The sequence below is a fragment of the Lagopus muta genome, chromosome 16 (assembly GCF_023343835.1).
Source record: "Lagopus muta isolate bLagMut1 chromosome 16, bLagMut1 primary, whole genome shotgun sequence".
Lineage (NCBI taxonomy): Eukaryota > Metazoa > Chordata > Aves > Galliformes > Phasianidae > Lagopus > Lagopus muta.
In genome coordinates, this window is record NC_064448.1 from 1897391 (window position 1) to 2036817 (window position 139427).

A 139427-nucleotide genomic window follows, 5' to 3' on the forward strand; every position below is an offset into this window, starting at 1 on the left:
TAACAACAAAGATTTCTTCCTTCATTTGGAGCATTTCTATCTACAAAAAAAACACAAGTGTACAATACATGTCCTTATTTGTGAGCACAAATGGCTGCTTCAGAAATGTTATTCAGATGTCGATAACAAGCTCAACATAACATAAGTTCCAGAGGAAATGATTTCAGTTTTTACCTTCAGCCTCCTTTAGAAGATTTCATGTAGTGCTTCTAAAGTATTTTCTTTAGCTCTGGTGGCATATACGACAGCACCTATTTATCTAGATGGAAATCACATTTCTAGCTAGCATTTTACATCATTTTAAAAAAGTTATTGCCAAGCACAAATGTACAGCTTAGAATTTCATTTTGATTGGTATTGTCCGCTGCAGCACATTCTGTGAACAGATCATCTCTTCATTCCTCTATATAAAAATCCAAAAAGCCCCAAGGTTTTTGAGGCATTTCTCACAGCACATGCTGTTTGCCACGAGGTCAGGCCCTAATTGCCCTGTTTGGCAACCCACGCTGAGCTGAATGTCAGCGTGTGCCTCCAGCAGCAGGTTTCTATATTTGCTCCACAGAAACAGGGTAGGTTATGAGTGGGTGAATTCCCACTCAGCCAATTCCACCATTCCCAGTGATGGTGGGCAATGCAGAGCTGCTCAAAGCAGCCAAAGCTGCAGCTCTGCAGAGGCTTTCCTACAAGTGCGACCTCTGCTGCCTGCTGGGAAGATCCTTTTTCCAAGGGAAAGAGCTGCAAGAGAACAGGCTGTCATAAAGATGACTTCTTTCCAATCTCACACATGCAAAGTTTCTTGTAGGTGGCTCAGAAAGCATATCAGATAAGCTATTGATCTGGGGACTGTCAGCTCTGAAAAAAAAAATGTCTGGCAATGGTGTGTGAGAAAATATATTTATGTATCACAGCTGGAGAACAGTCACCAATGCTAAAAGACAGCTGACCCGGTTCTTAACGAGTGCGCCTGGTTGCTACTAGTTTCATCATATTCAGCACTGATGATGATACCCCAGCACTGGGCAACAGTGACCTGATGCAAAATGACACTGACTAAGTGTTTTCAGATCTCACTGAACTCACCATTTATATTCCCCATCAGCCACCCTTCCCTGGCAGCCTGTAACAAGATTCTGGCTCTTGAAGCAGTTCTTCCCACTGTTCCCAGCTTCTTTCCCTGCCTCGCTGCTCCCAGTTTATCTGCTGTAAAAGCAGAGCTGCTGGGAAGCATTGCACAGCCTGGTTTCATTCCTGGTGTTTTATGTTTTTTTTTATTCTAGGATGTTCATAAGTGCTGAGTGCCCCAATTTGCTACTCTGATGATAACCAGCCTCTCAGAGCTGCAAAAAGACCAAAGGTTTTATCTTCTATTTTCCTTCTAAATTCCTCACTTGATTCTAATAACAAAAAGAAGGAAATAACAGAAGAGGCTTACATTTCAATACCCTACCTTAAAATACCTTCACCTGAGACAAGATCAGAAATTCACAGCCATCCTGGCAAAGAGATCTCACCACAGTGAAGACACGAGGGCTTTTTCCCCATGAGGTTGCCTGATTCAGGAACACTTTTTGTTCCTACATTCCCAGAGGGACTGCACAGCTGGCAGCATCTCCTCCTCTGCTGCCCCCAGGAGCAGCTCCAGGAAGAGGAGCAGACAAAGTCACTGCACAACAGCTGTTCCAGGCTCATATATATGCTCATGTTGCTAAAATGTGGAGCTTGGAAATGTCAGTCATCCCAGGGGTAATCACTGAGAAGCACAGAGGATGGAAACATTTCTGCTCCCTCTGATCTAAGCTGGAGAATTAAATACCAATATTGAATACAGCTGCAAAGGGCTGCAGTGTTCATCATACAATTCATCCTCACACAGAGCGGATAGAGAGCGGAATTACAGATGTCTGTGCAACTTCTGCCTGTGCTGCTTTCCAGTCACAGGTACTTGCGAGCACTTCACCCCTAACAGAAGCAGAATTAACCACCTCTGTGCACCTTTTTGTCAGTGTGTGAAATGCTGCACACTAGCTTTTAGCATCAATTATTCTGGTATGAAGAATTCCAAAAGACATGTTTGTTTTTCTTCCATTCTTTAAATAGCTTTTATTACAATTCCCATGGAAACTGTGCTTACAACCCCATGCCTAATGTCTGTGGGCTCAAGCATTATCCAGCAACAACTCCAAACCCCAAAGGCTGCATGGAAAGGATGAACTCACATGGACCATAATCAGCAATTGCTAAACACCAGTGTTTACTTGCTTTATGAATGAGAACAAAACAGAACTGTTTAACCCAGTGGAGTTCATAGCAAACATATATTGTTAGATCTGTTTCTCCTGTACAGTTCCTTTGCCTGCAGTCCTGTCAGAGGCAGCTGAAGGCTTCCCTATAACATAGGAAAAATTGGGTTTTGTAAGCTGAAATATGAGGACAAAGTATCTTACCTTCAGGTCAACAAAATCACACTTTGGCAGCAGAGCAGCTTCCTCAGAATCATTCTTCCCTGGTTATTTGTGGTGCATGTAGCATCCTCTAAAGATCTGACACTTCACAAAGAGCTAAGAACAAAGCAGGCAGTGCTAGGATGCCAATTAGCAAAACGCTCCCATTTCCTACAGCTCAGTAATTCTGAACCCTCTTAAAAACAAAAGGGACTACCAATTTGTGATTATTGTTATCTTAAAGGTATTTCCAAAAGGCAAGTGACCAGCCACTATGTGGAAGCTCATGAACCACAGAAACCACTTAGGGTTTCAGTATGAAACTATGTAGCATCCCAGAGGGATAATGAAAAAAACTGGAAGCAGGGCAATCAAAGGCTTTTCTCCCTCTTTCTCTCTAGTGCTGAAGATATTTGGTGTGCCTTCCTTCCTCCAGTGATTCTGGAAAATGCATTTTGGCAGTTGGATGCACATCTAAAGGATTAAGAACAAACCTTCTGGAGCAGTAAGAAACAGTCTGCAATTCAGTTGATATCTGTCCATATTCCCAGCAGATATATGCATGCATCAGGCCTGAAATAATAGTGCTTTTTTCTCAGCAGAGCTCATTATTCCAGCACATAACTGTTACATGACTTCAGGTTATTTTGGAGCTCAAACAGGTTGAGCAGTAAAACGTGCCATAGGCCTTCTCAATTGAGAAAAAAAATAAAAGCCAGCTGACTGTTGCCACTTTGTTCACAGAATGAAGGGCAGCCAGCATTTCTGTAAGAAGAACCAGGGAGTGATGCATGAGAACTGCCTGGAGACTCAGTTACATTTCCCTTACAAGCTCCTTAACGGCCCACATCTACCCCACCTTCGATCCAGATGAGTTAGCTGCATGGTTGCCATTGAAACAACCACTTTGTAACAGCAAGTTTTCAGACATGGTTTAAACTGAACAGTGAGTCATAAACATTGCACAAGCCCGTTCCCAAAACAAGCCCAGCTGTGAAAAGCCAGCAGTGCCATCCATTGACTGAACTTTATAAAGCACGTTCTGGGCAGGGGAAAATACCTATCAATGAACTGATAACACTCCTGTATCCTGCTTCCTTGCAATTGCACATAGTTTGCCAATGTCTTTCTACATTGGTTTCTGGTTCCAAACAAGTTCTTACAATGCCTGCTCTCAAATAACAGCTGCCAGATATGTCAAACAACTTCACTCCTCCTGGCAGAATGTCTGCATTCGTATTTGTTGGCTCCTGATAGATGGGTGTTTGTGCCAGCTAACGAGTGTCACAAGAAGAACATGACAAGTCACAGGGTGATCACATGCCCGGAGCCAAAGAACAGGCTCTTTTCTTTTCTCTTTGTGAGATCACATAACGAGCAGCACCACAATGCATGAACAGATCCAGGTACAGTAACATGGCACCGGCAGTACAGTGAGTGCTGGGCACAAGAACAGGCTCCTTCTTTTCCTTCAGGATCTGAGGGCTGACAGCTCTATACAGCATCACTCTCTTATTGTGGTCCCACTTTACAGAACAGCACTTGAAAATGTGACATACATTACGCAAATGTTCTCTAAGTGACAGGTTATAGGCTTTAAAAGGATATTCCTTGTTTTGGGGATTGTTAGACATCACAACGATGTTAGCTGTGGTTTGTAACCTTTAATGCCTCTCTAGCTCCCCATATGAGCTACTTGCATCTATTCAATGCAAATAATGTTTTTATTTAAGGTTTGGGCATTAAAAATAGTTACAAATTTGGGTGTATCCCAAATTCTCTACTGCTCCCCAGTGCTGGCTCTGTAGAGCTGGCAAGACTTACTGGCCATCTTAGCCCCATTAACAATGCTTAGGAAGTGTACTCTTTTCCTTCCTTATGGTCAGTCATATCAGAACCTCTTCAGCAAAAAACAGAGATTTATATTCAGGAGCAAAAAGGTAAACTCACTTGCATGTATTAGAGCACAAACTGGTTGTGCCTCTCGCTTTGAAGGGCTGTGTCTCAGAGCAGCAATATATAACCAGTTGAAAGATGTGAGGAGAATTGCCAATAACCTCATACAAACAGGGACAAATGGCTGTGTTGGGTCATTCATATCAGCCTTTCCTGAGTACACTGCAGATTGAATATTGCATTGCACTGAGTTCTTTGGCCAGAATCTCATTATGGCATTATGAAGCGAGGGGTAGAAAAGAGGGTATCTGGCCTTGACTGTTACTTGTTTCATCTAAATAAGCTGACAATTTGCTTTATAGCAATACAGGTAAGGAGCAAAGGGCAGGAAATCTGCACTTGAGAATCTGAATCATGGGCTGCAACAGCAGAATGTTATTAACTATTCATATAGCTTTTAAGCCTGAAGTGGAATAGAACAACCATTTTTTTTGTATCTGTGGAAACAATTTGATATTGCTGAACATTTAGAAAAACGAAGACAAAACACATCTCTTGCATGATCTTTCCTAAGTTAAACTATGTTAATTTGTGAGTCAAATCCAAAGGTAAACCTAAATCTGTGCAAGCCTGAAGGTCTGCGGGAATAAGCAGGGCTGTAAAACAGCTTGAGGAGGAATTAGCAAAGCAATTTAGATATTCGGCTTCCAAATTTGGCCCTACAGTTTCTGACTTCACAAAATATGATTTATCTCATTATAGCAGCAGCAAACACACAAAACATCACTAAACAGTAACATTTCACATTCCTCTGTGTTACATTCAGAAATAAACGCACTGTGCTTTTCCTGGGCTAGGTGACTTCATCTGCTTTATAAGTTTGAGGGCTCCATTCGTAAAATGATACAGTGACAAATTAAATAGGCACAGATACCTGATCCCAGTGCCACACCCCAGGTAGCTGAATTAATTGCTTACACCTAGCTGCAAAATAAGTACCAATCTAAGGGCAGAAGGTGGTAGGATTTCCACAGCCAGTGCACTCCCCAGCAATAGAAATTTTGTGCCCCTTTAGGGTCATCAAGATCAGGGATCAAGACCTGCCTCGCCTGTGAAACTCATCTTTGTGCAGAGGTTTACACAAAAGCTGCCATGTACTCAAATCAACTTGCAGTGAGCTTTGGGCTGAAGATATGTTTTCCTTTGCCTGGATGATCAGTGCTCTGCTTTAAAGCGTCCCATGAATTTCCAGGGAACTGAAATGAAATGGGGCCACACAGCCACAGTCTTCAAGGATCTGCAAAGAAATCATTCCTTCTTTGCTTCCCTGTTTGGAGATGTTCTCACCCCACATCACCCCACATTCCTGCCTCACAGGTAAACCTCCCTGGGCTGGCATCCTTTGCTGTAGCTGCCCCAGCAGTACAGAGTTCTCCCATTAGAATAGAAGACTACTGTCTTCAGTTTTAATGATTTTGTTTTGAAAGATGGTGGCCTGTAGCATTAGTGGCATGAGAAATATCATACTAAATGTCTCCATAAACTGTTTTCAGATTTCTCAAATAATATCCATTGTGCATATTTCACATATACACATTTTAGCCTTGATGAAACAAAATCTTGACTGATATTACTTAAACTCACGCTTATCTTATCATCTACCTATATTACCTCATTTTCATAATCTAAGCAGCGTTGGAAGATGATGTGAAAATGCCAGTGCATTAAAAGAACTGAGCCTCTTAAAACTCAACTTCACATGCCATGCCCTTCGTTTACTGAAATGGAACAAAATTTGCTTTAGCCTCTTTTCTGAATGAGGTTCGTGCTCAGTTCCCAACTTGTCTCATTATATTTATGACCCATGGCATTACTACATCTATAATAATACTAAATTATAAGCTTCCATCATGCATTAGCAGCTGTCTCCCACTCACACAGGAACCAATTCCTACTTGCCCATTAGAAGCCATTATATTTTGGAACTACCACATTCAAAATCCCTGAATTACAAATAGATAAAAAGATCTGAAAAACATATATAAAACTTAGAAGACTTCTAAGGTTTCTTCATCAGCATTTGACTGATCCATCATCAAAGGTTATCTGCTACTCAACTACTGATCACATTCACCCTTACAACTGAGCTGAACTCCTGAACAAGCTATTGCAGTGCTCCCTTAAGTGCCCGTGGCACTGTTTACCTTATACTGTTGGGAAACCAAAGGTTGAGCAATGGATATTCAGCGTAGATTCTTTTTTTAGCATGAATTTCTAGTTACAGAAATTGCATACCACAGAATACTTCAATTCTGCCACTGCTTCTTTCTACAGCACCATAAAAACACCAAGAAGGATTTTTGCTTCGAAAAGTTAAATTATGGGAGGGAAAGCATAAAGGTTCTTAAATAGATATCCTGATATAGGACATTCCTACATTACTTCATTATACATTTTCTGATAAAAGCATGACAACCAATTCTGAAACAAATCATGTGAGAATTACATAATGGAAAAATAAAGGCTCACTGACATTGAAATGTAACTTCTGGTGACTGGAAAACTCGTGTTTTAGTTCATAGCTTCACTTCTCATGACAAACAATGATGATGAAATAATAATGTGAATAACACAAAGCCAGTGCACCTGCTCATCAAATCATTACAGAAGGAAAGTCATAGTAAATCTACAAAGCAAAAATCTGAGAGAAGAAGCCTGTCACAAGTTGAGGCATGTCACAAATACAGTAGATCAATTAAGCCGTCAAATCAAGTCTAGTTTTCAGTGACAGATCCCTAAGCTATCTCGATTTGGGGTTCATATCTTGGCACTCTGTGGCCTTACTTCTCACTGCTGTGTGTTCCTGTTAGTACCTCAAAGGGACCTGCACCTCCAGGATGGTGCAAGATGTGCGCCTGTGCTGAAGTATATTCATGTTCATGAGCTGCCATTGAAAGTTCAGTTTCTCTTTTTCTTAGCTTCTCTGTGCTCATAGACTCCATTTATATTAAAATATCATAAGCTGGTGTGTTTGCTTGTTTTTCAAGGAACACATATGGTTTGATGTTTCTGGTATTGTTGGTTCCTGCTTCTAAGAAAGTCTCCCACTAAGATTTTGGAGACAGCACACATAAAGCTGCTAACTCATCTGCTTTTATTCCTCATTAACTATTGCTCTTTTCTCCACTTGCCCTGTGTTTCTAGACACCTAGCAGCAGCATGACACAGACACTGCAGGACAGTAACTCCATGCTCTACACCACGCAATGGCTCCAATGAATCTGCCAGACAGAGGGCAGTGTCTGTGCATATATGTACAAACAATAGGCGTACCAAGGTTAGGCTAAGGAGAATTATCGTGGTGGAAAGATAATAAACAAAAAACGCTCACCAACGTTGTAGGCTCACAATAGACTCCACAAGGAGTAATCTCAGTGGTAGTCAGCACTTAAATGGGATCTAGGAGAGGTGCAGCCAGGCTCCATCCCTTCTGGTAGCAAAGGAGAATTGCCTTCACCTGTGCTGCTGCAGCTGACTCATTGCTTGCCTCAGGTGGTCAATCAGAGGTTCAGGCTGTGATCAACAGTTCCCATGCAATATGCCTTGGATTGGAAGAGAGCTGAAAGACCGTCTAGTTGTACCTTCCTGCTGTGGGCAGACCACCTCCACGTTGCATGCGCCAGCAATTCAGAACATGTTGGACTATAACACCTGCATTTTGTAGCAACTGCCTACGTATTTCTTACAGGAAAATCTCAGGTAGAAATATGGCTCTCAGAACTTTCTTCACATGAAAAACTTGCAGCTATGACTCCAAGTTACTCAGCAGTTACTAGGTCTCTCTTGAAAGGAGCTGAGAGTTACTGACCCCAGGGGTAGTCCATACTGCGGGAACTTGAGTGGCATCTCCTTTACTGGGTGAGATTACTCAGGATTTATTATAATTAGGGGGAAAAAGTTCAAAACTGATGTGCTGGGATGACAGCATTGCTGTGCTGGTGTCATCTGTCTGCTGGGATCATGGTGAGAGGGTATAAATAGTCACAGAAAACACAGTAGCAAACAAACTGCTTTGGAACAGTAACAGAACAACCTACTAAGTAAACAAAATTGCACTGGGAGAAACTACTCCCCTGCAAAGCATTCAGGTTGAAACTGAATCTATGAAGAAAGAACTAAGGAAAACACAAGTCCCCAGAACTGGCAGTGCTCTTTGTTATGCTCCGGACAGACTCTATTTTAATGCATGCAAGTCTCTCTCTCTTCCTGAAAGACTCTCCTCGAAACCCATCTGTTCCGCGGTGCATCCTACTTAACAAAGCCTCCCACCATGCCGTCTCAGCATTGTACCGCTCAGTGCTGTCCTCTCCACTTTCAGCTTGTGCTCCCCACTGCACTCTCTTCCGGAGGGAAAACCTCCTATTTATGTCTCACAGTTCTCCTATTGTACTGCCCTGTATGCTTACGCCACTGTAACAGCCTGCCTGGAGAGGAGAGGCTCAGTGAGCAGGAAAAGAAACGCACTTTATTGCCGGAGCTCAGCATCCAGACTTGCCGTCTGTGCAGTGATAGGCTCACACAACACCTGCTGTCCCCTGGCAGTGTGCAGTGCACGCAGCCGCCATTTCGCATTGCTGCTGTGAATGTGGTTGTGAAAAGCCCTGGCTCTGTGCAGGCTAGTGCCAACCTGCAGGCACGAAACCACCTCTGTTAGCACTGACATTACATGGCTGAAACACCTCAAAAGGTCCAGAAATCACCACGGTGTGTGATGAAAATGAGCAAGGACCTTTCCTGTTAACCAAGGCCCTTCTGGTTAAAATAGAGGACAGTGGGGTCGCTGCCAGGAACATCGCCCCCCACCAACTACACTTCTCCCTGGCACTCTCCTCTCTACTTTGATGGTACTTTTAATTCTTATTTTTCCTGTTAGAGTAATGATGCAGAAATGAGGCTATGTATGAGACTTCAGCATTTGCTGGAAGGCCTCAGGAGGTCTCAGAGCTGCTGTGAACCCTCTGAGGCTGGAAGTTCTGCAGTTACACTCTGCCCCGTGTGATGAGACTTGGCAAATGGCTGGGACTCATCAGCATAAAGTGAGTGATTAATTAAGTGACCTGCACTGCAAGCCCATACATCAGAACTGCAGAAGCAAGGCTTTAACCACATCCATGCCTGGATACACACACAGACCTTGGGAGCATGGCAGCACTGTGAGGAATGAGAGAAATTACCTCAGTGTACAGCCTGGTGTGCTGGTTTCAGATGGGACTGAGGTGATCTCCTTCACAGTGCATGGAATGATGCTTTGTTTTGGCTTTAGGAGAAAAGCAGCACTGATAACACACCCATGTTCTAGCTGTTGCCGAGCAGTGCTGCACAAAGCCAAGGACATTTCAGTGTTCCAGCTTGTGGTACTGCCCTGCAGTTGGTGCTATGAGCGGCTACTTTGTGCATGCCTTATTTTGTAAATATGTATACAAGTGCTGCTCCAAAAGTAATGCCTTACATTTTTTTATGTTGGCTCACAGTGTCAGAGACAGATGTTGGTGGTGTGGCAGTAGGGGTTGAACCTTCCTGCCAATATCCTGTTACATTTTGTTGCCATGCGACAGCTGGCAGCAAATGGGCAGACTGACAGATTGGTGTCTGACATGGAAGTGCATGCGAAGCAAAGGCATGGAATTGAATTCCTCCATGAGGAAAAAATAGTACCAACTGATATTAATCAACTCTTGCAGAACTCATGGAAACCAAGCAGTGGGTGTGAGCACAGTGAGGCAGTGGTGGTGTTACAGCAGTGCTAAAACAGACAGTGGTCACCTCTGCAGGAGCACAGCATGCAGGCTCCTGTTCACTGCTGGTGAAAATGCACAGCTAATGATGGTGACTGTGTTGAAAAAAATAGTGTTTTGTGGCCGAGAATTTGCTTTATCAAATGGTGTTATTGTGCTTTTTGTATCTGCCATAGTTTCCATGGAAATAAATAGGAATCATTACTTTTGGAGCAACCTACGTGTATGCGTGTACGCACGTATAATCATCACAACCATTATCCTGGGGGGGAACTGCAGCCACCTGAGGCAGGGCTCTCCCTCATGACATCCCAGGTGTGGACGCAGCACCCGCAGAGACATTTTTCTCCTTCAACCCAGGCCGCCCCTGCATCTCAGCGGTGAGCGCAGTGAGTGCAGTGCCCCACACCGCCCAGCGGGGGGCGCCCTCCCCCCTCACGGCGAAGGCGCCCTAGCCGGGCTGCTGTCCCTTTAAGGAGGAGGGCGCCCGTTGTCGGAGGCCGGGTTGTTCGCTCTGTCAGGTTCGTGCGCCCGCCCGCCCGGCTGCGCCGCGATGTTCCGCCTGCTGCGGCCGGGCCCGCTGCGGCCGCCGGTGCTGCCCCGCAGGTCTCTGCCTGCCGCCGTTTTCCGTCCCCCGGGCAGCGAGCAGCGCTTCGGTCACCTTCTTCTCTCGCCAGCGCCGCCGTGCCGCGTAGCGCTGCGCGCCGCCACCGGCAGCCCCGCTAAGGTAGGGGGCTGGGCTCGCAGCCGGAGGAGCCGCCCGCCCTGGGGCGCTGCGCGGAGCGGGGCTCGGCTCGGGGCGGCGGGGCTCGGCGCTGGCTGTGCGTGCTGTCCGTGCTGTCCGTGCGGCTGCCCGCGGGACGGCCGGCTGCCGGTCGGTGCCGCTCCGTTCGGCAGAGCGCTGAGCTTCGGGCTTCCGCGGCAGCCGGGAATCGCCGGCACGTGAGCGCGGAGCGCCGGGTTGCGGTGTACAAACAGCGCTGTTCCTCGCATCCTTTCCTGTAATGAAACTGAAGAGTGGGAACGACTTTAGAAGTATTGCTGTATCAGAGCTGGAAATAATTGGATTGTCTAATTGTGAATGCTGGCTTTTGCTTAAAGAGCTTGCTTTAATATACATATATAGAATGAAAATTGTTTCCTCTCTTCCTTTTTAGCATTAAATCTGGTTTAAGCAATGAAGGGCTTAGAGGTGTTTCTGTTTTTTTCCTGCTGGACGTTTTTCAGCTTTCAGTTTCTGTTCAAACATTGCTTTGGTTCATGAGCCAAAGCCTAACAAAAGAATAATGATATTATTCCTTACGTTAGAATAAATAAGGTTGTGCTCCATAGTTCCTTAATACGTGTTTATGGATCTGTGTGACTTTTCTCGAGATGAGATTAAAAAGTAATGCAAATTCCAATGAGGGGGGGGGAAGGCAAACATCATTTGTTTGCTTTGGGTAACGGGAGGGCATGATTAAAATCGCTGTTTGAAGTGGGTTGGTAGGGCGTGATTAAAATCGCTGTTTGGAGTGGGTTGGTCTCACTGTGAGCACTGTAAGACTGCCCTGTGTGTTTTGTACCCTGGTGACAATCCTGCCAAGTGCAGGGATGAACCAAAAGCAGTGGATATGGACAGAAATCTCTTTGGCACCTCAACCTCATCTCCCCAAAACTACGTGGGTGAGCTTTGGCATTCTTTTGTATCAGATAGAGTGCTGGAACCATAGCAACTCCTTTTTTTATGATGAAACTTAGGTTGTGTAAGAATATGCACCAAGATCAGCACATCTGTTCAATGTGAATAGCTGGAAAATGAGAGCTTTTATGAGCTTTGTTATGGGCCTCAGCAATCCCAATGTAAAAAAGCAGAACAGTGTTGCTCTTTCCCAAAGCTTTCCAAGCATCACTACACATGCTAATCATTTCATTCTTTCAAATCAGTTTGACTGATTGGAATATTATATGGTACTTAATGCTAATTAATACAATTGTGTTCTTTTTTAGGATGCGGGATCCCCTGAAAAGGCAGCCACAGATCTCAGTGGTGAGAACAAGAAACTCAACAAATCTCAGCAGCTGAAACAAGTTTTCAAACAGTATGGTGCTGTAGGAGTTTCGTTCCATGTTGGAATTTCGTTAATATCTCTAGGGATCTTCTACGTGGCTGTGTCAAGGTGTGCTTTGTACAGTGTCTGTAGACTGTAATGGTTTAGACAAGGGAAATATCTGACCATTGTGCTCATTTCTAAGGAGGCATTCTATAAGCTTGTTGGATTTATATACAGGAAACCTCTGCTTTTTGCGTATAAATGGATCTGTAAGTTGGTCTAATCTCCAGTCAGGCATGAGTGAAGATAGATGTGGTGGGCTGATGAAAACAGAGCAGAGACTGCACCAAAGTGACTGATGAAACCAGACGAAAGAATTTACTTTTCTGCAGAGTATCTTTTGTTCTCAAACAGGAGTGTGGTATGTAGAGATAGAGCCGTATGAAAGTGCTGGAGCTTAGAGATAAATCTGTTTTTCTGGGAGCTGAACACAGCTTAAACTGCAGAAGGCACCAGCCAAAAAAAAAAAAAGAGGATTAGACTATCCAGTATTTTCTGTTTTAACCTTACAGAAGAGGTGTAGGATATTGTGTATATGATTTCAGAGGGAAGGGCAGCAGCTTTAGACGCCCCTGTTTTGTGAGGAGGAACTGATGATTTCCTCCAGGAAGGTGGTGCACGGGGCTGAGCATTCTCTGTGCTGCAGTTGTGTGACCAATAAACTAAGAAGATATTTGACTTTGTAGGGATCTTGTCAATTAAAACCAAAATTTGTATCTGAAAATAAGTACGTGCTGTTGTCACAGAAGCAAATCGTGCTGTTAGTCCTGGAAGAATTCATTTATTATTTATCAAAACTGAATAGAAACTCCAGAGTTGGAAGTTATGCCATGTTAAATTCCCTGAGTAAATAGCACCTCATATTCTTTAGTGTGCCGTTTTAAAATAAACTGACAAGTCTCGTTTTCTTTTTCCCCAGTGGTGTGGATATGACTCCAGTTCTCATCAAACTTGGCTTCAGTGAATCATCCCTGCAGTCTAAGATGGCTGCTGGTACAAGCACATTTGTGTTGGCATATGCCATTCACAAGCTGTTTGCCCCGCTACGAATCAGCATCACTGTGGTTTCCGTGCCCTTTGTTGTCCGGTACTGCCGGAAGATTGGTTTCTTCAAACCTCCTGCTCCAAAGCCATGATAATTTCTTATTGTTTCTTACTATAATTTGTTACATGTTTAATATTCATGTCGTTCTTCAGATACTCCTTTGAATTCATGTTAATGCTGACCTTCTCTTGCATTCCTCTGGCTTATTCTTTCAGGTAGATGTGGCAGTAAAAAGTGCTGTCCTCATCTTTCCCTTTATAGAAAGCTCTTGAAACAGAGTCTGGTTTCCACTTCCAGTGCTCACATAAATGCTTGACAATGTGCCGTCTCTCACAAAAACCAGAAGTACAATTCTGGGTCTTTATTTTCTGGATTTTTGGATCATTAATGTTTCTCATGCCAAAATGCAGTTGCAGTTTATTACTGCGCAGTTGGGAAATAGAGTTCCTTTCCCAGTAGTGGAGTGCTGTTTCTTCCATGGACCATGTAAACAGATCTGTTGGTAAGTAGGTGTACTGGGATCTAAGGTGCTACATGAGTGTTTCTTTTGTTGCAGAGGGCATATGTTATGATCCCACTCCTGCAATCCAACACACATGCCAAACTAACTTTAATGAGAGTACCTGTATGCTTAATTATTGCACAGTTATAATTGTTTTAGCTGGAAGAGGCAATGCACCTCTCTGAAATTAAGGCTCCTTTGTGGTGCTTCCATATCTCAAGATTTTGTTGTTTGTAACTATGTTTTTCTGACCTTTCTAAGGTCTTTTTTCTTTTCCTTTCAGTTTTAAATGCTACAGACTCATACTGAGTCTAGTGAAATCATTATAACCAGAATTACCTCCTGTGTGAGTGAATGTGTTCCAAAGATAAAGTGAAAGGCAAAATAACTGTGGTGTTGAGACCTAGTTTTGTTACTGGGGGCATCTTGTTGGTCTGTTTTTGGGGCTTTGTTTTTGTTTTTTAAGTTAGCTGTTAACATGGGGGCTCCTGTGGATGAATCTCTGATCCTCACCTGACGTCCAGATGTTACAGTTTTTCTCAAAAGCAATTCTTGTGCTTGTCTGGTTGTCTGGTAGACTGTTGAGCATACCAACTCAAGGTGTAATTCACTTCCTTATTTGGGCAGTATTCCTATTAAATTGTATTTGCATATAACCACTTCTCAGTTAACCTAAAAACCGGATTTCAAATCTAGGTATTCAGCTTAACTTTCTGTGCTAAACCTGGGTTTCAGACTTAGGACTGTGCTTCTGTGAGATGACTGAAGCCACATCTGAGCCTTTTGGACCTGTTCTCCTTTCTTCATCAGTTCTTGTGACATTGTCTGCCTCTGTGTTTGTGCTTATCACTTATGTCATGGTGGTTTTGACACAGATCTATGAATATACAAGAATCTGAACTAAACTGGCAGAAAACTACTGTGACCATCAATGTATTTTTTTATGTTTTGCTGAGTTGTCTTTCTGAAAATAAATACTGCTCAAGTGAAGAGGGAAGAACAAGGCATGTCTTTATCCTGAGCAAGTTATTAACACTGCTCAGACAATGTTAAATTACATCCTCAGTTAATCAGTGCGAATATTATATTTGGTAGTGGGATGGAAGCTTATTGCTGGCTATCCAAGAGCTAAAAACCTCCAGTGTCTACACAGCAAAGGAAGGGATACTGTGCAGTAACAACACGCAGCCAGCACTTCTATTGTTTTCTGATCTACTGCAGCCTGGGGCTGGATAGAGATAATTTATGCTGTCTGCCTCTTTGACAACTGAAGTCTTACTTGGGCTCTTCTTGCTTCATTTTCCAAGAAATGTTCTTTTCTACACATTCTCTGGCTGTTCTGGTCATTGTTCTGTTATCCAAGGGTAACAAAAAGGATTCCATTATAAATCAAATAATGACAGCCTTATTTTGTTTGATCAGTGATTTCTAGCAAGTGGGGCTTATCGTGAAGTTGATAAAAGGAGTCAAACTTTTCCTTTCCTGTTCCTAGAGTGTTTCTATAAAACAAGACTCATTTAAAGCAAATGTACCTGAAGTTATTAAGAGGTACAAGCAGTATAGGTTTTGTTGTGGTAATAGAAAATCCAGTCATTTAAATTGTAAGATAAAGATGGCTGTATGAACTACTGGCACTTTTAGATGAGTTTTTGCTAAATATTTTACAGTGATTTGAGAATATATTTTGAATCCTAGAATCCTTGCTTGTAAAAGATCTTTTTAAAATAGTTTGTAAGATAATAAGAGACCTTCCATGGCTCCTGATAATGAAGAAAATAAATTGCTTTCTCGTAGCATTTGCTTGAAGTGTTTTACTGGAAAATAATTGCTTTGCATGTTTTGTTTCTCTGATTGCCTTGTCTAATTGGAGGAATGAGAAAGCACTTAATGACAAATTACAAGCAAGTTTTATCATGTTTCTAATTATTTTTAATTAATTTAAAAGGAAAACCACTATCCTTCTTTTCAAAGATGCAGAAAACCTTGTGATTAAAACAATGATGCTGGAACAAAGCATTTTAATACTCTGCCATTTATGTCTATGTTTGTAACTATGGAGCATAGGCTCTAATCTATTGATTCTGATATTTTGTAAATAGGGGGAAAAACTTAGAGCCTAGGGTATAGACAACAGAGAATTGGAAATGTGAACTGGTAAGCATGCTTTGGTTTTTTTCCTTGTTTCTGATGTGTGTATATGTATAGACATGTATATATACAGATGTATATCCATCTCCTGCTTGATAATGACTTTCCAGGTCTCTCTCTCTGAAGTACTTTCAAACCTTGCTTATGACTATTACACTTTAACTGCAAGGGAAGAAGCAGATTTAGTTTTTAAGTGACTGTGGAACTCTTGTAAGGTATTTTTGGTACTTACCTGAAGAGTAATAGCTATATGTACTTACACAACACCAGCACTTAGAGGAAAACTTATTTTATATCAACTTACTTTTGGACAGAGCTAGTGAGCTTAGTCTGTGACCATAGATGAGCAGTCAAGATGTACTCTAGTAGTCTGACAGTAATGACAGGTGGTTGGAGGTGACCAGCACATGATATCATGTATTGTAAGGAACCTTCCCATGCTCTACAATATATAAGCAATCTTTATTTAGAAACTTGAGTGCTCACATTTAAGACAAAAACTAGAAACAAAAATGTACACACATCATTCATTTTTAGGACACAAATGCATTCACCTCAGTTTCAGATTACACCACAGGTATGATACCTTTTAGCAGCCCAGTGAGTTCATAGGCAGGTATCTCTGGGATATTGCACTGTTCAGTAAGATAGAACCACCACTGTCTCTTGTTATTGGAACAGTGAGCTATAATTATGACAGACCATATCATAAAGGCCTTGAACAGACCTTGAATACTTACATCAATAGAGCTGGCCCACATGTAGTTATTTTTCAAGTACGTTAAGTATTCCACAACACCCAGCTAGAAGTCAAATAGATTTACGTTGCAATTCAAGATCAGTTCAAGATGATAACCAACCCAAAGGCTTTGTGTTCTTAATTGCCACTGGATTCCAAGACCTGCTCCTCCTTATTGTGTTACAGTAGTCACAGTACAAATCTCCTTGTTAGTCCAATGAGATTACCCTTGTTAAGACTGTATTCTGGATGGGGCAGCAACATCACTTTCTATCGTTGGGCAGCTTTGTAGAATTTGCTGTAATCCAGGGATGAACAAGAACATCCTTCAAGGGCAGCCGATGGAATGGGTTATGTTTCAGAAGCTTTGAAATTAAATCCCTTGCACCTTCTGTTACAAATAATGGATACTTGAATTCCACCTAAGAAAACAAGACAAAAGATGATGCAATATTCTTTGGCACTAATCAAAACTGGAGAGCAATAGGGTTCTGCCCCCAAGGTACAGAGAGCAAAGAAAACTATCAGCTCTGTGGGCTGTGTACCTTGTACCTGGTGAGTAATTTCATCACAGTCCTGAATAAAACTGAGGGTTCTCACTGCTTGCCAAAGTTCAGCCAGTGTGCTTTTCTCTGTGCTCCCAACACAAAACCACTTTGATGGAACCTCTCAAGTTTACAGAACACTTGTAATCTAGAAACATAATTTACGTCTTTCCTAATACCTTGAATGATTAATATTTTATATACCAGAAACATGAAAGTAGTGAAGGACAGTGAAGAAGAATAGCCGCTATATGAAAAAGTAGGTGTTCAGATGCAGGTAGAAACAGGAGAGAACCAAGCAGTCAGGAAAGCCATCCTACTCTTCATTGTAATTCAATTGGAGTGACTTCAGGATAGCTTTAGGGATGTAGTTTTGTGTACATCTCATTATGTCTTTCCTTCCCTCAAGAGGAATATTAACCTTCAAGACAAGAAGTGATACCAAAATTCACCTAGTTGAAGTTACAGCACATACCCTGGAAATAGCTCTGTAGGTTTCTTGATATGTTTCTGCTTCAAAAGGTGGCTTTCCTACAAGGAATTCATAGCACAGAACCCCCAAGCTCCAAATATCCACCTTCTCATCATGTGTTCTTCCCTCAATCATTTCAGGAGGCAAGTAGTCAAGTGTCCCACAGAGAGTTGATCTCCTGAAGGAAAGCACAGAGTACAGTGTATCATTTACCCTTTATGGCAGCTAAGATCTGTTTTAACTGCAAGTATTAGTATCTGGATTCAAGTGCTCTTATCTGTATCTCAGTGTAATCTGCCCCAGATAAACTCAGTATCACTGGAATTTCATCAGTCACTTTTCTAGCTTTGCTTTAAAGTATTCTTGTCACTACAGGCAGTCTTATCCTTCCTTTTCCTCTCTCCCACTGGCTTACAAGTCAGTGTGACTTTGTCAGATACAATTCAGACTAAGGAAATATTCCAATTATAGTGCTAGTGTGAGCTATTTGGACAGAAGTTCTGATCTTCATCTCAGGGACCAACATAACCCTAAAACAGCGTGCTAACACTCTTGTTTCAGGTTCAGCAAGTTTTTAAACACACAGATAGAGAAGCAGGATAACACTCTCTCTATGCTACATCAGTCAACTATTAAGACCTTGACAGCAGTGGTCCAACCATTAATTGCTCCCCCCCCCCCCGTATTTCAGCAAGTGGACATTTACCTCCATTCCATAACTGTAAGTTTGGCAAGAAAGCTAAAGTTTTCATTACAGAATAATTTCTGTCTCAGGTATATACTGCATTCTCACCTAGAGGATGGAGCATGCACGGACCACCCAAAGTCTGCAATTTTTAATTCTCCATTTGAGCCAAGCAGCAGGTTTTCCGGCTTGATGTCCCGGTGAATCACACTCTTTGAATGACAGTATGACAGGGCATCTGCTAGTTCTGTAATGTACTGCAATTAGAAAGAAAACAAAACTATCAGGTATGAAGACACTGACGCTCAAGCTTTACTAGCACAATTCCCTAGGCATAATTAGCAGTTTGGAGTAGAAAAATTGTTCCTTACACTCTCAAGCAACAGGTGCTGCTTGAAGTGACCACACAAATTGCAGTGCTGGGCAATGCTGAACATTATCCGTTAACATTGCAGTAGTTTGTCCTCCCAGCATATTCCTAAATAGGCTACAAGTGCATAAGGATCTAAGCATCTAAGGAGTTGATTTCATGCAACTGAAAATGACTTTTTCTTGAAGAGCTAGCTTTATACTTCAGGTATGCTACACAGCAGCAAGCAGTCAGAACAACCTACAGTTGCAGTTCTTTGTTCATCAAATTTGGTAAGCTTCTGTAGTTCCTTGAAGACTTCTCCACGAGGTGCATACTCTAGAATAAGGTAGACTCTTGTAACATCATGGAAGTAGCCGTACAGTCTGAGTATGTTGGGATGCCTGCAAGAAAATTAAAATGCCTTCCTGAACAAGGTATGTGTACAACTAATTATACATATAGGGCCTGTAATTTAACATTAATGCTACACAAGACAGCACAGTTCCAACTGCCATGTCCGTTTCTATGAGAGCTTCAGAGCACACAGAGGGTATTTGTCATAGAAGTATCAGACTTGCTAGTAGCAAAAACCTAGCCAAGAATTCAGCTCCTTTGTATTTTCTCATACATAGCTTTCTACAACACACAGAATAGATTACCATTCAACACGCAAATATCTACAGTTCTCTGAACTTAAGCTTAAATACTTCAATTATTTTCTGTGAAACAGAATACCAGGGACAAGCCTAGACTGAGAAATTGCAGTCATCCACTTGTAAGAACTGGTCAGGTGCTTGACTTCTGTTTGGGTTCTTTTGGCCCATGGGGTGGTGGGGCAGGGGCAGAATGACAAGAAGCAGTTTCAAGTTGTCACATATTACAGAACTGCTTTTCTTCAGGTAAGATTACTTTGTTTTCTAAATTGAGCACAAACTAAGCAAAGGTTAACTGCTCACATTACCTGAGATGAGACTGTATTTCAACTTCTCTTCGTAGTTGATGTTCTACACCAGCATCCTCAAGCTGTGCTTTAAACAGCACCTTCAGTGCAAGAATAAATTTACTCTGCTTTTCACGTGCCAGGTACACATTTCCAAACTTTCCTTTCCCCAGAGGACGACCGATTTCAAAATCATCCAGAGACCACTGTCTTCTGCAAAAGGAGAGAATGTTACAGAAGCAATGCTTGGGTGTGACAGCAACGTTCCAGCTAAATACATAATTAGTGATCTCAGCTAGATTTTAGTCTTTAAAGGCACACCACCAAGAGGACAAAACATGCATTGAGATTTCTCTAAAGGCAGTTTTGAAAGCTTCTCTCTTGCTTCTAAAGCACATGCATTGAGGTACAGCTACTTATTACAACAAAACCAAAACTGTATAACAAAGTACATTTCAATATACTTGATACAGATCTATTCTAGACTGTCAGAACTGTTTCAAAGCAGCCATACTACAAGTGAAACTTGACTCAAGCTTCCTGCACACATGAAGAACACATTTTTCCAAGCGAACATCATGTGATTACAGCAGTGATTATCAGAGTTCTCTCATGGGAAAAGTTGCTCCTTGTTGAGCCAAAAGCTTTTCTTCAGATTACAGTAATTTATTGTTTCTGAAGATTACCAAAGCAAAATAACCATTCCCAGAGTTTCATTAATAAATATTGTCACTATGAAGTGAGAAGGCCACTGTTCTTAGCAGTCAAGAGACTAAAGACAGCAGCTTGGCTGCAACTTAGCTGTAGCATGAAGTGCTAGACACTGAAAGAATAACTAACTTAGCTATAAGTTTTATAGGCGCACAACTTACTTTTTAGTCTCTTCCTTTTTCTTTTTAGTAGATTCTTCATTTTTCTGTTTAGAGGTGCTGTCTGCTTCAGAACTCTTTGCTGTACACAAATAGAACAACTTTATAAAACAGATCAGTGAACACAACACATTCACATGAAGAACAAGTCTGGGTTGTATCTACAGCAGTTTACAGTCCACCATCCATGATATTTAAAACTTAGTGTAGTTTACTATTGGCAAAGCAGCACAACAGTTAGGGCTACTTCATCACAGTGTAACTTCAAATGTTTTTTTTTAAATCAATGAAAACATTAAGAAAGCTTCCCCCCACCTCCTCATGGCCTCCTACATCCTTGTGTATCAGATTACCATAAACACTGGAAAAAAAATGTGCTGCAGGAACACCAATTCCATTTATTCAAAGTTGACTAATGTGCAACTGTAAATTTTCAAGATTGGAGAAACGCTTATATGGGCTCTAAATCCCTAATCCTAGCAACAAGGACAGTGCAGTAACACCTAAGATGAAGTTTGTGCTGCTTTTCTGTTTCTGGGTGCAACCAGCTATTTCTCTACAGCACTGCCCAACATAGCATGAGCTTTACATTTTCTGCACTGCACTCTTGTTTGAAGTATCCCAAGTGTCACAAACACAGAAAGATGTCATCTTCAGAATTACCAGGTACAGGAGCTTGTTGAGGTTTTTCACTATTCTTGCTTGGAACCTGAGGCCCAGCAGTTGGTTGGACTGGGAGTTTCGGCCGGGGCTGCTGTGTTGTCTGACTGTTGGACAGTTTTTGGTTTGACAGTGAAGAAGATTTTTGTGATTGTACAGGAACTCGCTGGGCAAAATTTGAAGGACACAGAACACGCTGTGGTTGAACTCCACTGTTCAGTGGCCGGCTCTGGGCAGAATTCTGAGACACAGGGACACGTTTTGGGCCATCTACAACAGGATTTGCTACCTTCAAAAAACAGCAATTGTACATTAGTAATAGAATAGCACACTATAACCTTTATGTCCCTGCACAGTAGAGTTAGGTTTAGGATGTGGAAAAAGATAGGGAGGAGAAAAAAAAAACAGAGTATATTAAAAGGAGATCTTAAAATTACTCTGATCTTATATTTTAAGAATTCAATTGACCTGTGGAAATCTGCTGTCTTGTTAACAACACGCTTATTCATAATTAGTCATGGACCCACCAAAGTCCAGATATTGGTGGAAAGTTTAAACAGGTCTTTACTACAGGAATTCTATTCACATGCACTGCTTTGAGCCACTACTCCCTTGAATGCTGTGCATTTTAAGATGCCTTGCACTGCAACAGGAGTTCATCAGACCAAAGCAAGTTTGGTAAGGTTCCTTCATCTGCTTTTAATCCTTTTCTTTCAGTTGAGGAAGGTAATTTAAATTTAAATTTAAGCAATTCTTAGTTGCTCCAGAATACTTTGCTTAGAATTAAATTCAAACGCTGTTAAGTGATGCCTTGACTCCCTTAAGAACACTTAGATTCTAGTTTTTTGATTCAATGCGTTGAAAGCAGATTTTAAACTATGCTTTACTTCTGCTACTCTAAAATCTGACCAGGATCTGTTCATATTGAAGTTACAAGAATGAGAATGTCCCTGCTTCTGTATGCAAAGATATGCAGTCTTAGACACGTGAATAACAGCATGAAGGCAGCATTTCCTTTGGAAATCACAGCCAGTTCCCTGCACGCATTTGCTATCTAATTAAGGGATTATGGATAAAAACTGCACTATTAAGACTTGCCAATTAAAAAACTGCATGCTAATAACGGCAGTAAGAAGTTCAGACTTGGACATTGTTCTCTGCAACAGAGAGGCTGAAAGGCCACGTTGATAATTGCTCGCTGTGCATAGAAAGCATCGCTCAGAGCTTCTTCCTCCTGTCTGCCACTTAGCAAAACCAGTCACCATCATCACACCTTGAGACTCACAGGTTTTGTACAGCCGCGAGAAATACACCCATAAACTCTGTCAGCCCCTTACCTTAGCAGTGCGAGACGGGTTTCCAGGACAGTTTTCTTTTATCTTCTTATCCATAGCGCCTGAGAAAGGCAAGATGCGGTTTCGCCTACGGAGCGGGCAGAGGACGGGGTGAGCCGCGCAGACAGCACCATTCCCCGGCTCCACTCTCCCTCTGCCCCCTACGCCATCCGCCACAGCCCCGTAACCTCCCGCACCTCCCGCCGGCCGGGCCGCCCCCGATGCAGGAAGGTCGCGCCACGCCGCAGCACCGCCCCGAACGCCACACGACCCCCCTCACCTCGGCCTCCGGCCGCTCCGACTGTTTGAATTCAAACCTCCCTCCCTTAAATACCCTTTAAACTACCGCCCCCTCGCCATTGGCCCCTCTCCCGGCGTCCGCGCCCGCCGATTGGCTGCTTTTCACTCGACGCGCCCGCCGATTGGCTCTCCTAAAGCTCCGCTCGTCGCGAGGCCGAGACTCGTCGCCGTGAGCTGGCGGAGCGCATGCGCAACGGCAGCCTGCTGCGTACCCGCGTCGGCCCGACCCGCCCGCCCCGAGGGCGGTGTTTGCGCTACATGCGTATTTTACGTACCGTCTCTCCGCCGCTGGCTTCTTCCGTACTCCAACTGCGTGGATCGAGCCCCGCTTACACACTTTTCTCCGCAAGTCTCTGCCCGGCCGGGTCTTTCGTTACGCAAATCGCGTACGTCCAGACCACCCACCTGTGGCAACGCTACAACTACCGTTCCTTCCTCGCAGCCGCCGAGGCCTTGCAGCGCGCCGCCGGCGTCGGGGGGAAGGGCTCCAGGTTAGTCCCGCATCTCACCGGGCTCCGACCTCGTCCCTCTCAGCTACCCGCACGCCCACCCGCAGCCCGAGGCCGAGGGAGAGGCGGTGCTGCCGGCTCGCGTGAAGCCGAGCTCGAACGGGGGCTCGGGGCCATCGCGTCCTGCCGGCGAGGCAAGGTGCGACGGGTGGCAGCGCCGAGGAGCAGCGGGAGGGCTGCGGCAGGCCTCTGCCTCGCACCGGCGGCACTGTGTGGCACTGCTCCACGTGCCCTCGGCTCTTAAGGACAAGCGCGAAGGGGACGGCCGCCCGCCTCGGCACTAGGGGACGCCCGGCCGGAGCCCGACGTCGTGTAACGGCGCTGCCGGCTCGCAGCTGTCAGCGGTACGCGGCGCCCTGAGACGGGGCTGAGCGCTCGGTGCCGCTCGTGAAGCGCGAAGGAGCGCGGGGCGCTGCGCTGTCGCGTGGCTCCGCTCGCTGCGGTGCCGGGACCTCCGCCGCTCGGTGCGACACGTGCGGCCTCTGAAGAAGTGTGATTGAAGGCAACTTGGCTCTGCGTCCTTAACAACCAGCGCGAGGGCGGTCCCGGTGTGTTGGTGTTTGACAAGCGGGACACGATAGGTAAAAAGAAGATGTCGGGTCGTCGTGTGGCTGCCGCGTGTGACCGACGCCAGCTGCCGCGGGGCATGGGGAGCATGGCGGCCCCGCTCCTCGACCCGCGTCCACTTCGGCTGCCGTTTCTGGAGGCTGACGTGAGTAGGGCAGGGCTGCGGGGAGGGCGGCGGTGGGGCAGGAGCTCAGCCTGCGGGACCTGGAAGCAGGGCGGCCGGCCGTGCCGGCGGCCTGAACCGTTCGCGAGGCCTGCGGCACCGGGTGGCGGAGCCAAGCGCTCGTTTCGCAGCCCCGCGTCGGGTGTTGCGGTGTCCCGGTGGCACCGGGCGGGGGCCCCGCGGCCCAGACACAAAGACCCTCGGCGCCCAGCTGCTGACGCTCTTAGCAGCCGGCCCCACACTCCGACGGGCGGCGCGGGGCGGCCCTACACGCGTCCGCGGGCCGCTGTCCGCCCCGCCCGAGCCGCCGCCCCGCCGGCTGCAGCTGGGCCCGAGCCACGCGGGGAAGGGGCGGCGGACTCCCGGTAACCCCGCGGGGCGCCGCGCCCGCAGCCCGCCCCTTCCCCGCCGGGCGGGGGCTCACTTCGCGCGTCGCGCGTCACGTGACGGGGAGGGGGCTTGCCAGCGGCGCGGCGCGCACGTTAGGCGTCACTGCTCACGTGACGCCGCCGTTCTCTCCCCCAAGAGTCGCCTCCAATCGATTTGCGGGCGCTCGATGCAGCAGCCTTCGCGGAGGAGCATTCTTCGGTCTCGGCCGCCGCCGCCGCCTCCTCCCTTACCGCCGCCGCCGATCGATGCGCTCAGAGCTCCGGTCGCCATTTTAGGGGGAGAGCGAGGGAGGCAGAAGGAAGGCTCGGTAGGTACCGGGCGGCCTCGCGCCGCTCTCCGCGTTCGGCTGCGCGGCCTCGGCAGCGCCGCGCCCTCCCTAACGGCCGCTCGGCGCCGCCCGCGCTCCCCTGCCCGCCGCGCTCCCGCCGGGCGCCGTGCCCGCCCTCATTCGGCCCCGTTCCCACACGCCCCCTCCCGCTCCGGTCGTCGCTCCCCGGGCCTGGCGGGCTGCCGCTGCCGCTGGGGCTTCGCACGTTGCTCGTGCCCCGCTCCGTCCCCCTGCTCCCCGCCCACCTGCCTGCTGCCAGTGGGGCGCGATGGGCGCTACCGACCCGATAACCCCGCTCACCGGAGCTGATTTTTTTTTTTTCTTCTTTATTTTATTTTATTTCGTTATTTCTCCGTTGCTACTTAATATAACTCACATTCTTTTTATTCGTCGGGTTTTCGTTTCTGCAATAAAGCCGCACCGGCTTTCTCCTGTTTTTTCTGTCTTTCGCTTCTCGGTCTCTGTCTTACCTAAACTTTCGGTGCTGTTAGCACTGATACCCGGCAGGATGCACTTCAATTAAAGGCTTTAATTGTTTTGTGCAACTCTCTTGTGTGTGACCTTTCCCATTTGTTTATTTCAGGCCCCTCCAAGGCATTCCTTGCTCACAATGTATAGGACAAAAGTCAGCTTGAAAGACCGTCAGCAACTTTATAAACTAATCATTAGTCAGCTACTGTATGACGGATACATAAATATTGCCAATGGCTTAATAAATGAGATAAAACCACAATCAGTGTGTGCACCATCTGAACAACTGCTGCATCTTATTAAATTAGGTAAGCTGACATTTAAAAACAAAATAACTCCTCCAAAGATTGTGCTCCCAAATGTTTGGATTAAACATTTGTGAATAGTGTAGTGTTACTCAGAATGCATCTCTTCTGTTTTCTACGCCTCTGTAGTAAATCGCAAAGCTTTTATATCTTTAGTCTGTTCAGTGACTCGCAGGATCACTGCACGTTTAATAGTGTTAGATCCATTACTAAGGCACAACTCTCTCTGGTTGCTCCTGGACGTGTTGAAGGGGAGGGAATAAGTCCTTCTATTGGCCCCATTCATTGGCCTTTTTATACCACTCTCAAGAAAACAAGTTTCACGGTCTATGATCTTGGCAAAGGTGTGTTTCCTGTTCCCTCCATGCATCTTTGTGAAAGTACATATGTGCTGCAGAAAGCCCAGAGTTCCTGGGCTGCTGTTGAAACAAGTCACCTGGATTACTGGAACAGTCCTAACCATGACAACGTGTTTTCTCTGTATTGAAACTGAACTGGTTCTGCTGCTTGAACTAGTTGATTTCTGTGGGTATAAATGTGGAGCCTCGTTTGTCTGAAAGAAGAATACTGGGATTTGCAGTCTGTAGATGAAAGCAGGAAAAAACATTTCTGTGAAAGTCGCTAACTGCAAGTAGGCACTTAGCTTAAAGCTTGTGTGCCTTGGTGGAGTTTGCAGTGCTGAATTGGCTTCGTCATGTAGATGCATGTTGCAGTCAAAATGATTCTTTAAGGTGGGTTTGAGTTAATAATTTTTGTGAGTAGTGTTACGATAGTAGTTTATGTGTTATTCTTTCAATTCAGTTAAAAAGAGAGTAATTGGTAAATGCTTCTATTTTTCCCACTTTAAATCTCATGTAATAGCACTGAGTCTTCTTTCACCCTATTGTAACCTGATTATGGGCATGTCAGTGACTTCTGTATGTGATTGTTTAGCTGTTAATAAGTAATCAGTACTTAATACCATCCTATGTGGTTATCTCACCATAGTTACACCAGTGCTGAACACTAAACAGCTTTTAGTCAAACTGCCTTTCACTCTTAATGATAGATATTGCTGTACTACAACTAAATCTATTCTGATAGCTTAGCTTTGTTCAGCGTGGGCTGTCTCTTAAATCCTGAACTTGAGAGCTGCCAAAGAAATCTGTAGGATAGGTGTGGGCATAGCCTGCCTGTCTAAAGAGGAGGTAAGCCTGGTTTAAGAATGTCAACTTTCTCTTTTCAGGGATGGAGAATGATGACAGTGCTGTTCAGTATGCAATTGGGCGGTCAGATACAGTAGCTCCAGGCACTGGAATCGACTTGGAATTTGATGCAGATGTACAGACCATGTCTCCTGAGGCCTCTGAGTATGAGACTTGTTATGTCACGTCTCATAAGGGGCCGTGTCGTGTAGCAACATACAGCAGGGATGGACAGCTAATAGCTACAGGATCTGCTGATGCCTCAATAAAAATTCTTGACACGGAGAGAATGCTGGCCAAAAGTGCTATGCCTATTGAGGTAAAATATGACTTGAATCACAGTCACTTTGTCAGTTCTTGGGCTGCTCTCTCTGTTTCGTGCCATGTCTGTGCCTTGTGGCTGGCTCAGTGGGTTGGACTAAATATCTGTCTCGACGTGTTTCCTATTCCAGCAGTGGCTCATAAAGCACCCTTGAAGAAAAGGAAGAAAAAACAGGGCGAGTATACCTGTGTAACTCCTCACAGCATTCTAGAGAGCTGAGACAAGAATTGCTTCTAATAGTTGTTGATAATCTCTATAACCATGCAGACAGTTTGGTTATGGACCTACCTTCACATCTGACTATACAACGCATGGCTCTGCTTCAGTACTTTTTCACAGAGTTCATATTTGCTTCCTTTACTTTTTCTCTAATACACTTATCTGGCAACAGCTTAAGAGTTCTGGGTTTGTTGTTTTTTTTCCCCACTGAGTGCACACCAAATTCCCAGCAGTATGCAACATGAGTGAAAGTTGCAGTTTTCCCAGTTGGTACCTGCTTCCCTTAATTAGTGTGGCAATAATGTCTTTTGATTTGGACTGTTCACGAAGGTGATGTATGTTCAGGCATCAGTTCTCTGTGGCTGACAGTAGTTTGTCCTTGAGCAAATCCAGTAACCTTTGTAAAGATACAGGGACGTTATTTCATAAGAATTGGTAACTGTGTGAAGGTATCACATCTTCAGATAATTAAGATCAGTGATAATGTGCCAAGTCATGTGTCAGAAAAGGTAGTGATACGATCACTGGTGCGAGTGAAAATGGTAAATTTCCTGTCAAAGGAGTGTTCTGCCTTCTAACAGTGACTTGTTCAATGTTCTTTGTAGGTCATGATGAATGAGACAGCACAGCAGAACATGGAAAATCACCCTGTTATTCGGACTCTGTATGATCATGTGGATGAGGTTACATGTTTAGCTTTTCATCCTACAGAACAGATCCTAGCATCTGGTTCAAGGGACTACACACTTAAATTGTTTGACTATTCAAAACCTTCTGCCAAAAGAGCCTTCAAATACATACAGGTTAGATACAATAGTTCAATTCAGAGCAACCAGATCTTGCATGTGTGATTATTGAGGTATCAGTGAGCTGAATTGCATCTGAGTATGAAAGTGTATGTAGTATGCAGGAGTATGCAGCTACAAAATGTTCAGACCTGGTTATGCACTGTGAGTTTGTAATGGATAGCTATAGTCATAGTATCTTGTGCCTGTTGGCTTTTTGTTAATTCAGACCTAATCTAAAATGGATGACTCTGAAGTCAGCTACATTTCCTTGGTTCTGGAGGCAAAGTTTGTGATTATGTGGTGGCTGACAAAACCTCCTGCTGCTGTTGTACAGTATCCAACAAATAGGCACAGCAAGCTGCTCTAGGGGAGAAACTATGATACATTTCAGCATGGCCTGTCGCTTAAATAATACACAGGGCATTTTCTATGCTGTAAAAATAGAACAGGTTGTGCTAATTGATAATGCAGTTTTATTTTTTAGTGCCACCACGATTGACACTTTGATTTTTGTGTTTTATTTTTAAACTTACACCAATTACGTCTTTTTTGCTCCAACAGGAAGCAGAGATGTTGCGCTCCATCTCTTTCCATCCCTCTGGAGATTTCATACTTGTGGGTACCCAGCACCCTACTTTGCGACTCTATGATATCAATACTTTCCAATGTTTTGTGTCTTGCAATCCTCAAGACCAGCACATCGATGCCATATGCTCAGTGAATTACAACGCAAGCGCAAACATGTACGTGACGGGAAGCAAGGATGGCTGCATCAAACTGTGGGATGGTGTTTCAAACCGCTGCATCACTACTTTTGAGAAGGCACATGATGGAGCTGAAGTCTGTTCTGCTATTTTTTCCAAGAATTCAAAGTATATCTTGTCAAGTGGAAAAGACTCTGTAGCTAAACTGTGGGAGATATCTACTGGTCGGACGCTGGTCAAGTACACAGGTACGTGGCAGCTGACCTGCCAGGGACCACCTTTGTCGTGTGCTGACCAGTGAGCAGGTGGTGGTGTCTGTCTGAAGAGTAAGATCTGTCACTGCTGAATAGTAACTCATAAGGGGGGACTGCTTTTGTGAGGATAAATGGCCCCAAATTTGAAAATGTAGAATAATTCCAGAAGAAAAGCTATGTCAGTGTCAACCTATTTACTCTAGCTAGAGCTTGGACACATAACTGACATCATTACACTTTTGGAGGGAAGTCATCACCAGACTAGAGAAAAAGTTAATAGGAATGTGGATCCCTTAAGGAATAGAATGCTTGTGGAGAGAATTTCATTTTCTAGTTTTTCTTGAACATTATTTTTTTAAAAAGCATAATTGCTTTTCTTGTTAATGTTCACTTTAGTTTGGGGGCTCACCAGCTTAAGCTGCATGCCTAGTCTAACCAAAAATGGGAAAGTCAAAAGTACTGTGTAATCCTTTTGGAGTTAGAGGAGTCCGCTTGCCTGGATTGTTGCCCAGACTGTAGGGGAATTGAACTCGTACCACTGGTTTGGATGTGTGCAGTCTGTGTGCACTGGCTGTGTTTGCTGCCAACCAGCAGGGTGCAGCACCTCCTCAGTAAACTCTTGCAAACACCAGGTAGGATGCAGCGATGTATTCCTTGCAAAATAAATGCGTGAGTGGGTAACACATCCCCTTTGAAGGGAGGAGGAGAGGTGTGGCACATTGTGTGGCCTGCACATTAAAAGCAGAAGTTATTAATGATAACAGGAATCTGTGTTTATCAATAACTGTGGTCTTCAGTTAGTTAGCTGTAAGCCTTGTACAAAAGATGTAAGGTTATGCTGCTCTTAATGTTTGCGTTCATGCTGACTGGCTGAACTTCTTACAAGTGGAATGCTTAATCCTTCTATTCCCTAACATGTTCTGCCCTATACAGTGTATATAATTACAAGAGGATATCTGTAGTTGCTTTACATGTGTACTAACTGAGGAAATAAGGCTCGGTAATAGACTTCCCATAACTATCAATTGCTATAGTTTACTTCTGGATCCTTGGGAAAAAATCTAAAGATCTTATTGGCTTGTATTTCACTGCATGTATTTAGGAGCTGGTTTGAGTGGACGTCAAGTGCACAGGACACAAGCAGTCTTTAACCACACAGAAGACTACGTGCTGCTGCCAGATGAAAGGACCATAAGTCTCTGCTGCTGGGATTCAAGAACTGCTGAGCGAAGAAATCTCCTTTCTCTTGGGCACAACAGCATCGTCCGCTGTATTGTCCATTCTCCCACCAACCCTGGCTTCATGACCTGCAGTGATGACTACAGGGCTAGATTTTGGTACAGGAGGTCAACGACGGACTGAGGGCGTCTTGATAAAAGAATGGTTATCCAGATTCCTTGTATCATCCTGTATTGATTGTACTGCCGACAGATGCCTAAAGGAGAGCTGCGCTGTGTCTGTTTTTTGTTGTTTTGTGTTTTAATTCTGTCAGATGGCAGAAAAATATTGAGATACTGAAACTTCAGTTTTGCCCCACGCTAATTTTTTTTATTAGTGTGCGTGGCATTAATTTTTTTAAGTCATCTCTGATTTTACTCGAGGAGCTGGGGTGCGGAATAAAATGATCCTTGCAGGAAGGATTAAACTTACTCTCCTGTCTTTCTGAATCCTGCGAAAGATAATGTGACTAAATCTTGCTCAAACTGGGCAGTGTGAGCCAGTTTTGCTCTGCATTGTATCTGTGCAATCCCCCTAAAGTCTGTTTAAAGAATGGATTACACGAGCAACGGTAGAACTCAGTGAATGTTTTAGTGAAGCCTTAAGCCGTCTTCAGTTCTGATTCATGCTTTGAAGCTCTTTTATATCTTTCAGTCTCCTTCCCTCAGTTGGCCAAGCGGGCCTCTGATTCTGAGTCAGTTTGGTGCCATAAGGATTTAAAACGTGGTTTTAAATTGTTCAGATGAATTGAAGAAATGGTGTTCTAGTTCTGATATTAAAGTTCAGACTTGAAATTTTGTCTTCTTTACAATTTATCTTAAGTGTAATCTTAAAGTAAATTCAAGGAATATTCACACTGAAGCTATTAAATGTGGCAGTGCTGCAGCATATGAAAGTGAGAATAACCTGGCAATAGGAGCTGTTTAGTAACTCCTCTGAGAAATGTCAATTTTCTTCATATATCTATGTCAGAAATGTCAGTTTGCTTCATTTAGTTCACATTCTGTCAGTGTGTCACACAGCAATTGAGATACTTTTTTGAATTTAAAAACAGACTCATTGTTTCTTCTGCCTGCTGTGTCTGATAGTCTGAGTTTCCCAGATCTTACAGTATTCATTAGAAGTACAAATCAGCAAGAAATCTGTGGTTAAAACTTCTGTACATTTGAAAATTCACTACATGTTCTTATAGGTGAGGTTTGATATCCAGTCTTTGCAGTTTTAAGAGTGTTCATTCAGGCATTCTATCTGCAGCATAGTGGTGCAGTGCTGTTCAGATTCACTTTTGGGAATGAATTTCCCTTAGTCATAAGCTCAGCACTTGCTTTCATTATATGTATGGTTGTTTATTGATGTTGGGTTGACTTTCCATTGCCACTGAGTGTCTTGTCAAGGGCTGATGAGGATGCAGGTTTTGTCTATATATAAATAAAGATGATCTTTTAAAAAATTATTTAATATATAAAGAAGGAAGTGTATTAGTTTTCTATATAGAAGATAGTAAAAGTACCAGAAGGATTTGGGACGTGTTACAGTCGGAATCACTCTGTTGCACCGCATTCGAATCAGGCAGTTGTAGACCTGCAGTGTTGAATGTTTCAGTTTTGTTGTTCTTCTGAATTTAATATTCTTAAACAGTACAGCAGTACAGAACCAATTTATTAGACTCAGCGATTTTCTACATCAATTGTCTACAACTTTAGATGCACAGGAGGTGGTGGGTTCTGCTGGCTGCTTTGGTGAAGGAACAAGGAGAGCCGGTGGGAGGGAGAAGGGAAATGATGACACAGCTATGAACACGCTGTCCTTGCTCAGCAGTCAGCCCTCTGGTACCAGCACCAGTGGGCTAAACTGGGAGCAGTGGGAGTTCTTTATTAAATTGAAGTGTTTCTGGTAAAGCAGCTGTCTGTAACTCATTCGCTGTGCATCTTTGGGCTCTTCTATTTTCAAAGCAGTGTTTTGTATATTAAATCATTGCTGAAGTTGTTAAGTTAGCAGTGTTGTAGCTTTCACTTCAGACTTCCTTAATTCTGTATGAGGTTGGTTTCCTTGTTTTTCTCTTGAAACAGAAGTAGAGATGTAGGAGAAAACATCCTGAAATGAGCTCCTGTGCTGTTGTCTTTTAGCAGTACTGTAGTGAGAGATGATGCTCACAGAGAGAAAACTGGCATTTGGCTGCAGGATGTTCGTATTGATTTCATTAAAATAGTTTGATTTCCATAGGTATTTACAAAAAGTGGCCTTGCTTTTCCCAGTTAAAATAAGTTATTTACTAAGCTAGTTACTGTGTTTTGTTACTTAAGTAGATTACTTGAAAAATCCAAGAGCTATTGGAGTGGAGTGGCTCAGGGAGCAGCTTGGATCCAGCATGATAAAACATAAAGAAAAAGCAAAACCATTTTGGTTCAGGCTTCAGACTGAGTAAGATGTCTTCTACCTGAAGTAAAAATGTTTGTATGCAGGATATAATTATATAAAAGGGCAAGTGGCCTGAATCAAACTTGAGTTTGGGGAGCTGAACCAAGAGCACGGAAGTAAGATCTTCAGTCTGGATCAAAAGTTTAGAGTCAGTGAGGAGGCAGTCAAGGTTAGGATAGATAATCTGTAACTGCTTCTGTTCCCCTTCCATCATCCAAGGACAGGAATGTTTTTACTCAGGTTTCAGAGCACTGAAGTTGACCAGGCAAAGTGAGCTTGGGTCTTTCAGAACCAGTCCTGCCTGCAAGCAGGCACGTTCACAAGTGTGTCCAGAGGAATGACCTTTGCAAGGATGCTGTTTGTTGTTGCCTTGGTGCTCTTAAAATTCTCTGTTAATGTTGGGGAGAAAAAGAAACAACCCTGCTCCAATATTTGGAATGCTCTTAAAACGAGCTTTGTGAAGGAAAGCAGTTTTTAGCACGTTACCTACTAAGTGTTAGGTAGTACGGGGCTTTTGCTGTGCTCAGCACTGCTGAGAGTAGTCAGCTCAGTGGATCACAGTTCTTGCTAGCAGCTTCAGAACAGCTCTGTTTATTTTCAGAAGGGGAAGAAAGATTACAGCCCAGTTCTGCAGCTGTCTTTGACCTTGGGGGAACCTGTTTTGAAACTGCTTTTCCCTGATACATTCAGACAAGTGTGAAGCAAGTCTCACATTTGTGGGTTAATGCAGTAGGTGTAAAGAGCATCCTTGCTGCTGATTTTCCTTGATAACAAAATGCAAGCTTGGTAAACTCGTTAGATTGGAGAAAGCATCTGTTTCTGACTCTCTTAGCCATGCATACTCTTCCACTTTTCTACTCTTCATCTGTTTTTTCCTTGAGCTGAGTGCAAATCCATGGGGGTAGCATGAGATATGGTGGGAGGGGATGTGGGTGTTATGTGAAAGCCCTCTGTGGTGTGCTGAGTGCTGCTGGTGCTCAGATAGCAGAGTGCTACGGCACATGGGTGCCTGCCTGCTCCAGGTATGGGACATACCATGTTACCAGCACAGTCATTAGTTGACCATCCTCCTGTGGTTTTCAGATATTCTTGTGAGACTAGCAAACTTTGCTATCGCCCCGTTTTAAGCTCTTTGTTCCTTAGAGATTAAGGGCAGCTCTTCTTTTACCTGAAAGAGGAAGCAAATGTGTACCAAGCTCTTGGCAACCAGAATTCCTGCCTGAGATTGTGAGCTGCCCTGGGTTCGAGCACTTGCCAGTGAGAAAGCAGTGACCTGCTGCCCTTCTGAGGAGAAGGGATCTTTCCTTGGGCAGATAACTTCTGCTGGGGGACATTGCTGACTGATGGATGTCGATTTCTTCTCTTGCTCTTGCAGTTTGGGCAGCCCTTCATTTGACGAAGGAATGCTTTATTCTCAGCTGTAGCTCTCAGTAACTATGTCCTGCCATGCTCTTCCACTCAGACCCAGCACTGGTTGTATCTCCGCAGGAGAGCCTCCATCCCCTGCTGAAGGTCAGTTGTGTCCACTTGGCAGATCACCCCTCCTGCCCCTTCTGTCTGTTGTGGACAAGTGCTGAGGTTGTACCACTGCACTCCTGAAAGCAGAGCAGCTTTAGAGGCAAACCACAGTTGTGGATTTGTACCTTTTGGGCTTTAGCGCTGCTTGGGGTGCTGACTTGGCAACCAGCAGCTGACACATGGCTCTGGGGATGGCCTCTCTCACAGGGATGCTGCTGGAAATCTGCTGGTTTGCCACTCGTTGGTGCTTCCCACTTAAAAGAGGGTAGTGGCCTGGGACGAGTGTTTCTCCTGCATGCTGTCTTTCTGCTAGAAGTACCCTATGAATTCCAGTAAAACTGGGTAAGCTTGGGGTAAACTATAGCTCAGGGTGGGAGGTTGTGTATGTGACTGAAAAATGTCCTCCAGTGCTGCCACAGAACAACTCTGCTCTGCCCAGCACGGTGCAGGACAGGATGCTGTTTGAATGCACCAGGCTCTGGGCAGTGAGGAGCAGTCATCGCCATAGAATTCACCCTCACGTAGGGTAAGGTTCTCTCAAAGCCACTTTTATATGACAACAAAAATTATAATGGGGTGCTTTAAATACTGAGACAGCCTTGAAAAGCGTGAAAACATTGGCTTAGGAATCCTGAACTGGTACGATTGTGGCAGCCTTCCTTCTATCACGGGCTGTGCAGCCTCTTGTGGCGTGAAGTATTCTTGTGTTTGTTACACTTCTAAACAAAGAAATACGGGAACAGGCAGCAGAAAAGGAGGGTGACACTTCTGGCTGTGGTTAATTGCTGCAAGCTGGTGACAGTTCAAGGAAAATTCCGCTTGCAGACAGACTTTCTCTCAGTTCTTGGTGCTGGTCGACTTTTCCTGCTTTGTTTTGTTTTCTTTTCCACCTTATCTGCTGTCACAGAAACCGTATTTCATGAGAACTGCCTACACACATCATTGCTGGGTGCTGTAAGGGCAGGGCGGTCAGAGCTGCAGGCCCCACACACAGTGACTGCGCAGCGCCGGGGCTCCTCTGCACCGCACTGAGAGCTGCTGCTGGGTGACAGCACCGGTGTGAGCATGAGAAGCAGCCAAACTGCAAAGGTACGTTGCTTTGGGTTGTCTGAGCAAGGAATAGAAATGATAGGGTCCAGTGCAAAGTTTGATGTTTGGTCTCAGCGTGAGGGTTGGTGATGTTGGAGGTGTTTGATGCTCTCATCTTGGGCAGAGCGCGTTGGGATGTGTTGTGCTGGGTGTCTGTGCTTTCACTGTGTGACAAAAGCATTAATGGGAAAAAGGTTGTCATGGGGAGAGCTCCAAAAGAAGCAAGATTCCCAGTAATGACTGCCTGTGAATAAACACAGTGTGGAACAGTAGATTCCCCTGCTTTGCTGCTCTGTGATAAGTTGTGTACGCTGTATGTTGTCACAGCTGTATGGCGAGCTCCAGACATCCTATTGCAGATAATTTCCCTATGTTACAACAAAACAGAAAAAGATTTGAAGTGCTCTCTTTGGGTTTGGTTTTTCGAAGGAAACAATCTGCAAGGTTTTTCACGTGTCTCTGTGTATTCATGTTGTCCTAATACGTTGTTAATAGACATGGATAAAAGTTTGCTGCTGTAAGGTCAGAGTACTGAAGTCTTCATTCCTTATTTGGTGCTTTGATTGTCTGACGAGCGGTGTAACAGAAGGATCTTTCAGCCCACTGACGATGGTCCCAGTGTTGACTCTAAATAAACTGCAGCCTGGTACAGAGAATAGCAAGGGAAATGAGTTGGCGAGCAGCTCAGTGGGCGATGGGCTGTGCTCAGCATTTCCACTCAGACATGCAGCGGTGGCAGAACAATTTCTTACGTGAAGTCACCAGAGACTGTTGCATGACATCTATTCCAAGAGCGTTTATTTCTGGGTGAGTTATTTCGAGGTTTCCTACGTGGCCTGTTGAAATCAATGTGATGGCAGCACAATGATTTCCAGTGCTGTTCAAACTCCTTGTACACAACCACAGCATACCCAGCCAAATCCAGGGGAAATAACAACTAGAAGAAGTCAGATTTCTTTCTGCTGTATCATTTATACACTATTTATAAGGGAACATCAGGCAGAACTGTTCATTATAATATCTGAATGCCATTCTGAGTACGAAAGTGGTGTTTTTCCCACTCTCTAGACTTGCTGAAGCACCAGCAGTAGTGTTCCTTTGCCTGGCAGTGCTCCATGCTTGCTCTGTGCCCCGACTCTTCCACCTTCACATAGATAATCATTCCTGAAGATGGATTCAGGGTAGGATCACACCCAGAGGAATGTGGGATTTCTCTCTCGTTGCACCTGCAGCATCGTCTGCACAGGAAATATTGCACATCTTGGTGCAACTTACAACGCAGTTAGCATGGTAGGCTGTGCTTGGGAAATAGCTCTCTCACTGCTTGGCAACATTTTCTGTGCTTTTGCCAAAAGAAAAACCAGGGGCATTTCTTAAGCACGCATGAGGTTAATCTGAAATCTGCCCCTCCATCTGAAATGCTCAGCTTGTGTCTTCCTGTGTCATCCACAACCAGGTGCACGGAGATTGGGTTCTGGGAGCTCTGCCACTCGGGAATATGAAAACCCACAGCCACACATCCCCATTTCAAACCTGGGAGACCACCAGGCTCTGCTCACTGTCCTGGGGCTGCACTGGGCTCACCCATGGCCCCACTCCTGGGGGTGCCATGCTGACACCACAGGGACCCACCTGGCATTGGCTCCAGGCAGTGTTCAGTTCTGTTTAATATTTTGTGGCCACAAGTTGCATCACTGCTCTGTGTATTTCTGGGAGCCCCTTCTAGAACCCCAGGGCAGTAAACGAGCAGCTGCTCTTTATTGCCTGCACCAAGTATTCAGAGGAGGTACAGTGTACAGTATAGATTTTGTTGATGAGGCATTTTCAATTCAACTTTTTCTATCTGAGATGTGTGGCTTTTCTAGTGAAGTGATTGTGGCTGCAGGAGTGCCTAATTTTATCTTGAAGCTGCTGTGGAAGGAGGAAGGAGAACTGCAGCCAAAGAAAAGCAGTGATGTGAATGAGCCCGCAGCAGTGAAACCTGTGTGTTTGCTTGGGCACAACTTGCTGAGTGAATGGCGGTGATGGATGATTCTAAACAACACTCCTGTTTGATAGCATTGAACAGCTTTTAATAATTAAAGAAGCATGCCCTTTCACCCGCAGTTAATGGTTAGCTTTAATGGTTAGTTTTGCTCCTCGCCTTTTCTGCTTCTAAAGAAGCAGGTGATTATTTTGCAGCCATTTCCCCAGTTGTAGAGGAGATCTCAGGTTTTGAGGAACACAAACTTGAAAATTACAAAGCAGATGGAGACATTTGGAAGTACACAAGAACAGGAGGAAAAGATGACACTACAAAAACACCATGAAATCAAACAAATCCGTTTCTGGTTCATCCCCACTGCCCCCGTCGGCCAGCCAAGATTCAGCTGTAAGACAGAAAGGCATTTCCCAGGGGATGAGGGACATCTGCTTGCCCTGTGCCAGGCCCCATTACAGCAGCAGCTGCAGGCCAATAGCACATGCAGATAATTGTGCTACGTAATTAGCTCCCTCCACTCCCAGCAGTGCTGTGCTCGGGGCTCCCAGTGGTGCAGAAGGAACAGAGCTGCTCCTGGGTTCAGCAGTTTCAGTCCTGCTTAGGGGATGGAGTAGTGGAGGTGCCAAAATGAAGGTCAATGTAAGTACTGGATTATCGTATTTCTGGGGCATTTAACTGTGTGATTTATCGTATTGGTGGTGGAATTGCGTTTATCTGAGACCTGCATCTGGCAGAGCTGCTTCTCAGTGTGTGCTGCTGCTCCTGTTTCCAGGTTACTGTCAAAGTGTGTGGTTTGAACTCTTGAAACACAGTGTGAGTTGCCTGGTGCAGTGGTTGGCAATCCTGCTTGGGGCGGGGGTTGGAACCAAATGACCTTTGAGGTCCCTTTCAACCCAACCATTCTATGATTCCATGAGTTCAGCTGAAGAAATGCCTCTGAGCAGCAGTAAGGCTGATAAGAGTGAGGTTCTGTACCACGAATACTGGGCAGTAATGTGCCTTGCTGAAAGGTTGCATGAGTAGGGGCTAGAGGGCTGTAGGGATGCCCTTTACCCTCGTTGTTTCCTTGGAAATAATTAGCATGGGGAACTAAAAGTTGAGTATTACTTCAACACAAGGAGGATGCTGCAATTCTTATGGTGATTAGACCCTGATTACGAGGGTTCAGGTAAAGGAAATGCTTTAGCAGCTTGAGTCACTCTGCTGAAGCAGTATCAGCAGGGCTATGCTCTCTAGGATAGGGACTGACCACGTCCTACACTGCTTCTGCAAAGAGAGCTGAAGCTCCAAAGCAGAAAGGAGCGCTGGTGCTGTTTGCTTTTAAGAAATACTGCTCTGCTTTGAAACAGTGAATATTTGAAATATTTGGATGAATGCACCTACACACTGGGTTTCACGTCAGTGTTTTGCCCCAGTGCATGAGCAGACATGGCGTAGGAGCTTGTTTTGTGCTAAGCAAGGGCTGTCTGGCTGTGCACAGCAGTGAATCTCTGCATCCAACTGCACAGCTGAGCTCCGGCAGCTGCGGCTCCAGGCAGGAGCTGCAGTCACTGAGTGCCCCATGTTAAAAAGCACACAGTGCAGCACGTGGTGGGTGTTGGGGCGGGTGGGAGCAACATCTCTTTCATTTCCTAGAGAATATTTTAATTTTCAGTTGAGATCTTGTCCAAAATCTTATCTTACCAAGTAATCATAGCAATATTTTTGAGCAGACGACTGCAGTGAGGGAGATGGAGGAAGCTGGAGTGCCTGGAAGCTGTGGTGCTGCTGTTCATTCATTATGAATCAGAGAGAGCAGCCTCCCCTGGGCCTCTGCCATCCTCACAACATCAATAAGAGCTCTGCTGCAAGGTGTGGGTGATGGACTGTCCACTTGTGCACCCAAGTGGAGAACAGGCAGCAGTTGCTGCTTGTGGGTATCCGTCCCACTGTGACCAGTGATTGGTGGTTGCTCCAGGCAGCTGCTCCCACAGGGACTTCTGTCCGTGCCATAAACAGCTACTTTAGGTCCATGTGTGGAAATAAGTGCTGTGCTAAAATACTATTAACATGCTAAAAGATTTAGAAAAGGCTCAAAAATATAAATGAATCGGAACATACAGGCAAATCCTTTAGACAGCAACAGGAACCAAAGGCCAGAAATACATACATTCCTTCTTGAAATGTCAGGAAATGGCAGTTTATTTTTCCTTCAACTTGTCTTGGGAGTGTTATGCATGGGAATGAAATCCTGTTTGTGCACAGACGAGGGGGAGATGTGTGCTGGCTAAGATGTAGCCAGGCTTTGGTCAACAGCTAACATGGAGAAAAGAGGGCTTGGGGAGAATGAGCAGTGCTGCCTGTAATCCCTATCACTACACTGAGGTTGTGGGGCTTTTGGTGTGTTGTGTTTTTTTTTGTGTTGGGAGCAGTGCTGGGTAACCAACTATAAGGATGGAAATTACAGAGAGTGACTGCCTTGTATTAGACCAATTGGTTTAAAATTCAGTAGAAGTGGGTACGCAAGAAATTTGTTCACACCTAACTTAATTGAAGCTGTGCTTCCGGAGACCTTACAGTATAAAGCTGCTTGATATGGTTGATTGTGTACGACCAACAAACACTGCAGTGACGAGGTCACAGACTCCCATATGAGGGAGAGCAGCACCTTAGAAATAGGTTGTTGAGGATGCAGCCTCTGCCCTCCAGGTCTGTGCTCCATCATTGCTTCACTAAGTGAGCAGAGGGAGGGGGTAACTTCAGCATCCTCCAAAGTGCTTTCCCATGGGGTGATGAACAGCCCTTTAAGATGTGCTTCATCTCAGGATAGTTTTATAGGGCTGCTGATAGGGAAAAAGCAACAAATGCCGAGGAAAAACACTTTGATCTCATCTGCTTTGCTTTAGTGCTCGTTATGTGTTGGTCACTGTAAGGACACATTAACAAGGTGACACAAAAAAACAAAGAGCAATGCGCAGCATTCTGCAGATGATGGTGTCAGTCTGCTTCTGCTCCTCTGGTGATAAAGGAAACATTCAGATCCCAGTGGCCCCAAAGCACAGCTTCCTCCCAGTGAAGCATCCCATAAAGTCTCTGCAACCCTGGGAATGCAAAGCTTGTTTAAGGTTAATGGAAGGTCAGGGATGCTTCTGCTTACAGGATGGGAAGGGGCTGCCACAGTAACTCTTTACATATGTCCTGGGCAGCTGAAAGCAGAGCTAGGGCCTGATGTGTGGCACACAGCCTGGTTAGGTGAGCTGAGCTGCACTGCAGGTGACCTTGAGCTGCAGAGGAGAAAAGCAGCTAGCCCACAGAAAGCTCTGCTGACAGAAATACAGCACTTGCCAGTGCCAAAACTAGCTGGTTCAGTGCCTTGTATTTCCCATAAGATAAATTCATCAGTGTCTGTGATGTTAGGCATTGCTGTGAGTTTGCTGCATTTTCTTTTACTGATATTAGGCTGATCTTTAACAGCAATTTCATTATCCTGAGCTCATACACATTGAAGCCATAGCTGGTGCTCCTGGAAACCAACAGAACTTACGCAGTTTCCGTGCTGCCTTTGGTAGTAGCAATGCATAAAAGAAATGCTGCATGGGTCTGTCTTACAACAGAGGAGCAAAGCGAACACAGAACAAGATCCATTTGATCTTTCTTTCTATTTTTTTTTTTTTTTTTTACATGTTGTGAAAATGTTCCTTCCGTGTTCTTAGAGACTTCAGCAGAAATTCAGAAATCATTTCAGCGGTGTGCCAGCACTTGGGTTGGTTTTGCAGTGAGTTGCTGCAAATTTCTGCCTGGTTTTGGGCACTGAAAATGAACTGAAGAGAGTCCCTATGAGGATAGAAATTGATGGTTGTGTGTCTTGTGGTTTGGTTTTCTTGTTTTAGTTTCTGTGGTGTGATATAAGGATGCAAAAAGAGGATTGAGTTCAAGAGTTTTGCCTGAGACCTTCCTGTAGTTCAGTGGTTACAAATTAGGGATCTGTTATCTTACCTGTTTCTGCCTTCTGTAAAACTCTTCCCAGGATTAGTTTCAAGGAGAAAGGATAAGAAAGCTTCAGCAAAATACTTTCCTGAGTTTCTCTGCCCTCCTTCAAATATGCTGAAGAATGTCACAAAGGGACAACATGGCCTTAAATTCAATCTTTCCCTGCCAGTAAGGTCGCTGCAGCAGCAAAGATGGGGTCAGCTGGAATAAATCCTCTCACCAATACCTGCTGAGGTCACGTTTGGGTGATGCTGAGTAGCACTGAGGGTCATTCCGTAACTGAGGCCAGATGTGCTGTGATGTGTGCAGGTCAGATTCTGACCTGGTGAAAATCAGCACATTTACTCAATAACAAGTGCAATTTGCTATTAGACTTCTGTGATTTTATAACTTTTATATGCTAGCTTGGGAAATGCTGGCACCGAGACACTCTTTACAACCCAAAGTTTCCTCCTCCTCCTTTTGCTGGAGCTAGAAAGAAAGTGTTGTTGTTCAGTGCAGCAGAGAAGGGCTCCATTCCCAAGATCAGCTCTCCTGCATGAGCTCGGATAAGGCTCTGTACCTCAGCTGCCTGTTTGCATGATGAGGATGGTTCCTCTGTTCTTGTGCTCATCCCTTTGGAGTCTTGTGAGGAGGGTCTATCTTTCAGTGTGTAGAGTGCTCAGCAAAAAGGGAGCAAATGCCAAGAGAGTTGTAGAAATGTCTGTAACTAACAGCAGGAAAAGTTGGGTGAGGTGTTGGGGTTTTGGTTTAGTTGTCCATTTGAGATTTTGGGGGGTTGGTTGGCATTTGTTTTGTTTTTCCTCTTAGCTGTAACAATGTGTGAAGTGCAGGCACAGCCTGTGCTGCTCTCTGATGAGATTCGTGGCAGGCTGACTTCAGCACAGGTGGATCAGAGAGAGCATTTGGCAGTGCCCAAAGAGAAAGCAGGCTGCCGTGTCCAAGGCAAGAAGGCTGCTTTAATCAGAGCATGCCATAAGGTAAATGGGACTGTTGTTGTCTGTCTCTGACAGCTGCTGATGGACAAGTCCATGCATCATAACAAGGCCATTGTTCACGGCCATTCTCCTGAAGGAGGGTGTGCTGCTAACAGCAGGCTGCTTCCATCAGCTGAGCTGACAAATGGGTTTGCTGCTCCTTCAAACCAGCTGTCACTTTGCAGCAAATGCTCTGCACAAAAATACAAGGCATCATGTTTCCTATTTGGGTGCTATCTCTATGGACGTTACTTGCACTTTCTGCTAAGAAACTGATGCTGGAACATCCAGTGGGAAGCAGTCAGTCACATTTTAAGCTGAAAGCAAATGGTATAAGTGGAAGTACTGCAGCTACAATTCTTTTCATCCTTTGCAGAAATGCTTCATACGAATGAAGCTACCTGCTGCAGCATTTCATTCTTTTGCCCCATACAGAGTAAGCAAATATCCAAAATCAATATGCTAAAAATAAAGCGTTATCACTCAAGATTGCCAGGCTATATGTAAGCTCAGCTGAGGCAGGTAGAGCAGCCCTGTGGTGTTGAAGCTTGGAAAGTATGAATATTTGCTTTCCTACGGATTTCCTGTGATCTGTCAACTATTCTTCACTGGCTTTCTGTATGTATGTATATATATATATTTATTTTTATTTTTTTTTAAAGAGAGAGAGGGGAGGTGATAAGAGCACTGTTGGAGTTGCTGAGAGATACTGAATGCTTCAGTGCACGCTGATGTGTGTGTCATGGAGAGGAACAAAGGCACTGTTCCAGTTGCTCTCACCTGAAGCTCAGTTCCTGGGTGCGCTGCCCAGCCAGCAGAAAGAGCAATGCATGTGGTGTCACTGTGCACAAGGCTGGGGGTTTCTCCCCAAGCTAAATGACACACGTTGGCCTGGGATCTGTGATGCAATAGGAGGCAGCTCTCCAGCCTGATGGAGGGCTGAGGTGGGCACCACTGGAGCTGCTGCCTTCAGTGCTGCTGCCCCAGCACCACCAGGAGACTGAGCTCCTTGGCACTGCTGCTGGGTTTGCCTTCATAAGGCCTGGGGAGAAAAGAAGTGTTTAAGGGAAAATAAGTAGTGTGTTTATTTCTTTTTCTATTAAGAAACAATTAATTACTAATGTGCAGCTGAAGCCCTCAGATAAACGAGGCGGCAGTCAGGGAGGACGAGGCAAGGTTTATTTTTGTCTGGGTGACACATTTCCTCTTACTTCTGACAAACAATTCACAGAATGCTCATGGGGAAAACCACCGATTTTTCATAGAACGATGCTCATGAAGTCCAGGTAATGAATGCCAAGAACCTCAGTGGGAGAGCAAAGCAGAAACATACAGTAGAGTTATTACTTCTATACAACATAGCAGACAAATGTTAGAGGCAGTTGATGCTCTGAATCCAGTGCTCCAAGATAGGGTCTTTAATTCAAGCCCATTTTGTATCAAATTGAGATGGCAGTGGAGGTGAGCGCCATGCTGGTGCCTTGCTCTGCTGTCGGTGTGATGGTGCTGTGTTCTCTCCTTCAGAACGCGCTGGCGAAGGCTCTGTATGACAACAAGGCAGAGTGCTCGGACGAGCTGGCCTTCCGCCGAGGGGACATCCTGACAGTGCTGGAGCAGCACGTCGTCGGCAGCGAGGGCTGGTGGAGGTGCTCACTGCATGGACGGCAAGGCTTGGCTCCTGCCAACCGCCTGCAGCTCCTGGCGGGCCCACAAGCCCTGCCGCCTCCTGCCATCCCCAGCGATGCTCCAGAGCCACCCGTGGCCCCGCAGAACATCTACCAGGTGCCATCTGTGCCCAAGGGCACTGTGTCATCCTCTACCTATGAGAAGATGGAGGGGTGGGTGACGTCGCCGGCTCGGGCTGCCACCCTGCCTGCTCAGGGGGTCTACCAGGTGCCGGCCTTGGCTGCACAGCTGCTCAGTGAGAGGACACGGAGCACCAAGCAGCAGGTAGGGTGTGAGCAGCACGGGACCAAGCGCTGCCATTGAAGTGGCGGCCGGGGGGCGGGGGGATCCAAATGGCTGCTGGGTGGAAAATTCCAGTGGAATTTGCAGCAAAGTCAACCAAATAAAGAGAGTTTAGGGAATGAGTTCCATCACAGCACGCTGAGAGAAAGGCTGATCTGGGCAATGTATGATACTCCGTGTTCTGTAGTGTTTCACATTTTTTGACAGTTTACGAAGGCTGTAAAGCATGGCAGGAAGTATAGAATAAACCATTTGTTTGCAGAAATCTCAAAATGATTTGCAAACCCACCCCAAAGTCAAAATAAGAAGAGACAGCACCTTCCTGCTGCTCACCAGCATGCATCTATTCAGAGCCTCCTGGTGCACACTGGGGGTCTTTGCAGACAACCGCACAGGAAGAAGATCTCTGACAAACAAAAGTTATCTTTTGCCAGGGCTGTCATTCAGCTGCTTTCTCGGAGAGCCATTGCCTTGTAGGCTGTCACTACGCTTGCACGAAGCAGCAGCTCTTCTTCAGGCGTGTGGGAGGACGCGGGGCTGTTCAGCTGTGAGCATGGCCTCAGCCAGATCCTTTCCAGATCTGTTCTTGCTGCTGCTCCTGAGACAGTGAGCAGAGTACGTGGAATGAGAGCAGTCACCAGTCTCCTTAGTGCTGTGGGATTACAAGCCCTGTTTTGCAGGACTTCATTACAACTGCTGATGTGGTCTTTTCTTTCTCCCTGTTCCTTCCATTTGGGTGAAACATCTGTGTGGGAAATGTATAATTTGATGAAATGTCACAGTGAGTGTCATCAAAACCTTGTGCTTTCTTCAGCACGAGATTAATGAGGAATCTTTTATAATAAAAGATAAACAGAGCAGGTGTGGAGGGAGTTCCAAGTGCAAGCTTTCGTTCAGTCCCAGGAGCTCTTCAGCTCTGGGTAGCTCTTTATTCTGTGTACGAAAATCACATTCAAAATGTTAATTGGCATAGGAAAGAAGTCCAACCCCAAACCATACAGCCCTTTAGTCTGAATTAATGAGCATTTGATCTACAGGACGCAGCTGGCCGGCTTTCCTCCCGCTGTGCTACAGAATGAGGAGCTGGTTCCTCCTGTGCAGCAAATAGGTGCTGGAAAACAGACACATTTGGTGAATTTCTGGTGACAGCAAACTGTATTTTCAGCACTTCGGCTGCACTCCCAGACCTCATGTACTGTTTCCATAATGGCAAGCTCAAACTGGGCGGTAGCTGCCAAAGACCCTTGTGCACTTGCTGTGATCTGGTTTCTCCGCATTCTTAACCACAAGGAGGGTAAGGCACTTGCAAACTGAAGTGAGATCAGCGCAATTTTCCACGTTGTGACAACAGATCAGGCCCTGGAAACATCATTTATTTCTTCATTTGTGTGAGTGGCCCAACATTAGAGCTCATTGGCTTTTCCTGTCTCCGTAATTTCGTGAGTCTATGCCTTGCTTACTCTGCCAGAGAAAGGGGGAAGGAAGAAAAAAAGAGGAAAAAACAGAAGTCCTAGCTGCTTTTACTACTTCAGTGTTCAGCTTTGCCTGAGCTGGCTCTTGCACAACATCCCAGCTGTTGCCACAACAACTGCATTGTGGTGGTCACGGGCTGCACACAGAGGCAATCAGGGCTGCCCTGCATAGATCCTACCAGACAACTGGCAAAGCTGCCAACGCACTCAGCTGTTCCCCAAGCAGCTGAGTAAAGCCACTGGAAGTCTTTGAGGGAGATGACTGAAAGCAGTAAATCAAAGGCAGCCTGCTTTCACCCTGTATACAAACGCTGTCGCTTCGCTTGTTGCTCAGGCTGTGCGCTGAATGAACAAAAGTCAGTATTTTCAAGGTTGATGAAAGGCCTTTCCCAACGTTCGTCTTGGTGCCTTAACTACTGGTGCCACATCTCTGATCTCAGCTCTTAAAACAATGTTTTATGCACATAGAATTAATCTGCAATTAGCCTAAATGCTGTAATTCCCATATAGGCTTCTCTGTTTAAGGAGCTGGATAGGACATTGAGGTAATTGTGTTTATTTCTTCCAAATGAGTAAATGCTTCACGACTACAGAGTAACACATCTCAGCCTGTATCCTTTTGCTGCTGTTATTACCAAGAAGCATGGCTTGACCTGATGGCTCTGTGAGAGAGAAGTAGAAAATCCCCTGCTTTCTTTTTTTAACAGTTCTGCTTTGGAGAGGTCAAAAGATTTAAGTGATAATAGAAGCTGATCTTTTCCCTCCCTGGTTAATAACACTGATTCCCTTTGATTCGTATGCACCCGTTCTTATCTGAAATAAAGCAGAAATGGTAGCAAAGGAGAAAATACCAATTTTATCACCATCAGTGTAAAACTAAATGTTGTGCATCACTGAAGAGTTCCTCCTCTAGCAGTGACCTGTTCAACAAGCTGAGTTTTCAAAGATGTCCTGAGCTTGTTGCCCACTGCGGTTTTCTCATTATTGTTTTGCTTTGTTTTCCCTTCTCCTCTAAGCACCTCTTTACTCTCCCGAGGGCGTGCCGGGCTTCAGTGCCAAACATCACCAGTGAGGTGTACGATGTCCCGTCCATGCAGAGCCGGGAGTCCCTGCTCACACAGGTACGTCTTCCCTCAGATACCACTGGGCCCCCAGCCCCTCTCCCTCCCATAGAGCCTCAGAATACAGCTTAAGGTTTAGAGTTTTAATTCTAGCATTTTCCTGTTTTTGTTTTTTTGTGGTTTTTTTTTTTAATTTGGCAGAAAAACATGTATTTTTGGGGAAGTTCAAAACAAAGTAGTTCTGTTTTGAATTGGTTAGAAATTCAAAGAAATGTCGTTTAAATCTGCTTATGTTTCTTACAAACACATTCAGTTTAATTACCACGGTCCTGATCTAGACTGTGGAAATCAGGAGCTACGCAGTATGTGACCTGAACATCTCTGAATACCAAAGGAGTCTTCAGAGGGCTCTAAAGTGGGTTGAAACCTGATTCTTTTCCCTTTGGCCAGAGTGGTGCCACTCCACCTGCAGCACGAAAGGGCTCTGTGCTGGTCAGATCACCCAAGTGCTTCCAGGAAGAGCAGCAGCTCTACAGCGTCCCCTCCAGCTCAGAGAAGGCTGGAGCTGTTATCCAGGATTCAGCAGTGGGCAATGTGAGTAAGACTTTTTGGTCGTGAGAGAATAATCTCCCACTAGTGCTCTGATGTTAGGCACCTGTGCTGAACACTCTCTGAGTGCATTTGCAAGCAAGGCTCACAGGGACAGCATCAGCACATCTTCAGTGCAGCACTTTGTGCTTCGTGCTAAAAAGAAAACACTGCCTGTGAATGCCTGCTTGTTTGCAGTATTCAAGCAGACAGAAGCAAACACTTCCCACTGCATGCAGGCTACTCCTGCCACTCTTTGGGAGTACAGCACGCCTGACTTTGGGGGCAGTGCTGAGGGGTGAGGTGGGCTTCCCCACCTTCCAAAGATCATCCTTGGAGAAAGGGCTGATCTCAAACTTCACAACAAAGAAAATACCTCAATGGAGACTCTTCATTAGTCGAGCGCCAAGCATCTCAAGTTTCCTGAACAGTTTATGGTCCAAGAGAACTTTGACATGGTTTAGTCACCTGTGCCCAAAATATTTTAGCCTTCACATCTGCAGGTTGTGCGTTGTAGAAAGGTAATAAAAATTGTGGACTAAGCTTTTTGTGACATCATTCTGTTCTTATTACTGCATACACGTACACACTGAGAATTTAGTTTTGTTTCTTACTTCTTTTTTAAAAACACTGTTTCTAAATCCTATGTGCTCTGATGCAGTTGTATGATGTCCCTCCGAAAAGAGAAACTGATGCTTCAGAGAAGAAATCTCAGAAGAAGTTCTGGGGTCACTGTAACACCTTGCCAAATCCTCGGAAGTCAGAATGGATTTATGATATTCCAATATCACCTGAAAAAACAGGATTAAAACAAAACTCTTCTGTCCATTCCGTGGAGAACCAGGTGCTATACGATATACCCCCAGCCAGGTACAAGGCACTAACAACAAATGCTGAAGCCAACGTTGTAAATCCAGAATTGTATGATATTCCACCAACACAACGGAAATTAACATTTCCAGATGTCCCTCTTTATGACGTTCCATCCTCAAAGGATGTTCTCTTGCAGCAGAATGGTAGCTGTGATGTACCCCCAAGTCTCCTGGCTCCAAATGCTGAGAATCAGATTTCTGGAGGAAATGTCTATGATATCCCAAAATGTTTGCCCACTGCTACACAGTCCATGAAAGAGATGGAAAAAAACAGCAACTGTTCTGGAAACCAGGCATACCATGTTCCCCCACAGCTCTCGAGAGACACCAAACCAGAACACGACAGATTATCTGTTTCTAGTGTGGACAGCAGAAACAGCAGCCTTTCTACGTCCTCAAACTCTTCTTCTGAGACTTCTTCTGTGTCATCATCAGAAGAGCCTGCCAAAGAAATTAAGCTGGACCTCGAGGTGGCCATAGAGACGCTGACTAGATTGCAGCACAGTGTATCCAGCTCAGTTGCAAGTTTAATGATCTTTGTGAGCAGTAAATGGAGATTACAAGAGCACCTAGAGAAAAACATTGAAGAAATCCATAGGGCCATTGATCACATAAAAGTGTCGCTTGGAGAATTCTTGGCCTTTGCTCGAGCCTTAAAAGTAAATGCATCCTACCTCACTGATAATAACCTTCAGATCAGAATTAAAAAACAGCTAGAAATTCTTATGAACTCATTCCAGATCTTGACAGAAACAAGAGAAGCTCTAAACAACTGCAACTGGTCCTTAGAGGTTTTGGTCCTCAAGAAACCCTACAACAACCCAGATGACCTCGATCGCTTTGTTATGGTTGCCCGCACGATTCCAGATGATCTCAAGAGATTTGTATCCATCATCATTGCCAACGGAAAGCTTCTCTTCAGAAAGAATGAGAAGGAGCAAGAACTGAAGCAACAAAGAGTGAGCCCAGAATATAAAATGCCAAAACAAATCACGGCACCAAGAAGAACAGAAATAGATTCGCTTCCAGTAAATGCTCCTGATAAACCCAACTCAAGTCAAGGCAGTAATGAGACAACAAAGGAAAATGTCACTGAGGACTGTGAATACGTTCAGCTACAGGTTAGTAAAGTGGGATTCTATCATTATATTTGCAGGCATTTGCAGACGTTGTCATTTGCCTTGTTCTATCTTTGTATCAATGCCAACTTCAGTTTGCACTGCTATCTATTTTCCAGACCTTATGTGAACTCAGAATTTCGATCACGAAGGTACAGTGATCAATAATTACAAGTAACAAAGAGAACTTGTGTTAGAGAGTTTGTCCACGCAGCCAGCCGAAACTGAGAAAGATTTGCAGCTTGCCCTTCTAAATTCATTTGAGAGACAGTTTTTGTCTGTAGGTTAGCTTTTTTTCTTAGCCTAGTAGATCTCTCCTTGCCCATACTTTTCACTTGTTAACTCTGACATCATAATGTGCATAATACTGATTTTCTGCTTTAAGATATACTGTGCTTCTGTAGACTTTTTTTTTAATAACAGATTAAACTCTTACTGTGAATTTTAAATTTATTTGCTAGAATACCTTTGGAGTTTTGGTAGAATTATTATTTTTTTCTTATAATTACTGTAATGTCTGCTAAGAGCTCATTCTCTTTGGCTTTGCAAAGGAATGCTGGATGTCCTTAGGATTTAGGAAATGTTGTATTTTGTTGATGTTTACTTCAATCGTAGCTCTTACAGGACTGCACAAAAGTTTAAGTAGAAAAAAAGTACAATTTATTTCAATACATGCATCGATGTGATCTGTAATGCAACCTGGACAGCAAGCACTTCCCTTGAAAGAAGTGCAAAGCACATTTATATTTAAATATTTTATGTAAACCACTTCAATTTTGCTTTCATTTTGATTTTTAACAGGCACAGAAAATAATTTCTGGCAAAGAAGTGTCAAAGAAGAGCACAGATTCAAAACCAAAGGTATTTCTGATTTTGAAAACTATGGCATACAAGGAGTCCCAGTCCTTCATTTCTGTGCCTGCTAAAATTCAAAATAATTTCTGTGTTTGAAAACCCACCTCTACACATGGAGTTGTATTTGTTTTCTCTGTTCATTTTCCCACAGCTGGAGGTTTTTTAGCTAGTGCTGTAGAGATGTGCAAAAGATTTATTTCCCTAAATGTAATTAACCACTCTAAAGTCCTGTGGTTCTTCATCTTTTTGCTTTTGTGTCTCGTTTGGGGAAGGCTGCGACAGGTAATATTTCAAAGCAATGCACTGCTATAAGGACTGAATCTCATTATTGTGTAGTTTTAATTATTCATGCCCCTCGTGAAGTCATTACCATTAAAATCAAATCTAAATGCTTTCTGCTATCCAAAAGCTTGGAGCCCAGACTCCATAAAGGATTGATGTTTAACTATAGAATGTTTTCTGCTATCCATTATGACAATGGTGTTCAGTGAAGTTTTCTCAGGGAAAAGGTAAGTGAGTGAAAATACTGTTTTGAAGCCCAGTACTTTGTGGAAAGTAAATGATGGCAAAAAAAAAAAACCCCATGCTGGGCTGTCTGGGGCAGCTTGGCATCTGTTAATCAATAAAGCTCCCTGTAAGTGAGGAAACATGGTAAGAATGGAAGAATGTGCTGTAGAGCAAGTAGGAACAAACCCAGCATGCCGGAACCTGAATCCATTCTTTTGAACCCTCCTTCTAGGTGTTGCCATCTACAAAAAAGAATGCAGTTCGAAGCCAGCAAGATTCTGCCAAAAAAATCGTTGTTCCAGAGCAGTGCAGGCTGTGTTTCGGTGCCCTTCACAAAGCCATTGCTGTGTTTAATAACAGCCTGAGCAGTAACCAGCCGCCTGAAGTCTTCATATCCCACAGCAAATTGATCATTATGGTGGGGCAGAAGATAGTGGATTCTCTCTGCCAGGAAACACAACTGAGGGAGGCTCGGAGCGACATTCTCCACAGCAGCAGCCGGTTTTGCAGCCTCCTGAAGAACCTGGCTCTCGCCACCAAAAATGCTGCAATCCAATATCCCAATGCAGACGCAATGAGGGAACTTCAGAACAAAAATGATGAGCTGTATAAATACACACAGCAGTTTAGAGCAATGTTAGAATGAGAGTGACTTCAGTTCTTATAACTGTTATTAGTGTTTTGAACAATGGTCAAAACTTGAATTTCTGTGTTGTTACAGTTCTTTCTTCACTCCCTTGGCAGCCAAAGGGCACCAGCAGCTCAGTGGTGCCGACCCTCAGCCCTCCCAAGCACCCCTGCCAAGCAGTTTCCCTTGGGCACTTCTGCACCTCTAGCAGGTTAAGACCCACACAACAGCAGATGCAGGAGGGATGTGTAGAATTAAATGTGTGCTTCCTTTCCTGCCGTTCAGACCTTGTCTAGAAATGTTGTCCTCTTCCTGTTCGGGTGGGATTTTTTTTGCTGAGTATTTCAGCAAATGTTATTAACTGGTTTTTTTTGTTTGTTTGTTTGTTTTTTTAAATTTCTACACAAGTCAAAAATATATTTTCCTGTTCTTTTTTTTTACTGAGCATGTAAAGCCTTTCTTTATCTGCACACTGTTCTGTAAGCTGCGATATATTACTGTGTGTACCATCATCAGCAGATCCTGGAGCACTCAACTCGAATATGTTTTTGACTTTTTTTCCCAAGAGCCTTACCTTTGCAGCTGTTCGATGTTCAAGTGTAATGAACACATCACAGGACAAACCGCGTCTCACTGCTGTTAATCAGAAATGCTCTGGCTGCTGTGTGAGCACGGATAGAAGGCGTGCAGAGTTCTGTTTCTCCATTCCCACAGCTCTGGGGATCGCAGCTCCATCACTGCCCGAAGCCTCCAGTGTATCCCACCGTCTCTCTAATGTCTATCATCATCTGTCACCTCCTCTGTCCCCAGACCCGCTGCTCTGAAGCAGCAGTGATGTGAGCCCCGTGAGCATCCATACGTGCTGTTCCTATTCCTGTGCTGCTTGTATTTATCTTGACTAATTTATTTAAAAGTTTTATCTGAATTTTTAAAGTCTGGCTCTTGTTGGTAGCTGTGTACCTGTGTACCTGTATTTTCACCCTGACATGGGCTGGGTAGATTTGTATTTGCTGCTGTCATTTGTGTATGTGCAAAGAACAGCTCCATCGCTGTCACGCTGCAGTCGTGTTTTGTACGGTTATTTAAATGCCGGTACAGAACCGTGGAAGAGCTTGGGTTGGAGGGGGCACGTCTGGTGTGGCCGCGAATTCCCCGAAATGTGCGCCCAGATTTCTTCACGTAAATAAATAAACCGACGCACAGCTCAATGAAGGAAAGCGGCTTCGGGCACGAAGGGGGCCGAGGGCGCCCCCTGCTGGGTGCGGCGATGCGCTCTGCGGGCGGCCCGCTGTGAGTCCCGCCCTCTGCTGCTGATTGGTGAGCGGCCGCTGTGACTCTTTCGGGGTAGACCGGAAGTCTTCGGCCGGAAGTCTTCAACCGGAAGTCAAAAACCGGAAGTTTGTGGTCCATCGGGAAGAGAACACGGAAGCGTAGCGAGATGGGATGCGATGGTGGTACCATCCCCAAGCGGCACGAGCTGGTCAAGGGGCCTCGCAAAGCCGTCAAGGTTGGGGGGTGCTGCGCGAGGGCGGCGGGGATGTCGGCGGGCGGCTGCCGGGCCGGTTTTGTAAGACTGGGCCCTGAGCTCGGGCCCGTGGCCTGTGGGAGGCAGGGCTGGTTCGCACCTGGGGGTCGGGTCTGGTGCTGGGAGCGGGGCGGGAGCGCCTTTCTGTACCTGGGGCGATATTGGGGGCTGTGGTGAAAGCCGCTTTATACTCTGGGAGGGATTACAGGCATGCGTAGCCTTTTAATAGCACGGAGTTGGAGCGTGCTTCGTTAGGGGTGCGGTATTTGCTGCGACGCATCTGGGGTGCCGTGTGTAGTGGCACCAGGCAGCCGGTGTGGCTCGATTTCATTCCATCTGATTGCATTCTTGCAGCGTTGGACACGGCGCTGTCACAGGGATTAAAGTTAGGAAAGACATCACAGCAAGCATCAGAGCAGTTATACAGATGACCTTTAATAATATAAGCAAATAAATAGCATTTCTGCTCCATGTCAGACTGTGGCCTTATAGCAGTAAGCATTACGCCAACTGAAGTAGCTTCAAATGTCAGCCTTTCTCTGTGGTCAAATACTTAATAAATTTTTGTTTTAAAACTGAACTTTCAGCTGTCATATCAATATCCCTAGATTTGTTTTTCTTGTTACTTTTGCTCCTTATGGGGACTGAAATTTGGATCAAGTGGGTCTGAAATGTGGTGCTGTGGAGATGCATCATAGATAACATGAAGTGTAAAAAAACAGTAAATGAGGGAAGTGTAGAGATGGAGGTGTCAGAAAGTGAGAAAACTGACAGAGTTAGCAAACTGGCCCCAAGATGCAGAAACATTTTCAACAGCTCAAAACTGATCACGAGTTTTTGCTGATACTTCATGGAGCAACAGAGGGAGTAGTTTTGGTGAGATGCCTGGGGATTTGATTAACGCTTCAAGTGTTATTTGAGTTTAATGTAAATAACTTGCAAATAGAAAAGCTGTTTTAAAATTATTATTACTTTTTTTTCTTTAGGTTGACAAAACTGCTGAATTGGTGGCAAGGTGGTATTACTGCACTCTGAGCCAGGAGAAGTTATGTCGCCCCATAGTGGCCTGTGAGCTAGGCAGGTATGATGTTCTCTGTGTTAAAAGGTGCTGATTTGTGAATAAAAGAATGTTATGGGCATTAAATAGGATTACTAAAAATTTTATTTTGTAGGTTGTATAATAAAGATGCTGTCATTGAATTTTTGTTGGACAAGTCAGCTGATAAAACTCCCATGGAAGCTGCATCACACATCAAGAGCATTAAGGTAAGAAGGTTTAACACTGAGGAGTGCCACAAAATTCAAAGTCCTGTGAGACCTCAATTGGCTTCTCATCTCGCTACCAACAAAATTGCTAAAGAAAAAAATTGCAGTGGAAAAAATCTCTGGGAATCTGGTCATACCTGAAAAATCATCAGTAAAGCAGCTAAAGTCTTATTTGTTTTTTATCTTTCAGAATGTAACAGAACTAAACCTTGCAGATAATCCAGCTTGGAGCGGTGATAAAGAAAGTAAAAAAGGTGACACGTATGATGACATGCAGTCTGCACGCTTTATATGCCCTGTGGTGGGGTTGGAAATGAATGGAAGGCACAGGTCAGTAGTTTACATTTCTGAATGTAGGTTATAAAAGTGGCTGCAATGTAAAGTGGAATCTGTAGCAAGTAAAGAAGTGTGAATGATGTAGGTCGTGTATGTCTTTATGGGGAATAGATGTCCTGCATTCTTTTCATCTTTTCCCCTTTTAAGGATGAAAAGTTATCCCTTTCTGGAGTCAAAGTATGTGTATGATAGAAGAGTTAAGAGTAATGTTTACAGTGAATGAGAGACTTAAAGGTTTGAGGGCTAAACTGTGGGTGACTGACATGGATAAGGGGAGAAAGGTTGAGTGACACCCCTCCCCCCCCCCTTGTAGTAGAGCAAATTGTATTCAAATGCTAGTATCAATTTTTTTTTATTATTATTATTTGGCTGAAGAAAGACTTTCCTTTGCATTCAGTTTGGGCACACTTGGAATTTCTTTTTCTGTGCATTTTAACTCTGATAGATGAGAGGGGTTGGGTTCACAGCTTAACAGCTGCAAAGTGTTTCTTCCTTAAGTGAATAATTACAGTTATTCAGATGGAATTAAAGAGAGAACCTGAAAAGTAAACCCATTTTCCTCAGGGCCACCATAGGGCAGTTTTTCTTCGTGTGAGGATGATGGAGAGGATTAAGAGTAGCTCTCCCTAAAGAATTTGAAATGAAAAGGGTGACATTATGAGCTTGCAGGTACGTATTTTAGACACACAGTTTATTAAAAATGATCTGTTGCCTTTTCTTTAAAGGTTTTGCTTCCTGAGGAACTGTGGCTGTGTGTTCTCTGAACGTGCTCTCAAAGAAATTAAAACAGAAGTTTGTCACAAGGTGGGTTTTTCTTAGCTTTAATAGCAATGGGGTTACAGTGACCCTCAGAGACAGATGGACGTGTGTATGTACATATGTATTTATATGTATGCATGCAGAACTGTGTTCTTGTCTACTATTTTAAAGTGTTCTGGTTTTTTTCATTTCAATATGCAGATTAGTAGCTGCCAGTTTGTGTATATGTAGCCCTAATTACCTGAATTTCCCCAGCACATTCTGTCTTTATATAGCAGTGCAGTAAAGTGAACTGGAAAAAAATCACAGAGGAAAAGTAGTGTTGTGTATTGTGCTAATGCTAGGATTAGAAATTGCTTCTTAACAGAGAAGTGTTGCTGTCAGGTAGGTATTCTTTCAAAATGCAAAAACTCTCTGAGGTGCAGGGTTTCAATATTGTGGTTGCTGGATGCAGTGTTTCTCTTGCTGGCTTAAGAACGTTTAGTTTGGAACCAGAATGGATCCTGTGGGATCCATGTGGGCCATGGTGAGTCAGATGTGTGATTTGATGAGTGCTTCAGGAAGAGCAATCCTGTCTTTGTCTCTGCACTCCTAGCACCCAGGCTTTCTTTACATATGTTAGAATCTGATTTTGTTTCATCTCAAGCTGGGATTTGTGGTATAAATGCAAACTAGGAAATCCAGATGGATAGCAGCTCTTTTTTCTACTGCTGTGAAATTCAGGAAAGCGCTTTCAAAACAAGCTATTCTTGTGCATGAATCTCACCTATAAGCCTGCAGACCAGGTTTGAAAGCCTGCTAACATGTAAACAACTGTTTCCTAGAGGACTTTGCGAAGAGATGCATCAGTGATGCAGGAAAAACATTGCTGAGCATCTCTTCTTCAGCGAGTGCCAGCAGGCAGTCTGCAGTCTGGTGTTCTGTCAGCAAGGTCACAAAGCTCATATATTCATGTGCTACAAGGCGTCAGAAAATGCTGTGGTTTGTGGAACCGTGGGGAATTATTTTCCTTTGCTCAGAGCAGAGGGTTCCTTCCTTTCTGGATCTCCTGGCTTGGCTCATCAGAACCCAGAAAGTGATAAACCACTGGGAGGTCCCACAGTCAGCTTCTCTCTGCTCACTTCTCCATTATTTTTTTTTATTTCTGTGGCAGCTCATAGATACAGTGACACAGCAACGTGCTTATTGTGAAACAAGCCTAACCCAAGGAACTAGAAAAACACCAGATTAAGAATTCAGTCTCCTTTGGTTTGTCTTGGCAGTGTTTGCTGCTGTCCTGGATTTGGAAGGCTTTATAGAGCTTAGGTGCAGGGGAGATGAAGCAGTCTTTTCATTTCAGTGATCAATAAAAATTCATTTCAAAATAAAAATAATTCCTCAGTAGGAGCTTTACAAAAAGTAGTTGAACTGATGGTTTTACACAGACATGCATCTTTTTCTAAGGCATTTTTTTGAAGTTTTATAGAGCGAAGGAAGGAGGTTGTAAATAGCAGTGGGAAGATGGGTGCTGAAATGTACAGGATGTGACTGTTAAGAGAAAGGAAGAGCAGCAACTTTGCTTCATGTGATGAAGGCATTTGGTGCTGATGAGTGCTGTGCAGCAGGAAGCCCTGACTCAGCAGCTTTCTGCTCTGCTTCCTGCCTGCTGTTCTTCAGGAAGGACTGAATGTGACATAAAAAATATCAGGTTAAAATCTGCACTTTTAAGCGAGAGCTTTTCACTTGCTGAGTGTTTTGATTCTCCATCAGACTACTAAAATTAAATCAAAAGAACAACCATACTTGAAAATCGTTTTTTCTATTTGAAGGTGTCTTGAACAAGGCTCTCAGTGCTAATCTGTGGCAGTCTGTTTGTTGGCAGAGCAATGATTATTGAACTTGTGCTGAAACTTCCAGACTTCTGATCAATCTGTGTAACACAGGGATTATACAGATGAGATGATACAGCTGTTCCAGATGCCTCATCAAGGGAATCAGTGAATGCGTGGCATGTAGTAGGGCAGCTCGAGGAGGGAGAAGGGCTGGCAGCATGCAGTGGAGCCACCAAACATCTGTTTTACCATGTTCTGAACAGGCTCTCTGTGACATTTGTGATGGGGCTGCTTTGATTCTGCTTCCTCTGTGCAGATTCCTGTCATTAAGATTGCACGTTGCTGCCAGTGGTGTCACTGAATGATTGAAGTAAAGGGTGCAATTGTACAGGAGCTCTGTGCTCACTCAGTGCTGGAAATGCCGTGGTTCTGGCGTAATCAGAATGGGCATCCAGCTTCTGAGATTGATGAAACCCACTGCACAGAGGGGCCAGAAGGCAATGAGAAGTACAGATGAATTGTTACAATATTCCTTGTACTTTGTTTAATTAGTTCCTTGCTTATGACCATTGTACAAACCTCTCTTTTAACCAGGTTTTTCAAGTGTAGTCTCTTGCTTCTCTGTACAGCTTCTTTTGGAAGCGTTTCTACATTTAACAGGCTTTCATACATGCCAGAAGTATATCTTAACTACTAAAGTCTGTGCCACGTTAAACAATCAAATGTTTACCTTAGATATAGAGCTATTGAAAGTGTTCCACAGGCTTTCTGAAATAGAAATTGTGCATTCATCTCTCAGATGTGTGTTAATGTGTGTGCAGTGTGTTACAGAGCCCAGGGTCTCCTTGGAGCACGGCACGCTGCCACTCCGTGCTCAGAGCAGCAGTTACCAAAAATTAGTAAACATCAGGAGCTGTGTGAGAGCAGATTGATCATGTGAATGGTTTTGTAAGGCATGTTAAATGCTTTCAGCTTTCACTGGTTTATTACTTGATTTTTTTTTTTTTTTAAAGCTGTTGATAGAACTAAAAACAAACAAAAAAGCAACACTATGAGAAATTGATGATGTTGTCATTACTCAGCAATGGCTAGAGAGGATTTGTTTAAGAGTCCTTAAGGGGAAGGGGAGGAGCAGCTCCCACCTGGAGGAGGGCTGCATCCTCGATCTCTTTATATTCCTATTCCCTGTTTTGGCTTCGGTTGATATAAAAAGCCACTTTCTTTGTGCAGGCTGATTAGAACTGCAGTTGGTTGCAAAGGATCTGGGAAATGAGATCCTTATCCTGGATGCTTCTGGGTGTTGTCTCCAGTTGTCAAGATTCAGGGAAGCTGTGGGGATTGAAAAACAGCTTTTCACTCTGCCTTTGTTCCCTGGCCTCCCATTTCCTATGTCTCCTAGCCCTAAACGCCTCCAGAGGATGAAAAACAAGGACTTGAAGTAAACATGTGTTGCAGGACACCTACTACTGTTACTGATACAGACACCCTTTTTAGTAAGAGCAAAACATGAATAGTGCACAAGTGATGTTGCCATGCTACACAATGAAATTAGAAGTGCAGCTGGCCATGAATGGCGGTGAGATGGGCTGTGTGTGAAGCTGGCTGTCATCTGCTTCTCTGCAAGCTCTGCAGCTTTAGTGACACGTTTGCCACTCAGAGCAATCTGTTTCATAAAGCATACAGCAGACATGACTTTAGTTAGCTTGTACTCTTCATATTTCACCTTTGTTCAGTCATTACCTCCATTTTGTTACTCTTATACCACAGAGTCCTCCTTTTTTTTTTTTTCAGCTACAGACATGGGGAATGTGTATTTTCCAGTTAAATGAGTCACTTAGATTATGAATTTCCCCCTTCTTACAGACATCATTTTCTGTAGGAATTAATCCTTTAGCAGCCATTGCTCTTTCTGTTACTGTAGTAACACTAACTGCCTATTTCACTGGTCAAGCAGTAGTACAGCATCACAGCACGGGGGTAAGCAGTGCACCAAGTGAATGAAGTCTATGGGTGGAAACACTGATGGGTTCTCAGTATTCTGGGTGTACGTTTACATTTCAGTTAATCTCAGACATCCAGCTTCATGTTGAAGGAGTTCTCTTCCTGAAAACGCCAGTCATCTTCAATTGGGACCTCTGCCTGGTGCAGCACTTTCAGCCTGTGGCGTCTCTCTAGGCAGTCCATCACCAGTGGATACGTTGCAGGCTCAAATTTGTTGGCAAACAAGTGAGGCGATTCGATAATCCACTGTAAATCCCCCAGTCCATAGACACAAATGTCTCTGATGTAATGACCTGCAAAGACAAATTGAAGTGTCTGAAAGCAGAGGAAAGCTGCAGGGAATCCTGAAAGAATATCTTCATGCTGTGGGGTTACTAACACCTGTTACCCCTTGACTTCACACACTGAAATGGATCCAGAGGTTAGCCCTGGGTCTAAAATTTCCAGGCTGTTCTGATTTTGTGTTTTACATAAATGGATGCGTGCTGTCTCCACCTGCTCCTCTGACAGTGCTTATCTCGTGGTGGGACAGCTGATGTTCTCCTACCTCATTTGGATCCATTTTTAAGAAGGCAGCGCTTTCCTGGTTGAGTTTGCAGTTATGTATATTTAACTATCTTTTGCCTTTTATTCCACGTGTCAACGCTGTCCTGCTTCCGTAAATCGGATTGAAGAGATTTCATTCGGTTCTGCTGTATCTGACAAATGTGTTGCTCAGTAACCTCCTCTTCTCACTAAAACTGAAAGTCTAACGAGGGCGTTGGTGAATGCAAACAGAGGAAGGTAATTGAGTACAAAGAAACTTGCAAAATAAGAAAATATGCACACATGCAGCTCTGTTGTTGGCCCATTGAATTGTGGAGCTGTTTTAAGTGGGGGGTTGGGAGAAGGGCGGTCAGCAGGTGGATACTGTGACGGTCTTTGCAACAGTGTGTCAGAAGGTATTTGGGTTGGATACAGCAGAGCGGGATGGGCCGTTGTTTTATATGATAATTCCACAAAAGAAAGTGTTCCCACCGAGGCTAGTTTAATGCATGATACATAACTAGCAGTGAATGCAATTGTAGCTCACGATAAAATCTCACGTTACCTTTGCAGCCTTTGTGTACGGTTCCTTCTTGATCTTTCCATTTAATGGCTCGTATGTTTCCTTCCCAGTCTGCGTGTGGTGTAGCACCTGGGGCATCTTTACAAGAGTAAAGTTCTGATAAGATTCCTTTCTACTTATTTGGGGGATAATTTTGAGAGCATGAGCTTTATCACGGTAAAAATTTACTTTTTTAATTAACTCTTCTTTAACTGATAGCTAATGGTCTGCACCATAAGTAGGACTTCTCTAGAATCAAGCTCCATTTCTTAGCCATCATAAGATAGGGTTTAAAGGAGCAGCATCAAGACTGAAAGAATGACCACATCCATGCAGTGTAACGCAGGGTGTTGTTAAGCTCTAGAACAGAACTCAGCTCTGTCCCGTGCCCCAGTGCTGTTGGTGCAGAGGTTACTCTTAATAGAAATAACATAAATCTTACCCTGCAGACGGTTCAGTGTGACCCAGTAGTGTTCATCCGGACTGTACGTGTCTCTTGACCATTCAAGCAAGTCTTTTGCACGTGCATCAGTCAGTGTAAACTCTACAAATTCTTTAGTTAATATGTAATAGGCACTACCAAAATATATGGTCAAGTTGTATGGAGGTTTAGCTTTTGCATTCTTGGTGGGATACACATACGACACTCCAGAATGCACGTATTCTCTGTAACTAACCTGCGTCCTGTGTTTCATATGAAGTGGTTGGACTACCCCAGGAGTCATATTTTTACCATTCCATTTACTTTTGATATATTTTATAATGTCTTTGTTTGTTTTAATAGGATAATCTTGGCCACACAGATTAATAACATAATTCCATTGGATTTTGGAATGAACCAGATCTCTCATGCAGTTAATATCAGCTTGTAGCCTTGAAAATCCTGCATAAACAACTCTCTCCCTTTTTGAGGAAATAAAAATATTTTCGAAGCAATTTACAATGTTCTGTAGAGCAGCTTTATAATCTGTTGGTGACTTCTCATCAACGTGTATGCAGTAAACATTCTGAGGTGTATAAATAGCTCTTAGCAGCTTTACAAACATTTCCAGCTCCTTGTGGATTGTGATAATGTACGCCAGTGAGAAATTTCCTTCTTCATCTGACAGTGGTCTCGTTATAAAGTGCAGAGCCTTGAGAACTGTGGAGCAGTTGCATGAGGTCCGAACACAGCTGAGTGCTGCAGGTCTGTAGGTGTTCTGACAAATGCTTCCAATTTTAAGGGCCGCAGTGTTCCCCACAAAAAGAGCTGGACAAAGTTCATCTGGGTAATATCCACACTCTGCTCTGTTTGTGCTAAATTTCTGTTGCTCTTGCTCTGCAGAAAGCGTGTCCTTCAGGTAGATGAAAGTGTAGATGAACATACAGACAGCAATGCACAGTAAAAATCCTGATTTTGTTGCATCGAGTGGGTTCATCTTCTGTTATCCCGATACTGTCTTCTCATCATAGCTTAATTAGGCATGCAGATTATCTGAAAGGAAGATTGAGATAGAGAGGGAGACAACCCTATTGACTCTCTTTTAATTGATGACATAGTAGTAGTGCTTTTGTTAAGGCTGAGGTTACTCTTTCCAGTTACTAGGAAGGACTGTTTGTGTGCCTGTGTTCATGCTGCAGTGCACTGGAAACAGTACTTACAGACCACAAGGTGCTCTTCCTATGACAAACAAAATTAGGCAAAGAATCCCAAATGGCTTTGTACACTAATTACCAAATGGCCAATAATATAGAGGTTAATTGTACAACCAGTGCAGGTTGGTCGGGGTCCAGCCCTCAGAGCTGGGGAGATTGTGAGCACTGCAGCTAAGGGGCACTCATTGCTGGGATTTACTTGAGGCCTGGCAACCTCACGTTCTGCTGTGGAGGACCAGGGTTCAGTAAATCAGGTCAGCAACAATTGTATGAAATCACCAAAAGGGGAACACTAAAATGCAATCCACAGTATGCACTGTTCTTTATCCTATAAAGTGAGCAGGCATTTCTAACTCGTTGGAGACTTTTTTCCCCCTTCTCTTGACAACTTTGTTGAAGTGCTTTGGAAAGCACCTCATTTTTCCATTGTGATTTTTTTTCCCCTGCATGCATCTTTCTTGCTGAAACATCACAAGTGCAGCAGTCCTGAGTCCTCCAGCTCCTACAGGAGGTCTGTATCCCTTTCCTAGAGAAAATTCCCTGCAGCAGAGGAAGGGTCATCAGCTGTCATTAAGCTTAATAATCAAGAAATACTTCATTTGTATTTTAAAGAGAATTCATCTCCTGTTGAATTCTACCTTATTTAGTGAACTTGTTTTTAACAAACTTTATAATTCAACCTATAAATATCCCATACATTGCATCATAACATATTTGTCATTATGTAAGAATGGAGAACAGGCATCTTCTTGTAAATGTAGTTTTTTATCTGAATGCTGTTGTACTTCAAAGACTCTGGGTTTTCATTAGATAAAAGTGGGAAATAATTTTAAAAAAGAAAACACTGCTTAGGACTGTTTTAGAAGCTTGAAAATAAGGAAGGCATTGTAGTGAAAGTAAAGAGAAAACAAAAAGAGAGACTAAGAATTTTAAAAGCATTAAAAATACAGAATTCGTACCAAGAGAACAGATACTGTATAGTAGTAATATCTTAAGATCCATTAGGTTGTCAGGAAGAAATGTACTTATTTTGTTGTCCTTACCAGTATGCGCTGCATTTCATGCTGCATGAATGCCTCTTTTCCACTGAGCATTCTGGAAAGTGGATTTGTGTGTTAGGTGGAGGATTCATCCATTTTGATTCTGTGTTCTGTCAGCGGAGCTCTTCGGTCTGCACTGAACGCAAAGGCCAAAGAAAAACAGGAGGAAATCAAGGCCCAGGGGAATATATTTTTTTTTTCCCTCAGCTGCTCCCAAGGGATAAATTTACTGTGTAAACAACCTTGGTTGTCTTTCAGCCATTTGCATGGAAAAAAAAAAAAAAAACTTCAGCAACTCGATTCCACTTCAATCTTTCAATATCACACAAAGAGGAAGGGAAAGGGAATGGCAGTGTAAGGTGGAAGTAAGGATTTCTGCAGTGGAAAGGACGAGGGTGGTGCTGCAGGCTGCTACCAGCTGACTGCCAGAGCCAAGCAGGGATTTGCATAAGGGCCATTAGCAAAAGCAGAAGTTGGGGAGGGAGTGTTACAGAAACACTGAACCTTTTTGGAGCCGAAGCTAGAAAAAACAGTTTGTTCTTAGTGAATAATTAAAGGAGAGACATTACAGTTACTTTGAAATAGTGAATGTGATGAGATCTCTGTGGAACTTCACATTCTGGACATAAAAATTTCACTGAAGGTACTGCGCAGTTACAGAAATGTTTGGGACTTGCTTGGAAAACAGCATCTGTCTGTACAGCATGAGCATTCTGTCAGCTTTTCTGCTTTTCCATTGTTTATTACATGTTGGATTTTTGGTTTTGGTTTTTTTTTTTGGTTCATTGCAGCTCTGCACAGTTTGTGAAGGTTAGCTCTCTGCAGATCCAAGCTGTAACCTGTTTGTTCCATCCCTGAAATTCTTACTGCCCATCACACCATAGCTTCCAGGGATGTTTCAGATTAAGTATTTACTATGGATTTTTTCCTACTGAACTGTGTAGCATCTAGAAGCTGTGTTTTATATAGCAGCATAAGGGCATACAAACACTGCTGTCAGCCAAGAGGAAATAATTCCTTCCCCAATGCTTAAATGATTCTGGGGAATGACTGTGGTAGCTGTGCTACCATATCCTTCCTGCCCTTGAAGAGCAAGATCATTTCTTACCATTAAGAACATCCACACTCCAGGACTAACCAAGGCTGCCTTGTCTTTCAGTTTTCTTATGCTGGAATGCAGCTGTAGGTATTGAAACTCAGCCTGTTCTGTATTATGGGTAGGTTTGCTAAACTCAGAGCGTGAAGTTGTCTTAATTTTTAGAAGTGCTGAGAGTGGCATTCTTCAGAGAACAGCCCATTGTAGGGATGGTCACGCATCCTTGGGCTGCTGTCCTAATGGACAGTTACCTAATGGAGACTTACTGTCTTAATCCAACTCCATTAAAAGGTAAACTCTGGAGAAAAATTCAATTATACCTGAAAGCAGGCCTGTGAAATATCACCTCAGTTTATAAAAGCCCCATTAACTGCATATGTTGCAGTGCATTTCAGAGTTAGGATGGGATCATTTCACAGCTCACTGTTTCTTCCTGCTGTAGGGTTTCAGAGTGCAGCGTTGCCTCTCTGAACCTCCTGCTCTGTCTGTACCCTTTGAACTGGTTAATGTTAACGTAGGCTTAGGAATGCTTCATCTTCTAATAATTTCATGGTGAAAAGGCTGTAGCTCTTGTATTTCCAAATATTTTTACGTCTGTCTGTCATCTGAAAGATGTTTACACTAAGGCCTGCATAAGCAAGTGAATACTAATTTAGTCCTCAATAAACTCATTTGTAAAATTGGTGTTTGTAACTGCTTTTTACTTAGCTTTTTCAGTCAGCCTGGGTGAGTATGCTGATTCTGCCTCTGCGTTGTGACACGTATCAAGTAAATGAAAATGTTCTTCAATCCCAAATTGGACCACCTTATACATTTTAGAGCATTCTTATTTGAATATTACATCAATATTTACCCATAAATACAAACAGATTTTTGGAGACTTACCTTCCTATCTATGATTTTGTTGTTGGATGGTGTACTTGACCTCAGTGCAATTTCAGTCAAATACTACAGGAGCTACTTCAACCCCTGAGATACGTGCTTGTGAGATGCTAAGCTGTTTGGAACAGAAGTAAACCACATATTTGTAAGCGTTGAGACTTTTGATGTAAACAGTGCTTGTAGTAATGGCCAGCCTGTCCTGCACATCAATGACAGAGTGAAAACAAACAGACCCCAACTGCAGGCTCGAGTATTCTAAAGTGAAACAGCCTTTCTGAAGTGAATTTTTTTTCATAAAAATTAGACTATTTTGTGCTTTATTTAAGAGAGTGAAAAACCTGAAGTCCAAGAATGTAATTTATTTCATCTTACCTTGTCCAGAGTCAGCCAGGAGAAGGCAGCATAATAAAAATAAATAGGGTCCCGTTGTCCTTCAGCAACACTCAGGCAGCGTTCTTCATTCTGTTGCTTGTGTGGAAATTTCATAGAACTGAAAGGGGTTAAACATTAACACGACTTGATCTGGTTCCCTGCAATGCTTAGCATATTTATTCTGCTGTTCAGGTTCAGAAGAAATGTCCTCTGCTTCACGATAATAAGAGAAAATGTGAGCTTCTCCAAATTTTTGGTGCTGCTGTTCAGAAACAGTCTTTAAAAGGCCTGAAATCAGACTTTCAGATACGTAGAGTGCATTGCTGATGATTGTAAATAGTTGTGGTTTACCTCCAAGGCTTTAACCCCAGTGCTGCTAGCAGAGTGTGCTGGATGATGAGAATGGGAGGGAAAGCTGCCCTTTCTCCTCCTCCTCCTCCTCCCTCTTCCTTCTTAACTGTTTGCCTGCTGAAACTTTCCAGATTGCAGCAAAGAAGCATAGGAAGGAAATGCCCCGGGTCGTTTCCACTGATGTCTGGCACTGAAGGGATAATGCTTGAAATGTCATCCTCCTGAACTGTTCACTGTTTGTGCTTTTATTAGGACTCTTGGGGGTTTTAATAAGTGAAAAATTAACAGTTCAGGTTTACTGGATTTGCAAAGCTGTTGCAGTAAGTGGGGTGGGAAGGCTGACATATTTTGGATACTTACAGATAAAAATAGAATATTGCTCGGAAATAAAGAGAAAACCTCAAAGTAAATGAGGGCACAGCTGCAGGCACAGCAAGTAGAAAACTCACTGACTTGAAGGGAAGCTGTATGAATAGAGGCTGCAGCTCGGGCAGTCTGCTGTAGTGGATGCTGTGTGACTCTTGAGAGAAAGGGCTCAGCACAGATGTGCAGTGTGTGGAGGAGACTTTCCCACTCATCCCAGGTTATCCATCAGTCTTTGTGCCATTGCTGCTCAGACACAGCGCCAGAAGTGCTGCTCACAGCTCCTGCAGTGCTGCCCTTCCAGTGAAGGAACTTCTGGAAAACTCTCTCATGTTCATAGTTAACGATTACTGTCTCTTGTAGCTGTTAATTCATCAAGCTTGTGTGGCTGGTAAATGAATGCTGGCTTGGTCCTTGGCTGAATAGCATGTCTGCTCAGTGCCATCTCTGCATGTTGCCCTGTCTAAAAAGGAATGGATGGGACGTGGGGATGCACATCCCCTGTTCTGGAGAGAAGTGGTTTTGGAAAAGTATTGACTCCTGCCTTGTTCATAATGGTCACATGTGGGAGGGCTGCAGGAGTTAATTTGGTGTTCGTAGTTCAGGAAATGACTTTCAGGTTTCTGTAGGGCATTAGATTTTAATGCTGATGTAAATACTTAGATAATGGGAATGTATTTGCCTGTTATCTAATTGTATTATGAGGCTGCAGTAGTCGTGGATGGAACTAATCTGAAACACTGAACAAAATAATGGCTGTCAGAAGTAATGAACAGCAAGGAATTGGGTACAAATGTTGTCTTCTAAGTTTCGGCCACAGAAGATGATTTTGTTATTACTGAAAACGAACAAACAAACAAAAAAACCCAGCACCTTTGTTCTCTAATGAAGACAACTACGCTACCCTATTAAAATAACCTTATTGTCCACATGATTGTAAGTCTTCAGGGTGTAAAGTTGATGGTGGGTGGGTGTGTTCACGTGTGTTATAGAATCATAGGCTGTTTGTAGGATATATAGCATACATATAAATGTATAATATCAGCTTTTGAAGACTTCTTAATTGTATGTGCACAGCCTTTAAATAATTCCCTGATGTATGTTAAGCCATTTTGGTGTCACAAATGTACTTTCATGCTTTTGTGATTGGATCCTGAAAGGACATCTGGGCAAAACCTACACAGCCCATCCAGCACGTCCTTCAGTGTAAATCCCTTCAGCTTACAGCTCTTCAGTTACCCTGAGTCTCACCCACAGCTCTGCAAGCTGCTGTTCTGATGCCTTGGTCCATTTCAGAATAGTGTTCAATTTCATTGGAGTGTCTTCTGTTCAGGGTGCTGCAATAGCATCAAGGAACTGTGGCAAATACCTTCATACGTATTTAAAGTCCCAGTATAAACAAGGTACAGCAAGGAGACCTTGTGATATTGTCAGACAAACATCTGCCAGAGAACACCTTGACCAGAAGGAATAACCTTCCTGAATTTGCAAAGCTGAAATTCCTTTGTTTTTTGCACAAACGTTTCAAGTACTTGAATTATTTTTTTTTTTTTCATGAAGAAACAGTGATTGCTTCTAAAAAAAAAAAAAGCAACCAGAATTAATACTACTATCTACTGTAAATAGGGAAATTGGAGAAGGTGGAGTCAGTGCAATTTCACTTTAGAACAGTTCCAACTGTGTTTTCCAGATGAGAGCCCGGAATTTCTTTCCTTTTAAAAAACATTTATGAAGGTTAGAGTGCTTTCACGTGAACTTTCACTGCAGGAAGCAACCTTGTGGTTTCATATGCTTGATAGGATGTGATTTTAAAAACTACTTCCTAAGTCATTAGTCTGTAGGTGGCTGTGTGCAGTTCCTGCTGCATTCAGAAGAACATCAACGAGAAGTGAGCATGGAGGGCTTCTTTGGAATCAGAACTGTTCCAGTCGTTCCGTCCTCAGGATAAAGACTGTGGTCTGTCCTGACTGGGAGACTTCTCACTCTCAAATGCCTGAGCTCAGACTGAGCTGCTATTTCCAACAGTAGCTCATTGAGCAGTGATGGAAAAACAGGCTGCTCTCCCACTTCTGACCCACTGCTCTGCCCAATGCACTGAATATTCATCTCTGCAGCCCTTACTTCTCTGCCACAGTGCCCCATTCATTTTTCAAACTGTTCATCTCTTGGGTTACCTGTGTTTGTTGTAATTGAACAAGTGAAAGGTATGTATGGTACTTCAATGCCTGCTACCAGTACATGAGTAACCTTTACAAACCTCAATGCAGAAAACAGAGGAGTGGTAACAGAGAGGAACATGAACCAATCCTGCAGATTTGCAGAAAGCCTCTGGATTTACCAAAATTAAAAAGAAATGTAAACGTAAAAAACGAATGAGATCTTAAAATGGCAAATGCCATAGTGGATGTGCTGGGTGTTTTCCAGATGATTAAAAATTGTGCAGACATCTGTGTACTCAATCAGGAAGCAAGTTACATGAAGCAGATTACTTATATAATCCAGATTAATTAATAAATGCTCTTTGAAAATGTAAAACTTGGTAGTGTTTAATAAATCAGGTGAAGTACAGTGAGATAACAGGGCTGGGTTAATGAATAATGCCATTTTCGGGGCTCCTTTGTTTAAATGAATTGCTGCTCTCAGGCATTGTTTTTTATGTGACTGTCAGTGAGTGGAAAAATGCAGTGCTGTACTGTTTAGGTTTTAATCAAATGCATTCACAAGTGAAAAAACCAATATTGTCATAGCTCTGAAATTCTTTTAGGATGTGCTGTGCAGATTGGTGTGGGAGCTGCTCTTAGATGTGGTTGTCAGAAGTTCATGATTCACTACAAAGCTGAATGCTTTTCTTTCTGTGAGACCGAGGTACCAACGGTCGGTGCTGTTCTGCTCAGTAGTAGAACCTACCATGATTTTCCCTTTGGTGTTATAAGTGCTGTATGAAACAATAAGAAGAGAAAAAGTGTTGGAAAAGACAAGCAGCAAAGGGAAAGATTAGAGAACTCCTTAGAGAGAAGAGGGTAATCAGAGGGGTTAGTTCCAGCAAAGGTGTGCTGGGATGAAGATCCTGACAAAGCAGTGATTTTTTTCCTCTTGCCTTGAAGTGTGGTGTTCCCTTTCAAGAGGAAGATGTGATTATCCTTAATGGTAATAAAGAAGATGTGGAAGTACTGAAGAAAAGAATGGAGGACAGAAGACTCAAAAGTAAATTAGAAAAGGTAATCTTATTGTCTATTGAGTTGTTTTGTATGATGCAATCTTCTGTCAGATCACATAACTTTTCCTGCTGCTCTTTATACCCGCTGGAAGATGGACTTGGTGTGCTGTGTTGTACTTCAGTGCACTTCTAAAAGCAGAGCTTGTGAGATGCTGTGTCCATATTCCACTCACAGTATGCTCACCTTGTATCTGCTGGAATCTGTCTTGTGACTAGCAGGCACGGTGCTCTGAAAATCATGGAATTCAGTGATACAGGTATAATGAAGCCAAGAAGTGTGGTCGTGTTCTGCAGTTCTTAACAGTCCTGATTAATGACAGTGATTATTCTCACTGTCTTGGCATATTTGTTTTAAATTTAAACTGGCAGAATGCCATCAAAATATCCCTACTGTGCACTCTCATGTATACTGCTGTTCTGTCAAGTAGCAGTTGCTGCATGGCACAGAATTGTCAAATGACAGCAGTGCAGTGAGCTGCCTGTCTTCCTGCCCGTAAGACAAAGCATAAGGAAGAAGGAGCTAACATTCTTCTCTAGTAATCTTTTCAAGTTCTAATTTCTCATATGTGCCCATGATGAAATACATATATGCTCACCTGCATTCATATGTACTATGCATAATGTTGCCAGATAATGGGAGGTAGCTTTTCTTTCTAAATCAGTAATAACAAAGACGAAAGCACCCTGAAAATAAGGGTGGGTTTGTTTTGTGCATTTACAGTGAAGAGCTCCGGGAAAGCCTGGCCTGCTGTCAGCATTGTGCTGCTCTACCACCACCTTCTGGCCGTGCTCTGCAGCGACTTGTGGTGTGGCATCTTTTTCCCAAAGCGTTAACCATGTTCTTCACAGCATGGGTTCTCTGAATTCTCATAAAATATTTCAATAATTTATTTTCATTGTGTTTGTCTGACATCGTTGAGTTATGTGCTCCATTCTGAGTGTATGATAATGACACCAATGGCTGTTCTAATACATCTTTCTTTTTCACTTTGGCATTTTATGTAACCCAAGCCAGTAATGGGATACTTCTTGTTGCTGCTGTTTGTGGGGTTTTTTTTTCGTTTGTTCTCTTTTTTCCATCTGGACAATCACAAATGAACTTGGAAAATCTGGTCCACAGATGCTTTTAAATTTTTTCAATTACTCACACCTTTTCTTCCCTAGGAATTTGCAATAAAGGACCCAGTTAATGCAAGTTACCCAGAAGGGATTTTTCAATTAACGAAATGAAAAGATGCGATATAAGATGTGGGATTATTCTGAATTTCTTAATGAAAAATATCTTTATCAATTACAGTTACTGTGTCCTGTTGGAAGTCCTTCCATTTCCTGTCCCACAAGTGGGTCCAGAGCATGAGATTACATTGGTGATTATCCCTCCTGCTGCCCCACTGCAAAGTGCACAAACCAAAATAGCAAAGCTGGATGGTTTAGTTTTGGCCTGTATGGTTTTCTTCAGGATTCCTTTAAGGTTTCTGAGATTATTATTTTTGTCTTATATAAATAATGTAAAAGTATGGAGCGATATTGTGGAAGGAACAGTTTCAATGTGTGAGACATAAAAATGTGGCAAGCTGTGTGTCTATCAGATGCAAACTGGGAATCAGTACATCATCAGATTTCTGCTTGTGTTGTTTCAGAAGTCAAAGAAATGCAAGTCAGCAGAATCAGCTGCCCTGCAAGTCACCACTGAAGGTAATTTCACAGCTGTGCATCAGCTGCACTCTTAGAAGCCATGAAACAGGAAGACAGTTCCACTTTTTTATTTCATAGATTCTGCAGGTCCCTCTAAAGTTAAGAACAGAAAGGACTGCATCGCCTCCAGCTCTGGGGAGAAGAGACACATCGTCTTCACCAAAAGCTCAGGTTGGTGGATGTGCTTTCATCTAAGTGTGAAAGAAGCACACTAGTAGATATGCTTGGAAAAATATTGTGATCCATGTCTGACAGTTTTATACTGGAGTTTCCAGAAGCTGCCCTGTTACTTCGTTTATTTTTGAGTCTTTTTTTTAAAGACACATTTAGGTTAAAGTCTGTCACTTTTCTCACCTCACCAGTCCTTGTGTATTCTTTTGCTGCTTCATACTTTTTTATATTTTCAGTTCCCCCCATTCTGACTTTTGAGCTTCTTCACAGCCTACCTAATGTATTATTTTTCTCAGTAATAAGAGGTCAGTTCCTGTCTCCATGTGAGCCATGATTTCGTGGCTTGCTATTTCAAAGAATCCACTCTTCTCAAAGCATGTCCTAAAGGCTGTCTTTTCAGGCTGGAGTAGGAGGCTGCCTCATGAGCTGGCACAAAGCTCCTTGCTCAATAGGAACTGTACTCAGCTTGTTCTTAAAACAGAGTTTTGCAATACTGTCTGCAAAAAGTGTACACAACTACAGAACTGAGTCTGCTGAAACTCTGTCAGTTCTTCCTCATTCTGCCCAGTTTGTCTCATCTACTTCCATCATGTAGTGAATTTTGGTAAATATCAGTATAGTGGGAATTGACTTCTTATTATGGTTTCATAATACCTAAAACTACAGACTCTGCACATGCTTGTGAGTGGTGAGTGTTGTGGTGAGAACTAATCAAGTAATAAATAAACACTCTTGGCCAAATTGCATCTTTTTCAATGGGACATGGCAGACCTGCTTATGTCATTTCAATGCTGCTAAGCTTTGAGTTGGTGGAAATCAACGTGAACAAATGAAATGAGAAATTCTTATTCACACAGCTATTTAGACAAGGGTTTGGTGCATCTGTTTTATTGTTTTCCCAGAGTGCAAGTGGTCAAAAAAAAGTCTTCCATGACAGCTCAGTTCAGTGAAGTGTATTAAAACATCCCGAGCTGATGGCTTGACCTGTAGTCATTTATTTCAGCTGTTGGTTTGCTGTGTGCCTCTGGTAGCACTGGAATAGAACCTTAGGATGTATTGATGTATCCACAATTGCCATGAAACTACAAATAAATTTGCCTCTCTGTTAATCCAAAGGATAGTGGATTCTCTGTAGGAAACACATACTGTGTTTTTTGGCATCTTCAATTAATACTGATGTCTTTGTACAGAAATTCAGGTGTGTTTTTCAAGTCAGTCTGAGGTTTCAAGGTGAAGAATTCAAGTTCTGCAGCCACAGGAAAAGACAGTATAACCTGTTTAAAGAATCTAATAATAATTTATCTACAGTTTCATTTCTCTGTTTGAGAAATGGAATTTCCATTGGAAATGCTTCACCTGCCATTCACTGCTTTCACAAAGGTTAAACTTTTGAAAGCATTTAATTTGAGATCTGTTAAATTGCTCTAGGACGTTTAGGAACCTACTGGTTCTAATGATGTTTGATGTCTTTTTCTTTTCCAATAATGCAAAGGAGAAAGACATGTCTTTTGAAATGTCAGGTTGCTGGTTTGTTTCTGACAGCAATTGTACTGACCAGAAGGGGAATAGAAGGAGAGAGAGAAAAGAAAGAAAAATCTGTGGAGTGAGGAATGCCAGTCGCATAGGAATTAATTTGTGAACAAGGCACCCCAAGGTTTCTGGACTTGCAGCATACACATCCATTTTTTCAGCTCCATTGTTTGGTAATTCTTTCCAGACAACTATTAGTGCCATTAAAAGCAGCATTCTCCAAATACATGAAAAGGATCTGATCAGTCATGTTTCAGAATTGCATATAGAATTCTTGTGACTGCATGCTGAAATCAGATAAGTGCATTTTCAGGCTCCCCACCAGTTATTTACACGCAGTTGTGCCTAGGATGCACAGGATGTATGGAGTTTCTGCAGGCTGCAATGTAGTAATTTCTTTGTGCAAGAGGTTTGTTACATGCTTTTTGAAACACTGTCTTCCTGCAGCAGAGAGAGATACGCAGTCATTTAGAAAGAGCAAGTTTCTTTTAGCTGGGTTTTGTTTGATTGGTTGGTTCTCTAGTGGTAGATACAATACACTGAGAGAGATGGTATCAAAACCAGAGGGATGGGTGTTTTTCCTAACCCCCCAAAAAAAAGAATGTGGACAATTGTTGTAAATGACTTTGCAAAGAATAAAGGGAGAAGATTGATTCCCTGGGGACAGTATTTCACAAGTTTAGCTGTGGTCATTTGATAGCTGATTTTCAGACAATACTTCAGAGTAATGGAGGACTTTAATGTTTCTTTCTTAAAACTCAAGTTCTGAGCCATTTTTCACTGGGAAGAATAAATGTTGTCAGTACTGAGTTACAGCACAAGGGGGTTACATGAGTAGGAGAGAATCACTCTCCAGGATTTGTAAATGCATTTTCAGCATGAATTCTATGAGCCAGGAACGCGTTATGGTTGAGTTCAGTTACATTTTCTGTGTGTGTGGAGAAAATGCACATGTTCTTGTCTGTTCCTACAGTATTTTAAATAATTTGACCAGTATTAATGTAAAAACCTCTTTGTGTTGGTTTTTTGTTTCTTTAATTGTGAGCTGTCACATATGTGTGATTCTATTCCTTTTTTTTCTAGCAGATGACAGAAGTTCATCTGTCCCTGGAAAAGTCACTAAGGCTTCTGCTGCCACTAAGAGATCCATTGCAGACAGCGAGGAGAAATCTGAGGCATACAAGTCTATTTTTACAACACACAGCTCAGCAAAACGCCCAAAGGAAGAGTGTTCCAATTGGGTTACTCACACAGCGTACTGCTTCTGAAACAGTGATGAGCCTGATTGTAACCTTAGCACTGCTTTCCTTCCCTGAGGCTTCCTTGTACAACTCCAATGCAGAAAGTAACTGATGTTACCTGGAATTCAGTTTGCAAGTTGTTTGTAAGCTAACAGATAGCTAATGAATTTGTGTTAGTTGCAGCTTCTGTTCAATAAAAAATAGGTAACCAGAATCCGTGTTGTATCAGCGTGCTGAGATGATGGATTGTTCGCCCTGTGTGTCTTTTGTTGTTTCTCCAGTTGCTACAGTAACTAGTCTCAGAAGGAGAATGAGGATAGGAGGATCTGCCTGCTCTCCTGTTGATGTTTGCTGCAACTGTATTTGAAGTTTCCATTATATCAGCACAGAAATTCATCTTGGTTCAAGATTCTTTAGGCATTTTCAATGATACACGTTTCGATGGAGCATATCAGAGCTGTGACCCTTTGTGTTCAGTTGCACAGACATATAAACTCTTATTTTGTTAGTGTTAGAACAGAATAACTTTCCATCATAGTGCATTATCATGGGGTTTCCTTTAGCCCTTTTATTCTTAGCTTTTCTTCACATCCAGGAGTCCTATTAAAAAGTTGCTATTCCATAGCAATGATTTAGTAGCTGAATATTTGAATTCTGTAATACCTGCAGTGAGCAGGAAGAGGCATGGAGGCTTTTCACCTTTCCTTCTTCCTTTTTAAAAATTAAAATCTGCTTTAGTGATCTTGGCTCAAACCAACCAGAATAGGAGTGCAGAAGGAAGGTGGCTTTTACAGCCCCTGTGCATGTCACAGCGTTACTTTTATGTGTGAAAATGATTAATTAATCCTCATCATTGCTTTTGGAAAATGTCCCCATTTATAATTGGCAGTGGTTAATTGGAAATGCAAATGTTGTGCTTATATTAGTGCAGGTGATCTTCATGGTTCAGGCGTGTTGAAGGAAACTGCTGGGATTTTGTTTTTATTTTGATAGGTAGAATTAAACACTGGCTCTCTGTAGAGTTCATATGCATTCTTGTTGATGGATCTACATATCACAGCAAAATTTGGGGCTTGCTTGAGCTTCCAGGAGGTGAGCAGCCACACTTTGTAAGCATGTCTCGTTATCAGCTTTCTTCTTTCTGCTTTGTGTTTGTTGTTTGTTACTTACAGATAGTGAAGTTCCTGCACAACAAGACCACAGCAGTCCCTTTCCTCGCAATCTGATTCTGTTTTGACAATAAGGGTTAAAGTCTTATTCATAGGATTGCATTTTTCTTTCATTTCAATCAGCTCTAAGGAGAATTACCCTCGTTCTTTTGATTTAGCTGTTACTTTGCTGAAGAATGTGAGAAAAGGCCATGTGCTGTACTGCTTCCCTTTTCCTGATAGCACGTTATGCAGAGGCCTACCTGCTGACTTGGTAATGAACCTTCCTGCTCATTGAGGCTTTACAGAGGTTATTTCTTTTCCATCTGGCCTGCTCAGCTATTAAAATAAGTGTATGATTACCATGATTTGGTTCATATACTCATGCTTTGTATACACTTGGGTTTATTTTCTGGAATCGATCGTTTGTGCTGCTCCCTTTCATCAGAAGGAATTCTGTTTTGGTAGTTTACCATCCTGACTTTGTGGATGGAGTTCTTAAAGTTTTGTTTATGGCCTATGGAAGCACTGTCAGTGACTGATGAGGTCTTTTCCTTCCCTTTACAAAAAACAGCTGTGAAGGAATGTGATATATTGCTGGCGTGTGATGCAATTCATGGCCACAATTGACTTTTGTTAATGTAAAAAAGAGGAGGAAAAAACGGACACTTCTGTTGCTGGCAGGCTGGGGTAGGCAGTTGAGACTGGAACGTTGACTTGGCAAGTTTTAATAGATTCAAGCAAATACTTTGCTGGAGGATGTTTGCTTTGTTGTGGTTTTCTTTTTGTGGGGGAGGGCAATTTAATTTTCTTTTAATGTAGGTGAATTTGAATGTTGGTGAAAGTTGAAGACTGCAGAAGTTTGAAACCTCCTCTATTTCTGAGGTGCCATGTAAGTCCCCGCAGCATTGCAGCCGTGTGCCTCTGTTCTGAGGGGTTCTGTTTCCATGAAGTTCGAGTCTTGGTCTTTCTTTTGAAGAGCCTAAAAAGGCTCCAGTTAGTGTCAGCTGTGTTACAGAGGAATACTTTGTATGTGTAGTGGAACCTGCCACCAAGAACTGGACTGAGATCAAACAGCTTCCTTCATGTAGTCCAGGAATCGTAGGCTGGTCGTGAAACCTGGCCCAGATTTGCACCACTGGGCAGGGGCTGTAAGGCTTTCTGTCCTGTTGTGCAGCCCTGTGAGCTCTCTGCCTTTCTGCACACTGGCACAACATCAGTACTTTCAATATTTGTACCTCTAAAACTGAAAATCTGAGGCTGTCCATACATCTGAACTCCCTGGAGATCAGCCTGCTATCAGTTTCAGTGCTGTAGCTCTATTCCCTACCAAATCAGATGTGGCATTTCTCACAGCCCCACAGCAGATCCTGTGAACTACCTGCTCCCCTTGTCCCCAGAGACGAGCAGCATCAGGCCTTGTGATGCAGCCCAGCATGCAGTACAGCAGCTGATGAACCAACCTGAGCTGAGAAGAGGCCCAGAGGTGCTGGCACTGTGGCTTTGTCCCTTCTTGGAGGACCGTGAGCTTGGAGCTACAGAGGTGAGTTTGGGCTGGCTTTCTCCCCTGCCATGTGAACATTGCAATGAAAGGTGACTTTTGTTTCCAAAGAGTTCCTTACACATCTCCTGACCTGAATGTGCTCCCAGTGCCATTCCTCTCTAACTGGCAGTCAGGCTGGAGGCCTCTGAAAGGGTGTTCATTGGAGGTTTTGCCTCTCCAACCATCCTTTCATCAGGACTTCTTAAAGCTGTGTGTCTTCAGAGCTATTACATCTCTGTGAAGCTGAGCTCAGGTTCAATAATGCTTTATAACCTTGCTGGGACAAGTGAGTGCAGCAGCTTAAAATCTAGAAAATGGGACTGATGTCCCTCAGAGAAGAAGCACACATGGATACGACCCCAACATCCACAGGGGGACAGAGCTGGAAGAGAAATGAGTGGAGGTGGTGGAATGTAGTGGCATCCTGCTGATAAAACAGGTCAGTGAGTAATGAGCTTCAGTGGACACCACTCATTATGTAAGAGTATTTTAAAATTTTATTTCAATGCTTTTTCTAGAAGTGAAGGCAGAGTTACCTTCAATCCAGTGGGAATACAGGGCTGTATGGTGGGAAAATGCATGCTGTTTGCTAAGGCAGGTTTACTGCAGCCTCCAAACTTCTCTGCTTCGGTCTCCAGCTTCCACAGCATGAGATCATCACATGCCTATCAAATTGGCCAAGAAAAAGCTTTCAGTGTTCTTCTCTTTAAAACGATGTTTGTTAGATTAAAATATTTCTTATTAATGTCCTATTATTAGCTAAGCTGAACGAACACAATTGTCTTTAAGTGTCCCATCTCGCTTGCTTTGCAGCCCAGACGCCAGTTGCAGTTGGTATATTTTGTTCAAGATTTAAACTGTGGTGACCCTGCCAAGCAGATTCATAGCTGCGTTTAAAAATAAAAGGGCTGTGATTATATTACAATCCACAGAGGGTCTGAAATCAGGACGTCCTAAGATGAATACAAACCATAAACAAGAAGTGTTTTGTTGGAAGGCTTCACAAATATGGAGCTGATTACTGCTAGACAGCACAGATCTCCTTCTGTAAGACGGGACTGATAGAATTCCTTCCTGACAGCTAGAAATTACAATTGGGCTGGGCGTTTTTTTTTCTGTGTTTTAAACTTTACCAGCCTTCAAAATGAAGAAGAAAGATGGAATCCTGATCCAACTGCAGTCAGTGGGATTTCTGCCTGCGAGCCAGGATTTCAATCCAATATCCACCCAGCTGCCCAGGACTGGAGGTGCTGCTAACAGCTTCATAGCTGTGGTTTTGTCAAGCATTTGACTCCACGCGGATTGAAGTATCTCGCACAGGTCAGTGACAGCATTCAATTTGCACACTGACCACAGAGCTTATCTGGGGGAAAGAACTGATTTCACTGTGACACTGTGAAAATGGCATTCTCTCTCTGTATCCAAGTGCTGCCCTATCAGCTCTCTGTGCCGCACCCAGCAGCCACTCAGCCCTTGTGCAGTGCTTGTCAGCATCACTTCCCTAAGAGCTTTCATTAAAAGCTAAGGGCACACTTAGTGAAAAATGTCCCCTTTCTCTTGCAGAGGCATTCATCTGTCAGACTGCACCAGCATTCCTCCATCCAGTTTTCCTTCATTTCTTCTGCTGACAGAAATCAGTGCAGCGTTTTGTGTAACAGCCATTGGTGGAGCAGGGAATGGTGGCATGGAGGGCTGTGTGTCCCTGTTTGCTCGTTAGGGCTGATTTGTGTTCGTTATGTGCCTGTCCCATTGGCAGAACCTTCTGCACCCTCCAGGCCACGTCCTGACCTGGGCAGCAGCTGGAGGCATTACCCCGGGCTACAGCTCATCACCTCATAGGGTTGCCTTGGGACCTGGCAGGTGGTTTGTGAAGAGTGAGGTCCTGTTTGCAGTGCAGAACACAGCACTTGGTCTGGCTTTGTCCCGTCCCATTGCCCTCTGCCTTCTCTGGCACCAGACAGACATCCATCCGCTCTCTTTTGCAATGCAGTTCTTCCCCTCTGTGTGAGGATGCCTTAAAGATGACACGTGGGGCACCAGGTGTCCGTGCTGCTGTGCGGTGTCATTTGTGAGCAAGGAAGGAATGCGTTCTGTGGGCTGAGCTGACTGGGGAAAGAAATTGGGCGTTGGACGAAAATAGCATCAAACTGGCATTCTGTGTTTCCCAAACAGTTATCAGCGTCACATTTTTATTCCATGAGTTTTCCCCACCCCCCACTCCCCCCCCCCTTTTTTTTTTTTTTAAATTAAAAGCAATTCTGTGGAGCCACTTAATATCCACTTTGCAGCAGTGAGTGCTTTCTGCCACGTTAGCTTTGAAAGGGCCGCATTGAACAGATGGGTGGAGCTGCCTCCAACTTGCCTACAAAGCTGCAGAAATGCAAAGCAGCTTATTGCTCAATTGTGCTGACTTTAGCAAACTCGGTGGGACAAATTAAAAAAAAGAAAAAGGGAATATCTAGTCTCAACCTGGAGATTTAATGGGTCCCAAAATGTGCTGAACTCTTTAGTCTAAATGGGCTCTTTAGTGTGGTGTCAAATAAGTTAAAAAGCGAGGGAGCTTTATAAAGCGTGCTTCATTGTTTAAACTTGTTTAACTCATGTTAAGGCTAATGTACGTTTATTCACACTGACAAAGTGCTGAATTTACACAACGGGGATAGTAATAATTAGGTCAGATACTTTTTAAATGGCAACGGGGGGGAAGTGGGGGAGAAATACTTGGGCACTTCCATGCTTGCGAATGGAAATGCCGATGAGCACCGACTGAGGCCGAGTGCTCCTCAGCCCCGAGGAGCTCAGCAGCGGAGCGTCCCTTGTGGAGCTGCTCGTGCTGTTCCCTGCTGAGACCGATAAGTGATGAAATCTCAGTCGTTAAGACAGCGTTGTCTGTTCAAGCCAGGGAAGTTCAACTTGAATCGTTGCAGGTGCCCGTTTCGCTCTCTAGGAACGGCGCAGTGCGGGCCGGGGCTGCTCCGCACAGCAGGGCTGCCTTCGTGGTAACGCGTTGGTCTCTTGTGTGTCTCGGTTTTCCTGGCGAGCCCTGCTGTTTTAACTCAGCACCTGCTTGCCTTACAGCTGTGGCCAGCAGCGGGCACGCCGGGCTGCTTGGATCTCTTTAGCCGTAGCCATTTATTTCCCCATTTAAGCTCCTCGTAGCTCACTCTGTTCGCGTGTTTCCTTTCTGGCAGCAATCCCCGTGCCGTCGGACCGGCTGCAGCAGGGCCACAGCAGAGCGTCCGCAGAGGGGAGCTGGAATTCGGCTGAATGGCCGAAAATTGGAGAAGGAGTGAACGCGTACCGCCGTGCTGTGAATGTATACGAAGGTTCCCCGGGCATCCCCGGCTGGGAGATGCGGAGCTGCAGCATGCATCTGCTTCAAAGCCAGCAGCAGCCTCGCTGTGTATGGGCACTACAGTGGAGCTGCTCCCTCAGTGCGTACATTATCTTTCTCTCTGCGGCTTCGCTCCGAAGCCCGGCAGCGACGGAGCCCGAGTTGCGCTTGGCTGCGCTGCCCATGCGGTGGCAGCAGAGGCCGCGGCTCGGGCTGCGCTGCCCGGGGCTGGGAGCTGCGGCCGGGTGAGGAGCCGAGCTGCAAAAGCTGAGCTCCTTCCGACCCTCCCGGTTTGCTTGCACCGAAAGTCCCTCATTGGGCTGCAAGTCATCCCATCCCAAGTGGAGTTTACACTTTTCAAGTGTAATAATCGGCTCCGGGTTTCCTTTCTGTCGCCTCCAAAAGCGTGCGCTAATTACCTGTAACTCCAAGTGCCGCGCGGGAGATGGCATCGCACGGGGGCGCGGAGAAGCCTGCCCAAGTGTCTGCCCTGGAGAGTCTGTGATCACGGGGTAAATTGCTGGCTCTGGTGTCCTTTCCTTCTTTCTCCTCATTTGTTTTCATATGAATGCGGTTTTTAAGCTCTTAATTTCAGGCAACGCATCTTCATTATGAGTGGAGAAATACCGTCAGTAATAAGGAGATGGACTGCAAGAACAGGGAAACATCTCTAGAGGGAGAAGGCAGTGGGGAAACCGTGCCTGCCTTTTAATAGGACGACTGGGGTGAAAGCAGCAGGATTGATTTGGCTGCTCAGCATGCTGATTTTTCAAAGAGAGTTGGTCAGAAAATTGAGTATTTGCTCCACTGAAAATTCCAGTGCTGTGGAGATTGCTTCCATTCCAAATCAGAATGAAAAGCACAAACACCCCGAAGTAATGTGCTGTACAACACTGACTTGGGATAAAGCAGCTCGGTCCGTTCCTTGCGTTGTTCCAGCTATGCTCAGTTAGTTTTCTCTCTTAAAAACAGGCTGCTCACAGAATTCGCATTCATTTATCTCAGGGGTGAAATGCAATAAAATATTCGGCTCTCTCATCCCCTCAAAACACTGCAAACAGTGCTGTGTTCAGGATTTCAATCCCATCATCTGCCATCTTTGTTGCATTGCTCCCTCTGGAGCAATGTGAATTGCTTCCCTCTGGAGCCTGGTGCTTCACAACTGCTTTGGAGACATCCCCCAGTCAAGTTGCTCTAGCTGAAGTTTTGAAAACAAAAGAGGGAAAGAAAAACCCGTCTTCTATTTTAGGGTCTCGCAGTACTGGAAATGCAAACGCTGCACAGTGAATATTTAACAAGTGCATGAGAATCTAAAAAAAGCGTGAAGCAAATGCAATGCATCAGGTCTATTTGCCTTGTTCAACTAGAGCAGCATTAAGACATTAAAAATAGATTTACAGATTTCATAATGCGATTGCAACATTCACACAGGTTGGGATTTTTAATTTAACTTTGAACTGGATAGTGCAGATTGCATGGGGACCAGAATGGACTATATTCTAATGGGAGAATTTGCCTTACACAGAATTACCATATCAAAGGCAGAGAATGACTTTTTGAGAAGATGGCACAATGATCTGTCTTGCTTGCAGGGTTGACATCCATACTGCAGCTGTTGGCTCTGCAGCCTGGTTCCAGGCAGTGGGGCAGCAGGAAGGCACTTGGCCTGCTTTCACGGTGTTCCTCGGTGCCAACCCCGTGGTAGCAGCGATGGTGACAGCATGGCAGACTGGTCATGGAGCTGGAAGGGCAGTGTGCTCCTGCAGTCAGCAGGCTGTCCTTGTGCCACAACTGCCTGTGCCTCTTACAGATCCGCTTCCCTGCACATCACTGCCACCTGGTTTGCGTTCACTCAAACTAAAGGCGTTTGCATCTGCAAGCAGTGCTTGAGGTGAACTCTCTCGCAGTGCAGTGTGCGTTAGCCAGCCTGCCTTGGGAATGGGGCTGACTGTATCAGCGTGTATCAGTGCGTATCTGAGTGCTTACTGATCAGTGCTGTGCTGCTCTGGCCGTGCTGCTGGCTCACAGCAGGTGCCATCCCAGCTCTGCGGGGACTGCGAAGCACTGCTACTGCCCCAGGCACAGCTACAGGACCAGGAATGTGGGAGTTTGTAGAGTTTGCTGTAAGCAGGAGAAGCTGCGCTGTGTCTGAGAGGTTCCAGCTCCCAACATGGGGTTACTTTGAGGAAAAATGATATTCAGAAAGTAAGACAAGTCAGTGTTTTAGTGCTGTCATCCTCTCGTGTTTCCTCCCTGAGAGCTGCCGTCGTGCTGACAGAGGTGTAGCTGATGGAGTTGGTATCACTGCTAGTCAAATAGTATCTAGGAAAGGAATTGGAGGCCAGGATGTCTTAGGGGATCTGTCTATTGCTGACAAGCACTGATAGAAAGCAGCAGCAAGGACAGCAGTGGGTCCATAGGTTGCTGTGACAGCCCACACTGCTGCCCACCCAGTGCCTCTGTGCTGGGTGCTCCCTCAGGGACACCTGTGGCAGTGCTGGCAGTGGGCTCCTTCCACACAGCCCAACAACTGGGAAAATGGAACCCTGTGCTGTTTCACTTTGGAAAGATGAGTCTCACACCATCCAAATTTCAAGAGGCAAGCCCCATCCACATGCAAATGTGCAGTTTTGAAGATGCTGTGTATGCCCTCACTACTTTGCAACTCTCACACAATGACATCAGATAGGACTGCCACCAGCTCATGGAAGCATACTCACTGACCAGCCCCTATCCACGTGGAGCTGTGTCTTACTGTGAACATCCTGAGTCTCTGCAATAAAAGGTTCTCCATCATGCCTGAGCTCTCGGGATCACACTGTATAGTTGTTTTCTCTTAGAAGTGGAAGCAACATGTTTGGAAATGTCAGCAGCCTTATGTTCCTCTGCACAAACACACAGCAACCCTTTGCTGCTGTGGCAAGCTCTGCTTTTCTAGGATGTTTGGCATTTTGTGATCACAAAGATTGCCCTCGTTCTTCAGCAGTGCCATGAATGGTCCGTATGAGAACTGGGTGACTGTATGAACAAAAGCAACGATGAAAACTATATAATTTGGTCGGAGAACTCAGATGCCTTCTGGGAAGTATCACATAATACCCAGCATGAAATACCCCATCAAACACAGACAGCACAGCAGCGTTGGGCAAGAAGTTTGACCGGAGAACTGATTATTGATTTCAAAACATCCCAGTGCAACGTGGCCACAACAATCCCAGGCAAAACCGGAGTCCTTGAGAGAGAATCCGAGTGGTGCAGACGTGCTGCTCACAGGACTGCTGCTGTAGATCACTTCATGCAGATATGCAGCAGCTGCACCAAGTTTCATGCGGAAACATGCCTTTATGTTTCATGTAAGTGCGGGCATTGGCACTCACAGGGGAAGGAAGGAATGCTGTCTGAGAGCAATATGGAACCTTCTGCATCTGGAACAAGAATTCCTACTGACTTGTATTGAAAGTGAAGGAGCGCAGAGCAGCCTACGAGGTGCTTTTGTTGCAGTGACTTAGGGAGCAACCGCAGAAGTTGAGGATTAGCTGTGAGTTGGGCTACCTCCTCACATCTCCAGGGATGGAAAAGGAGGTTGTTTGTGAGCTTGTACTGCTGCTGTCTGCAAGGTAGTTGTCCTGAGGATAAGGATGCAGTGATTTGCCAGAGCACAAATTAAATTGTTCCTTTTACACCTGGCCTTTTTAAAAATCTCCACTGCTGCTTTCCAGCCAGCTGCAGGAGCCTCGGGGGCTTTGTGGGCGATTTCCCAATGCAAAGAAAAAACACGTTCACTACACAGTGATCCAGGCATCCTCTGGAAGATGTCTGGAGATCACCAAAACTAAGTATGTTGAGAACTGACCTCCACTCATACTCAGATACACCAAAACCAAAAACATTGGCTGCCCCGTCTCAATGAGATGCGAATGGCTGTTGCTCGAAGATCAGTGTTGGATTGTGATGGCACAACAAAAAAAAATAAAGCCATGGATTTTGGCACGGGAGACCCCTGAAATGTCACTTTGAAAACGGTGGTGTTCCCATAAGGAGCCGGGCCTCATTTCTGCCAGCACAGCAGCCCTCTGGCTGAGCTGCCCGCCCACCGCTGGGGAGAGCCCTCCCTGCAGCATTCACTGCCCAGAGCTGCTCCTCTTTTCAAGCTACATGCACTCATTGAGAGGTCTTCTTCTGAAACCGGGCTTTTAATTTATCTGAAACAAAGCAGCGAGTGTTTGGGAAATAGGTTAATTCCTTTCCATTTGCTCGGAATTCGAGATGTCAAGATTGTTGGGCTCTTTTTGCTAGTTCAGCTCGGAGCGTTCCTGCGGTGTTTTCATCTCTGAGATTTCCTTTCATCAACAGGAGCCCGCGATGACTTTCTGCTTTTGGGCAAAAACTAAATAGAAATTTGTAAGGCGATTGCATTACTATTTAAGAAGTGCTGGAAAAACGAATCAATGTTGCTGTGATCTCACCTGCCTCGAGACTGCAGGCAAATCACGCCTCGCTGGTGTAGTTAAATTTCCCAAAGCAAGCCAGGATGATACACGGAGCTCCCATGTACTGTTATTAAGCTTCTCTGAAACGATTTTCAAAGGACAAAAACCTCAGCCTGCTGGGGAGCTTAATGCAGCCAAACTCTCACCTATAGACTTTAAGAACGTGCTGCAACCCCTTTGCTAAACCATCTGCCCTGCTGTTACCAAGTTTTACCCAATATTCAAATGAAACTTATTCCTTTTCAACCTTTGCCAAGCTGAGGTTATTAAGAAAGAGATACAAATTAAAAGGATTAAAAATGCAGCTCTAATTAAACACATATGAGCAGTTAAGAGTCAGCTCTGCCCTGGTTATCTGCGCACAGAAGTATCGCACACAGCTTAAAGCAGCCATGGACTCCATCAAGCTGAAAGCACCACCAAAGGCTGTAATAACAGCTGTGTGCTTCTCTACAGCTTTTCCTGTATAGCACACTGCTGCTGCTGCCATCCCTGGAGCCGTGGTGATGGTGTGGGGCAGCACAGCCCCATAGAGCCCTCCAGAACACAAAGTGTGACAGGAATGCATTGAGCCACTGTGCCTTCCTGTGACAGAAGTGAGTCAGAATCTCCTCGTATGTATCTGAACAAGCCTGGAAGAGCCATGATCACAAGCAGCGTGTGGGATCACAGCTGGGTATTTTAAGGGATTAGAGGGGGATTAGGGCGTTTGTAAATTCCTCACCAACCTTTTGCAGAGACAGGATGGAATAGTGTGTTTTTTTTCCAAGAATTCACAAGCAGGAACTGTCTGCTAAAAGCCTTTATTCCCCTCTGATTTGTGCTGGGTGTGGATCGCTTTGTGATTCTTCGTTAAAAGGCGGCATACCTCAGCTCATCAATCCGGGCTGCACATAAACCCTCCTCTGTACAATTTCTGATGTGTTTCAAGGGCTTTATGCTCCTCACCAGGAATGGGAAAGCTTCGACGGAGCATAACAGGTCCTTTCATTGCCCTGCTGGTGCTGCTGCTTTAACACACCCACCCGGGGGAATGGTATCACCTGGGGGAAAAAGGAGTGAATTCCGGTCCTCGAGGAGTGTTCAAGAAAAGTCACTCATGTTCCAGTATTTCTGGGGCACACATCATGACTGGCTTCAGAAATCACAGCGAAGAACCAAGGCTCAGCAGACAGGCTAACAGGACTTACCTGCTTGTTGTGGGAATGAGATGAAGCTGGACAGGACAGGAGAGGAGCACCCAGCTGCACCCATCTGACAGAACATTTGGATACAGTGCGTGTTAAACAGCACAGCTCAGAGCATCCCTCGCACATAGACAAATAGGAAACACTATGTAAAAAAAAAACACCTTGCTTGAATGGGTCCATTTTTCAATATTCTATCTGGCTACAGTTGAACTTTGTAGGGAGAATTGTCCCACGGGTAGGGAGCTGCTGCAGCACCCGGTGCCAACCTGCTTGCTTTGTGATGAAGGTGAGACTTCCTCTGCGCTCATCTCTCTTTGTCCAAGATCATCACCTGGTTTGTGAGCACAGATCCAGCTCAGGATGCTGCAGGTGGTGCTCGAGGCCGAAGCTGATGCTGCAGGATCTGGGGGTGTCATCCTCTCCTTACAGTGCTGGGAGGGCTGTTCTCATCTGCCTGCAGCCCTGCCAGGGGTGGGCAACCAAAGGCTGTGGGCAGCAGCCTGTGGTTAATGATTTCTCCTAGAAGAAGGGACATTCAAAGCTCTGAGCCTAACAATTCCCTCTCTGCGTATCTCATCACCATTTCTTTAGCCAAAAGCGTGAACATTACTTTGGGTTAATGTGAACTTAAAACACCCAGGACCTGGGTGTTACCAGCCTGTGTGTGACCACTTACTGCACTGTGACTTCTGGGTTTGCCTGGAAAAACTCGAAGAAACGTATCTGGAGGAGGGAGGGAGTGGCTCTGGGTCAGCAGCTGTAGTGCTGGGCCTCCAGGCTGCTGTGACTCAGTGGCAGTAAAAGTGGCAGTGCCACCACGCAGCCCAGGAGCACCACAGGGCAGGCAGCTTCTTCGCTCCCTTCTGGCTCTTTGTTCCTTTTTAAAGTACATTCGGAGTCGTGTTTATTTGCCAAACTCCACAAGGATAAGTAGGGCACAGCAATGTTAATTTTTGCTCCCGTTTGTCCTCTGGACGTGGCCTGTGAGCTGCAGCCCAAGGCAGGCATGGGGAGGATATCGGGCTGGAGCCGGGGACAGCCGTCACCCCTTGGGAAATAGAGCAACTCATCTGCGTTTAATTAACCCCGGGAAGGCTTGGAGTGACACAACCACCTGTAAGGGTGAGCAGGGCAAGCGAATGGGAGAAGGGTCCCAGATTTAAGAGTCCTCCCTTCAGAAGCAGGGAGCAGTGGCTGCTTACGAGCCCGGCAGCAGCCCAGCTCATTGCTAACCCGCAATTACGTGTGTCCACATTTTTGCCGTGTAATAGAAAATATATAATCCTAAATATGTGGTGGACTGCTTCTTCGTGATAGCAGCGACGAATTGGGAAACGGAAGCCATTGGGGGCAGGGGGGGGTGATCTCCAAAGGGGCGACGTCGGCTCTTCTCGGGCTGCTCCTCTCCGCCGTGTTTTAATAAATCCTGGGTGACTGAAACTGACCTTGAGGTCAGGAGCCTCCGATTAACAGCCAGGAAATGCCCTTCCCATTGGTCATTATTGCCTAATTAACAACTTGAAATATTTCACAATAAATCTCAACGACACAAGATGGCCATTTCGAGGGTGGGGGCTGCAGAGCACTTGGCGACATTTGCATTTAAAAGCCCCCAGTGAGATGCAGAGGGCCGCTGCATGCCTCAGCTCTTGCTCACGTCTCCATCCCCGTCTGGGCTCCAGACTCCCCGGCCCTCAAAAGGGTTTGGCGGAGACAATGGCAAGAAATGGCCGGCTGTAAGGCCAGGTATTAGCGGCCATCGCCACGACGTCGGAAAAGGCTTACGAAAGTAAGCTGCGAATGGCAAAGCAGGCTCAGGTCGGCCCATCCCTGCCTCAGACAGTGAATCCTTGCCTCGAATCCACACCTCGGGCTGGGTGAGCGCTCCGGGTGGCCCTGCGACAGATGGAGCGATTCCTGCTCCCTGGATCGCCTTCAGCCAGCAGGCAGCACAGTGCCCAGCTGTAGGGGTCCCTAAATATCACGCTGAGCTTTCACAAGGCTCGCAGCCCACGGCGCTGGTGGCAAAGGGAGAGGTCCGCTGGAAGAGCAGCAGCCTCACTGATCTGAATGGCAGAGCGCACTGAGACCAGCGCAGCCCTTTGGGGGAGGATGATGATGTGAGCCGATGTTCCCCCATGTTAAGCTGCCAGACTGAATGGGTCGGGTCAAGCCAAACGCAAACGCAGCTGAAAGAGCGTTTGCTGCTGCAACTAACTAACACTGAAACGCATACAGATGCAAGACGGGTGAATACCATTTTAACGCAGTTTGTGATTTTATTTTGTTCTTGTGCATACTTGGGCAGCAGTCAGTGTTTCCTTTGGTTTCCTTTGGATAACGAGTGCACTTTTATTTGTATTAACCACTCATCTGCAACGAGGACAAAAATCAGAGAAGCAAAAGCAGCCTGTGACTGTGGCATGGCGAGGGGCAGGAAGAGCAGTGTAAAGCCACTGAAGTTTTTCTGCTGAGAGCATCATTTCAAAAGGGCACAGAGCGATGGGTGAGGAGTAGACCTTGGGCATCCTGCACCCCCTGCTCTGCACTGTCCATCCCTGTGCTCTGCCCTGAACAAAAACTCCTGGGTATTCCTGGGTCATGTTTGCTTTTTGCTCAGACTAGTTTCACAGCTAATGCTTTTTGAAACAGGTTTGGAATTAAGATTTCCATATTTATGTTCCTATTAACATAGATATATTATAAAACCTAATGAGCTTATGTAACAAATTGCTACATTACCTTGTTAACAATTCAAGAGAGGATCTGTACTTAGGTAGATAAGAATGGCATTTGCAATGGCACCAGCTCCAGTAAAATTACAAGGAGCATCAATTGCATGCTTCAGGTCAGAGACTGGAGCCAGGAGGTCTCCGGCAAGGCCCGATCCTGCCGACAGGTGTGTGTGTGCTGTGTGCCACACCAGAGCTTCAGCGGGGCCATGCAGCCTGCACCTCAGCATCGCCATGCTGGGGCCGTGCAGCTGGCAGCCCATGGCCAGGCCTTGCTGATGGATCCAAGGTGAAGCAGTGGTGGCAGACCCAGCAGCACCTCTGTGCCGTCACAGACTTCCTGTGTTGAGCAAGACCCTTTGGGCATGTCTGCAGAGAGCAGAGCTTTCTCTGTTCCTGCTCTGAGCTGGATGGATGTGTCAGAGGGCTTGGGAGGCTGCCAGCCATCGCTCTGCCGGAGCCGGTCAGCCTGCTCCAGTTGGGAATCGGTGTTCTGGGCACTGTGAGGGCTCCTGGGGCTCCCAGATCCCATCTGCCCAGCTCGGGGCAGGGGCAGGGTGAGCTGGAGGTGTTCATAGCTTGTAGATATGCTTTACATTTCCGTGTTTCCTGCTGCCTGGCTATAAACAAGGAAATGCTGCATCCCCAAACTTTGGGGACAGGAGCACATCATGCTGCTTGCATGCACAGGTAGTGCAGATCTAGCAAAGGCCACAGAGCACGGCTGATGTTCAGAGCCTGCACCAGGACACTCGTGTTCTCTGCCTGCTGCAGACATCCCCACTGCTGACCAGGTTTGTGGGCACAATACATGCTCCAGAGAAGATGGGAATGGCTTTTAGAAAGGGAAGGCTCAAGAGTCTGAAGTGGCTCCTCAGCCCCTTCCTCCCCCAGTCAGCACAAGCAGTGTGGTACAAACTCCTGCACTGCTGCTCTTCTGCCTGGTCTGCAGGCAGCTGTGCAGCATTGGGGAACTCACCGCTCCCTGCCATGCTCTGCAAGGACTCCCTGTCACCATTTACAGGCCACCATAGCAGGGCCAGGTTTGGGTTCCAGAAGGCAGTGCAGAGCTGGCCGTGTTTTGCTGGCCACCATTGTGGCTCTGCTGGCATTATGGGCTGGCTGGGAAAGGGCAGATGACACCTGCCGTGCCAGAACGACACTGTCTTGGAAACCTAGGAGCAAACTTGAACTGCTGCAGAGATCTGCACTGCTTGTGATATTGCTCCGAGCTGCTCTTAACCACACTACAATAGATTTACAGTCTGGCTGAAACACAAGCAAGGATTCCTTTGGCAAAACTGTGCTGGGATAAGCTATGCTGACAGAAGAGCACTTAGCTGGTGTATTCTGTGTTTACACAAGAGGAGTGCTTTATCGGTCTAGCTATACTGGCAAATCTCCCCTCGGGCTAACTTGTCTTCTCTCTGCAGCTCTGCTGTGGAGCTGCACGGGCAGAGTCCCTGAGGAGGGGTGGGTTGCTGGGGGGCTGTGGGATCCTGGCGGTGCCTGGCAGGCACTTTGCCAGCCCTGACACACGGGCTGCAGCCCAGCCAGCCCAGCACCCCTCTCTGCAGACATGACGCGCTGCGGGAGAAGCCATCATTTGCGTGGGTGCAGCTTGACATGGTTGGAGCCCATGTCTGCCACTGGATTTGCATCCATTCAGCTGAGCTGGTTTTGTTTTCCAGCCATGATTGTTTTCAATTCTAATGCAGCCGAGCACAAGGAAGTGGCGGCCCTGCTCTTCTCTCAGCACTGGAGCTGGCTTTGCAGGGCGACCCGCCGTGCTGCAGCGATGCGACCTGCGACTGCAAGAACTCTTCCCCAACGTCAAAATTTCCTCCCATTCCTCGACAGGCTCTTGGCCCACAGCTCCCCAGAGCAAAATTCCCAGTGCCCAGAGGGAGGGAGCAGCTCTCCTCACATCCCTTCCTCACCTTCCTGTGGCTGCAGTCCAAGGCTGTGCTCCTTAGGGCTGTTATCTCAGTGCTGGACCACCATGTCATCCCACGGGACAGATTTGATCTGGACAGACGTGGGTCCAGCTCTGCCTTCCTGCTGTGTTAGTCAATGCACGTGCTTATGGGCAGCTTTGGTGCTGCTGCTTTTCTGAGTTGGCTTTGGTGACAGTGTGATGGACCACATCTGAATGCAGTGATGTGGGCAAAAGGCATCCCATGCGGCATAAAGCTGCTGGTACCAAGTTAACATCAGCCTCTTTTTTAAATTGTACTGGTAGAGCAAATGTGTACTGTCTCAGTGCTTTCCAGTGGCAGATTTTTGTACTAGTGGTAAAAGATTTCAAGCTGGTTGAACTATTGCTCAGAGGCATCTGGACACTGGTTCCTGTATCATTTGGGACAGGAACATGCAGCTCTTCCCTGAGACAGTTATGGCACAGATTGGAAATCCAGCAAACACTTTTCTTACAGCATTTAAGCTTCTGAGGACTGATCTGTGCCAGGCACTTTTCTCTGCTCCAGCAAGCAGAAATTGAGAACAGGCAGAGAGAGCTGGGAATCAGGCATGAGAGCCACAGCTGCCTGACTACAGTGGTGCTCCTGTGCATAACTGTAATGACAGCAGGCACACAAAGTCTTGGACAGTGGCTGCAAGTAGAGGGAAAAGGGACGATGGCAGAAAAAAAATTGCATTTCCAAATGTCCAAAGATGCCTGAAATGCTGCCTGAATTCAGACTTGAACAGACGAACCTGTGTTGTATGGGCTCCATTTCATTACTGAATAGTGAAGGGTTTTAATGCAAATGCAGGCATTCAGGCAGCCCAAGTCTGTCCTTCTGTAATCATACCTGTATTCAATTAGGGGAACACAATTAAATGGTCTGAAGTGATGTGAATTCTTACACCTGGGAGTATCTCCCTCATGTCTCTGCAGCAATAGTGCTGCATGAAGTTTTGCAAATCATTTTGCATAGAAAAAAAAATAAAGTGATTTAATAAAAAAAAAAAAAAAAAGAAACAAATCATGCCTTGCAAAGGTTTCCTGCAGTGACTGTAAGGTCATCACAGAGCCCTGTCTGTGCAGATACACCGGCAACATCAGGTCCTACATTCCAACACCAGGAATGCAGCTTGGAGTGGGCTTGGAAGAATTTGGAGCTCATTTGCTGGCAGCCCCTCACTGCTGCATTATTGGTGTGACTACAGATGATGGAGTGCAATAGGAGTAAAGTTTTTATCAGCAGATCAATGCTTTCTGCCCAGAGCTCTGCTCCTCTCACCACATGGCAGTGCTGCAGCTCACCCAGCCCTGCCAGCGCACCACCAAGGAGGAAATGTGGTGCCAGCAAAACCTCTGCATTTCCGATAGGCTGCAATTAAGAAAACACCTGTGGTAATCTCTGAGCAGGGATGAGTACTAGAAAAGAGTGGCCTTTGTGTCTTCTTTGCTCCTCAGTGGTAAAAAAGAGCGAAAGGCTCTGGGGGTTTGGATTTGTCTCCAAATGATTTTTGCATTGCTTTTCTCCTGTATGGCATATCAGATATGTGTGTGATATCAGTGCATGCGAGCTCAGATTTCCTCTGCCCCAGTGCTGGGTGGAAATCTCAGATGAAGACTATGGGGAGGGATTGCAGGTTTTCAAGAATCTGGACTACAGGAGTAAAAGAGAAAGCAAATTTGTTTTCTTCCTTAAATTGCCCGCAGGGAAAATCTTCAGCTTCAGCACACGTGACCCAATTTCTCCACATGGAGGTCATTCTGATTTCATTATCCCTTTGGGATGACTGAAGAGAGGCAGGTAAGTAGAAAAAAGGTGAATAGTTCTGTAAATTCCATTTGTACCATACAGGTACTGCCTGCATCTCTTCTAAACTCGCTAGGCATGTGTTTTGAAGCATCTTTGAAAGTAGAAGTTTAATAAATGTGTCTATCTGGATTTCTAACCTCACGTGTGTATACATACGTACATGGAGAAGTGGGTATGTGGTGAATGCCCTGAAGGAGCACAGCCTGCAGGATCCCCAGGGCTGGGGATGAGAGTCCTTATATCCCACCCCACTGTCAGAGGAGGGACTGTCCCCAAACCATTCCCACTCTGCCTCAGCTGTTGCCTTCTGAAAGCGTGCTGCATCTTTTAAGGCATCAGACTGCATATGCCCTGAAAGCAGAGGAAAGGATAAGGAGAGCATCTAGTGCCATGTTTTACAGTGTAAGTACAGCGCAGTGGCAGTGCCCGCTCCTTTTTCTGATAGGGCAAAAGGAATGGAAGGTTCACATTTTCACACTGAAGGATTTGTATTAGCTGCAGCCTGAACTGTGCTGAGCAATGGTTTTTCAGCTCATTTCTATGCCTGCATTTGAAATATTTGCTTTTCTGCTGTTTTGGCCTATTGGAATCCTTCTTTTTGTGGCACTGGCACTTTTATTCCTATTGTAGTATAGGCAATTAGCTGTAGGAATGCATGATCCATCGAGGCTTTATTTTTTAAAGTATGAATTACACATATCATGCCAAAAGCTGTTTCTCTTTTTGTTTTCAGAAAGGAGCTAGATGTGTATGTATTCTGATTTCTCATTTAGCACTGTGGTGGTCTGAACTTCACTTTTTTGATGTGGAGCCTTCTTGCAGCACTGACACACACAGCCTGCTGCTTCCTTTGGAGCAGCGCCGGCTCACAGCACCAAAGCTGATGCCATTGCTGCTCCTGCTGGACATAAAACAGAGGGAATAAAAAGGAAAAACGAGATCATCTGTCCAGCATGGACAGACACAGGCAAAATGTCACAGCCCTGAGGAGGAGCATCATGGGGTAGTCATGCAGGGGTCTTGGGGAGCATAACCCCTTTCTCCCTCATTCCCACCTGCCGGAACCCAGCACTGCAAATGTTGCTTTCACTGAAAGGATGAGATGGAAGTAAATGCAGCTACAGTGACATTCATGGTCATCGCCTGCCTCCGAGGCACGGCCAGGCTGAGAGCTGGGCTCTTGCTCGCCCTCCCCGTGCTGTGGCTCAGCCCCATCTCCTGCCGTGCACAAAACTTTGTGCGTGCAGCTCCGTGCAGGAGCCCCAGGCAGCCGTGCCTCGCTGCTAAGCCTCTGCCACATGCCATGCCACATCTAACCTAGGGCCCCGAAGTGCCGGGTGACAAAGTCTGTCACTTCTGCCCATGCATTGCTAAGCACAGCCTCCTGGCGGGCAGCACGCTATGGCCGGGGGACTCTGCTGCTCTGGGAGGGAGCGGGGAGGAAGCAGAGCTGACTTCGCGTTTATTAAGCAAATTAATAGGTTGGGAAAAAGCAGCTGCGATGCGGGCACGCTTTCCCCTCGCCTCCTGCATTAGTGAGGGCTGGCAGAGAGGCAGGCAAAGGGCACCGACCGCACGTTCCCAGCCCACAGCTATGAGCTAGGGGCAAAGGATGCTCGCAGTTCCCTGTCCCGCCTCACCTCCGGCGCCACTGTGGTTCTGATGGCCGGGGGTAAAACCCACTGCCACCTCGCGGGGTGCGGGAGGGATCCCAGAGCGCCGCTGGCGCTGGAGCCAAAGCTCCCGGGCCGCCGCGCGCGTAGAGAGACTCCCGCCGGTCAGGGATGCTCCCGATGCCGGCAGCCACGGGGAAATCCCCCCCTGCGCCTCCAGGGCGGGCGTTTTTGTTTGGTTGGTATTTCGGGGGGGCTGCGCAGGCGCGCTGCTCTGCGCCCAGGTGCTCGTGACTCCTTCCCCCCGTAGACCTGCAGGACGGGTCCGAGCGGCAACGATGTGCTCCGAGCTTAGCCGGACCCCCGCCCAAGGAAGCCCCCCATAGAGCCCGGCCGGGCTGAAGTTCTGCTCTCCCAGCGCTCCCCACACGCGCCGTGGAGTCACACGGAACGACTCCGGGGCCGTGGAAGTCTATGCTGCTCTGCAGGAGCCGAAGCGAAAAGCCGGGCAGGTTTCTGCGGCGTTAAGGACGGAGATACATGCGCGTTAAAATAATTTTTTGAGGAAGGAGTATGTAACCAATTAGCATCCCCACGCTCTCCTATAATTGCTGTCAAATAGGAAAACTACCGAGTGGGACAGCGGGCTCTCCTCTGCTCCCCGAGAGCGCGCACACCTGGGGGTGCTTTGCGGCCCCTCGGGAAGACGCAGCCTCGTAAAAAGAGAGCGGTGAGGGGGAGCTGAGCCTGCAAGCAGCCGGCAGCCCGCCCTCCTTGCAAATAGGAGATGTCCGCAAATAAGGGCACTGGGTTTTTTTTTTTTTTCCTTCCCCCCACCCCCTTTTAATAAGTCAGGAAAGCTGCCACCTGCCAGCAGCCGCCTCTCCTCCCAGCTGCTCCATCGCCTCCCGCCCAGCCCGCTTCTCTCCGGGTTAGGTGTGAACGTGGGGGGGCTGCAGAAAGCCACGCTTCGCAGCGTTCCCTTCCCCCTCCCAACCTTGGGAAGAGGCCCGAGGTGCCCCGAGCATCCCTCGATAGCAGCACCGGGGCCGGGTCGGGCTCGGCAGCGCCGCTGGGGGGGTCCGGGGATCCCTACGGGAGGGGCGGCTCGAGGGCTGCGCTCCACACCCCGTGCTCAGCCTCCTCTGCTCTCTTGGTTTTCTAGGAAGCCAAGGCGTTCTTTTGTTTTGGTAATTTCTTCTAAATTCCTCTTGCACGCCTCTACTTCTCTGTATTATACATATAGGTATACGTAATCAAATAGTGAGCCGAATTCATCTGCGTTCTTTGGTCCACTGAAGTAAACAAAACGAAGGTGTTCAGATCTTGAAAACATCAAAAAAGAGAAAAACTGCGTCGCCCCTCAGTGTGACGTTTGCGAGCAGAAGGGAAACTGGTAAAAACGCCCACGTTGTTGCACCGCAGGATGCCTTCGGGAGAAAGGAGGGCGATCTTCCCAAACCTGGGGAGCTCGACGGTTCCCCTCCTCGTTTCTCTTTAAATCCATCTTGTCCCTTTAATACAAATGAACTTTAAGCTCCCCCTGTCTTTTATTATTTAGATTCCTAGTCTTAATGACGCCAGGAGCCGCGCGAGCACACTCGCTAATAATCGTCGTGAACTGCATTTCAAAGAAACATCCCTGGAAGAAAAACACCGTCGTTAAAAAAATAAATAGAGACTCCACCAAAAATGATAATGCGGAGTCGCTGCTGCTGGGCTCAGCGCAACGCTGCAAATCAACACCTGCATGCCAGGTCGGGCTGATAACACCGCCAACGGTTACCTGCAGCAGCCCCGTCCGCCTCGGATTTATTTTTGGATCGTTCATTTAATCAGGGAGAGGTGCTGAGGGTGTTTGGTTTTAATTGTTATTGGCGGTGGTTTTATTATTATTATTATATTATTATTATTATTATTATTTCTTCCTCGATCTTCAGGAAAAAAAAGTGGCGGAGGTTCGGTCAGGTCGGGATCCCGGCGTGGTTCCGCCCGCAGCCTTTCGGAGCAGCTGCCGGGCACGAGAGCTGCGCACTGACCGGACTCGGCTTTGTCCCGGGCACAGCAAACCCGCAGCCGCCACTCTCGCGTAAACGAGCGGTGATCCGGACCTTCGAACACTGCGAGATGTCGCTGCTTTTGAGCACGACGTTCATTTTGTCCGAGGCGCAGCGCCGCAGGGATGGGGCTGTTGCGGGGGCAGCGCTCTGTGCCGTCGGATGGAAGCGCGCTGCGTGAAAGCCGCGGCACCGCCCGCACCGCCGCGCATCGGGGACGCTCCATCAGCGCTGTTTTACCTAGGAGGGATTGAGCCCAGCTGCAATAACCTTGTCGGATAATTAAGCAAATTATACCTTAACCATCGGTAGCTTACAAGTTGTAATCAGTAATTCAAACTCCCGACAATTATGCAAATCGAGTTCGGGCTGCGCTCGGACTTTTTCTCGCTTTCGCGGCAAGGGTTTTGCCGGCGTTCCGAGCAGCAGCCGCCGGAGCCGCGTGGGTTGGGAGTCCAGGCGCACTTCCACGCGGGGGGGGGGCGGCCGAACAAACAGCACGCCTCCCACCAAGAATAAACCACAGCCACGGAGAAGGAACGCGGCACTTCAGGGGCTGCCCTCCTCGCAGCGCTCCCGCAGGCGGTGCCCACGCGTACCCCTTCCCGCGGGCCGGGGCCGCTCCGAAGGTGGGGGGGGAGTCCGGCTCCGCGCAGCCTCCGCGGGCGCGCAAGGAGTGGCTTAGGGCCACGCCGCCTCCTGAGTGGCTGCCGGCCGCGGCTCCCGAGCCATCCCTGGGGAGGAGTTATGATAATCCCATTGCCATTAAGGGCGTCTGGGCAGGGAAAAAAACCCGAGTGACCATTAGCGCGGGGGTTTAGTCCGCCAGCAGCCTTCATGCCTGCCAACTGAGCTCCGTCCGGGGGGCAGCTCCTCTTCCCCAGCGCCGACGTGGATTTACCGCCCGTGGGGGGGGGCTGAGCTCTCGTCTGCTTTCGGTACCGCACACCTGGGTTGGACGCTGGACGCCATGTTGTGGAAACTGGCAGATAACGTCAAGTATGAGGAGGACTGCGAGGTGAGAGGCGCGGGGAGGGGGCGGCGGGGGTCGGGTTGGCGGTGCGGGGCAGCGCCGCGTTGTGCGGCCGTGGGGCTCTGCCCGCTCGGTGGCCGCCGTACGCGTCCATCCGCCATACGGAGTCCCTCCGTTCCCCGAGCCTTTTCCTTTTGCTTTTTACTTCGTTTAGGATTTCTAATTTTTTTTTCTTTTTTTTTTTTTTCCTCCACCAAAACTTCTGGACCTTAAAATAAAAAGGGGCATCCCCGTTTGTAAGGAGCCGTAGGCAGCGCCTTACGGCACGAGGTTTTGCCCCGTACAGTGAATCGGAGCAGTAAAAGTGGGGAGCCCCGAGCACCGCAGCTGTCGGACCGCTCCAGGGGAACGGCCATAAAGAAAGCCGCCCTGCGCCCTTCCCGCAGCCCCGCGGGGCGATCCCGGGCTGCGGTCTCAGTCTGCCCGGTTCTGCCGGTCATCGTCTGCCTGCCCAGTTGCAGCAGATTATCTGTAGCCCTCGCTTCACGCACCATTGGGACCCTATTCACCTCCTATTAACCAGCGCTGTTATTTTAACGACCGTGAAGCCTGAAACTGCTAAATCTCGGGATCAGCTTCATGTAGACTTTTAAGCTTTGACTGCTGAGATTTTGAAGTGGGGGTTGGGGGGGAAAAGCGCGTCCAGTTCCGACCGAGCACTGAGAAGCCGTCGGGGAGCGCCGTGCGGTGCTGGGAATGGAGCCCTTCCGCGGGCGCGGAGCCGCCTGTGCTGCGGGTCTGGGTGGAAGCGGGCCGGTGCCTTTTATTTTTTATTTTTATTTTTAATGGTGGTTATAAGATGTTGATAGGTTCTTGGAAGTGTAGGGGTTACTGCGGTGTATTTGTGATGAAACTGGTGGGAGTTGGTTCTTAACCTCTTCCCTACAAGTTGGGTTGATTTCCTACGAAATGCCCGAAAATAGAGAAGGGTGGCTTTTGCCTCCCCCTCTCCTCACCCCCCGCTCCCTCCCAAATTGTTCCCTGTTGTCGTGCCTCGAGCGCCCGGCGCCTGCCGCCAGCGGCCCGGCAGCCCCTGACCGCCGCCTCCCTTCTCCCTCCCCCTTCCGTGTGATTTCCAGGACCGCCACGATGGGAGCAGCAACGGCAACCCGCGGCTCCCGCACCTCTCGGCGGTCAGCCAGCACCTGTACAGCCCGGCCCCGCCGCTCTCCCACTCCGGAGCCTCCGACTTCCAGCCTCCTTACTTCCCCCCCCCTTACCAGCCGCTGCCTTACTCCCAATCCAGCGACCCCTACTCGCACCTCGGGGACCCGTTCTCCATCAATCCGCTGCACCAGCCGCCGCCGCCGCCCCCCAGCCAGCAGCAGAGCGCTTGGCCCAACCGCCAGAGCCAGGAGCCCGCCGGCCTCCCCCCGCACGGCCGGCCCGGCCTCGTCCCGCACCTCTCGGCGCTGGAGAGCGGCTCGGCCGGCGGCCGTCGGGAAACGTTCCGGCGCTCCGACCTCTTGTTGCCCCACGGGCACGGCCTGGATGCCTCGGCGCTGGCCGACAACCTGGGGCTCCACGACATGGCCCATCAGATAGAGGATGTACAGGTAACCACCCCTCACCCCGCAGCCTGCAGATGCCCGAGCGCTCAGCCCAGCTTCGCCGCCCCACCTTCGGAGCGAAAGTCGCTTTTTCTCTCCTCCCGGCCCCTGAATGGGGCGGGTGGGCTTCGCGACCCCCCTCAATTCATTCCTGCTCACGTCTCAAGATGCAAAACTTTCTCCCGTTTCTCTTTGCAGAACGTGGAAGACCAACACTTATTAATGCACGACCAGACAGTCATTAGAAAAGGTGAGTACGGCGGCACGCCGCTCGCTTTCCCTTCTCAGTGCTCACGTTGGGTGACGCAGCGGCGCACGGATGCTCCATCATCTCCTAAAGCGGAGCTGGGGGTGGTTCTGTGTGCGCTGCCTCCGGAGCGGAGCTGGCGACAGGGGCAGCTCGTCCCCGCCTGCCGGTGGTCGTGCCGCCCCCCCCGTGTGCGCGGCGGGGCTGAGCGTGGTGCTGCAGCTGTTACCAGGGAGCTCAGCTCGGTAGCAGCCTTTTTTCTTTTCTTTTTCTTTTAATCCCCCCGTTTCCCTTATTTGCCATCAGCTCGGTGCGGTGAGCCTGCTCAGCTTTACCTTAATCGAAGCGGTTTTGTAGTCGGGGAGCGAGAGCAGCAGTGACTCAGTGCAGGAGTTTGGTTGTAGGGCTTTGGGGAGTTCTTTTTTTTTTCTTTTTTTTTTTCTCCTTTTGTTTTTAAACAAATTCGTGCTCAAAAAGAAAATATATATATATATATATATATATATATATATATATATATATATATATATATATATCGGTGAAGGTTTTGCTTTGAAGACTTCAAACGAACACCAAACTGAGGAAAAGCAGAAGTGCCGGGCAGGGCGCTGATTGCTGCCTTCAGCTCATGGGAGAGCGATTTCGCTGTCAGATGGAGCACGGCCGAATCCCTCCCGTCGGGGACTGCAGCCCTTTAACCCATTCGGAGCCGTGGGTCAGCGGGGAGCGCTGATCTGTGCTGCGTTGGCCCCGTTCAGCCACGCACAGCCGTGTTTTGCTTTCAGTTCTCCTTTGGGTTTAATCCCCCCAGTACTCCCTGCTATGAATTTGCTGGGGTTCCAGAGGCGTTCTCTAGTGTGTCTGGGGTGGAGGATGAGCCCGGTGGAGCCTTTCCCCTGTCCTGGCTGAAGGATGCTGGCACAGCCTACAGCTAGTTCAGCTTCTTAGAAGAAGGGATTTGCTAACTCGCACGCTGCTTCGTAGCTTTTTGGGATAGGACTGAGGGATGTTGTGAAGGTTATGTGCCTTTTATTTATTGTTTGTAAGCCGTGTTCTCTCGGCAGCTCCTTGCACTGTGGCAGACCACTGCTCTGTTCAGCAGTTCAGTGCAGAACGAAATCGCTCTCCCGCCCTCCCCCTGCACAAAGCAGACCCGCTTGCCGCTTCTCGCTTTTCTCTCCGGTTCTAAAATACCCGCTGCCCTCCTCTTCCCACAGGTCCCATTTCCTTAACGAAGAACAGCGCTCTGAGCCTCCCGTGCCAGAAGGACGGACTGATCGGAGTGGTCATAAACCCCAACGAAGTGTTCTGCTCCGTGCCGGGGCGGCTGTCCCTCCTCAGCTCCACATCGAAGTACAAAGTGACGGTGGCGGAGGTGCAGAGGCGGCTCTCCCCCCCGGAGTGCCTCAATGCCTCTCTGCTGGGAGGTGTGCTCCGAAGGTACGCTGCAGCCTGGCCAATATTTGTCACTTGTATGACAGTATTCTTATTTTCCCCCCATGTGCGTGTTGTGTGATTGCAGCCAGATGAGGACAATGAGGAGCTCAGAGCCCTTTACCAAACTCCAGCTTTTTAAGAAGCCCAGCAGCGCTGAATCCTAATGGGCTTTGGAAATCTGCTTTGCTCTTGTGCCTCGTATGGGGAGCAGTGCTGCTCACAGCCCTGACAGCAGCGCTCCTTCTCTGCGTAACAGTGGATTTTGTCTCTAAAACTGCTGCTGGTGGAGCTTTCCAGTTCCTGTAACAAACATCTCCTGTGGAACGATTTTTGGATTAAATCTCACAATCTCGTTTTGCCTTTACAAAGATGCTCTGTATGTCTGGGATTCTTTTCGTTTTGTTTTTTTAACACAATTTGGCTCCTGATTGTTCTACAGCTGCTGGTTTCAGCAGTGCAGTTTGACACGTTTTGATTTTGACCTCTGCTGTGTTTCATCCTGGCTGGTTTGTAGCAAAGCGTTTAAAAGTAGGTCATTGGGAAAGAGCCTGCTTTTTATCTTACCCCCAGTAGAACCGTATTGAATGTCAGTAACTGGAATTTCTCATCTTTATTTAAAAAAAAAAAAAAGAAAAAAAAAAAAAAGTATCTTGAAGATAAATAAGACTTTCTTTTTCTAATTACAGAGCCAAATCTAAAAATGGTGGCAGATCATTAAGGGAAAAGCTGGATAAGATTGGTTTGAACCTTCCAGCTGGTAGAAGGAAAGCTGCAAATGTGACACTGTTGACATCTTTGGTGGAAGGTCAGTTCTGAACATGTCTTAAAAATAAACATTCTTTCCCTCGTGCTCAGCTTTTTATCCTCCTGAATAAAGCACGGGAAGGCCAACTAGTCAATGGGCTGCTGGGGGGGTTATTTTGAAGTGAGTGCAACAGGGGGGCACCACAGCGACTGCTGTGCTGCCTTGGGCTGTGCTCCCCTCTGCCCCCAGCCCACCCAGCTGCACAGGGCTGTGTGCCCCCACCATAGGGCAGGGTGCTGCAGGGAGATGCCATTCCTCCCGTGTGCGTGCCAGGCTCTGCAAAACACCCCGTCTGTCCAGTCTGTGCTCCCTGTTTGGGGTTTTGTCTGAGGGTGTGTGCAGGGAGGGCAAAAAGGATGAAACTGGGTTTGGTTCCCCACTGGGAAACTGGAGAGATGTGGGGCAGCTGCTCTGGTGCCCGGCCCTCCCTCAGCAGCGTCCTCAGAAGCTTTGCTAATAAATGTAGGCGTATAAAGTGAGATTTATAGCTTCTGGCTTCCTGATGGGAAACTGGAGCCCCTTTAATCTGCAGCATGTTATGTGGACCCTCTTGGTTAAGTGGAGTTGAAGGGTGTGTGTATATATGGATGTGTGTGGCTGTGGGTTGTGTTTGTTGAAAGCAGCTCCTGGTAGTGGTAAAACTTAAGGGGAGTGGAAGCAGTGACTGAAACATGAAGAATGGTCCAGCATTGCCTCACTGCTATTTCATTGCTGCACAAACTGGAGTAATACAGCAGCTTCCATTAAAAGCACTTGGAATTTGGATTTGAGAGCTTCTGTATGTATGCACACACACACAGGCATTACATGGAGCACCACTTTGTGCCAATCCATTTTCCTTAATCCTGATGAAATTACCCTAATAAAAAAAAAGCTGACTTATTCACCTTTCAAAGGTGGTTATTATAAAACAGCTAGAAATGCATTAAAGGGAAAAATTTGTTACGTTGGTGGAATTTAGTTGCGTGTTTTCTTATGTATCAGTGGGAAATTAGTTGTAGAATAAATTCCAGTCTTTGCTCTGCAGTGAATCTGCATAGAGACAAAACCAAAGCTTTTCTTTCCAGTAAGACGACAAGGGAGTTCTATTTTGTAGCTGTCATCACGTCGGTTTTTCTTTCTTGATGGAAATTTACAAAGAAACACTGATAATTGCTGATCAGAGGATGATGATGGATGGTATGGTGAAAAAACCAGAAGCGTCCCTTTCCAAACGAGAATAACACTTCCAGCTCACCCTGCTTTAATTTTCCTGATCTCCCAACAATAAATAGGCAGTAACACATCTGTAACAAGCTCTCCCTTCTGCCTGCCGCAGGTGAAGCTGTGCACCTTGCTCGTGACTTCGGCTACGTGTGTGAGACGGAGTTCCCCTCCAAGGCTGTGGCTGAGTACCTGACCCGGCCGCACATGGGCCGCAATGAAATGGCCAACAGGAAGAACATGCTGCTGGCTGCCAAGTGAGTGGGGGCTGGGGGTGTTGCAGGAAAATATACCCTAAGGTGTGACAGAAATGAGTGCCTGGGGGCAGGTGTGGGTGGGAAAGCTGGGAGCGGAGGGCAGACCTGCCTGTGTGTGTAAGTGCAGCTGCACGGAGCTGCTGGTGGGCACAGGGGAGCAAGGGCAGCTCAGACACGGGTCCTGGCTGCTGTCAGCAGTAACAGCGGGCAGGTGTCCATTGCAGGACTCCAGGAATCAGAAGCTGTGGATGGTCCCATTTCACTGTTGGAGATGAAGATCTTCAGTGAAAAAGGCAGCCTTTAGCAGATGGGAAGAGTCCCTGTTCTTTACTGAATTCTTAGAAATCTCGGGGAGGGGAAAGGTGAAGGAGATGGCTCTGTTAGAGCTCCTCTGCAGGACACCTGTGTCCGAATTACCCACATGCTGAGCAGGGCAGTGGCTGGCAGCATCTGTTACTCCTGTTATAAACCAGGGGCTGGAGTGCTTGCTGTCCCCTGCTGTGCTGAGGTTTAATCAAGCCCTCTGTCCTGGTCTGAGATGTTTTCTGGGTAGGGTTGGTGCAATTTCTTGCTTTTGAAAGCAGCAGTTCCATGCAGAGGATCTGAGAAAATCCTGTTTAACTGATGAGAAGAGTTGCCCTAGTTTTGTGCTCAGGTTAAGCAAGCAAAATCCTGTGCAGAGGTTCTACACTCCACCTGTTCTTGATTTAATCTGGCTTTCCCTGAGAAAGAGACTGCTTTTACAAGACTGTATTTCTTAGAAATAGATTATCTCTTTCCTATAGCTTGAACTTTATGCTTTCTATTGAACACTAATCCTTTGGCTCCTCATTATTATTATTGGCATTGCTATTAACACCAGTAACAGTCATCTTTTGGGAGATGTTTGTGATTGAGAAATTCTGATAAAGTGATGATTCTGTGAAGATTGCTCATCTCATGTGAAATCACATCAAGGGGACAGATTTACAAGCAGCAAACAACATATGTTGGAGCGTTATTAACCATTCATGTTTTGCCAGGCATATGTGTTCGTGTTTGCAGGATCAGGGCCCGGGTCCCTATTAAACAGAGCATATACACATAATGTGCACAAGTAGATTGAGTCTCCAGTTCAGCTGCTTCAGTCTTCTTAAATCACTGGGCTGCAGCTGCGGAAGTTCTCATAGAATCTGGCCCTAAACCTGTGCTCTGCCTTAAATGCAGAGCAAAGGCTGCAGAGCTCAGCCAGCAGCGATGGGGTGCTGCTGTGCAGAGTGGATACGTGTTGGTGTGACCCAGATCAAACAGCAGGCTTGTCAGGAACTGATCCTAAGGAATAAGCCTTAAGTTTAGCTTGTGAAGAACACCCCTATCTTGCTGTAATGAGTTTCTGAAACTCCGTTCCTACATATGGCCAAATAGTTGACGGGGACTTGGTGGTTTTATTTGCTTTTGCACAAATTTGCACCGTGGTGTAAAGCACGCTCGCTTTGTGTCTTGCAGGCAGATCTGTAAGGAATTCACAGACCTCCTCACTCAGGACAGAACTCCGCTGGGAAACACGAGGCCCAGTCCCATCCTGGACCCTGGCATCCAGGGCTGTTTGACTCATTTTAGCCTGATCACACATGGCTTTGGGAGCGCTGCCATCTGTGCTGCCATGACATCCGTCCAGAACTACCTAAATGAAGCATTAAAAATAGCAGACAAAACATACATGAACACTGGCGACCAGAGCCCTGCAGAAACCAACAAAACCATGGATAAAATGGACAAGCACAGGAAGTAAAGGAGAAAAAACAGACTTTAGACTCTTCCTCCTTAACGCAGGCTGGGATCTTCTTGCCGGGGGGAACGTAGCAATTTGGGTACTTTTTTTTTTTCTTCTTTATTAAGAAAGGAGGGAAAAGGAAACAAGAACAACAAAATCATTCAGGATCTTCGCTCCTCCTGGATCCGGGAGACAAGTCTTTCCAAAAGCTGCAGTGTCCCTTGTCTGTGGAAGCAGTGACCTGAAGATAAGTACTTGGTACCCGTGTGTTGCCATCCTTTGCTGTAAAAGTGGTGCTATAAGGGTTTCTGTTGGAAATAGACAAAGAGATGAGATACATAAGATTGCTTTCCCACATCTCGGTACCTGGTGGCAACCAGCTTTGTGTGTAGTTGTTAAGAGGCAGATTTTACATGGGAGGTTATTTGTTATCAGATAAATGTTCAGGGTTTTATTCTCTCTTAATGCAACAGCAGCAGTAAAGCAGTATTAAACAGTGCTATATAGATTGATGTACATTAAAAATTTTTTACAAACACCTGAAAATAGTAAGATTTTTCTCTTTTTTCCTTTTTCCCTTTATTTTCAGATTACCATAAGAGAGTGCTAAAATCCTGGTGGATAAAGTTATCTGATGGCATTGGTCATACTTATTTTTATGGAAATGTTCAGGCTTTTAAACACTGCAGTAATGTTGGCTGCAGTGGAAATTATCTCGGTATTTTTTTTTAACGAGGATCAGTACAAAATGAAAACTCTTAGGAAATTCACTTTCTGTGTTTGAGGATATTGCAGCTTTATTCACCTATTTATATTGTCTTTTTGTTTTTTAATTGGGGGGGAACTTGGAAAAATAGGCACATAACTTTTTTTTTTTTTTTTTAATTTTTTTTTTGCCTCGTAAGGCCAAAAAAATAATTTCCAGGGAGGCTTTATGTGTATTAAGGGAAGCAGTGTGTTGAATGTAAATAGTAATTTATGTGTAATTTAATCGGATTTGTAAATAATGGTGAACTTTTTAATACTTTTTTTTTATAAATGGGTTTTCAGATTTTAATTTTGGTAAGTATTTCAAAGGTAATGGGTAAGCTAAACATATCTTTAGGTTTATGCACAGGTATGTTATACAGGGTATTTAAGACTTGTTTGTTTTTTTAAATATTGCGATTCTTGCCACTGAAAATGGAATCTAATCTGAGGTGTGTGCTCACAAAGCAGCAACTTTGTGCATCATCCACCCGGCAACTGAGCAGACATGCAAAATGAGTGTGTGAGTTCGTGTGTATGTGAATAATGGAGGTTCTGAACTATCTTTACATATTTGTAAATGTTCCCGCTATAATGCTGATGTATATGATAACCATATAATAAAAAATATTCTGGATAGAAGCATGGAATGTTTTGTTAACTGAGAACAGTTTTGGTTTTCTTTCTATACTTGGGGAATGTGGGGCGAGTAGCACTAGAGGACATTATGTATTGAGTCATAATTGCAGCACTTTGTTCAGATTAACAGAACAGAAATACGGAGCTGTTTGCCAGTAAAACTAATGGTTTCAATTAAACATGCTATGTATCTCCAAGAATCCTTTTTCTTTTTTTTTTTCCCCCCTTCCTAAGCTGTCATGATCATGCTAGCTGCCTATTTAAATAGAACACAAACTGAAATCTAAACACAAACTGCAAGGCTTCCTCTAAATAAAAATTAATCTCCGCCAGCTTTGCCTTCCAGTGAATCTGCCTTTATTGGAATAATTTGTCTCTCTAATGATAAATATTTGCAGAATCCTGGCATGTGAAATGTGATAGATGTGCCATCTGGTTTCAGTGCTGTAAGGAATTTTGCAGAAAGTCCTCAAAGTGGTGAGGCTGCATCTGAGGCACTCGCCGTCGCGGATGCAACGCAGCCAAATAAAGCTTCCTGAAGGGGGACTTGCGTGGCAGAGCTTCCTAAAGCAGGAGTGATGCCAGCTCTGCCTTTATGCTGCCCCTGAAATTACAGCACCTGATGGATGCAGCTGTTGTGGGGCTGGGGCAAACGTTGCAAATGATGGCAGTGGACAAAACAGCAAGAGAATGCAATTCCAACTGCAGCAGTGCGGTGTGTATTTGCACAGTTCTGGTTAATAAACGACAGATGCAACATTCAAAGTTTAAATTCTTATTCTCACTATTTTTCCTCTGAAATGTAAAGGCAAATTTCTGAAGGTGTACAGGGCGAAGGAAGGAGGGGGAAGCTCAGAGAAAGAAACAAATTTGCTGCTGGCAGTGGACTGGGGCAAAGCCTGTGTTGTAGTTTGAGTTGCAACTCAGCTCACTGCTTGAGAGAGCTCTGGAATTCCTGTTCGTGTTGCTTGGGCCCATTGTAACACTGGAAGAACAAGCATTTTGGTCATCTGTAAACAAATGTACATTGACTTGTAACTGTGTATTTCACCAGTTCTCTGTATTGTGTATCTACCCACAGAAACATGCTAGGTATGGTGAGAGCTAAAGGACAATTGCTCATCTAAGAATGTGATGCCAGGTTGATTTTTTTTTTTCCCCCCTTTTTGCACTGTTCACTTATACAGTATATACAGTAAGATTTTAGCTGCCAGACAATGGAATCTTGCTTTTTATTAGTGCACAAAGCCAGGCTCTGAAAATAATTGCCCCTTGGGATAGGAAATAAGGATCTTTCCATTTATTCTTGCATGCATTCAAACAAAGCCAGTCAATTGTCTAATGTACTGGCTCGGGTTCTATTTATATGTTTGGAACACTAGAAACGTTGAGTTTCCATTACCTTAATGCTTTTCCTCTACTGTATGTTTTAGACGGTACATTATGTTGAGGCTCAGCTTCCTCATCTGCTCTGCAGGCACATGGAAGCACAGTGTCTTCTGCTCCGTTCGCTGGGGAGAACAGTTAAACTGACCTGAACTTGTCTGTCAGCTGAACCGATTTTGGGAACATGCTTAGGTCAGTAACTTCTGGGGGAGGCTGAGAAGTAGTTACCCGAACGGGGGGGTTGGTTTGTTTCTTTACCCCTCTTCAAACTTTCACACTCAGTACTGCTTTTACACTATAGGGCTCTTCTGAGGTAGGAAGTCAAAACAGACCATTTTAAGTACTGGCACTGCCAGGGTAGGTGCTAATGTCAGCCTCTGCTCCTGAATCATTTGACCTGATGGCTGCCTCACTTTCATTTGAAGATTTTTTTTCATGGCCTCAGAGAGAAATAGTGATGAAAAGCTGCTAATATGTAAAAAGAAAAGGAAGCGTGGGTCTGACTTGCTGCAATATCCTGCTGTGTAGATTAGTTGCAATTTTTTCCCCCCTGCATGTGATGTTAATGCATGTTGCAGATGGAACCATGCGAATGAGAATTTACTCCTAACCCCTGGCTGCAGCCAGCTGCATGGTGCCTTTGCAAACTGTGCAATATCTAAACCAGTTGTGGTCTCATAACATTTCTGTGACACATGGCTATTGCTGCTTTTCCCTGTCACGTTATCTGCAGAGCTGCATGGATGACTGGAACCATTTGCTGCGTTCTCTTTCATTTTCACTTTCACAGACTTATATAAACAAGATTTCTCATGCCATTTTTATTGGACGTCGTTGCTCGTCTCAATGTGGGTATCCCTACTTGTTTCCATGGGCCATTATTGTGTAAGGTCTGCCCACAATAGCCTATTTTTCTTCTCTGATGGCTGAACAACCCTCTTTAACCCTCTGCTGAAGCCCTGGCTCCCAGGCTGCGACTGGTGCATGGCGCATTCTCCGAATATTCCCCTTGATTTATATTTTTACCCATGATTTTTAATTCAAACTATGTACAAACTCTCGCTTTCTATGCTGTGAAGCTCAAAATTCCTGCTTTCTAATAGTGCGGAAAGTTCAGAGATGTACAATATACAAAACAATAGAATTAATCTTTTAGTTGAACTTCAGAGTTTATATTTCCAGGTCAAACCAGTGCCAACCAAGGAAAAATAGCAGCGTAAAATGTCTTCATACAGTCTGTCACTGAACAGTGGAGTTCTTCAGCTGATCACTGCAATACAAAACTGTCTCCTAGTTAGTTGAAAGAGTTTATCAGTAGAAACAGAAAGCAGTTTAAAATGATGCTGCACCCCTGTTACAGGCAGGGTTGCTAAACAAAGAAGGGATAGGTTCCTACCATCCTCAAGGAAAAAGAAAAGAAACAGACAAAACCCATGAGCCATGCAAGGCTTTGAGGCATACTGAGTGGAGTGAGTTACTTTGCCTCTTGTAAGGCACTAAGATGCTGTTTCTTTAGTGTCAGGCTGCTGCACCTCTGCTTGTGGCTGGGAGACCTGACACAGCCCAAAGGGGTGAAGGAAAAGACCTGCACCCATCAGCCTTGCTGCCAGGGCTGCAGCTGTGGGCTAGCCTTCAGCCTCTGCTCCCTTGTCTGCTGGAGGACAGTGGGACAAAGGCTGAGCGAAGATTTGGTGCAGCCTGGCAGCTGGGTGCTGCTGCGACTGAGCTGTGTGCTGGACGGGGAGCTGGAGCAGCTGGGATGGAGGCGCGCGTGGTTTTGGCTATGCAAGAGAAACGGTAATTAACCTCCAGCACAGGGGCAGGGCAGGTAGCTGGGGCCAGTAATTTTCTCCAGCCTGTGCTGCAAAATTTACCTGAGCTCATTTGTCAAGCTTTGAATCCTTAAATCTATAACTCTAATTAATTAGGAATCTCTAATTACCCCAAAATGGCACTCTGTATTTAAGGCTAAGGTGTGGTGAAATCCAGAGAAAGAAAACATGAGAGAGGCTGGAGGATATTTAGAGCTGGAGATGCCTGAAAATGTGCGTTTTTGGAGCTCAAGGTGCACGTAGGTGCAAAGGAGGCCCTGTGGCTCTATGTGTCAGTGGGACTGGGAGCAGGTCCTGAGCTGCTAGAAGCCATTGTCTGATATTTGGACATCTATCCTCGGGTGTCTTACAAGTTCCCTTTTTCATAAGGTAATGACCACCAAACCTCCCAGCAGAAAGTTCCTGCATCACAGATACATAACCAAGTAACCTTTAGGGCTTAAGCCCAACTGTATTTTCTGTTCCAGAAACACACTGGATGAGGCTCTAGATCTTTACTACTTTGAACCCAGAAACCCCAGTGGGGATATTATTGAAAACACCAGTGCAGACAGGTTCTGGCCATAAGAGGAAAAAGCCCTTTCACAGTTGAGGTCTTATTATATTAAGTTGAAAATTTATAGTTTTTAACTAGGCTGTAACTAGTTGATGTGACTCAGGGAAGGCTGTAATATGGATAGAGGCTTTACCACTTCGCCTCACTGCAGAGGTTACTGTTTTTCCAGACCTCACATGTGAGGTGCCCAGTGAAAGCAGGTTTAGCAAATTAGGCTGTGAGGTCACCTGATTAACTGAGGGGCATCAGCTGGGTTTGGGGCTGATTGACTTTAGCAGAGCTGCAGCTAACTGCCTGAAACATTTCTTCCCCAGCGTTTGTGTTGGGTTGGGCTCCTCTTGGACTTACCTGCACCAGCATTTCAGCCAAGGTAATGCTTGTCCTCAGTCTGCTGTGTGTGTCTGGTGACAGGTTGCACATCTGTGTGTGTATGTGGCTGTTGTGATGACATTAAAGGAGGAGAAAAATTATGTATGTTTGCATACAAATGGGAGGGTCTACTGTTCAGAGCCTCAAGTCTTATTTTCTAGCTCCAATAGCATGAAATCTTTGTATTGCCTTGGCAAATAAAAGCTGTAGTTAGTGGCTTTGTCTGGTGGGAGATAGTGGATAAGATTCAGGTAAGGTTGTGTTGAGGTGTTCCACTGTAGAGAGTTTCCAGGGATTTGTTACAGAAAAACTGCTCGTCCAGAGGAGAAAACTACTATAACCATTAACAATGATGACTGTAAAGCTAATCTGTGCTTAAGACTTCTGAGGACTTGAATGCTTGATGCTGGCATTAAGGAGCAATGCAGCTAAAATGCTGTTTGTTGGAAAGGTATGGGGTAATCAATTGCACCTGGAGGGCAAAGATGAGAATGAGTTGCTGGGTGCTGGTTAAAAGGAGAGTTTGAGTGTGGCAGAAACGTATTAAATCAGTTATGAGGCTTCCTTTTCATTCATTTATCTTATGTAACACAAGTTGTGAGAGGAGGAAAAAAAAAAAAAAAGAAAGAAAGGACAACCATTATCAGCTATTTGGATTGCTTCAGATAGTACTGTTTGCCTGGGCTACGGAGGGTATGGCAAACACCTTTTGGAAGCGCCTTGCCCCTGCCTCATGGTGTGTGGGGGTGCTGCAAACCTCTGTGAGGACCTGAGCTTTAGCTCGTGCTCACGGCCAGGCCGAACTCGGGCACCCATGGGTGCTGACTCACGATGGCGGGGCCACCTACCGGAGCACACCGGGCAGCACCTGGCTCACTCTGGAGGTCTCACAGCCAGTGCTGAGCAGGCCCTGGCCTGTTTGGGCTGGGAGATCTGACGAGATCACAGCCGGGGCCGGGGGTGATATGGCCACAGGCCATCATCTTACATAAAACCATAAATTTGCATAATGTGTTTTACAAGATTAAAACTGAGGAAACTTTCTTTTTTTTTTTTTTTTCTTTTTTTCCTTTTTGCATAAAAGGGAAGAAAATAGGTGAAAGAGCTCTACAGAATGGGATATCGGAAGCCTGGGGCTCCCAAAATGACAGTGTCAGTATCTGGGCTTGATATGATTTCAGGGGTGACAGTCTAAAGGAGGAATCTGTTGTGGAACGTGTCCTTGGACAAAAGAAAAGCCCAGAGGTAGAGGGGTGCTCCCAAAGTAAGAATCAGACCTGTGACCTGGGAACACATCCCTCAGGATGAGCGCTTTCTCCCATCTGTTGGCTGCTGCATGCTGGAGGAAACCCTCCTTCTGCAGCAGGGCTGTTGCATGGGGAGGGCTGCCAAAGCTTGTCGAGTCACAAACCCGAGGTATTCTTGCTTTGCCTAATTACTGTGAGTGACTCGGATGCTAATGCAGAGGTCAATAAATGGTGTATGTTCCCCAGAAATGCACCTTACTTGCAGGCTCGGCCGGTGCTGGCTTGCTGTGAATGAGTGGATTTCAGGCAAAGGCTGCCCCATGCAGCAGGCTGCTGAGGGCTTGTTGCAGGGCTGACTGCCCCTCCTGCATGTTAAGGGCTAATCCTGCAAGGGTTCTTTAGTGGAAAAATATGTGGAGATGAAGAGGAAAATTCCATGGGAAACTATAAATCTTGATGCATTAGGAAATGTTAGCTCGTGCTTGTGAAAAGTATGATATATATCCCTGAGTGTAGCTATGGCCATGCACATTGTTAGCCATAACTGCAGCATTCAAAGGGAGTGCAGCAGGCAAATCTGTGCTTCAAAATGCCCCTCTTGGATGGCAGCACACCTGCTTCCCTACAAGTGTGGTGAAGCATGGGTGGGCAAGCTCCTGGGTGATGCTGGGGCAGGTGTCCAGCTCCCTTGCTGGGAACGGGGATGGCCAGCAGATATAGTTGGAAGTTATTTTTCAGTTGTTGCTTATTTGAAAGCCAACCAAACAGCTTCCAGTACAGCCCTGTACTTGTAAGTGATGAAGAGACTTGAATGAGAAGCAGTATTGAGTTTCCTGCGATGTTTGTTTCAGCAGGGCTGGGTTAACTAATCCCTCACTCAAACACTTTGTGCAGGACTCGCAGAGTTGTGGTCTTCTGCTTTTCTCTAGGACTTAGCAGTGCTGTCCATGGCTATGTCCATGTATAAGAGCATGTCCTTCTGTTTGTACAGCAACAAAAGCAGGGCCAGCTGCTTGCACTGGATACAAGAGGTGTAAATTTGTGACTTGTCACAGTGAGTTACATCCCAAGTTATCTCTCGTCCCCTCAGGCATATACTTAGGCCCCTAAGAATCACCTAAATAAATAGCAGCTAATTATTTGCGCACATTATTTGATCTGCAGATTGAAAGGGTGTATTTATTTCTGTCTTAAGCATATATATCTAAACAGGTACGTGGCTTCTCACCATAGCAAAGCTGTGAGGGGTGTGAATGATCCTGGGGTGCGAAGTGCCATGGATAGGGAATCCACACTGTGAGCCTAGCATGCCCAGTGTAAAGTGGTTGTGTAAGGAACTGGGCTTAGGTCTGGTGAGAAAATATAATACAAATACAGAACGTTTTATCTTTTCTCCTTCTCCCTTTCCATTCCTTCACATCCGTTATAAAATAAACCCTATAGTTTGTGGATGTGGGGGAATCTGTTGCTTTGTACTAGTGTGCAAACCTCAAAATGGGGGGGGGGAACGCACAAACACACTGAAAGAGGTCTGCATGCTCCATATCTGTGCTAGATATGGGTTACTTAACTTGCAAAAGTATGTGCTTTCTTCTCCAGGGTTTATATCCCTGTCTTTTAAAGTGTGCACAGAACCAGAATGAGTTGTATGATCACGCTGCCTTTCTCAGAAGGACACAAGAAAACTGAATCCTCTTGTGGTTCCTACACTTCCCTCAACCCTAAATACAGCCTGGATTGGTGTGTGTTTAGGGGGTGTCTAGAAGCCTTCTGCTTTGGAGGAAACATGGAAATGCTTATGTGATGTGCTGGTGCCAGGATGTTGTGGAATACTGTCTCAGGACTTTAATAAGCCATATTACAATAACCAGTCAAGCAAACCAGTCTGTGCTGCTGGGTGTGAGAGCTGAGTCCTGCAGCTGGTGACTTGATGTCTGGCTGCTGAAAATCTCTCAGGTGACTCTTGTGTTCTGCAATTATTTTTTGAGACTTGAAAGACCAACAAATGCAGGCAGCTTTGGGATGGTGTTTAAAGTAATTTGTATACAGCAAAATTTTTGATTTCCAGTTTATCCAAAAGAGCAGTTTGAAGAGAAGGAGGTAACTGTGTTTAAGGAAGAAACCTAAAAACAAATGAAGCCTGAACTGGGTGGCTAATGGAAAGAACTAAACCCTTCTCTCTTTCAAAGGAACATGTTCACTTGGCATGTGTTAGTTGACCTTATTACAAGGAAAGGGTGTCAAAGAATGTACATCCTCACAAGAACAGAACAGAAAAAGGAGGGGTGGGGGAGGGAAGCAACCATGTAACCCCCAGGCTCCTTCCATCGGGGTTAAAATCTACAGTTACGAGGGCAGGTAGGAAATTGCATCTATGGGGAGGGAAGATGATAGTAAAATGCACAACTGCTCTTGGCTGCGCCAACCTGCAGTGTGGCCCCAGAGGGGCTGCTGAAAGACTCTCTGAGGGGAGCCTTCCATGGTGTTTCCAGCATGTGAGGAGCATGTGAGCAGTTATGGTGAGTCACTGCTGAGCTAAAACAGTGCCTAGCGATGCTGCTGGGTTGAACCATTTTGTAAGCCTCTATAGTACAGATGTTATTCTTCCTGCTACTTCTCCTGGCAGCACTAACATGTTGTGACAGTGATGTTGCTGGCTCCTGCTATTAATCCAGCCTTCTCGGAGATGTAAAAATCACACTGTATGTGGGGCGAGATGGGCAGCCAGATTAGTCCTTGTGTTGTAGTTAGCTTTTCTGAGTCATGTCATAATACGATAGCTCTTGTCTGCAAGGGTTACAAACTGGGTGTGATGTGACTGGGAGCTCCTTTTCCATCTCAGTCCAGTGCTGGACCACATCACCTTCGTATACAAGAGGGTCATTTGTCTCAGTACACCTCTGATATTTTCCATGTAGTCATGCACTTCTGATCCATGCTTCAACTTCCTGCCTCATCAATGCAGCCCTTATCCTGCCCTGAGCATCTCTGCAGTTCCTAAAGCACAGCTGCTCATCCTGAGAGATGTACGCTGGGTGAAATGCTGGCTGTCTTGGGGCACGTGTGCTAAAGGGTGGAAGGACCCAGCTGGGAGCTCTGCCTCATTCTTTCTCCCCAGGACTGATGGAGCCAGGACACCTGCTCTCTCAACCACGCTGTCCTGAGCTCAATTTAATTCCCCACCTTTGCTGGGAGGAAGTGGCCATATGTGAAGCAGGCAGGTGTCTTGCCTCCTCTTCTTGAGGCTGCAATGAAGCTTCTCATGTGCCGCAACTGCAAGCTCATTAACAAAGGCCCCCCATGAGATCTGCAGATGAGGGGGGTGTGGATTGCCTTGCACAGATTGCTTCCCACCCCTCCATCAGAACAGTCATGCTATCTGTGTGAGCTCTTCTTCCAGTGCTGAGATCAGAGGCATGCAGGGGGGCTTTGCTGCAGTCCTATGTGTGTGTACCTGTGTGTGCAGCCTGACCTTCACAGAGAAAAGAGGTGGTTGTAATAGGTTTCAGCTGCTCATATACCAATGCTTCTCTTTCAGTTTGAGAGATTCCTTCAACGGAGAGGCCCTAGCTTCGTTTGTGGCTTCTCAAAATCTGTCTTTTGCTCACATAATTGGCAGGCTGCAGCTCACCTCAGGGCACTGCGGGTCTGTCAGCAGCATTGGGGGTGCCTTGCAGGGACAGTGAGCCCAAATGTGATGTAAAAAGCCAACAGAAACAGCCCTACAGGTGCCAGGGTCAGAGGGGAGGAGGTGCTGTGGGTGCTGCAGCAGGTATTGATTGCCCTGCAGGTACTGTGCAGGAGTGTGTGGGCATGAGAGGAGCCCTTGCCCTGCTGTGCCCCTTGGGTGGTGGTTGGAGGTCGAGGTGTTGAGGATGAAGCAGTGGAGTCTGGCTTGACCCCTGAGCTTTTTCGGGCCATAGGAAAAGGGAGGTTGGAGCGTGGCTGTGGGGCTGCAGCCTGGGTCAGCTTGCACACCTCTCCTGGTGCAGCTCTCGCCCATCCCTCATGCCTTGGTTCTTTTCATCACAATCTTCTGTTCCGCCACAAAGCTGGTCTCAGGTTCCGCAGGACCTCACCAGCTCCATTCTTGTCAGTCAGCTGAGAGCACTGTAGCTGCAATGGGTCTGGTTTGGGGCTCTGCACTCTCTGGGCTGCAAGACCTACAAGGGCTGTATAACTACAGATTTCTATTTATACCGTAAGCGAAGTACTTGAACATTTTTTGGTAGTGAAAATGGTATGCTTAAAAATATTAATGTTATGTAGGAGCCATGTGCGAGCTTCTGATGGCTTTGTATGCAGCTGCAAAATCTGCGTACAGCTGATGCATGCTGCACCCCCAGCTCTGTGTGCACCGGTCTGAATACTTGGATACATGGTTAAGATGTGCATAAAACTCCTTCCCCAGTGCCAAAGCAGCTTGACTCAAGCAGTTGTGAGAGGCATTTCAGAAATCTAATGCTTAATATTTCACTGTGGATTTTTGGCTTCAGAGTGATTTTGTTACGTCCCTAGAGCCTGGTTAAATCCTTAGTTATAATGACTGCACACTGAAGGGTGCTGTTACATAGAAATGCTGTCCCATAATGGCTTCGTTGCTGTGGAAAATCCGATGTTATTTGGTCATTCGCTACGAGTTCCCTAAGCCATCAAGACATTTGCCTCAAGGCTACAAACACAAAGCTACAGGCAAAACCCTCTGGACATAATGAGTGGGCATTTATGCAGAACTAAAAACTGGAACAGCTGAGCAGTAGATCTATGAATAGCAAGCATGCCTCGAAGCACAAAAGACATCATTCTGGAATAAAGGGGTTTAAAATGGTTCTGACATCTTGTATGTCAAGATCATCCTACGTTGTTGTAACTTTTTTTTTATGTTTGTTTGTTTGAACCATCTTCCTTAAGTAAGGTTTGAGTAATTAAAGGGTGTGAAGGAAACCCTGCAGCTTTACTAAGAATAAAAATTGGGCAACTGACACTTCTGGCAAGATCCATCATTTTGATCATGCTTGCTAGGGAACAAGCTTATTGCTCCTGTGCTTTTTGCATCCCTGGTTCCACCCTTCAGGACTTTTTAGAATTTTTACTGTTTAGCTCTAAAAGACTTGATTCTGATATTAGCTGAGAAGTGTCTTCTGATGGAAACGGAAGGGTTGGGCTAACTGTAAACTATAGGGTCAGGTCAGGGAGTCAGGCGATACAAAGGAGGGTAATAAAATTCAGAGTGATTGGGATCAACAGGGTGCTGGAGGAGCTTTATGTTGGGAAACGTACTGCAGTGAGGTTGCAAGCATTTGCAATCATTTATATGCACTTCTAACTATATGGCAAGAACAAGATGGAAAGGGATGTATGACAGTTACACCAGAAGCATGAAGAAAACCCACAGTAGAAATTAGTGCGGGAGCTGGAATGTGAAATAAGTTTAGAGGGAAAAAGACGGGGGGAAAAGAATGTAAGAACATACAAAGGTGATAAATTCAAGTTCTGTGTGTCTGTATCCATATCTGTCTGATCAGTTTCTGAGAAATTATTGACTTCCAGGGCAGTTTCAATATTTATTTATTTTCGCCATGTTTTCAGCCCTCTTGCCAACATGTTGGACTGGGGGAAGGATGAGCACTGGGAGAACTTACAAGTTCAAACAAGTTTTGCAATCCTTGCAAAGGAGCTTGGACCTTGCAAAACCATAGGTTGTAGAGATGAGCAAAGCCCAGATACTGTGAAGTTCCTACAAGGAAACATGGCCAAGGGATTAGGGGCTAATCTCTGACCTGAGAAGATGTGATGAATGTCTACAGTGCAGGCAGTACTGCAGCACAGAGATACCTGAGCTGGTTGTGACTGGTTTATTTGGCAGAATAACCTGGCTCTACTTTCTGCGGCATGGGAAGCAAGTGTCTCTTCCAGCAGTGGAGTAAGTTAACCCATGCAGAGATCAGTGCTAGAGAGTCCAGAAAGCAGAATGTATTTTAGCAAAAAATGACAGACTGTGATGTAGCTTCATGCTTCACTTCCTCGTGTCCAAACTTCTTGGCCACGAGCACACTGTCCTTTTGACAAGTACACTTAGCAGCTGAAAGCGTGGTATCATGCTCTCTTTGCATGCTTACCCAAAGAGAGGCACTACAGGATGTTCAGATACAGAAGGATATTGCTTAGGTGGCTTAGAAAGGCAAAGGGATTAATTCAGTTATCTCTCCATCTTCTTCCTCACAGCTATGAGTGGCAGCTCTTACTGCCTGGGAACAGACTCACACGGCCTAGTCAGGAGGATGACAGCTCTACACCACTGGTAAGTGACAGCTCTGCAGCCACTCTTGAGAGACTAATTGATAGAGCAGTATGGAAGCACAGGGATGGAACTGTTCCCTTCGTAACAAGCTAAATTGAAGACAAGGATTTATTCTGGTTGAAGTGCTACCTGCTGCTGTTGTACATGGTGTCAGAAATGCATCCCTGTAACCCATTGCACTGCATTCCTGCTGCAACAAGTATGTCACTGCAGTCATGGAGTTGAATGTTGTTTTGCTGTCTGTGTACCAACTGTATTTCAAGTAAAGTTTTCTTTTTGTTGTTTTTTTTCCCCCTCTCCCAAGCATCTTTTTCTACTGCATATGTTACCAGTATTTCTCATTCTCTCTTCCTCCCCCTGCCTTCAGTAATAGTTCTGCCTACTTTTCTTTCTGCAGTGCTAGAACAGCACCTGTGATGGTGTGTGGCTCTCTGTGTTGCATTTCACTCCTCTTCAGGAAGGAGTCTGGCTTGGACAGAGTTCAGGAGCTTTGTGTGTGTGGTGGATTTTTTTTATTTTATTGAGTGAGGAATTTATGACTGAGGGTTTGGTGGAGAAGATGCGTTCTGGCAAAGGGGGGTCTTGGCTGATGGGAGACTGAAGTCTACTCTGGTTATTCGAATCTTCCATCTTTTTGTTTAACTGGAGATGTAGATTTAACAGCCAAGAATATATGTTTGGCTTCAAAGGGGAAAACAAAAAGAGCATTAAAATACCTGTATTTTTGTGTACCGGGAAGTAAAAGCTAAAAAAGGACACAGTAGAGGCAGAACCAGAAAGACTGAGGTTCATGTGTGCCAGGGGCTCTTCCTCTTTGCCCATTGATCTCTTAGCACAGAGAAGAGAGTGAGGCTGGAAGGCATCTCATGCTCCATCACTGGAGGCCTCTTAGGAGCAACTGAGGAAAATACAAGAGGATGAGGAAATCCTTTTGTGTTTGTGTATGGAGAAGGGAGACTGTGGTCTGGTCTCCAGTCCCACATTTATTCCTGGTTTATCTTGACTTCCTGAGACCTGACCCTGCTCTTGCTCCTTCATGTGAGTTTGCCTTAAGTGCCCTTACAAGTTGCTGTCTTTATTTCTTGGAAAGGTAGGATTGCTGCTGCTTTCTAGCGAAAGGAAACTCTTCCAAGTAGTCAAAGATTACTCCTGCTCACAAAACAATTCCCTTATCAACTCTCTCGTGTACAAACTGCATAATAACAACACAGCCTGCACAGCGCTGCAAGCTTATTTGCTTTGTGATTTGTGGTCGGATCATTGCATTTCAGCATTTACTGATGAAAGGAAATTACTAACAAGACACTGGTATTTACATTAATTGTGGCTTTGGGGAGATAGTCCAAAGAAAATTATGTTAAAGCCAGTTATTATGTGTCTCCTTAACAATTAGAATGGAACCCAAAGTTTATAAAACAAAAGTTGATTTCAATTGGATTTTAGCTGCTACTTGGTATTTTCCCTTTCTAGGGGTTACGGGGGGAAAAGGGTTTTCAGTGGCAACCCCTTGTGTTGTTTTTTTTAATCCATCTTCAAAAACAACATAAAGCACTTAGCTTGAAGGAGCGTGTATGCTAGTGCAACAAAAACTCCTTATTTCCTTCCACTGAGCAGGATCAATCTCTGCTTCCATGGAGGCCTTGTGGAGCAGGTCAGCTTTCAGAAAACACATAGGAAATGGCAGGGTTTCCTCTGTTAAAGACAGAAGTTTTCATTGTTTTTGTTTCACCTCCGTGCAGCCTTGTGCAGCTCTGCAGGTTAAACAGATTTGGCACCTGAAACTCAAAAGTATACCAACCACTTTTCATGAGTGTCCCACTGGACAGTCTTGTGAGAGTCCTGAGAGCAAACTTCCACTTCAGTTTGAACTCTTTCTGGACACAGATTCAATGCCTTTTATAATGTTTGATGTATGATGAAAAGTAATTTAAGGTTTCTTAAGATGACTCATGTGCCAGCATAGTAGATCCAAGAAACAAACACAGATGTGAGATTCAGATTCTCCTTTGGCATAAAACGCTGCCAGGACTCTTCATGCTATAAACCACAAACTATACCCAGTGCAGACTAGACACACTTTTGTTTTCTAAAGTGTCGTCTGATTGACTTCACAAATGACTGGGGGTAGAAATATAAACACACCTTTTCTTTCACCAGATGTTGGTGTTGATTGTATGTCCCCTCTAGTGGAGATTTTTAATGAGACAAATCCCACCGTGTCTGCTCAGGCTTCTTGTAGAGGTTCCCTTCATAGGGGAGAAATACAGGCACTTCTGAAGTACGATTGGTCTGACCTCCTGTCAGCATCTATGTTAGGAATCTGTCTGAAGTGAGGCAGAATTAAATCCTTCCCCCAAAATTCTTCTGTAAGCAGGGGGATTTTGGATGCTGTGGGGAGGAGTTTTCAACTCTCTTTCCTTGGATGACCCCATTACCAGACATTACCTTTACGTCACAGCACGAGTCATGAGCGGATCCAGGCACAGGAATGTGTGTTCTGGCACGAGGCAGCACGGGGCAGGCATGTAGCTGTGCTCATGTTGGTCTTGCTTTGGGGTTATTCTGCTCACTCCTCTACTCGTCCAAGTCAAAGTGGACAGCACTGTTTGATATGTCTGACCATCAAAAGGCTGCAAGACTAAGAGTGTAACTGGTTTTAATTATTAAGGTGTAATTTAAATCTTCATGTTTATAGGATAATTGTTTCTTTTTTAATATAATTTAAATTTTGCAATACAAGAAACAGGCCTGAACCTGTGGATGGAGTGTTGGAAACCGTCTAAGAAGATTAAGGTCTCTTAATTGATTTCACATAAACAGGTGTGACTGAATTCATCAGAAGAAAGTTAAGACTAAACATATTCTTCTAATTATGCAAAAATTGCTAGAGTGGGTGCTCAGTTGAGCAATTGCCTTCCCTTTCCAACTGGGATCAGTTCTCAACTGTACATCAAATGGGAAAATTGTCATTTCCGAAGCAAATGCTTTTATTTTGACAGTCTGCTTTGCTCGTAGATACATTTGCAGTTGTTGATTTGGAAAGAGCACATGGGAATGTCCCTTGTGAGCTGTGCTGTGTCTAATGGTGTGGGAGGACAGGTGTCAAGGCAGGGCTGTGTCATTTTCTAAGCTTCAGGAATCGGCACTTATGGAAATCTCGTTTGAAGAGCTGAAGGACTAACTCTGAAACATTTGCCATTTGCTCTTAATGTTTTCTTATATGACCTAAGTTGTTATTTTCTTGTTTAAACTTAACTGTAGGTTTGGAGATGCATAACACGGTTACAGAACGTCCTTTGTGTTGTGTTTCAAAATAGCAAGTGGAGTATATAACTCTTCATGCAGCCAACAAACATGCTTATTTGTTCTGCTTACGCTGCACTCTTTACCTCTTGTCTTTCCTAATCTTACATCTCGAGAGAATGAGAAAGAATTGATGTGTTGACCATAGTTGTAGACAGGCTAAAAGCTCTGTTTTCTGAGATGTTCATCTCAAAGACCACCTGGGTGTGACAGTAAATTGCGTGAGAAGACGTGAGTATCACAGTGCATCGTGGTGGAGGCCCTGCAATTACTCAGTGGTGCTCCTAACAAAACCATTTGCTGATGAAACAGTTCTTTGAGCCTCTAAATTGAAGGATGACTAGTACTTAAGGTGTGTTTTCAGAGACAAATTTGCACATAGATGGTGATCTAAAATTAGTTTAGTTACTTAAACCACTGTTTTGTAAGAGCGAAGATACTGTCTGTAACACTGCAGATTAATTTAGAAAATCATACCCCATTTGTAATACATTTTCTTTAAGTTTGAGAGCTAAATGTGGACTTGTATCAGCCAGCAGTGATCAGTGGTGACTTGGCATCATGTGTTTTACTCAAGTTAAAGTGAACAGCTATAGAGTAGTGGGGAACATGATGTTAATAGCTGTGCTATATTTAAAACAAAACGAAAACCTAACTGAATTTCTACAGAACACCTGGAAATAATCTTCAGAGTGCAGATATGCAGTTTTACATTTACTAGTAAATTTATCCACTGTCCATCCAGACTTTTAGTTCAATTTTTGAAGACAAAATTCTCCAAAATGTGAGTCTTATTCTTAAAGGATCCAAGCAAGAAAATCTGTCTGTGTCAGAGTTCTGAAAAGATGTGATGGCTGCACTGGCTCACAAGGTGAATTGATGTTATGCTGTTGCCAAGAGAAAAAGCTAAAGAAGTTGATAAACACTGGTCTGGAATTAGGAAGAAAAGAACGCTTTTTGTCTTAATAACTGCTGCAAGTACTCCCACACTGTGAGTTGGAATAAATAATCTTAAATGTAAAGGATTGTTGCTTCAGCTGCTGAAAAATTATTCATTATCCCAAGCACTCCTGTTGGCTTAGTTCTCCTGTCCTGAATCCCAGGCTTTCCTTTTAAAGAAGCACCTTCCTTTAAATGAAATATTGTCCAAAATTTCTTCATCAGTAGCCTGCCAACTTACCAGAAAAATGCCTGTTGGTGAAGTAAAATCGTGGAACAGAACATCGTGTTCAAGAGGGAAGGAGGGCTTAAATCATAATAAAAAATCTTCAATTATACTGATATAGGAAAGAATGATTCCTTCCTTAAAAAAATACAAAAACAAACAACAACAACACCAATAAAACAAAGCCAACAACAAAGAAACCCACAAAAACAAACAACCTGGCCATCTCTGTTTCAAACATCTCCTTCAGGCTGATTTCTGGCTGTTCTTCAGAGGAACTGCCATCTCCATCCATCCAGGCTTCGTTACATCTCTGGAGGATACAAATGCCCCGATTCCTTTGCTGCTCTGAAATCCCAAGCTATGCATTAATCGAGACAGTCAAAGACTGCCTGAAAAGGCATTGGAACTGATAGGATTTAAGCTTGTGCTTTCAAATATTTAGATAGCATATATTTAGATAAATTAAGTACTTCATATTTATCTGCTGCCTCGCATGAAACTCGTTTGATTTGATCAAAACAAGATCACATAGGTTCCCAACTCCCTGCTTTTATGTTGACAATTAGCAAAACACTAAAATTAGAAGCTGCTATTTGATAGATTTAAGCAGGAAAACTGCTGTATGAAGCTTTAACTGGTAGGCATCTTTTGTTGAATTCAAGCATGCTGCTGCATGGCCTGTGTATGCAAAAGGAATATGTCCTTACTCATTTAAATGCAAACCAGTTGTAGGGAAAACATCTTCAGGGCATGGCTAAAAAGGGGGAAATGATTGATTGAAATTGGATTAGATAAATCACTTGGAAACTGATGTTATTTTCCACATCCTCTTCGATTGATTAAAAAGCAACGCAATAAAAACTGAAATCATTTTGGTCTGAAAGGTGTGAGGTTACACAGGAATTAGTGGTACTTTTCAGTGCTTGGAAATGCTGAGCTCCTGGCCCCCTGCCCCGTGATGCAGCCCAGGCTGCTACAAGCAGTTCTGTATAAGTTTACTTCAGGTATAATTTTACTTCACTTGTTTTAATGATTAGGAGTCCCATAGTTCTGAAGTGATCTGTGGTGTACAATTATGAGTGTTTGGGTGGAAATACTTTTTTTTAAATTAGTTTCATTCTCATGACGCTAGCTAGACTGTTGTGTTAGTAAGCAAGAGCATTGCGTTGCATTCTTTCATCAGGCTGCTTAGCTTTCAAAATCCAACTTTGCTTCTGTGAAGAAACTGAATCAGAAATCATACAAAAACAAAGTTCCTCAACTTAGGAGAAACTAGATCCATAACCAATGGCTGGATAAATGTTTTCAAACGTTGTTGTTTTTTTTTTTTAAACCAAAAGAGTGGATGTCTGAATCCAAACTCTGTGTCTCCCTGTTTGCGTTGTGCCAGTAGTGTGGCAGTAGCAAATAAAACTATCATCTCTTTTTCCCCTTACGTGTGGCAGATGAGACTAGAAATAATAGCTTACAATTTGAGGTGAGATTGGATATTCAAGTTACCTTAAAAAGGATGAGCAACAAAAATCACAGAAACAACACCACCACCACAAACAAAAAACTCTGCTTTGATCAATTTCAAGGAGCCCAGGAGAGTGGGATAAACCAGGCTGTGTTCTGAAACTTTAGGATCGGAAATACTACTCCAGACTCTTCCCTTTTGTTGGAAGGAATAGGAAAACTATTGAGGTGATGTTGGTTTTTTGTTTACTTTGGGGTGTTTTTTTTGGAGGGGGAGTGGAGGGGAGCTTGTCTAACAGCAGGAATTCCAGGGTTGAGTACATGTAAGTTGTTCCGTGGGAATGTTGCTGGCTGGCTCTGGAACTGCAGATTGAGATATTATTGTGTAAATGAAACATCAGGTATTTATTTTCCACGCAGGAGATGCAGTAATTACTGCACTCACACAGCAGATGACAGCTGTTATCATTCTGATGAAAAGAGTCCTAAATTAAAACCCTGTCCTTTTGCATAGATTCCTGTCAGAAACAAATGTTAATTTCCTTGGTTGGTCAGCCTCCTTCCTTGGGTCCTCTGACAGGTACAAATAAGGACCAGACTTTTGTTTCTGTCTTTATTAGCGTTTCCTGGCACACCAAGAGCTTTGCAGTGGAGGGGAACAGACTCAAAGCGAATTCCTGCAGGCTGTGTGAATGCCCCTGGTGTTTGGGCTTCGGCTGACAGCAGGGTGTCCTGTGGGTGTTTGGAGGAGCCCTACTGATAGCCAAAACCGACCTAGATTTCATTTGTTTGCATAACGTGGTGCATTTGGAAGAGGAAAAAATAATTAGATGAAGAGGATCCACTTGTAGCACAGATGTCCGCTGCCCAGCTGATCTACCCAGACAACTTTGCCCTCCTTTCTGGCTGGAGGATGGAGTGGCTCCCACGGATTAACGTGGTGACATCTGTTTGGGTAACGCACGGACGAGATGGGGAGATGCAATCCATACACCTCTGTTTTCTTTGGAAACCTTTCCCAACGATAGGAGATTAAAACCTTTAACGTGTCATTATTTTGGGCTGGATGTCAACTGCCAAGCACAGCCGTGCTCTTCAGATTACGAGTCAAGAAAAGAATGAGTTTGTTAAATTGGCACGCTTGCCATGCAGAGTAACTGCTGCTTGTTAGCCTTATGCAGGAAGGTTTTCAGGTCTATGGCAAAGCCAAGTGTTGGTCTCTGTAAAGGGGAAAGCAGGGCTGGAAGGAAGTCCTGACAATCTGTGCTGCAGGGAGTCAAGAAGCCAAACCCAGCACTTCTCTGCTGCTGTAACCAGGATAGGTGAACCTCCTACCCATGCCTGAGACCCCAGAGTGCCCTGTAACTCAGTGCTTGGAAACTTTTCTCGTAATATCCTAGCAGTCACTCTTGATTTCTGTTACAATTAATAACCCAGTGATATGACTGAGAGCATAAGCTGCCTCTTTCTGTTACTTTTACTTGGAATAATCTCTTTTTAAAGAACCAAAGATCTATGTCCAAGAGCACTATTCTGCAGACTACTATTAAACAACATATTGTAGTCACTGCTGAGTGCGGAGTTCCATCAAAAGATATAGGATAAAAAGAATTTGAAGGGAGAAGAAAATATAGATGAAGCTCTGGGATCTGAGGGCTCTTATTCTATGCAAACTAAGTAGAACACAGCTTGAAGGTCAGAAGAGAGGGCTGAGGGGCTTCCTGGAGAAAATTTGGATCTGCTTTGGGTTCAGAGCTTCATTCTTATACTGGAAATTGTCCCTAAAGCAGACAAAAATAAAATAAAAAAAAAATCACTGAATTATCCCCAGAAACAAAGCAATCGAATCAAGTTAAGAACAATATTGAAGGCAATGATAAATCATTTATTTACTAAAACACAACACATGTCCTAAAGCAGAACAGCAACAATAAAAACTCTCTTGAGCAAATATTGCAAAAGAAACTTTGAATGTAGCCAAGCCCTCTATCTGTGTAAGATGCTCTGCTGCAAACGTTAACTTTCCTGCAGTCTCCTAGCAGTAGGTGAACCCGACCTCTGGTTTCCTGAGGCACAGAAAGTTCTCCCTCAAGTTTTACATTTGAGAATGTTTCGGTGCTTAACGTCGTTCTGATTTTTTTTTTCATCTGATTAAAGCACAAGGGTGAATTTTGGCTGTGGGTGTCCTTATTATGAGCTCTGGGAACCTCATGCATCTCTCCAGGGAGGGAGACGCGATGGTGTGCTGCTGTGCCAGTGCCCTTCAGCTCGGGTCCGAAGCTAACTTAGGTTTCCAAGACTGAAAATTGCCAGGAGCCCTTTTTTTGGAGGAGGTGTTGGGGGGTGTGGGTTGTTCTCCTTTGAGTGTGTGAAACGTGTCAGGGCTGCAGTGGGAGCTGGTGCAGGGAGGCAGGATGCGCTGCTGCGGCTCCCTGTGCTGAGGTGCCTCGGGCCCTGGTGTAAGCAGCTGCAATTTTGGGTTTGGGGAATATTCTGACTTCACAATTTCCTGACTATTCCTACCGTTTATTTATTCCTGCCTTTTATTTACGTTAGTAGAAGTGCAGGCAGTTGCAGAATTGAGGCTTAAAAAAAAAAGTTCAAGCCAATACTTGCAGTTTTTTTTTTTTCCTGAGATATTTTCACAGCTTTAATATTCAAACACTGCTTTTGCTAATTACGTTTTCTTAATTATATGATTTGCAAGATTAAAAGGCCACTGCCAATACAAACCGCATATTGCCCCTAAACTGTTAGATTATTAAATTGCATTTTTTAAATTAATTTTTACTTGCCATGATTTGTATTCTGTTTGTTCTGTGCTATTTTAGGCTTGGTTAATAAATATCATGTCAGTCTCATATTCGTTTGTGGACAATTCCAAGTTTTCAGTGCTACAGGGTAAGGGTTTGAAAGGCAACTGCACCATTTTTTGTTTTGTTTCACAGAATTGTTTTCTTAATTCTATTCATTTTATGCTTTACAGAAGACTTTTATTTTTAAACAAAATAGAAAACTGTGCTAAATATAATTTGACAGCATCTCTTGAAATGATATTCTTGTTTATGACAGTGTAGAGCAGAGGCACAAAAAGTCAGAGGTCATTTTTTATATGCAGTAGGTTCTCATATATTCAAGAATGTCTGGACGTGTAAAGTGTCTGCACAAGACTGAGTCATCTCTTCTATGATGGGATTTCTCAGGGCTATTGCTGTAAGAACTGCTTGTGATAAGAACCTCTCTCTGGTACTGTGTTCTGCCACCCCTCGCCTCCTATCTGAACCACCCAGCTACCTGGCAGTGGCCATGCCCGTCACAGGGGCTGCAGCTGGGTGAGTGAACACAGCAAATGAGCAAAAGCAAGAGCCAAGCCACCACTGAGGGTTAGTGTGGGAGTGGAATCCTAGCAGTGTGGGAGCTGCATCCTCGTGGCTCATCCTGCTGCTGGGGACCCCTGCGCTGGGTGAGGACTGGCTGCTCCGTGGAACACGTGAATGGAAACGATGAGATTATAACCACAGGTGTCAGACAGTGCAGAAGGCAGTTTGGTAATTCTGGTTCAGAGGGCTGGCTCTTAGGTACTGAAGCTTATACCCCTTCTTCCAGTGCAAGAGGTTCAGGATCCTGTTGTACTCAAGGATCCATTCACGGTGGGTGATCAGCCCCATAGGTGGCTTGTTGGTGTAATTTGTGATGGCTGGGAGTGCTCATATCCCGGGGATCCCAGGAGTTGTGAAGGGCTGGGATGGCCCTGCAAGAGATGGAGTGGCTCAGGCCTGCCATCCCTGCTCAGAATGGCAGCACCCTGTTGGTGTGACAGGGAAAGGAGAGCCTCAGTGGGCTGCTAAAGCAGGGGGAAAGCCAAGCGTGGTCCTGATATCCAGCCATTTCACAGATAATAATAAATCCTTGTCAGAAGCATTGGCAATCAGTACTGGGAGCTCAGCCTTTTAGGTGAGGAGCACAAGGAATTAACAGCATTTCAGTTTTGGCTCCTCTGCGCTTGCTGTCTTAGGCAAATGGTAAGCAGCACACGGTGCTTCGCGGTGAGCAGGAGCTTGCATAACTGCTCGCTGTCAGTTTGTTGTGTAATGGAGGAAGGCTGAAACTGTGCAGCAAAGTTCCTTATTACATTTTTTTGTTTAAAATGAAGCTGCGTTTTTAGGACAGAGGAGGACTGGGGAGTGTTTAAGCAGTTTTTCTGTGGGGAAAAAGAGAGCAATTCCTAGCAGCACTTGATTTGGAGGGGTGAGAGGAAGTGAGGCATGGCCACACAGCTATCTTTTTGAATGATGCAGTGTCGATTCTTCTTCTGTACAGAGTAAAACCGAATGTTTCAAAAAGAATGTGTTGAGCATATGAATGTGGTCTTAAATATTAGGAAGGAAGATCTTTCCTTGAAATAAAATGGTCGATTGTTTTGGCATCTGACAGAAACATGATGTATTTAACAAAGCATGAGATAGTGGGTTTGGGGGGCATGGAGAGAAGCTTTGTGTCAGTTCATGACTTCCTGAAAAATCACATTGAAAACACACACCATGTGTGAGCACACGCAGAGGGATGATGGTGCAGACATGCCATTGGCTTTAGACACTGTCTTGATAAGGACTTTTCTCAGAGCCAAGACTGAGCCCCTTTCAGAAGACTGCCTTCGTTATGCTGCTGTCCCAGTTTATGAGGGTTTTTTTTTTCCACTGCAAAAGATCTTGGATTGAGGGATTGTCCTGATGATCTGTTCAGTGTTCCAAAGGGGCTGATTAATCTGAAAAACCCAACAAGACAGCTGAAACCACTGCCAAAAACTGTCATCCGTTCTGCTTCCTCAACTGCCAGCTTTCTGTGCTTTTGCTGCAGAGACAGGTCAGCTCTTAAAGATGCAGCCTGACATCTAATGCAGAAACAACAGGATAGCTGATGGGAGAGTGATTAAGGGGTATCTTTTTTTTTTAACCCTCTTTTCTGTCACTTCTGAGTAGTGATGTGTATCTCCCAAGATAGCACAAAGCTCAGAACTACTACTAATCCTTGAATGTTGAATGCAATTAATGCAGCTACAGAGAGGATGGAAACCTTGAGGAAGGGATGATGGCCCTCAAAGGTCTACATGATGGAGTTTTGCATGGCTTGTTGTCTGTGCATCACTGGTTCCTGGCCATAACAAAGGTGAATTACTCCTAAACTGGGTTTTCCATATGCACCTTTCCTTAAGGCAGTGAACAATTTATTTTTTTATTACTGAGAGTACATGGGAGTGAGAACGCTGATGCTAAGCAAGAGATGAAGAGGCTCCTTGGCCTTTTAAGGGAGAGATTTTTGGAGTTCTGGAAAGAACAGCGTGACCTTGCCAGACCCAGGGGATTTTTCTGTAGGGCAGGGTAAGCCTCTGTCCCCCTCTTGTGGCTGGTGCATAGGGATCAAGGGGCAGGGGGGTGGCTGCCAGCCCTACAGTGGCGGTGGGCACCTTGGCACGCAAAGCCAGGACTTGGGGCTTTTCTGGGGGCTGACCTGAGTGCCTGGCTGTCACTCCCTAAGGATACTCTTCAGCTATTGTGGGGGCTTGGGGGGGAGAAAACTGGATAACTGCAATCGAAAGCTTGAGGGAGTGTTTAATGGGGCCGTTAATAAATGACTCTGGCAGCCAATGGGGCATAGCCTTTGGTCTCATGCCTTGCAATACTCCAGAGGCACACTGTAATGAACCCATAAAACCTGCCCCATCAAGTCGTAGCACTTCAGCACGAAACACTCCTGAATTTAATGCGTGGTGGATGGCCAAGTGGTGCCTAGGTAAATGTAAATGCCTAGGATGGACGGTGCTGAGTAAACCTTATTCATTTCTTTAATAGGGAAACCTTCAACTATTTTTAGAATTTTAAAGAATACCAACGTATTCTGTGTAAAGAAGAGGAACAACCTTCTGAACTTCAATTTGCTGGGAAACCTCTGTGTTAACCCCAAACACATGCCAATGGTGAAAGGTGTAAATGTCTCCAAGAGCATTTTGCTGCGTTAGCAATACATTTTGATCCTGAAAGCAGCTAGGGAAAACAGCACATTAGAATAGCAATCTTCTCTGTTCTAGATCCTCAGATAGTATAGTGCAGGGTGCTAAAGAAGCCCCTAAATAAAGATAAAGTTTGATTAAATTCACTCCCAGCAAACTGGCTCAGTTGTGCCAATTAACTTGGAAATGCAGCAGTGTTTTATTGCTTTAGGAATGAATGGTACTTATTGGCTTCTTATATAACAGTTTGACTTCCTCATCCAGTCAGAAAATTGAGCATCTGTCAGACCATCAACCCATAAATGTCTTCATTAGATCTGATAAACAGACCATGGCAAGCCTGAAAGTTGGAAGGTACCACCCTTCTGCCTGGGGAGCTGGACTCACTTAACAAGCTGAAAACGAGGGATGTAAAATAGGGAGAGTGCTCAGGGTGAGCGATTCAGAAGGGCTGCTCTGAGACGTGCCAAGGTGCAGCACTGAAATAACTGCTTGTAGGGCCGGAAGGGATTCTGCCCCATCCCTGTTACAAACAAAACCTTGGCAAGTGACAGATTCAGGAAGCTGTCCCCAGACAAGAGTTGTTGGATGTCATCCCAGTGTGATCGGGCTTGAGTCTGCTGGCAACTGAGACCTCAGGTTGTCTTGGATTTGAAGGAGCACTGTGACCCAAAGAACGATTTGTGTCTCTGCCTGAGTGGTGTTTGCTGGAGATCTCAGTTTCTGAGCTCTCCTGTTGCCTTGCCTCAGCATGCTGCTCCTGCCTTTGGGACAGCACAAGGGATTTGTAAGACAAGTCCACAGAAGGCTGCTGCTTCTGGCCGAGTTTTCAGGCTGTATCAGAGCAGCTCTCACACGGAGCAGTGGTGTAGTTCTTCCACCTGACCTCAGTGCAATTAAGTCCACTGGCAGCAGACGTGTCGACAGTACTGCAGTAGAAGATGGAAGTCCTTATTCAGGAATGCATGGATGTTTTATTATTTTCACTGATGAGCTTTTACGTGCTGCACTACTGAGTCTTCCTTCAAAGTGAGAAATTCCTTTTCATCTTCCAAAAATTCCTGACTCTGGTTTCTGATAAATCTTTTCCCTTAAATGAAGTTACTGCTGTTGCACAACCTTTGGTCTTGCAAAATGCAAAGCCATCTGTTACAACCTCAATTACAGGTTAGAGGAGACAGAAACTTATTTGATGGTGTGTAACAGCAGGCTTTACCTTAGCTGTATGTCTGAGTGAAAAGAGCCAGCCTTTATGACAGAGGCCAGAAGAAGAATGAAGGATTTTGTCTATTAATGAAAATTGAAGAGTAGGAAAACCCCAAAAGACATAAAAACATATATATGTCTATGTGCGTGTGTGTAAGTTGGTTTGTTTTTAACCACCAATGTCTGCAAATTCTTGAGTGCTGCTCTGCATCTTAAGAATCCATGCAGTTGTGGAGTAAAACTCCAGTGGTCACAGCCTCTCCAGTGGCTGCATGTGTGTTGCCATTGAGACAAAATCATTTAGAGTCTGTTGAGTCTATTTTTTGCAAACACAACCTAGGCAAAATAATGTCTCTGTTGCATGAGATGGAATCAATAGCTTGTGAGCTTCTTTGACTTTTACTGGGAGATTGATATTGGTAGACTTTCCCCTTTACAGATAGAATTATATTATTATTAAGTTTTAATTAAATTCCTAAATGCATGAATAAAATGAACCAAGTAGAGAGAAAAAAGACTCTTAAGCAACCTCCAAATGTAGCTTAAAATATGCTGGTATTTTATTTTGCTACGGACGGTCCAGGGGACCTTCAGAACGCACAACCAAGATTAGTTTTGACACAGGAGCTGGCATTAGTGAGGCAGTCATGCTGCCAGTTAAATAGGTTGATTAGCTGCAGATATATTTATATATTTTTAAATATTTTTGTTTTAGATCTCTTACTAGCAGTTTCCCTGGGGAGATGGAACCTGTGCTGGCTATTGTGCAGGTGAGCAGTTGGCTCTGAGGCCTCTTGCTTGCTGGGCTCTGGCTCTCTTGGGAATCCTATGGGTATGTGTCCTAGCTGGAGCAGTGCAGCCGTGGCTGGGATTCTCTCCCTGTCAAAGTGAGGTGAAAACCCCAGGCCAGATCACTAGTAGCATATATATCCCTTTCCCCATTCTGTCCAGCAGCCTCATACAGGTTTGTTTTCTTGCTGCCCACGTCTTTAAGAACAGAGCAAAGTTATTGCTCTGCATGCAGAAAAAAATCTCTGACAAACGTGAATGTGCTCAGGCTGTTTTTCTTCATCCATTTTAATACATAAAGCATGAAGGAGAGCAGTAAATACGGTAACGATGCCAATCTCGCCCAGTCCACTCTTCTGTTACATTCTTGTTATACAATAGTAAGAGGCACTGCAGTGAGTGCTGTTGAAAGATGGGGGATTTAAGAGAGAGCTGTGATGGCTGGGTTGGATTGCTGCCTATATTTGGACTGTATTTATTATTCTACTTCTATTAAGGTGCTTAAGTTATTCAGAGTTGGGTTTAGACAAGAAATAAATATCTAGCCAGTTGTGAGTACATGTCTGTTAGTTATTAGTCATCACTACAACTCTAAAGAGTTGGATTTAGCAGCAAATTGTTAAAATTCCCACAAATGGAGGATGGCATAGTAAAAAAGTCGAGCTTTATTTTGTTGCTTTTGGCTGGCAGTGTAACCTGAATCTTTTCAACAGGCCAGGAGAGGAGAAATGCTCGTGTGACATATGGGAATGAGCTGTTTAGGACTCTTCTATCTTGCGGGTGCTATTTCCTGTAGCTCACCTGTCAGGATCCAGGGAAAAATGCACGGATAATAATGGAGAAAGAATACATCAGTGGTATTTGTTAGAAAGAGAAAACAGAGCTGCTGAAGTCTTAGGAGGGGGGATTCCAGCGGCACTGCAGGCACTGGGTCTAATTGTTGAGCATGTTTGGGGTTTGGCTGGCTGTCTGGAGAGGCGAGGAAGGATACAACACTGATTTCAGCTTCAGGCAAATACTGCAAAGGAGTCTTATCTGTATGTATGCATTTCTTTTTTTTCTCCAAACATTAACAGAGAATCTCAGTTCTTTGTGTGTTTCTGACCAATGCAGTACATTACATTGCAAATGCAACTTCTGTCACTCTCCTCGACTTTTTTTTTTTTAAAGCACAAAACAACTGTTTTTTCCCCTCTTCAAAAGCATTCTAAAGAATGTTTACACAGCTACAGAGGAAAAGATACCTGCTTTTTGTCCCCAAAAGTTTCAGTACAAAACACAATAAAACTGTTAGAATCTCTTCTGCTTGCCCTCATTGAAGAGGATTATTTTTCTGCTTAAATCCTGCAGCATCTTTTTTCCTTTTTGCTCTAGCTCAGGTTGGGGAAGGGAGAAAATGCTGTAGCAAACTGATTCTTTATGTGCCAGCTCGTGGGGTGAAGAAAGCCTCCTCCCCAAGCACTTGAGCCAGGGAAGGCCCATCCAGTGAATAGATGCTAATTGTGAGTATGGGGAAATGAAGGTTCCCTGCCCTGCCACACACACTCCAGGTAACCTGGGGCATTCTGCTTGCAGATAGGGCTCCTGGAGGCCTGTCCCTCCAATATCAAGGCTGGAGGCTATCAATCCTGTGCCGCTGTTGCTCCAGTGTCACTGAAGTTAGATGCCTGGAGGTCCTGATGGAGCCTTCCCTTCCCATTTCTCCTCCTCAGGCTCTCTTGTGCTGCATTTTCAGGAGTGTTTGAATACATTGCATGTAAAGTCCCTGGTGGTTTTGTATAAGGCTTTAAAATTGATGTGGGTAACATCCAGGTGTTTGTGTGACTGGTACTTACTGTGCAATGAGAAGTTGTTCTTTGGGAGAGTCTGCCCTTGTTAGAAATGCAGGGCCTGTTAGCCTGGAGGATTAGAGATTGGGTGACATGTCTGTAAGGTGCTTTTCTTGCTCCAGTTGTTGTGCTGTTTCTAATGATGCTGTGTGAAGCTTAGGAAACAATACAGCTGAAAACCCCATGGCCGTAATTTTGGCAGGTTTGAACTGATGGGATGAATTTCCTGTTACTGCCCTTCTGGATTAACCCATAAGCGTGTTTCCAACCTTCTGACTGCTTCACTTGAGGCTCTTGGTTTCTCATTTGGGAACTGTTGTGTAGCCACAGCTCTGAGTGCAGCCTGGGGAACTGCTCACTGGATGAACTATAGGGCATGTAATTCCTGAATGTTCTTCTAAGTAAACTAATTAGGTTTTAGGTATTTCAAGTGGGGCACCCAAAAGTTGCTTATCATTGAGAATTTAAGTCTTTCTTTGTACTCCAGCTATTTAAACAAACAACCCCCCATCTATCCCGTATGGACAAACAAACAAAACAACCCATCTGATCAAGGTCTTGTAAAGATAAAATCATTGAGGTCTAGGAGCTGGTCTGGTAGGACAATATTAAGGGCCATTTTAAAAGCTTAGGAAGAAACAACTCCATTTTGCCACTTTTCTAAATATGACAGGCATTAAATTAGTCTTGGGACATGCTAGGCATGGGGAGGATTCCTGTTCCACCTGCACTGGGCAGTGAGGGCCCATGGGGATAAAATAACAATAATTAAGTGGACATGGGTGAATTTCATCACTCAAGCTTCTTAAAATTAAAAAGCATGATAATTCAGGCATCTCCAAGCTTCTGGAGTCCCGATTATGCAACTGCAGAACATCGTTTTCTTCCTCTTTTGGTGAGTAACTAAATATTTGCACTGTGGTAGTACTGAGGAGGCACAGGCGTTCCAAAGGCAAAGCAAGGAGCAGTTCCTGCCCTGACTTGTAGGAGTTTTTCTGATGAAATCCTTTGCTAACGATAAGACTTGTGTATTCACTTGGTTATTTTCGTTCTTATGATCCTTCCTAATACAACTCCTGTAATTAGTAAAAGAAAAAGTATATTTGAACCTTTGCGATGGGGCATTTCACCAGCCCAGGGACAAGCCCCTGGTTTACCTGTGTGCTTCCCCCAGTGCTGAGCAAGGTGTAGATGAATTCACTGCCCTCACAGCAATCCAGCCCAGCCTTTCCGCAGGGAAAAATACGGCCAGACTGCATTTACTCTCACCTGAGCTGGTATGTCCTGGAATACTGAATGAATGTGGCTCATGACCAACCTCTCCAAAGGCAGAAAATGATGCTCGAGTTGGAAGTACCATCTCTAAATACCTTGTATTCCTTTAGGAGTTGCTTCACTGGTTGAAATGCACTTTCCCCAGCCCACACAATGGGATGTCCCACGTTTGTTTGTTTTCCTTTGCTGCCATGCTTGGAGTTAACTGGGTGCAGCATGAGTGGCTGTGGGTAAACTGCAGCCCCGTGATACTGCTTGAGGTGCAACACACACTGACACAGCAGTGACTTGTGCAGCTTGCCCTGCATCTTGATGAGTTCTTCTAAACTAAGCAGTGCCATACCTTGAAAACTTGTGCAATCCTTCTCCTAATCCATGCATGAAGACGTCCTTGGTGTTTACATAACATTTACTGCGCAGCACGGAGAAGGCATGGTTCAGTTCCTGCTGTCATACAGATGAGTCACCTTTGAGTGACAGCCTTGCTTAGATGTGCAGTTTGATTCCAGCTGAGAAAACTCAACACAGGAGATCTCCATAGTTGATTGCATCTCCAGGTCTCTGTTTTCTCCCTTCTCCTGCTCTGGTCTAAACTAAGTTTCATAGGACAGACGCCAGCAAAGGACTCTTGGCATGAAACACCCTTCTTTCAGCTTTACAGACCTGAAAATGAGGTGGTAGATTCAGATGACTCTTACTGACTGTGAATCTTTCCATTGATACTTTCAAGGACCTGTAATAAGCTCTGACTGTTGGCATATTTGCTTCCCTGCAGAAATGCTCTGCTGGAGCTGGAAAAATGCTCATAAACTCAGCCCCTACCAAAGCCCTGAAACTGAGCCTGTCCCAGCACACCGTGCATGGCATGAACTGCAAATACAATGGTTCTCCAAGGAAGCGGCCGAATCACCATTGAGCTGCCTTTGTACAGTCCTGTTCTGGGCTTAGTAGGCTATTTTTCCTTTTTTTTTTTTAAACAACAACAACAAAGATATGATATGGTTCTTTTGCATCTTAGTACTTCAACAGATTCTCAACTCTGAAGTATGAAGAGTAAGAAATTTCCAATTTCTTCCTTGCTTAATACTGTGTGAAATAGCTTCCTGACAACGTGGTGCAAAACTGAATGAGCAGGCAAGGGCTCCTTGACCAGATGTTCTGATAGATGGGTGTTATTTCTGGCTGTGCAACTTTTTCTTTTGTATCTTTTTATGGTGATTTGGCATATAAAATTTTAGCAAGTTCAGTAATTTTGGTAGCTAGCAACCTCTGACTCTGTGGATGTTCACTATTGGAATAGGCCTTTTCATTTGCCTTACTCATTCACAAGACTTAGGAAGTCAGTAGTGATGGCAGGAGCTGACTGCTAAATACATGTGAAATAAGCCTTGTGAGATCATAAGGAAAACTTTCTGCAAGCCAGAGGATTGCCAATATTCTTTGATCCTGAAGTCTGTAGTGGTCCTCTGGATAATGTAAGCATTCAAATTTGTTACACTGAAAATTAAGGGAAAAAAGAGAACCTCCCTCTAACAAGGGATTTGTGGAGAGATGTAAGTCTTCCTGCTTCAGGACAGAAGTAATGCTCTCCTTAAATGAAGAATGAGAGAGATTTTTATTTTTCCTTCCATTGTGGAGAAGTAATTATATGGTGTAATACTGCGCGGTGTCTTTCTGCACGTGGCCAGAGTTGGGCTTTGTAGGAGTCAGGATGCAGGACTATTGTCAGCTGACCTTGTCCAGCAGTCTCTGTGTTGGCCAAGTTTTGCAGTGAAATCACTAAACACTGAGAAGGGAAAGTTCTGATTTTGTATTTTATTTTATTTTTTTTTAAGTCTCATCAGTTAAATACAGAGCTTAGTAGTGCATGAGTTCTCATGCTCAAATTAAGACTGAAGTCTTGCAAGCAAAAATATTTTTCCAGCACCCTCTATAAAGCAAATGAACTTTCACAAGACTGCACGACTTCAGGCTATGCAGAAGGTATACATACAGCCCTGAGAATGGAATTTGAGAACGTTGTGGCAAACGGATGAAAAATCTGATGGACGTTGGGCATCACATAGGATTGTGGCGAAGCAATGGCAGAGTGGTTGGGGTTGACAACTAACAATATTACAAAGCTTTGACAGAACAAGACTTTACATGAGGTGTCAATCATCCTTCCCATGCCACTTCCAATTTGTCTTCCTCTTGGAGGACATCCGTCCCTGCTGGCATCTGCAATGCAGCTATCAATGTCACTGAGCCAAGGGCAGACGGCACCAAAGGAGCAGAGCGTGGTGGTGCACGCAGTTGTTCTGACAGTGCCTGTGGAAGGTGCAAGGATGAAACGGGGGAGAAGTGCTCCAACATGTCCTCTGATCTGAAGGAAAACCGTCAGAGAAGTGGACTGAGGTGCAGAGCAGTAGGTGGGGATATGGCTGGAGCTGTGGCTTTCTTGGATTGGATATGCCAGACTTTTTGGCTGGCATATTTTCCTGACAACTTCTAATCCAAGGGCTCTTCTAAAGTGTTGTGGCCCCTGATTTCTTGGTCATGCTAAACTAATTAACAAATTATGGGCAATTTGATTTCTTGGGTTACACGTGCAGAGTTTATGAGGAAGACCTGACGTCCTATTTAGGAGGGAGGAAAATGATGTCGCCAAACCTGCCTGAGATACCAGCAAAACTCAAGAGCTCAACTCCCCAGTCTGAGGCTGCTGTGACTGTGCTCCCTCCAGCTGCAGTGACTCCATGATTGTTTGCACAATTGTCCTCAGCATATGCAAAGTCCTACCTTGTAAGGCTTCAGGAATGGCAGTGGTGAGTTGGGTGCTTGTGCTGTCTGCACGTATGTGCTCTCAGCAGCACCTGACTGAAAAGGCTGCAGGTGGAAGGGAAGGAGGGAACGCTGTTTTTTGCAAGTCTGCTTTGGTTATATTTAATTTCATCAATTTTAATTATCTTAAGAAGTAAATATGCCAATATCTGACTGCCACTGCAGTCCAGACTGATTCTCTGCCCTCTTCCTTTGCTCCACAATCTGCTCCTGTGGGTGTTGTTCACCACATTTGTACTGGGGGGAACGCAAGTTGTTCTGCATCTGTCAGAGGTAAGAAAGCAACACTATCTGTGCCCTGGAGCAATGTCTGAGTGTGTGTAGCAGTGACAACTGGCAGTGGAAAAAGTGGCTGTGCCTGTGCACGTGGGGCTGGCATGTCATGATGCAGGAGGCTGAGCTCCTGCATGGCTCTCACAAGTGCAGCAGGTGATCAGAGAAATGAGGGAGGAATGCACAGGCCAGATCTGTAAGTAAATTCAGTATAGTTTTGGAGCACTGTGAGAGAAAGACCTTGGCATGCACACGTGCTAATCCATCCCCCTCTCTTAGTAAAGAGAAAAATCTATTATAAATTCAGTGCTTACTTATGATCCTGCTCTGCTGAATGAATTAGAAGAGGACATCTAGGGTGCCAGCACATACAAAGCTGCAGCTTTATTTTACATGCTCTTAATGTCAAGTTACTTGAGAGGCAGATTGGTGGGTGCAAACTGTGTGAGACAGCCAAGTGCGTGTCCCAGTGAATCTCCTGAGTCGGCTGCTTGTTGCTGTGCCCTCACTTATGCTCTGCAAACAGCAATAGTAAGAATGTGTGCAAGCTGTGTCATCCTCTAGCATGTATGTGCACAACTGCAAATACGCACCTGTGTAGGTTTGATATTTTGGTTCTTTTTACTTTGTTTTGAATACTTAGTGATGCAACCAAAGCCCTCTTGTTGTACAGGCAAAGCTCCAAAGAGTGATTGTCTAGCTCACTGTTTTTATTTGGAGTTTTACAAACTATAATAAAAGAGCTCCCAGACAATGCTCTGGGCACTGTGCATGATCTTACTTAAAAAAATACACCAGTAAACAAATGTCTTCATCAACTACCTCAGATCAGATCAAGCTATATTTACCGCTGTTGCTAAGTTAAGAGCCATCTGTTGGTATCTATTAACAGACTATTTACATATATACAGATCCTGAGTACTCCGGTACCAGGAATTGTCTCTATTAGAATCCCTCATTGTTCAGGAGCTTTTTACACTCCAGATCCACACGGTGAAATGTGGAAAGAAGCTCTGAGGTGAGCTAGGAGTGCTAAACCCCAGGCTGTGTTGACTAAATGGACAGATATTCCAGAGGTTGAAGCTCTAAGGGAGTTTGTTATGAAAATATGGTTTCCAGGGAGAGAGCCGTGTGCTGGGCCAGAGTAGATTGTGTTAAATCTATGGAAATAACAAACTGCTTTTTGGTTTTGTTTACGGAACAGTAGAGTGAAAAGCTGTATGAAGAATAGGCATAAGAGCTGTAATTGTTCTTCTGAGATTTCATAGGAAATTAAGGCTGCTTAAGAAACAGCATTCAACCGCAGTGTTAAACCTGGTCACCCAGAGATGCACCAAACCTGTGTGTGCAACTCCAGCTTTCTCTCTTGTTGCTCTCTGTCAGTAGGTATGCTGTGATGGCATCTGTCTTATGCAGAGAATTTCTGGGAGACTCAACTTTTCAACCTGGAAAGTGCTAAGATAAAATGGACTAAAATAAGTCACGTGTGGGGTGCAGTTCATCTCCGCTGCAGTGCTGACAAACGTCAGATGTCTGCTTTGCAGTAGTTTAATAACGGTGGGGGAACCTAATGTATTCAGCTACAAGTTACAAAATTGAAAACAAAACCCAATATCTGGAGTGATCCCTTATAAAATCTTTTTCCAGACACGGACATGGTAAATAGAGGGCAAGGGTGATTTGCCTTTAGATCTGGTTCCTGCTTTTACATCATCTGCTCCTAAGCATCTAGCGTAGTATTTTGCTTAAATGATGAGATTTTGCAGACTGAAGGTTCAGTATTAAAATGATCACATATTTTAAAGGGGGAAAATAATGAGAAATACACTTTTTAAACTGAATTATGGAAGAGGGTATGAAGACTTCCACGGAGTACGCTTGCATGCTGTGGAATACACAACTGTTCTTAGGCCATGATTTCCATCCAGTTAGCTGGGACAGTAGTAACTTCTCATGGCATTAAGAAGCTAGAGAACTCTTGGGACTGCTTGGCCAGAATGTCACTGCAGTCTTTTGCTCACACAGGTAAAGCAGAGCCTGGATATACAGCTAGTGCTGCTTCCAGTCCCAGAAGGCGCATTGCCTTGCAGGGTCCCGGCCTCTGAGCAGGTGTGTGAGCACAGAGCTGCACCCTGACAGGTTACAGTAGCTGCCGCTGCTTTCATTCTTTTTTTCTAAAGTGTTTGCAAAATGTGGAAAAATGCAGTAGGTCCAGAAAAACTGGAACAGTGCAGTGCAGTTATTCAGAGCACCCGCTTAGCACAGCAAAACCTACCATAGTAAAGCCTCTGCCTAGAAAGTGCTGCAAATTGAGCAACAGAATCGTAAGAGACATTGAGCATTTTCATCGCTTTCATCCACTTCTAAGATGGTTTTAAGAAACCAGAGCTCAAATGTAAGTCCTGTTTAAAATAAAT

At 45.0% G+C, this 139427-nt stretch overlaps 7 protein-coding genes across 16 annotated transcripts; 5 read left to right on the forward strand and 2 right to left on the reverse strand.

The window, feature by feature from the left end:
• The first annotated feature begins 10632 nt into the window (after positions 1 to 10632).
• Positions 10633 to 15565, forward strand: FAM210B (family with sequence similarity 210 member B). Its single transcript, XM_048962557.1, has 3 exons — positions 10633 to 10859; positions 12122 to 12291; positions 13145 to 15565. Exons 1-3 carry the CDS (start codon positions 10686 to 10688, stop codon positions 13359 to 13361), a joined length of 561 nt encoding a protein of 186 aa, XP_048818514.1. The 5' UTR covers positions 10633 to 10685; the 3' UTR covers positions 13362 to 15565.
• A 798-nt stretch (positions 15566 to 16363) lies between these two features.
• AURKA (aurora kinase A) lies at positions 16364 to 22904 on the reverse strand. Its single transcript, XM_048962553.1, has 9 exons — positions 22797 to 22904; positions 22520 to 22604; positions 21186 to 21471; positions 20526 to 20604; positions 19675 to 19866; positions 18976 to 19114; positions 18470 to 18618; positions 17680 to 17854; positions 16364 to 17081 (listed from the first exon to the last, which is right to left on the reverse strand). The coding sequence occupies exons 2-9, from the start codon at positions 22571 to 22573 to the stop codon at positions 16923 to 16925; spliced, it is 1233 nt and encodes a 410-aa protein (XP_048818510.1). The 5' UTR covers positions 22574 to 22604; positions 22797 to 22904; the 3' UTR covers positions 16364 to 16922.
• A 128-nt stretch (positions 22905 to 23032) lies between these two features.
• On the forward strand, positions 23033 to 31734 carry CSTF1 (cleavage stimulation factor subunit 1). Of its 2 annotated transcripts, XM_048962548.1 has the most exons (8): positions 23033 to 23202; positions 23351 to 24037; positions 24582 to 24752; positions 25357 to 25552; positions 26775 to 27052; positions 27880 to 28077; positions 28624 to 29014; positions 30123 to 31734. In XM_048962548.1, the coding sequence occupies exons 2-8, from the start codon at positions 23918 to 23920 to the stop codon at positions 30380 to 30382; spliced, it is 1614 nt and encodes a 537-aa protein (XP_048818505.1). In that variant the 5' UTR covers positions 23033 to 23202; positions 23351 to 23917; the 3' UTR covers positions 30383 to 31734. The 2 variants fall into 2 exon arrangements, with proteins under 2 accessions (XP_048818505.1, XP_048818504.1); XM_048962547.1 differs by having other exon boundaries at positions 23033 to 24037.
• Positions 31735 to 34242: 2508 nt separating this feature from the next.
• Positions 34243 to 52528, forward strand: CASS4 (Cas scaffold protein family member 4). 5 transcript variants are annotated; one of them, XM_048962543.1, is made up of 7 exons: positions 34243 to 35263; positions 43715 to 44140; positions 46647 to 46751; positions 47142 to 47285; positions 47941 to 49272; positions 50071 to 50130; positions 50864 to 52528. In XM_048962543.1, the coding sequence occupies exons 1-7, from the start codon at positions 35240 to 35242 to the stop codon at positions 51275 to 51277; spliced, it is 2505 nt and encodes an 834-aa protein (XP_048818500.1). In that variant the 5' UTR covers positions 34243 to 35239; the 3' UTR covers positions 51278 to 52528. The 5 variants fall into 5 exon arrangements, with proteins under 5 accessions (XP_048818500.1, XP_048818502.1, XP_048818501.1 ...); XM_048962544.1 differs by lacking the exon at positions 34243 to 35263 and adding an exon at positions 37776 to 37883; XM_048962545.1 differs by lacking the exon at positions 50071 to 50130.
• A 101-nt stretch (positions 52529 to 52629) lies between these two features.
• On the forward strand, positions 52630 to 75524 carry RTF2 (replication termination factor 2). 2 transcript variants are annotated; one of them, XM_048962554.1, is made up of 9 exons: positions 52630 to 52766; positions 53771 to 53865; positions 53957 to 54050; positions 54241 to 54380; positions 55112 to 55190; positions 68888 to 69001; positions 70641 to 70695; positions 70774 to 70866; positions 73480 to 75524. In XM_048962554.1, the coding sequence occupies exons 1-9, from the start codon at positions 52698 to 52700 to the stop codon at positions 73662 to 73664; spliced, it is 924 nt and encodes a 307-aa protein (XP_048818511.1). In that variant the 5' UTR covers positions 52630 to 52697; the 3' UTR covers positions 73665 to 75524. The 2 variants fall into 2 exon arrangements, with proteins under 2 accessions (XP_048818511.1, XP_048818513.1); XM_048962556.1 differs by having other exon boundaries at positions 73483 to 75521.
• On the reverse strand, positions 58734 to 68879 carry LOC125701066 (beta-1,3-galactosyl-O-glycosyl-glycoprotein beta-1,6-N-acetylglucosaminyltransferase 7-like). Of its 4 annotated transcripts, none has more exons than XM_048962551.1 (6): positions 65421 to 68879; positions 65070 to 65187; positions 62723 to 62855; positions 60487 to 61518; positions 60048 to 60143; positions 58734 to 59250 (listed from the first exon to the last, which is right to left on the reverse strand). In XM_048962551.1, exons 4-6 carry the CDS (start codon positions 61460 to 61462, stop codon positions 59024 to 59026), a joined length of 1299 nt encoding a protein of 432 aa, XP_048818508.1. In that variant the 5' UTR covers positions 61463 to 61518; positions 62723 to 62855; positions 65070 to 65187; positions 65421 to 68879; the 3' UTR covers positions 58734 to 59023. The 4 variants fall into 4 exon arrangements, with proteins under 4 accessions (XP_048818508.1, XP_048818507.1, XP_048818506.1 ...); XM_048962550.1 differs by adding an exon at positions 64701 to 64812 and having other exon boundaries at positions 62723 to 62850; positions 65070 to 68879; XM_048962549.1 differs by adding an exon at positions 64701 to 64812 and having other exon boundaries at positions 65070 to 68879.
• A 20790-nt stretch (positions 75525 to 96314) lies between the features above and the next one.
• Positions 96315 to 104696, forward strand: TFAP2C (transcription factor AP-2 gamma). The gene is made up of 7 exons (XM_048963345.1): positions 96315 to 96535; positions 97630 to 98106; positions 98299 to 98350; positions 99565 to 99787; positions 100471 to 100589; positions 101908 to 102049; positions 103535 to 104696. The coding sequence occupies exons 1-7, from the start codon at positions 96488 to 96490 to the stop codon at positions 103818 to 103820; spliced, it is 1347 nt and encodes a 448-aa protein (XP_048819302.1). The 5' UTR covers positions 96315 to 96487; the 3' UTR covers positions 103821 to 104696.
• The last annotated feature ends 34731 nt before the right edge of the window (positions 104697 to 139427 follow it).

Bases quoted from the DNA above. Each gene is read 5' to 3' on its own strand.
- FAM210B (XM_048962557.1), top strand. From the start codon at position 10,686: ATGTTCCGCCTGCTGCGGCCGGGCCCGCTGCGGCCGCCGGTGCTGCCC. The intron at 10,860-12,121 runs GTAGGGGGCTGG...GTTCTTTTTTAG, and splicing joins CCACCGGCAGCCCCGCTAAG to GATGCGGGATCCCCTGAAAA. The intron at 12,292-13,144 runs GTGTGCTTTGTA...CTTTTTCCCCAG, and splicing joins TTCTACGTGGCTGTGTCAAG to TGGTGTGGATATGACTCCAG.
- AURKA (XM_048962553.1), bottom strand. From the start codon at position 22,573: ATGGATAAGAAGATAAAAGAAAACTGTCCTGGAAACCCGTCTCGCACT. The intron at 19,867-20,525 runs GTAAGTTGTGCG...CTCCTTTTGCAG, and splicing joins AAAAAGGAAGAGACTAAAAA to AAGACAGTGGTCTCTGGATG. The intron at 17,082-17,679 runs GTATGTGCTGTA...TTGTTTTCTTAG, and splicing joins CCTACAGAGCTATTTCCAGG to GTGGAATTCAAGTATCCATT.
- CSTF1 (XM_048962547.1), top strand. From the start codon at position 23,918: ATGTCGGGTCGTCGTGTGGCTGCCGCGTGTGACCGACGCCAGCTGCCG. The intron at 24,753-25,356 runs GTAGGTACCGGG...TGTTTATTTCAG, and splicing joins GGAGGCAGAAGGAAGGCTCG to GCCCCTCCAAGGCATTCCTT. The intron at 27,053-27,879 runs GTAAAATATGAC...TGTTCTTTGTAG, and splicing joins AAAGTGCTATGCCTATTGAG to GTCATGATGAATGAGACAGC.
- CASS4 (XM_048962542.1), top strand. From the start codon at position 43,640: ATGGCAGTGGAGGTGAGCGCCATGCTGGTGCCTTGCTCTGCTGTCGGT. The intron at 44,141-46,646 runs GTAGGGTGTGAG...TTCTCCTCTAAG, and splicing joins CACGGAGCACCAAGCAGCAG to CACCTCTTTACTCTCCCGAG. The intron at 49,273-50,070 runs GTTAGTAAAGTG...GATTTTTAACAG, and splicing joins GTGAATACGTTCAGCTACAG to GCACAGAAAATAATTTCTGG.
- RTF2 (XM_048962554.1), top strand. From the start codon at position 52,698: ATGGGATGCGATGGTGGTACCATCCCCAAGCGGCACGAGCTGGTCAAG. The intron at 69,002-70,640 runs GTAATCTTATTG...GTGTTGTTTCAG, and splicing joins TCAAAAGTAAATTAGAAAAG to AAGTCAAAGAAATGCAAGTC. The intron at 70,867-73,479 runs GTTGGTGGATGT...TTTTTTTTCTAG, and splicing joins CGTCTTCACCAAAAGCTCAG to CAGATGACAGAAGTTCATCT.
- LOC125701066 (XM_048962551.1), bottom strand. From the start codon at position 61,462: ATGAACCCACTCGATGCAACAAAATCAGGATTTTTACTGTGCATTGCT. The intron at 60,144-60,486 runs GTAAGATTTATG...ACTCTTGTAAAG, and splicing joins CACACTGAACCGTCTGCAGG to ATGCCCCAGGTGCTACACCA. The intron at 59,251-60,047 runs GTAACGTGAGAT...TTGTCTTTGCAG, and splicing joins CGTACACAAAGGCTGCAAAG to GTCATTACATCAGAGACATT.
- TFAP2C (XM_048963345.1), top strand. From the start codon at position 96,488: ATGTTGTGGAAACTGGCAGATAACGTCAAGTATGAGGAGGACTGCGAG. The intron at 100,590-101,907 runs GTCAGTTCTGAA...TGCCTGCCGCAG, and splicing joins GTTGACATCTTTGGTGGAAG to GTGAAGCTGTGCACCTTGCT. The intron at 102,050-103,534 runs GTGAGTGGGGGC...TGTGTCTTGCAG, and splicing joins AACATGCTGCTGGCTGCCAA to GCAGATCTGTAAGGAATTCA.